Below are 144,179 nucleotides of genomic sequence, written 5' to 3'. Positions count from 1 at the left end.
CAGAGATCCTTTTAGAGTCCCTCAGAACTCTACTCCTTTCAGAGAACATTTGTCCATGAAATACAGCAGTTGGCATGTTTGATGTGGACAACATTTTTTACATAGCTGGAATTAAAAAGGAAGCTATAACACTGAAGTGACTGCCCACAAGAAGTGGGTAACATCTCTACAAGGAATTGAAATAGAACATTTTCTTCCCCTGCAAACGAGGTGTGGATTCCTCAGCACAGCATAATAGTTGAACAAAGTTTTTCCTTATAATAAACCATTCATTTGGATTTCACAATATATCATCACTCCAGCCACAGCTGGTGACCACGCCAGGAACACTTCTCACGTATCATTTGCAATGTTTTCTTCTCAATTACTCCAGGGGAATTAGGGCAGAGAAGTGCATGGGATGGAGCTGTAGTTCCTAGTGAAGATTTTACAGGGAATCTGTTTTTTCACAATAATGCTACTCAGAACTGCACTGTTGGAGTGCTAGTGAGAATTACTCACTGAACAACAAATTTGCCTTGTTTTTAGTGGTCCTGACAGTGTTTAGGGGGCATGATGGTGTGTTATAACAGTGCTCCTTGCAACACCAAACTAGCACTTTGTGTATGTGTAAGAATAATCCAACTGTACCATACCAAAGGTCCTCCTAGATTGCTATCTTGTCCCCTACAGTGTTCAAAACAAAAGGGACATGACAAGTTTAAAATGATAATTCTTTTGGAAGACTTTTAGCTCCCAGGAAGTAGGGGCTTTTTGACAACCTCGGCCAATCATTTCAGCCAGACTATTCATGTTAACAACTTCAAGGACTGCTTTAAAACTAATTTCTCCTTTTGGCTCCAACAATGTCCCACCCACACTTCCAGATTTTATTTATACACTGAGTAGAAAACAAATGATGGCCTTGCACATTTTTTTAAGTATCAGATGTAATTTTACTCCTTGATGAAAAAATTTACTGATCAGGCTGTTTAAATTTTTATTCTGGTTCAGTGGCTGCTGCATGACTCCTAAGAGCCTTTGGAGCTTAACACTTTCTGGGATGAAATACTCAGCAGGAGCTGAGTAGTTGGTCAATGTCTTTTCAGGGCCACTCTCAATTATCTTTGAAAGGTCATGGCGACCAGGGATGTTCCTGAGGACTGGAAGAAAGTAACTGTCACTCCTACCTTCAGGAACTCCAGGGAACTACAAGCTGATCAGCTTCACCTTGATCCCTGGGAAAGTGATGAAGCAATTCATCCTAGAAACCATTTCTAAACATATGAAAGACAAGAAAGTGATTTGAAGTAGTCAGAATGGATTCAGAAAAATGAAATCATATTTGACCAAACTGAAAGTCTTCTACAAGGAGATGACTGTCTCAGTGGATGATGTTTGTCTTGGGTTTATTAAGAGTTTCAACACCATCTCCCATAATTCTTCATAGATAAATAAAAGTTCAGGTTACAAAAGTAGACAATGAAGTGGATTGAAGACTGGATGAATTTCCAGGCTGAGAGGATTGTGATGAGTTGCACAAAGTCCAGATGGAGGTTATCTACTAGTAGAGTATCCCCTGGGTGGATACTGGGACCAATATTCTTTAACATCTTCATTAATGACCTCAGTGATGGGGGAAATCTCTGAAGGTCTCTTCCAACTCCAATCATTGTGTGATTCTCAAATGGCTTCACTGGAACTCATTGTTTCAACAAATGAGTCTACCTTTGGTGACTAATTTTAGGATCTTGAATATAAAGACTGGTCTCAGGGCACAGGTTCCTTTATATTTTTATCTGTGATATTTTACTGCTGTGCTACTTTACAGCTGTTATTACATGTTAACAAAACCATGATAGATTTTACCTGATTTCTGAACATTCATCAGTGAGGTCTCAGGTCCAAGAATGATCAATGAACTTCTATAGAATTACATAAAGCCAGGATCTTTCTTTCAATGTACAGGATGTATCTTTGTATCTTCTATAAAGACATTTTACAAAACCAATAGAAATAAAACAGAACGTGTAGACAAACCATGTAAAGTAAGATCAGAATACAGTCATATAGTACTAAAGGTACAAAAATCACGTCTTCACTGGAAGGAGGAATTTCTAAACATCTCTAACAACAGCAATTTTATTTGTGGCATGAAACATGTAATAAAATTTAAACTCACAATGAACAGCTCCTTGTCACTTTTGCTCTCCCTCTCTTTTCTTTGTGTCCTCTATTATTTCTGCTACCTAAGGATGACAATGTAAAAAACAAACAAGCAAACAAACAAACAAGCCCACAAAAAACCTTGATGATCTAATGTCACAGTCTGACAGTGCCACCCATTTAGAGGCCAAGTTTTGTGTCCATCTCTAGTGCTGAGATAAAATGAGTTAAGTCATCTTCATATGAAGGCTATTCTCCTTAGCTATCTTGGTGAGAAACCATTTCACAATTTATTGGTGATCTCAAGAAATCTGAGCTTGGTTCTGTAATTTAAACATGAGAACCAGGCAGCCTGCTTGACTTTCAGCTGTCAGTGCAGAAGTCCATGGTCCTGTGTCATACTTAGCATCCCTTCTGCATATCTCAGATACAATAGAAAGTCTCAAATGGCACTTTGACACCATGTTCAAACAAGTCAGCTATTCTTAGCCTTCACTGATCATATCAAATAGGCATTGATTGCTTGGAACACCTTGTCCACACAGACACCCACATGTAGTCCTCTAAATTTAGATGACTTTGTTTGGAGCTGAATCCTACCTATATGGTTTCTACATAGAGGAACAAGTTTCCACCATGCCTAACATGACACTACAAGATATCTCATTTGGCCTTTAGCTGCTGTCTAGATCTCCTCTAAATTGTGCATTATATCAACAGCCTCGGGTCAAGACCCTGGATAATCTAAAAGCCTTAAATGGCAACTGATGACAATATTTAGCCAACTCAATGTTTTCATCCTTTTGATACACCTAAATTTAGATGGACTTCTTGAACTGGAAAAAAAAAGAAAATACATCTTGGAATAATCTTGAGAAACTTCAGACATTGGATTATTATTATTCAGTATTAGCCACAGTACAGAAATCATTCACTTATGCTGAAGGGGTTGGACAGTAAATTTGTAGATAACTGTACAAAGTCATTCTGAGAGAAGAAAGTAGCTATAGTGTCTCACTTTTCAATTTTCAGGAAATAATGTCTGTAGAGTTGAGGCCAGAGTGCAGGTAGAATTATTGCTTCATAGCATCTGGGCTTCTAGAAGTCATCATGAATAAGGATGACTGGCAGATGCTGTACTTGTCCTGCAGATCTCCTTTGTTGACTGTATGACTGTCACTTGCTAGAGACAGTCTCTTTGGACTTTAACAGTCAAGGAAAGGTTGAGTTGAGACTCAGAAAAAGCCTTCAAAATTATAACAGATGGTCTGTAGAAAGGGAAAAGTGACTGTGTTCAAACTGCAAATACATTTATATTTATTGCATACATTTATTCTGGTTACTACTGGCTCAGCAGAGAAATAAAATTCCATATATGAAAGAAAAAGTATATGCTTTCAGCTACAATGGGACAACGGTATCTAAAAAGGTGGAGATTTTTTGTGTAAATAAATTTTAAGAACATCAGTGTATAACCAGAAATCTCTAAAACAATATACTTACTACATCATCATGCATTGCAACATGAAAAATAACTCGGCTTTTGAAGTCTCATACATAGTAAGAAAGTAGACTGGTCTTTTGTTGTCTTTTATTCACCTACTACTTTAAAACCAAAGATATGGATGTATTTTTCTTCATATACACCATGCATAAATCTGTCATTAACATTCAGTTGTCACCATAGTCACTATGCAGAATTCAATAAGAGTCTTTGGTTTTAAGTATCAGCAACAAGTCTGTTTAATGTGTAATATAGCAGCCTTCATTATTGATAATAATAAGCAATATGTTTCCCTAAGATTTGTTATCTTTCCTTCACACAATCAAAGCCAACATGTCTGATGGTTGTTTGTTTGGCTTTCCTTTCATGTCATCACAGGAGATCAAGATAGCCACACAGCAGTTACTATGTGATGTTAGCACAAGCAACCTCTCTGTTCAGGTTTCTGTGACTTACTTTGAACATAACTGCATATACAAAAATAAAGTTCAGCCCTAAATAAACACAGAGAATCTGATGTTAACTAATTAGAGCACAGAGACCCAGAGCAAAGGTTCCAGTGCTCCATTCTTAGTGCCTCCATTTCTTTATAATGTAGTAACGGTCTGTACTTCACTCAGAAGGTGAAGTGTTCAAATCTTCGAATGTTAACAGTCATTCAGCTAGACAGTTACTTAAGGCAGCATATTAACTGGATACCAAACACAAACTATACATACTGTCATGGACTTATCTCAGATAAACTGTGGCTGAGGTTCCCAGCTGAAGTTGGCTCCTTGGCTTTCTCCAGGCTGCATCAAGAAATAAAAGCAGCCTCAAAGGACTGTTTAACTCTCCTCTCCTATACACTGTGTTTGTCAGCATGGGAAGGGTAAACCCCCTCCTCTCCAGTTAAGGAAGGACTCCATATTACCAGCTCAGCATAGATACCATTATAGAGACCTACCTTACAGAGAGCAGAGATTTATATGAGATGATGCCTGTTCTTGGAGGCCAAAACCAACTGTGAGTGGGATTTCACTCTAAACCAGATTCTGCTCTTCTTAAACATGCTAAATTGTTCTGCTTTCTATTCTCTGCTGGACTACCTATTGTCCTTCTCCAATAAATGGCATTAAAGACATACTCAGAAGAAAAAAAAAAATACAAAAAATTACAGTTATTTGTATCTATTGTACCCAACTTCCTCTCCCAGAACAGCTCTGTGATATACAAAATCAATTTACCCATCAGGAACATTTGATCTGCAGCTCTGCCAGTTGATACTTGCCTTTTAAAGACACCCTGCCGTTATTTCAGTTGTGTTGGGATGATAATTAATTGTCCATCTCCAGTCATAATTCATCTCTCTTGGAAGAAGTCTGTGTAATGTGTAACACTTCCTACTCTAGTGCTTGGACCATGAAGAGTGCTCCACCCATGAAGAGGTCTGAGCATTGCATACCATGACACCAACACGCTGTAGCCCTCCTCTCTGTGCCTGAGTGTCTCAGACACACCACCTACACTCTTGATCATGTGAGGTAGATTTGGCTGTGTGCCTCCTGTTACATTCAAAATTTTGTTTAATGCTGAAGAGGAAGCACACCTTTTTTATTTATGTATACATATATATAAATAACAGTAATAATGTAATTAAAATCATAATGTACAAGCTTCTTAGTTTCTACCCCTTCTCCTGGTGCTATGCTCACCCTTCTCCTGCTCCTCTGTGTGTTAAGTTCAGTGGTTTCATGCTGATGCTGGCAGTAGTGGGATGTTGCAGGGAGTAGTCAACATCCGGAGTCCTTCACTAGGAGGAATAAAATGTTCATGTAGAGGGTTTTCTCTTCCCTTTCTGTTTCTTACTTCCTTTTCGACTTTTTTTACTTTTTCCTTCAATTTAGTGTTATTTATATATGTTCTCTAACACACATTTCTAGCTTTCTCTTTTTTCATTACTCTGCTGCTCCAGGTTACATCCACATGTACTACGTATAGTGCCATTTACATACATTAGATACTATTTGCTGTCTCTGTGGACACTGTAATGAATTTTGTCAAGTTCTATGTCTGCAGAGTCTCCACTTCTCAAGGTCTCTCCTGCTGTACAAGGCCTGTATTTCTTTATGCTGTGTCATTGTGTTAGAGTCATAAATATCTCATTCTACCTAGAAAAACTTCTTGTTACTGCTACCTATATAAAATTATAGTTGTACCACACAAAGATAAAACAGTCATTTAAAAAATTTAGGTATAGACACCTGGCCAATTAGACAAATTGCTGTCACAGCTGAACCAAGTCAAACAAAGCTATAGGGAGGTCAAGAAAAGTTTGGCCAGAGAAGACCTGACAAGCCTCTGTCCTTAGGCCTCACAAAACTCAGTACAAAGCTTATGGCTTGTTACTAGCACTAGCAATACCATTTTACAGGACTATACAGTTATGCACCTTCTGGCTCTTTAACTCCTTTTCCTCAATATTCATACTCCGAATCCATTTCATAGATGGCTCAAGCGTGAGAGAGAGAGGACACAGGGGAATGCTCAAGTATTCTCAGAGACAGGTCTTCCAAATGACAGTCAAAGGGAGGAGCTGTTTTCCTAGAAACATAATTTGTGTTCTTTAAGAAAATTTAATTTTCATTATCTGTTTTAACTTTGTAAAATAAAGTTAACAATGAACTGACTTTTAATTTATTAACTGAAAAATCTTCCTTGCTGAGAACTCCAAAGCTGGTTATTTATTGTGAAAACCAGAGTCATGTCAACAAAAATTAGAAATGGGTTTTGGGTTTTGGTCAATTTATTTCAGGAAAAAAAACAATTCTCCCAGATAGCACTCAGGATGAGCTCAAGTCAATCCACAGTACTAAGCACAACCTGCCACTTGATCTGCTGATAACAAAGGATTCAGCATGGTCATGTGCAATGAAGAACTGGATGAAGCTGCAGGGCTCCTCAGGAAAGTGGCAGAGATGACACCCTACACATGAAATCCGTAAGCAAATTAAAGCTGTTCCATCAGGGACAAGCCCCTCTTTGGAATTAGGACTCCTCTGACACCCAGAATCAAAATCTCTTGAAAGTGAAAACAAAGATGAAAACTGATAATACAAAAACATGCTGGAAAACCAAGCAATAACTAAAAAATAAACTGGTAGCTGGCACAGAATATTACATTGCAAACCCAGCTGTTTACTGGCAGCTGTTACAAACTATATTCTTCTTTTCTTTCTCCTTCCCCCTTTATTTTATTTTTTTTTTGTAGAGACTCAGAGAAGCGAAGAGTTTTCATACTTAGCTATCTTTGTTTATTTATTGCCCTGGGGGCATCTTAAGTTGCTCACATCCAGTTGGTGGGAAGTGAAAAGCAATATTAGAGTAAATAATGAGGTTGACAGGACAACCATGCACTTTAGGGAACAGTTATGTTCATGGGTAAGTCTATTTCAGTCTCTAGGGAGGGTCAAATGCATGACAGCAACAGAAAGAAAATAAGAGTGCTAAAAAATGGCAGGCAGTTTAAGTCCATTCTGATATGGAGGGTAAGAGCATTACAAGCAAATGTTTTCCCTCCTGTACCACCTAACTTGTTTGGCCCTGTCAACCATCTTTATGTTCAACCTGGAACTTCTTGCCACAAGACTTCCTCAAGGAAAAAAGTTTGGCAAGGCCAAAGCAGAAGTGGAGATTTATGTGGATTATGAGGTTAACCAGAATTACAGTATTAAAGACTTTATTAACATATTTAAAAATGAGGGGTTTTGGAAAAGCTATCCGTATTGCTTCAGTGCAGAAGATAATCTCCCTGAGGGACTATCTGGGATAACTTTATCCAAGTAATAATGATCTATGATCCACTGTAGATATTTTTCTTATAACACTTCAAATTTTCTGTGTAACTTATTACTGATGAAAAGGACCTCTTCAGTCTGGCTACATCCATGCAGTTAAAGCAAATGTTTTCAAAACAGTTCTGTAAATTTGAGGCCACCTTACACATAAACCATTCTTTATATTATTAAAGTGTTATCCTTCAAAATAGGCTGATTGCATCCAGAATATACAATGGGAGTGGTCCCTGATTCTTACTAATTCCTGACCAGAAGAACTAGGTAAATGTTAACTGGTGCAGGCCAAATCTGCCCTAGTGCCAGGGATCCTTCTAACAGTTAAACGGCCTTGACTGGTCCTGGTGCTAAGTGCTCACTCTTTGACACTGTTTAGTTTATTACTAGAAGAGATTAGTATAACTACTATAATAGTAGTCTCTAGTAGATGAGACCCAACATACCAGTCAGACAGCAGCCTCATGCAAGCACTGCAGCCACCCCGAAGCCTTTTCCTTTAAGACCTCTTTGAACAGCTCGGCTACAGTTCGCCCCTTTGTGTGTAAGCTCAAAGGAAGCATGGCCCTCATGACAACCCCCAGCGGATGACAACTTCGATTAACACTTCACAGCTTAGACCTAATTCCAATGAGAGCTTTTAAAATGACAAATACAGTCATTAATTGGTAGAATCTCTCATGGCCAAATGCATTAATTCAGAGCTAGAAGATGGATTTAATGTATCAGTATGCAACTTGACATGATTAATATGCACCCTCAGTTCAAGAAAAGTTTTTTTCTTCTCTTCATATATGTTCAATATGCTGCTTGCAGCAGTTTTAAGTTCACCTTCAATAATTCAGTGACAACAGCCCGTACCCAGTTCATATTTTTTCCTTCAAAAGCAATGTTTTCATCTCAGTTGCATATACCTCAGGCAGTAAAATACAAATTCAACTTCAGATTGTTAAATGCATAATTAAGTTATTTACCTTGTAACGGATTAATTAAAATACTTCACATTTGTAGTCATCCATGAAATGTGACCACTGGCACTAACCTGCTGCTGACCACTACATTCTGAGGGGCACAAGGGATTTAAAAATATGTACATGAACACTTCATCCTTTCCATTTACTGTAGCAAGTTTTTCCCTGAAGAGAGCAATTTGCTAGAACATGTAACAATTTCATCATGACCTCTCTTGTTTGTACATGTTGTCCTTTATTCCTTAAAAAATGTCCATATAGATTTTCTAAGTTGGCTTCTACCTTGAATAAATATCTGTCATCAGAATAGTAGACCTGTGGGCATAGTGAAATTTTTAATTTGGTTTCTGTGGAAAAATACAGATATATAAGGATCTAAAAATTATTCTAAACCAAAATATTTAGTTGAAAACTAAATGTTCTGATTTGCTTTCTGGATATTTAAAAATACCACTTTTCTTAACTGAGGTAATTTCATAAAAGAACATATCTTTTCGTCATGAGAAGTTAAAAATTCCATTTTGAAAAATACAAAATATATCTTGAAATTTTCTCTCCTTTACCTTTTATTTCTTCCTAAAGCTATTTACAATTGCCTCTGCATTTATGAATTTTTTAATCTCAAAATGGCAATTTCTGATAAATATCCTATTAACCAAAACTTGCTCAGGAAAAAGGGGCAGATATTCAAAGAAGTCTCTATTTCTTATACTGTGGGCAGCCTACCAAAATAACATGTCGTCTTTTGAGTCAAATGCAAAAGCACAAAATTAAGATCTGGGTCAAAGTGAGAAAAAATTGACTCCAAATTTGATATTAGAATTGACTTTTGTCTACATTGCCTCAAAAGTTCAGCTCTGATGCTTCCAAGAACATTGCAAAGTTCATGTAATGTGATGCTATGTTGGTCTAAGTTTATGCTCAGACAATTGATTAGTAGTCGAGCATTGTAGGTTAAAAGGCAGCTTTTAGTATATATCAGCCAGTCAGTGAGGGATCACAGCCAACAATAATAGGCAATATGACTTATGCTAAAGGAAAACAGGAAACTATCAACTGCAAGGATGTAAGAAAGAAAACTCTGTGACCTTTCCTACTGCTTCAATGAGATGGCCTATAACTATGCTACTAAAAGGCATCTCTGAATTTGCTCTTTGGCACCTTAAACTTGTTTTTCCTAGAACCAAATTAAGCTCTTATTTGGGTGTTTTTCTCCTCTAGCCAGATATCTCACAAAATACAGGTGAACAGGATCTTTGAGACTTTTTCCCACCTTTACATCTGGGTTGAATATGCCCAACAGGTCCAAGTATTCTTTGGGGCGAGAAATGACTAACAGGCACACATAGATCTCATGAAAGCATTAACCTCCTTTCCTCAGACAACCAGTCTCAAAAAGCACTAGATTAAAATCCTGTAATATGATGACAGAGAAGGAAGAAGAATAATAATGTCATTCTATAGAAAGGGATTTCATGATGGTGAGAGCTGTCTAGACATCCAGATAGAAAGACATTTTCAGATGTGCTTTTCACTCATGAGTAAGACCTCAGACACTCATCTAGCAGGCAGGATGATCTCAAGGCATGAGACATCTTGGAACAGTCAGAAAGTATTTTGATCACTAATAAGAAAAATTTAAAGTCCTGTCAGCCACCATCATTAATAGACAAGAAGACTTGGTGTGAAACAGAAATCACCATATGTTATGCACTATATATGCAAAAGGCTAGCTGTATGTACCAAAGCACTACACATTCAATGAACAAGGAATCTCTTGCCTAGGACTGTTACTGTCTATAACATCCCAATGTAGCTTTAATGGATGAAGAACATGTTAGCACATTAATAACATCATTAGACTGTGTGTAAATTAATTTCAGGCATACCTTCTTTACAGAAAAATATTACCAATCAATGTTCTTTAGGTATATTTGGCACACTTTTGCTCCTGCTCTGAGACAATGTCTCTCTCAAAGAAACAGAGACATTTTCTGATATTCTGTGAAGGGATAGAGTTGGCATCTCTTGTAAAAGTATTTGTGGATTATACATTTTGTCTACCTACCTTAAACACCTGCCTTGGGGTAAAATGCTTCACTTCCTGGAAAGCATTCCTTCCCACCTCCTCCAGAGAGTACGGTGAGATTCTGAATGTTGGACTGAATGTGTAACTTAAACACCTACATATAGATGAGCAGACCATCTGTTCCACTGTACAACAAATGCTATATGCTTTTAGCATTTGTGTCTTTGTTTCCTCCTACATAGTATAAATGCTAATAAATATTTCCTTAATTTTCTTGAGCGTTTATATACAATTATAAATAGATGTAGAAGATATTTCAAGCAAGGAGTAAGAGCTCATGAAAATAATTGTCACAGTTCTTACTTGCCAGTGTTGTGCCCACTGTGAAAAAAAAAAAGTTGCCCTGGCAAATCTTGTTCATCATTCAAAGAAAAAGAGAATGTACGGTTATATGTAGGGTCCTCTTTTAGCAGATGTGTGACCTCTAAGTTTGCAGCCACAGTAATAATGGATGGTGAATAATGATCTCTTTGGGGGGGCAGAGTTAGTCTATATCCCAGATCCAGGAGAGCATAAAGCATTAAGCAGTGCCTTTTGTGAGGAGACCAGCACATGGTTAGTTATCCCATCCATGCAGGACATATTTGGACACCAGTACTAGATAGAGGGCCATATGAGTGAGGAAGAAGAAAGCCACATGACATGAGCTGGCATCCAGAACAGGTTATGTAAATAAAGATGGCTCAGTGAGTAAACAGTGGCCCTTTCATATTCTGTAGTGAAGACAGTACTCACACATACCATCAGCAAAACTAAGAAAAATTAAAATCAGCTTGGCTTCACTTCAAGTGCTCAGACTACTGATGAAAATGGAGGATCCTCATGGAATTGCTAAAACAACTGTTGACTGTGAGGTTGCTTTAATAAACACAATTCCTTGTACAGTTTACAATAAGCTAACTGCAGAGGCCACATGGGTCTCAGTTCCTAAAGAAATAACAGAGAGGCCTTTGTAAATAGACATGCAATGCAATCTCAATAAAATCACACCCATTGTGCTGCATTATTTTGTTGCCCTGGATCTAGGCAACTCTGTGGTTCATAACACAATGGAAAAGCCCCTTTTAACTGTGTTTCTTAACGGCCTGAACATGTCGCCTTTTCTAGGAATATGCTGGCAGTTACTACATTTCCTTCTCTCTATTCAGTTCCTGTGCTTCTCCTAAACTCTGTTTACTTTGGATATATAAGGGCTGTTTAGTAGTAATTCAAGGTCACTGCCAAATCCCTGAGGACTATTGACTGGATAGAGACAGTAAAATGCTCTGGCTACCTGCTAGACTTTTCTCATTCTCTCTCACTTTTGTCAAATCTGTAAAATACTTACACTTCTTTAAAGCCCTCTTATTTCCAATAAAACACCCAGAAACTTTTATTGATATTCTAGAAATGTATGCTTCAAGATTGGACATTCCTTGTGGTATTTTAAGGCCAATCCTATCAAGGTCTGAAAGCATCTACTTCATATTACATTTCTGGCTTGATGAGCACAGAAATTACACATATGACCACAGTGTCCACAAAGCTGGTGTAAGAGCAATGCACATGGAGCCCACCTTCTGCCCACACACCCACTCATGTCTGTGATAATACTGCAGCTCCAGAGCTGCTGGTTAGATCCGTAGATGGTGGCAGATGTCTCTGGCTGGTTGGTCTTTGTCCTTATTTTGAAGATTTTTACTTCCAAACAGAAAAGCTAGATACTTTCAGAAAAAGAAATAACCAATAAAAATAAGAAGCTGAGAGCAAAGTGCCAAACTGCTGAAGTTACATCAGCTTTCTTGCAGGAACACAGACATTACCTAATGGTAAAGAGGAGAACATATATCTAACCACAACCATGTCTAAAATCCTTGAATTCTAGACATAAAAGTCATTGACTGGCATCAAAAGGGAAATATACAGTATCCTCTCATATATAGTATGGGAGAATTTTTCCACATCACTAACAGGAAAACCTTCATTAACTTCTGTCAAGTTTATATCAATGCCACAGTATTGAAATCTGAACATTTTCTGGAGTGTGAATGGTAATTCCATATTAAGGATCAATGTAACCTAGGAAATTTCATAGATTTCTTCCTCAAATGAATTGTGTTTCTTCATTACTTATGAGAATGCAATTGGGGTATCTTGTTCCTTTACAATATTATGTATTTTCTGCTTGTTTTTACAGTGTTCTTCCTATTTCATTGGTCTTTATATACTTTCTAATGGGATGTTTAAATTATGGCTGGAGAAGATATTATGAAATGAGTAGGAGAAAACTGCAAATCCATCTAGCATTACAACGAGGATTTGTGTTGTTTCTTCTACCTAAAGTATGAAATTATAAAAAAATATACACCTAACTCTGCCATACTCTATTGATGAAAATACTGTGGGACTTTGCACTCCTGAATGCTACTCTAAAATGGAGGATAATCATGCATCTCTTCTCCAAGCCACCACACTCTTTCACAACAATAGCAGATGCTTTCCTCAGGGCTAGGAAAAAAAATATAAGGGCTGGAGTTTTTTGATAAAGTAGAAGCACATGTATACCCTAGGATATATTTCATAGCATATTTTCATAATTTGCTATCAGGAAAAAGAAATAAACTCTACGTTTCTATTATGTGATACATACACTCTTTCAGTGAATCATTGAAAGGTAAAACCAGCATGGATCTGAAAGTCCATGTATGATCTCTGAAGCACCACAGAGCAGCAGTACTCTAGACTGTTCTTAAATATCTCCAGGAAAGAAAAATCTACAGATTTCATGATAAAATATTCCCATGTGTTACTGTCTTTATGGTTACCTATTTTCAGTATCGTGTTTCCAGAAATATTCTGTGCTGCAAATCATAGCCACTGACTTCTTGTTCTTCCTCTTAGAGACATGGAAACCAATGAATCACAGGCTATTTTGCTGAAGTCTTATGCATATTGCAAAACTGTTAAACGTCCTTCTTCACTTCCCCCTATTCCAAACCAAACTATCTAAAATCTGTCAATTTTTCTTTTCTTAAGTTTTATTTCTTAAAGCTCTGCTTTATTCTTGCTTTTTCCTGCTTCACTCACACCTTTCATGCCCAATATTGGAAAAGTTCTCCAGCCCAGGCTCACTGTCACCAAGCAGAGCAGAATCATCACTTTTTGTGTTTTGGTAAAAAAACAACACTGTGCAGAAACATAATAAGGGTTGACCCATCTGCAGCCATGCAGAGGAGGAAGAAGGAAACCCCTTAGGAGCATTCTGAAGAGAACAAGGTAGATTTGGGCAGGCATGGGTTCGTTCTGCCTGTACTTCAAGCTGGCTAGGTGGGAGTCATGGCCAGCTGAGAGCCATTCTCCTCCATGGAAAACTTACAAGATCAAATCTGGAGTACTGTGTCCAGTCTTAAGGTTCTCTGCATAAGTCAGATATTGACATACTAGAGCAAGGCCATTGCAGGGCCACCACTGGAGCACAGGATGTATAAGGAGAGGCTCAGAGAACTGGATTTATTCAGTCTTAAGAAGATAAGCCTATGTAAACATGCCTTCACTCAGGAGCTATTGTCCCTAGCCATTTTTGTTATTACCCAGCCTAACCCATAAACTGTCTTTCAGAAGGTAACTGAGAGATCAGCAGCCTACATCTGCTGGCTTAATGTAATGTCTTGGAACCATCATCATGGTGAATGCAGGACTCAGAGCACTGAAAGGTAGTCACGGAGTACTTGTGAATGAAGCAAAGAAAGCCAGACTTTATTTTGAAAATATTAAAACTAAATGGTTTGGTATTTTTTGGATTATTTTTTATGTCAGAGGAAATCATAGTAAACCAGACTTTTTCATGGAAAAAATTACTCTGTCATAAAACATTAAAAAGCTTGTCTGAAGAGGATGAAAGGACCATTTCTACCCCCCACCTTCACAGTAGTCTCTGGGCACAAAAGAAGAGAGCAAGCTGAGACATAACACATATGAGATGGTTTGGTTCATTTGCTGTTCCTTACACCATAATCACCTGTAATTATTTCAAAAGGGTAATTCAAGTTAGAGTAACAGCTGCTGTACCTCCCTAAAAACTACTGTAGTGGTAAACTCAGGTTCTTTTTATTAAGTGCATTGAGCACAAGCAGATTGCTCAAGTCATTAGTCTGGTTACTCTGAAGATCCTTGATATATTAGAATGTAATAGTTCTTTTGTTTAAATATAACAGTATGCACATCCACCAGATCTCACCGATAAATGTTGTAAGATCATACACTAGAGATGAGAAGGCCCAGTTTCTGTAATAACTATCCAGAATTAGCCCTGTGCTAGCAAACTATTTTCTGCTCATCAATTAAAATAATGTATATCCATAATATATTGTTTTACTGATCCACATTCCAGACAGAATGGGAAAATGTCATCAACATGTCTAAAGTAGAGTATTCATTAAGTAGAAAACCATCAAACATTATAGAAGATGACATTCATCTTTGTCAACAGCAGACACAAAGCTTTCTTCAACAGTCCCTTATTTTTCAGAGAAGAGTTAATTCCAGGTGTTTTAATCCTGATTTAGAATATGCACTTTCAACACTGCCATAAACACCTAGACAAGTGCTCACAAATCAATCAAGTCATATAAACCAAAATGTAAATAACAAGTGCTTGAATGCAAGGTTAGACAGAGAATTTGCATTTTATATATGTACAGTTATGTGCAACTTGTTTGAAATGGATAGAAGAAACACCTCTGAGTACTATTACAGGCAAATATAATCTCTCTTCTAAAAACAAATTCATCACTATACAGAAGTACACACTGCTGACGGAATCCTTCCTTCTGCAGTCTTCTTTAGGTGTCTTCTTTTGTGCTACTTTTCTGCCTCCTCTCTTCCACAAAAATATCAGCAAAGAAATCATGGGAGGCAAAAAAGGTCGATGTCTTGAGATGAGTAACAATCCATCCTTCTCCTCTTCTGTCTTCATCCTGTCTAGGCAGGCATGTTGTTCAGCTTCTTTATTAGGGTGATTTTTTGTGTCCATGATTCCACAAAATCCCAAAATGCTGACTCTGGTCTCTTAGGAGCCCTCTGAGGGAGGCTTTCTAAAGACAGATATGTAAAAAGGTCCTTTTTTCCTGCTGTTTCACTGATATGACAGACAGCAAACATGAGGATATTGACTAAAAAATAAAGCTCGTGCTTCAATGTCCCTGGCAGATTTATTTTCTCTCCGGGAGATGAAAGAACTAAGTATCTTTCCAAATCCTTGTCAAGGCCTTTATAGCCATGGCTATGACTTCCAAATTGGTTTGGGTTCCTTACAAATTACTAAGGAACAATTAAAGAGATAAGGTTAATAATTTAGCTTTCTATTGCTTATTCTTAGGGAAGGCTACATGATCTGTGTCCTCCAGCACTTCCTCCCATCCCAGCTTTAGCAGGCAAGGACTTCCTACTCAGTACAGAAATGCCTCAGTTTTAGAAAAATAAGCAGTATTAATATCCACCAGTAACGTGGTCTCTCTGAGTCACATTTGGATGTTATGCTCATCAGAGTTGATGTCTGAGTCTAGGTTGGGACTTGTGAAAGTTGGCCAGTAATTGCCATCTTTGCAGTATGACATCTGACTACTGAAAAGCATAAATCTTGCATAAATCCATGTGTAAGGTAGAGTGGAATCCGCAGGTCTTGATCTCCTCCTTTGTATCTCCTCTCAAAGCCATGTTGACCCCTGCCTTACCTTTCTACCAGTTTAATGACAATACTACGTCATCAAGGTCTTCAACTAATTTAGATTGCATTTACTGCTACCCTCCTATATCACTGCTCCTTCAGCACAGAAAGGAGCTCTCAATGTGAAAAAGTGGAAAGAGAAACATACTCTTATGAAAGTGATTGTTATTGTGACTAAAACTAGGCAAAATATTAAACAAAGACTCCAAGTGAATGACATTTAGTGACGGGCATGTTTCTGTTCTTCTCAGGGGGAAAATATTGTTCTCATGACAGATGATTAGAAGTAAAGTTCTTTATAGATGCTCTGGGAGGGACAACGTCTTTTCACACATGCTTTTCTACTTTGCACCCAGGACTTACTAAGTAGTTTTTATATTATTTACAGACTTACAGGCTCTGTTTCTCTTTAGAAGAATGATTTAATTAACTCAGTTTGCAAGAACTAGAACAGTGACTTTGGGCAAAGTAGGAGAAAAAATTAACCTGTGCATTCCTGAAGAACAAAGGCCATTGCTCTGAACAAAGGAACAAAGGGATGACTTATATTAGGTGTTTTGATTTACAGAAATACTACAGCTTGTGTCAGGGTTCACCCATTATTAGGTGATTTCAGATGAATCAGTTATTAAATTGGAAAAACTTCATCATTAATTCAACATTCATTTGGCTGCAAGTGGAACTGCTTGAAGACTGCACTGTCATTTCCAGGAAGGAAACTTGAACTCTGTTTTAACGTAACACTGCCAGCAGCTTCCACCCCAGTGACTAAAACAAGTAGTGAGAGTTACTGAAATGGTTCTGAAGAAATCAAAAAAGCTGCAACAATTTATCAGCACAATCTTCCTCTATTTAACATAAATCTTCTGTGGAGGGTTTACTTGTGACATGCTCCAGAGGGTGCATGAGTCATAAAGAAAATGCATTGGGTTGACATTTTCATTCTGCTGGCAGTGGGTTGCAGCCCCCAAAATGCCAAAACTGAAGCACAAATTAAAGATATAGACATGGGGATTCCTACTCCTAGGATAAAATTGGACTCAGAGCATAATTCCTCATGTGCTGAATTAAACAATTGTTTGTTATGATCTTTGAAGGGGTAGGGGCATAATATTTGATTTTGAGTGGGGCCAGACATCTGCACTCCTTCCTGCCTTCAGTGGGGATGTGGACTCTCAGTACCTGCTTGGATGAGACCCTTCAGCCATTATACAAAGGGAGTCAAGAATATGAAGATGATAAACAGTGACATCTCTAATCTTTTTGGGGAAAAATAGCCTATGATCACAGCTGGTTAAGATACTGAATGACCGAATGATTAATCAGCAGAAATGTGGGCTGTGTTGTTACTGCATCAAAGCGTGCAAGGCCTAACAAGCTCTCAGCTGGAGTACAGATGCCAAAGCAAGCTGACAGCCAAAAGCCATCTGGTTTTGGAACCTGTCCCTGGAGAATGGGAAGGAGGAGAGATTTTCCCATGCTGATTTGACTCTTCTACTACTCTCATTCCCTCTCTGGAGTTGATCCACTACTGATGAAGTCCAAATTTGTAATTGAGACCTAGTGTAGAAATGTATGATTCTTCTGGCTTGCAAAGGACAACACAAGGAAAAAATAAGGGGGAAAATAAAAGAAGAAAAAAAACCCTCTCCACCTTTTCTATTATGCAGAAGAAGCCAAGAGGAGATTACAGAAGAATTTTTCGAAGAGGCAAATGATTTTTTGGAAGGTTTGGGATTTCAGGGAGCCCAGCTTTTAACATCTAAAAGAATTCAAATTCTTCAATAGGCTGAAAATCAGGGCTGATCATTATTTTTCCATAAAAGTAGCCTGAAATTACTCATCACTTGGAAATCTCAGTCACATTAACTACCCCAGCATCACACAAGCAGTCTGAATTAGAAGGAAGAGATTCTTGTGCCCCAGGATCATGAAGATCTCCTCTCTATCTTTTGCCCATGGGGGTAGATTTTCAAAGAAAGACTGACTAGAAAAATAAGCCAAACCAAAATAAAAGTGTTTCTTTTGAACAGAACACAATGACACTGATTGATTGATGTGTGGCTAGGTGAAAGTAGGACAACAACCCAGGGAAGTCTTCAAAGACTCCATCTCCAACACACAGTTTGCAACCATAGGTGATACAGTAGAATGCCCTTGCTACAAGAGAGGCCAGCACAGCTGTTCTGAGAAACATAAAATCACAGAATGGATTAAGTTCAAAGGAAACTGGAGGTCATATGGTACCATCCTCTGCTCAAATCAGGGCTTGTTTTTGAGCACATTGTTCAGAGCCATGTCTAGTTCAGTCTGAGTACCTTCTGGGATGGGGATCCCATAGCATCTGTGGACCTGTTCCAGTGTTTGATTGCTCTTGTTCTGAATAACGAAGAATGTTTTCTTTATATGCAGTCAGAGCATCTTCCATTGCAACTTGTGTCCATTGCTTCACATCCTTTCACTGTCTGCCTCTGAGAAGAGACTAACTTAATCTTCTCTATACCCTCCCATTAGGTAGTTGCAGACACTAGTAACATCCCCCAGAGCTGTGTCTTCTCCAGGCTAAGCTAGCCCAGCTCCCTCAGCCGCCTCCACATACATCATGTGCTCTGGCTCCCTGACCTTCTTGGTGGCCCTCCATGGGACCCAATCCAGTCTGTCCATGTCATTCTTGTAATGGAGAACCCAAAACTGGATGCAGTACTACGGATGTGGTCTCACAAGTGCCAAACAAGGGAACATTATCCTGAGCTGCTGACTGCATCCTTTCTTGTACAGCCCATTATCTGGTTGTTCTTTGCAGCAGGGGCACAGTGTTGCCTCAAGTTCAAGGTGTGGACCACCAGAACCCCCAGGTGGTTTCCTGCAAAGCTCCTCTCCCAGACTGCATTATTGCATGGTCTTATTCTGTACCATGTGCAGGACTTCACTCATGTCTTTGATAAACTTCATGAGGTTTCCATCAGCCCATTTCTCCAGCCTCTCTAGATCTGTCTGAAGAGTAGCTATGTCCTCCAGCATGTCAGCTGCCTCAACCAGCTTGGTGTTACCTGAAACTTACTGAGGGTTATTGAGAGGATCCAGTGTCTAAGATACTAGGATTTGCAATTTCTTAAGATTTCAATCACATCATCCTATTGAGTGTATTGCAATTTGCTTTATTTGTTATTTGAATTAATGGATATTGTGAAGCTTACATTGCACAGTCTAGGCATTTATTTCAATGCTTTGAAGAGATTCTAGCATTTCTAAGGTAGTCTGTGCTTTGAATCTTTATAAGGTTATCCTACTGAGTTATACACAAGGCCAGACTGAATTAACAGAAGAGTATCATACTTGGATTGATAGTTTCAGCAATGTTTTGGTTATAGAACATGAGACATAAATTTGTAGATTACAAATTATCCACACACTCTGATATCTCAGATGCTCAAGGAGATTCCATTTAAACCACACTACTCTTATGCCAGTATACCACTTCTGCAAGTTATTTCTTCTGTGCAGTTCAGTGCAGTTTCTCTTGGAGAATGAATGAAACACACTGATATGCCAGTATTTCCTGATAACCTTTAGGGCATAACACATTGTCCATAAAGGCAAAAAATCTCCTTACTGAAGAGGAACAAGTCTTTGCTTCCATATGGAGCTAACTTCAGGCATGGAAAAGCCATATTGATAAGTATCAATCAAACTGTACTTCATTACCTTCCTTAGCTTTCTTCATTTGACACAGCAGTTACTGAGATGAATATATGTTTTGAATATGTGAAATCTTATATGTCTTTCAGAAAAATAGAAAGATGAGACCGAAAAAATCCTCTTGGGAATGTGCAGCTGATCTGCTGACTTCAGAGTTCATCTGGTGTGATAACTGATTACAGCTCTAACTGAATGACTAAGAAACACATTTACAGATTTATAGACACTGTAATAGGCCTTCAAAGAATAGCTCCTTGATAATTGGCTGAAAGACCTTTCCTTGATCTACTGAAATGCCTTAAAAGTTGATCTAACGAAGAACAATAAATGATTATGATTCTTTTCAGAGCAGACACTGCCAGTACGGGTTTTCATATGCTCAAAGCAGTTTTTATTTTGTAGTAACTCCTGTTTGAAACCAAATAGCCTGTTGATGGTCAAAAATTGTTGGGATTTTTTTGGTAAATGTATCTTTGGGTGACTCTAAAGGCAACAACCAGCATAAAATTTCTAATTCACGTCTGTATTATAGATATACATTTCTATATATTGCATAAACGTATCCATATTCCTACACAGAGAAAAGTTAACTGCTTTTGCCACAACAGTATTTGGTCCCAGTGATGAACCCTGAAGTTGCACTCAGATTTACACACCGGTGAATTCCTAAAATGTTCTCTAAAGCTAACAAGGCTCTGAAGATGCCTTGTTTTAATTCCTATTTTACTGTCTGTGGACTAGGGTGTCTAGGAGCGTATCTTAAATGAGGTGAGACCTAACTGGTTCATGTGGCAGTGGTGGGGTTAGCATTTTGTTATTTAACTCCCCTATACCCTATGTGTGTGCAACACACACTTTGGCCCTGTTGTGCACACTATAAAGTATCTGTCTGTTTGGGCAAAACAAAAAAGGAACTATGGGTGTAAATATTTCATCTCTGCAATGGGAACACCCATCTTCACTGCTGTTTCAAGAACTGATGACTCACACACATACAACCCTACCAGCATATACCCTGATTAAATCTACTCTGTTTCCTCAAAGCTCTGTGGTTCCAGACACCATTCAGCTTGTCAGTATTTGTCAACCATTTAATACTGCTGTTTTACTGCCTTAGGGGTCTCAATTATATTTAAGCTCCACAGGAGGAAAGTGCTAACACACTCAATTTACTCAAAAGGAAATGGTCATATAGGGAAAGATGATCATCAGATCAAAGACAGGTCTTCAACCTGAATACCTATGATCTAGATATCTTTTTCATCTAAGCACCTGTAACAGAGTTAAGACATGGTAGCATGCATTTATGAAAAAATATGAGTTCTTCTGAAATCATACACAGTTTTTCCACTCTAGCAATGGGGAAAATTTTCACCTTTATTTTAAATTGGTGTAAAGCCATTTCTTATTATTGAATTGCTGATGGAGGAGGGAGTAGTTCCTGTGATAGTGAGAATACTTGGACTAATAATTCCCCTGATCTTTCAAATTAAATTTTATATAATATTTAACAGAAAATGGCAGGGCAGATACCTGAAACATAAAGGCTAGGCAAATATGTCAAAATGTAGCCCATAACCTCTGACACCAAGAACTCAAAGAAATGACACTGAAAGATAAAGCATATTCACAGGTTTAATGCAATTGTTACTGAAATAAACAGAATCAAAAAGGTACAAGACTTTCAAAGAGGTAAAGTGTTTATAGTGTAGAGATTTTAACAGTCATATTCAATATCTCCAAACAGTATAACATCAAAATAAATTTAAAGACCTGTGTAGGCATGTTTTAAGAATGCATTGAGATTAATTTATTATAATCCCATAAGAGTATTTCTAGTCAACAAAAGAACTAAGGACGATAATTTTTAATGAAACACAAATTACTGAATTTTAGAAGAGAATAAGCAAACACTGTCTGGTGTTACAGATGAGGAGGTGGGGAAGTTGGAAGGGAATCTTCTCCAAATCTATTAACATGCAAGTGATGAATGCACAGACTAGAGAAAGCAAACAAACAAAGTTAAATCTGAGGATTTGTAAAGCAAGCCACCCCACTGTGGAGAATCCTCCCCACAAGGCCGTTACTTGGACCTCTGCTGGTTTTAATCTATACAAATGACTGAGACAGATGGAAAACAGTATTCAAGCTGCATTCACTGATTACATCAAGTGAGTGAGCAAAAAAAAGGAACTGGGTTTCCTCTGAAATCAGGCTGCTATACAGTAAATAAAACTCAGCATTGACAAACATAAATGAGCACGTGTCATATGCAGCAGTAGACAGCTCAGAATATGAAATGAACCAAATCAAGAAAAATCCAAAGAACCTGGAGAGGACCTCAGGGAGACAAAGGATTTGTCTCAGAAACACCTTTTGTGATGGATGCAGAGAACTTTTTATTTTCTTTTGAAACTTTGTGTATCCTGCCAGTAAGGAACCTGTCTGGAAAGATGGAGTGCTATATTTCTTTCTGTGTCCCCCCAAGTATTTATCATCAGTGCACCATTAAAAACATAAAATCAGTCAGGTGCTGTCTTGAATCATTGAAGATATTCAGGATATCAATTGCCTCTGTATTTCCAAGTCCCATAGCTGTTTCACAGAAACTAACAATAGATCTCAGCCAAAATAAACAAGAATAGAAAAAAGATTGTCATTTTATATGGCTTACTCAAGATACCGGCCTAAATAATGACAAAATTGAAGCAGCATTTTTACAGATCTCTCAATGAAACGTTAAATGTATAGCACCTTCCTAATTAAGAGAACATGAAGCAATTCTGGAATTATTTTGAAGATTCTGTGTTATTTTCTAAGGGTGTCCAGATTATGAATTCACATGCTCTGAAGTAAAACTACCTGACTACTATTATAGCCTGTCTCGTTGACCATGGAAAAGAAGAAAGGCTACTCACTTCTTGAGAACATGGTCTTTGTTTCTGAAGCCTGCCTGTGAGGATTCATAAAAACTGAAGGCAGAAACAAACTAGCTCAAGAACCCATAACAGTTCTCACTGGATAAGGTGTGAGTTAGGCAGTAAAAATTGTCACCCCTTCTTTGGCTTCACAGTCATGTGCCTTGAGTGACCTTGAAGGCTGAACCCAAAAAACATGTCTGGGAGGTTAGGTAGATTTAAAGGCTAGAGTGAAGGGTCAAGATTTCTGAAGGTGTGACCATGATCTCATGCAAATAACCTGGGTTCATGAGGATGTCTCATGGAATAGAGAGACACAATATATGTAAATCATCCTGCTCTGTTTCATGCTCCATTGCTTCTCTCTTGTAGTAGGATTCAGTGATAAAGGTATCTTCTCATTTCCTCTCAAATCTGTAGCTTTTCTTTTATGCCCACTGAGATAAACATGAAATTAAGCTTGTGTTTAGATGCTAGAAAGTCCTGCTCAAGCCAGAGTAAACTGTTGCCACTCTGGGCTGCATGTTCCCATTTACCCACCACCCAGTTCCTGATGCCAGCATGAGAGTTTGTGTCACCACTTGTTGACTCAGATTTTCTGTAAAACCTTCCTCCCACCCCCTCCTCCCTCTCGAAAACCACTCCCAAATCAGATTCCCTGCATGACCACTCAAACACTTATACCAACACAGGGCAGAGGATGGTCAGGGCTGGAGCACAGACTGCTGGGAGAGGACAAGCAATGGTGTCAGTCACTTAACTAGCACTGCTGAAGAAATGTAATTTAGTTAACAGATGCCCAAAGCGTCCTTGTGGAACAGACAGGCCATTCCCTTAGACTGTTTATCACAAGAAATCTGAAAGGGCTGAAAGTGATCACGGCCAACAATAGAGATTTTTTATTGAGAAGGATGTTTGGGTCACACTTACTGTAAAGCATTTTTATACTTTTAGAACCTCAGGAACTGATGCTATAGATGCTCATTATTGCTGGCTGAAAAAATGACATAGGAAGGAAACTGCTTTGCCAGTGCTTTTGCACTCTCTGGCACTAGGAGTAAGAGGAGAATGAATCCCCAGAGCAGCTTAGAAGAGAAGGAGCCTTTGTCTGCAATACACTCATTATAAACTCTTACAGTCCTAAACTGGAATACATAGTTCAGGGGATGTAAAGTCTGTCACAGGAGGGGGATAAGGGAGAAGGCAATTTCACAGTGCCTTTCTCTGTCCTTTTGTAGCAGACTACAATGCAAGGCAGAAGAACCACAGAAAAGATAAAGTTGAGGACAGTCAGGGTTGTAGGACTAGCATAGCCCATGTCATCCTGTGCAGAGCAGCACAGATGAGCAATCTGGGGAGGGGGTGATGGAAGTTAAAGGAAATTAAAGGAAAACAAATGCAGAACAGATGTCAGAAAGCACATTTCCCTTCAGAGAATAATAAATGCATGTGGTGGCCTTCCAGACAAGGTTACTAGGGCAGGAATAACAAGGTCATTTCATAAACAATTAGCTGCTCTTCAGGGTGAAAGTGAAATGCTAGCAGTGACCAGCTTGGACAGCTGACACAGGAACAAAGAATATATTCTTTCCTTTCCTTTGCACTAGAGACATTCCTCTTTTAACACTCTTGTTTTCACAGTTACTGTTCCCTTGCAAGAATTCCCTGATAAACCTGAAGCCCTCTTTCCACTAAGGCCATCAGGAAGAAGCTGGTTAGTGTCTGCTCTGATAGAGGTAGAGGGGTGTGTGTGTGCCTGCATGCATGACCTGGAATATGTGTGTGTGATGTGAACTCTTCTCTGTTATGAACAGAAGAGCACAAACATATTTGACCCACAAAAGACCACCAACATATTTAACCCATGGGCAGTTGTTAACCAGTCTCCAGTTGGTAATAACTTAAAGTTGCTTTTGATCCTGGAGTATGATTGCAAAGTCATTAAATAGTTACTTAACCAAGACAACATCTCAGACTGTAATAAGGACTTATGTACATTACTGACAAACTTCTGTATTATTAAAATTTCTTCAGGAAAACACCTGGGTTTGGGTACCTAGAAATCTGTCCAGCTCCAAGTTGTGTCATTCACCAGCTGATTTACAACTGTGCTGTTGTTTATTTCGGTAATTTATTTATATTACTAGCTAAACAACACTTTCACTAATGATGTGAGAGTAGATCAGACAGGGAGGAGGAACATCAAATACAGAGGATACAGAAAGAAGAGAGTGAAGTGCTTCATTTTTTTTTAACCTCATGATGTCACCTGTATATTCTTAAAAGTTCATTATTATGATTGCAACTAAGAATGGTTGGGAGAACTAGTCTCTTCTGCAAGAATAACGGCTAAAATATAAGTTTTCATTGTGTTAAGCTTAGAAGTATCTAACAAGCTTCAACAAAATCTAAATATCTTTATTTCCACTGTGAAATATCTAATATGCCCTACATCAACCTCTGTTGGTTACCAATTACAGCACTTTTTATTCTCCAGAGGCAGGTAGAAAAACTCTTGTCTAGAAGTTCATGTATGTATACGTATCCAGCAGGTATGAATAGATGAAGAGATTTATTTTCCTCCTAAAACACTTGTCCAGCCCACTGAAGGAAGTAGTCTGCACTTTGTACTGAAATTAAATGGATTGATCTTCATATCAGATCTTATTATCCAAAAAGGATTTGATCTGAATGAGAATCAGTTGCCAAATAGAAGAATGAAAGTAAGCTACCAAACCTGAGATTCATCAGCTCTCGGACTCAGATCAAATACAGAAGTAAAAAATATAGCAGCACTATGACTCATTGAGAGAGGGAAACAGAATTAATTTGAATTATATCAGCTCGGTTGGCTTGGCTTGGCTATTTTACTCCATTTTTAAAAGGTACCTCCATGAATACCCCACTCCCATTTTGGTTCAAGCCAATAAGGGGTGTAAGGACAAAGGGGAAAAAGGTCAACAAAGAAAGAGAGAAGGCAAAATCCATTCCTCTTACTTTGTGCATTTATTTTCTTTGTTTGTTTGTTTTTGTTTTGTTTTGTTTTGTCTTGTTTTCCCCAAGTCAGGTTTGAAAAAAAACAGAAATTCAGCAAAATTATGAAAAACACAAACACCATTTTTTTCTTTTTTCATTCAAAAAAGAATACACTGAATTAAAATAAAGTCTGTCTCAGAGCCTATAAATATTTTGATCAAATCTAGACAGTAGAACTAATTTCTTTTATCTGCAAAAAGGAAGAGAACACAGAGCTCGGATACCCCTCAGAGCCTGCAGGCTACAGAAAACTAGGAGATGGGTTGGGTTGGAAGTTTTCAGGTTGGCTAATAATTTTCCTTAGGATTTACTCATATGCCAGTGCCAGATGCTTAGACAGGTGTTTGATCCTTGATAAATGGAAAATTATGTGGCAGAACTCAACTACACCTTAGAAATGAGATGGTAGGTTTGAGATGGCCTAATGTGATGGTCTGATGAAATCACAGTTAGTGTGTCAAACATCCAATAGAGAACTTTAGTAAAGGAAATAGTTTCTATGGAAAAGCTAGGGATGTGTTGTGTAATGATGGAAAGGTATGGTAAGAAGAGAGGGTCCCACAGAGGTGGGGAAAACTTTTGTCCCACAGAGGTGGTGACAAAAGTGGAAAAACAGCCTAATGCATTCAGGGTTATGAAACAACTGCAAAACACATCAGCTACAGGAAAGATTAATGGATTTACAACCATTGGTTGGACAAGTCCAGTTTAGATTTAAGGCAATAAACCGAGTTCAGACATAAAATGCAATGAAACCCACACAAATGAATCTGCGAGTGCTGATATCAGCAACACATTTTATCCAGAATGACATGAATTTTTTTAAAGTGAAGGGGATTTACAAGGAAACAAAGGAACAAGACTAAGTTAAGGAAGGGTCCATAATTATCATACTCTTACTGTGGATGCTCATCCTTCTAAAACCACCTTCAGACCTTTTGGGACACCTCCACTGAAAATCAGCATGGTTTTTGCCTCATCCATCTGACAGACAACAAGGATTACTGGTGTGAACATCAAGAAATTGAATCTTAAACTTTTACACAATTGTAACCTGAGCTTTTTAGAAGCTTGTCCATTTCAAAAGTTGTCTTCCTTACAAATTGTTTCAACAGTGAATTCTCACAATCCCTCAAAAATTCTCAATCTCCAAGGCCCCCTTCAAGTGCTGCATTTGGTGCAGAACTTACTACAGGAGACTTCATCAGTTAGTTAAAAGGCTTTCTGAACTCAGATATTGGATCACACAACATAAATTCACTTATAAACTGTGTTCCTGTAAAGTTTTTTTCTGGTAGGAATCAAAATGTTGGTAGCTGCACAACAACACATGTGCTTTCATGCATCTTTTGAATTTTTTACAATTGCACTCCTTTTGTAAGGACCTTCTATTATAATTGATATAAATATACTATGACTGTAATTTGGGGAAGTCAAGTCAACTAATGTGTCTTGGTAATTATAACAAATGATAGCTACAGAGAAACAACATGGACACACAACTAAAATCTCTCTCACTCTAAGGACATCCCAGTATAGTTCAAATTTCAGACTATAAACTTTGTTATGTGAAATGAAATGCAATTATAAATTATCGTGGCAGCAATATGGGGAATAATATGTATGTTAAAAACATAAATCCTTTTCTTATATATATAGGTGGTTGCAATTTCAAGCTCTTGGAAGGTTTTTATTCTTTCTTTTCATTCCAGAACTTGTTACCCTACCAAGTTTCTTGAACACTGAATTTTGATGACTCCTTGCCAGTGTCTTATCTGCCAGGCCTGTGTACAACAAAGATATTCTTCATAATGATAGGCTTTTATTTTTCAGATCTCTGTGCCACTTTCTACCAATAACTCTTTTCTTCTAATAGGACATAAAAAACTGATGGGATAGATGTATGTAAGATAGGACATGTTATAAGAAGTTCATAGTAACAAGTAATATTACATGAAAAAAATCATATTATTCTTTCCAAGTAAAGCTGGTTTATGTGTGGTCATTGGATTTGGGAATTTTACCTGAACAGTATCATCAAGTTAGAAACTTTAATTGTATTTAGAAATGCAATTTGAGTCTGACTAGTTAAGCCTGTTCCTTTGTTACAAAACCTTTATCTAGAATGACAGAGGGTTAGATTATTGTTACTTTCCAAGTCAATAAAAATAACGAGTTGGAATGGATCTGATATCTTCAGCATGTCTTAGTGCACTTGAAAGAGCTCTGAAAATGGCTTACTTTCTAGCTTTGTTTCTAAAGACTTCAATAAACCTGCACACATAAAAAAAATTCTGACCTTCTTCCTTCCTAGTGCAGAAAAACATTAAATCACAAAACCATATAACTCACTTTTGAGGTAAGAAAGCCAAGAGCTTGCTATTATCTTGTCATTAAGACAATGAGACACAGAAAAGAAAGAAAGGAAAAAAAAAAAAAGCAGAGAAAATACAACAGAATCCTGACAATTACATTCTGATATATTAATCATCAATCTCTATCAAATATCAAAAGAATTAAAGCAAAAAAGCCTATTACTTGAGGAGCTAAAAAAGTGAGAATATTTCTAATTCAGAGGAAGTATAACTTCCTTAATTGCTTCAGACAGTCAAAAATTTTTTCTGAAAATTAGAAATTCTGATAAAGTGGCTTTCTGAAATAAAACCATTCCCTGGTATCTTTAACTAATCAGTGAAGTCAACTGTATTGAAAGTCTTGAGACTGCAGGCAGCATCACACCTCTGACCAGCATGTTGCTTTCAAAGTGCAGCTACTGGCACCCCAAGATTAGCTGCTACAGGCCATAGATTCACAGTTCACCCAGACCTGCCAATAAGAATCTAAAAAACATTCTAAATGCACTGTCCTGAGAAATTTGTTTCAAAAAGATTCACTGAAAATGTCTAATTCCATGGGAGATCAATGAGTAGATCTTTTTTGTGCTGGCTACATGGACAGGCTTTTCAAGAAACCATTTAGGAATCCAGATTACTATGCATGACAAAATTAGGAATTTAAAATCTAGGAAAGTATGGGTTTATATGCCTGAAATGATATGTATAACATTTCAGGCAGAAACTTCCACAGGTAGCTAAAGGTGTAATAGAGATATATTTATAACCCATAGAGATATACTGGTCTTTTCTGAACTGACTACCCCAGTACCAGTCTCCTGACAAAATCTATTTAGGATTGGATATTTTTGTACTCATGTTTCTGTAAGAACATGATTTACTGAGTGTATTCAGATCAGATTTAACTCTTCTAGCTTCTACTGAGTTAAAATAATATTAGTAGTGTGAGTTTTGCATAATGGATGTTGGATGAATCCCAGAGTCAAGAGCTTAGAAGGTAGAATAGAATGCATTTGAATACACATACTAATGTTAATAAAGACAAAATCAGCATCTCCTGAAAGAGTATTTTTTTCTTTGCATAATTTCATTATAGATCATCACTTTCTGCTTACTCTACTTGAACCCAGTAAGCTATGCTTTTGCAAGCATAAATCATTTAAAATTTTTGTACGTTGAGTAATGCTAGCAGTGATTCAGAACAAAAAGGTCTTAATTTGTGTAGTATCAGGTCTAAACTAAGGTTACCTTTCATACAGAACTTCAGAACAGTTACAAATCATTGATCTGAGGAAAACTGCTGGATAACATTTGAAATTGGAATATTTTTCCATGTTTCTAAGTAACATGAAGTGCATGGTGTTATTTACCAAGTTATTTCCCCATTTTTCTTTCTCTCCATGAGGGATTGAGATAAAAAAATTGAAATTAAAAATGTCTGCTACTTTTCAGGAAAATCTCATTGTAATTCCACATATGATTTCCATACAATCTCATTCATCTCCAAGGACATTTTTAACTCTGTGAAATATCTGTCCTGGCCACATCAATACTTGTGTTGTATTCTCTATAATGCCTCTTTTACATTCTCATTGTATAGACAAATACTCCACAAACTTTTAGACCACAGAAATCTGCAAATTTAAAGGTCTCACTGAAACATTGTTTCTGAGATGAAAATAACCCTCAACCACAGCTGTAGACAGAGATCCTGGACACTATACACTTTAGCTCTCTGATTTGAACATATAGTCAAACACCTACTCTTTAGTGCAACATGAAATTGTTATCACATGAGCAAAATCAATAATAAGCAAATCTATGTTTTAGTAAAAGTCTGCTGAGTGAAATTAGAATTATTTAGGGTTAAAACTCAATAAAATATTGAAATATATTTAATGCTGATATAAGCTATTTTACTTGTTTTGAGGCTATACATTTATAATAACTGATTTCTGACATACATGCAGAAATGCTATTGAAATTAGCTTTCTTGAAATATTTTAGCAGTTATGCTTCTGGTATCTGAAAAAAAAAGTTCAAGCATTTGCAAAAAACCTTGGCTTCAAATAAGAGTTAAAGTTTATAGGGCTAAGAGAGAAACCTCTTTTTCTTATCTTGTTCATTCACTTCTGCTGTAACCCTAACTGGGTTTTTATTTAACTGAAGACAGACAAGAAATTAAGATTTGCATGCACTTCTGTAGTCATGCAACTCCAATAAATCTCTGTGTCTATTTGCCTATCAGCTTTTCACAGTATCCTGTAAAGTGAGAGAAGTTAAGTCTTTATCTTTCTTATTTTACTGCTTCAGCATAACCTGAAAAAAGTGCCTTTCATCCAATAATATCATCCAAGTCTTTCTCATCCTCTTCTCATCCTAAGCCAACTGCCATCAAAGGACAGTTATTCACTATTTTAATTTCTCTCCCATACATGATGGGTACCTGACCTGACCACAAGCTGCACAATGAGAGCACCCGGTCCTGCATGGTGGATGGGAGTAGGTGGGGATGTGCAGGGATCCTGCCATCCATTACAAGGCCCAGAACCCAGCTTAACCAGCTGGCATCTCTGTAAAAGAATCCAGTCAAGTGGACATACAGTATTTATCTCCTTTCATTGGCAAAGTTTACAAACACAGATTCACTACATAAAAATAGTTTCATAATAGACCTCTAAACACAAAGGAGCATCTTTGATCAAAGTAAAATCTCTTAGCATTGACAGATTACCACTCAGGCTGAGCAATTATAGCTTGCGGTTGCATTGGGTAGGAATTTGGAACTTTACGCTGCTATTAACAGTCTAAAGTGTTAAGGAAAGGGACAAAAGCAGACAATGCACAGCAATCACAAAAAATGTAATCATTTTCAATCATTAAAAGTTACGATAATTTTTACTCTGTATTACACAAAATATTCACTATGGAGAGTAGTGGCTTTTATTCAAAGCCCAAATACAGGCCTTTGGAAAAATAATCTCTTTTTCATGAATCCAGGGACAAGTATAGATTTTTTCATGAGCATGAAAGTGTCCCAAATTAAGTTGTGCTTTCAATAATTTAAATCTGAAGTGCTTTCCATGATCATGGTTTACAACAGTGCATTCTGCTTGTCAATAAGATGAAAGATAAAGTTTAGAAACCAAGACCACAAAGCTGCATTAAAACTTAGTTTAGTGTCTCTGTTTGACATTATTTTTTTAGGAACCTACCATCGTAAATTTGTTTGCATATACCATTTCTGTGACTTAGCATCCATACATTTTACCTCAGAGGAGTTTTCTTCTCTTTCTCCACTGTGTCTACTTTCTAAACTAAATAGAATAAAGCTAGGCCCTCCAAGTGCCTGATCCCAGGCAATGTCATCCTGGTTTAGGATCTGGTCCAGAATCAGTGAAGTGTAATAAATCTGATCATGATGCTAAGCTATTTCATTTCAGAAAGATCTTTGTGTATGGAAGTGATTTAGGGGAATATGTCAGTAAAAATATGATCGGAGTTGCAGCCACTTTCATATATGAACTGGCTTCATTATCACTGAAATGGAACCACTCTTTCATAAACTCATACAGTATGACAATAAGACCCCAAATACATCAAAGATTTCTATGACTTACACACAAAGCCCACAACTTTACAGAAAAATGACATTGGTCATAATAAAAAGAGTAATAAAATATTTTTCATATTAACAGCTGTAGCAAATTTTACTACATATCTTCCTACTCATTGATCATATAAAATGTATAGTTTTATATCTGATGTATGGAGTTTAACTGTTTTCACGTCCTCTGTGTAACCTGGATAGAAAAGGTGAGCAGGAATGTTTTTAGAAACACAATGTATAAAACTAAATTGAAGTTGTCTCTTAAATCCTTGAGAAATATAATTTTTTTTTTTCATAATATACTGAAGGCACACTAGGTACCGTATCCACTCAACTCTAACTTCTCTGGTTTGAGGATACACTGGATCAAAGATCAAAAATCTAATAAGACTCTCATGCCAATATTATATTTTCCCGAATGGAAATCCTTAAAATATATCCATGGCTTTTATCTTTTGAGGAATGAATCAATAGGGAACAGGCATTTGCCTTTCATTCTAACACATTTGCAGATATGAAACAGGAAGCTGTGGGTGCTAAAAGTTTGTATGGATCCAAAAAGTAATGACACTGATTCATAGGACAAAGATCGATTGAACAATATTAAATATGTCAGACTCAGAAAGTCCCTGAGACTCAAATTGTCAGAGGCTGGGAAAGTACCATGGGAAAATAGCAGTATATGTAGCCCCAGTTCTTATATTGTTCCTTAAGTATATGTTTTTGGCACAGTCAGAGACAAGTTACTTGGGCATATTAAATTATATAAGTAAAGTACTTCCCCCCCACAAATAACTACTTTTAAACTCTATCTGTCCTGGCACTACAGCTACCCCAGCAATACCTTTCATTCATAGCCTAGACCTGTGAGAACACTGTGGCCTCCAACAGACCTTGCACCATGCAGACTTGGATTTGTGAGTCAGAAAGTTTTTATCTATCCCTCTACCTTAAGGCAGGATAAGTGATATATCAATACATCTTGATAAGGTAAGTGCAAAACTCTTGTATTACACTGTGCTGATTCTGTTTGTCACCTGTTTCATTGCCTGGAAGTAAATGGATGCCTGAAACAGCTTTTTCTGAATGTTACTTACCAAACTGAGATGTAACAGACAGGAACAGTTCCCTCCACAGTCAAGAGAGAGGGAGCCTGACCTTCCAACTTTTCAATAGGGACTTATCACTTACTATATGTATTAAGTGCTTGAATATCTCTGTCCTTCTCTCATAGATCCTAATACTAACTCAATAGATCTGAGTGGATTGAAATATCCTTGTAGTATGATTCCCAGCCCTCTCTGTAAATACTATTTTTTTTCCCCTTTCTTCTTGTGGATAATAGGGCCCTGTGTGAAAAGCCTAAATGGCTCCTGACCATTTGTCTTTGACCTGCAGTTTTGATGGCTTTTTCAAATCTCTCACATGGTATTACTTCTGTCCTACCGACCAATTGGTCCAAGATGCTGTTTTGGCCTCTGATGGTTGTTAGCCTGATAGCAGAATCAAAGCTCTTACAGAAAGCAATAATAATTTTCCACCACTATTACTCTCAATAACCGGCAATAAAACTGTCAGTATTGAAATGCTTCTACCATCAGCCCCCCTGAACTATGAAAGTATCTCACATCCTTATTGATCTAAACCTGCTAAGTGCCAGGGCCTGGCCCATGGTCTCAGAGGTACATCAATTCAGAGAAAGAAAAAGGATCTTCTCTTTCAACCGTGGTCATGTAGATAAGCCTAATTTATAATTGCTTTACTACATACTTTATGGTACACACAAATAAAAATATAAAATGGGGGTGATTTCAACTAATGTGGAACATCACATTCTGAGCAGTAAGGTTTCCCTCAGAGAATGATTTCTCTACTGCTAGGGGAAGGTTCACTAAGAAAAGAGAAAAAACTTCAAAGGAGGAGTGTATATACCACATGTCTATCAGCCATTGAGCAACCTCATTGATAATTGTCCTTGGTTTTGAAGTGACCCTAAACTCTGGGGCAGTTCAATGAGCAGAGCTCATTGTTTAGTATTTTCTTCCCAGAAGGACAAGGAGAATTATTTCTGAAGGAAGAATTCATATACAAATTATAGCCAACTTTGAGGGAAGGGCAGCAGGTCATTATCCTGTGCTGGGAGCAACTTAGATTTGTACTATTCCTCCTGGATTTTCCATAGGTTTCTTTTATCAGGGGAAGGGAAAGCAGTAGGAAGGGAAAGACTCTTTCTGCTTCATTTGCTGTCACAAGAGAAGGTCACCATTGCTTTGTTGAATCACTTTCTCTGTCTGAGAGAGCCTAGAGATCATGGAAAGCTGCTAGCTGTCTTCTGCAGCTCTGCATGTCAGACCATAATCTTAGAGTAAAAGACAGTTGGGTGTTCTGTCATTTTACTCATTCTGAACTGTCTCCTCTGGTTTTTTTTTTTTTTTTTCTGCTCATTTCTCTATCCTGCTCAGGATCTTCTGAATGGCAGCACAACCATCTGGTATATCAGCCACCAGCTTTGTATGATCAACAAACTTCCTGAGGGTGATTCTACCATATCATCCAATATTTTAAAGAATACACATCCCAGTATCAACCCCTAGAATACACCAGTAGTGATTGGCCTCCAACTGGACTTTGCATTATTGATCATAACCTTCTGTGTCTGGGCATTTGGCCAGTTTTCCATCTGCCTAACTGTCTACTTATCTAACCTGCACTTTTTCACTTTATCTATGAGGATCTTGCGGACTACAGTGTCAAAAACCGTGATAAAACCAAGATAAAAAACATCCACTGCTCTGTTCATGTTCACTAAGCTCGTCATTTCATTATAGAAGGTTATCAGCCTGATAAAGCATGATTTCCCCTTCATAAAGCCATGCTGACTGCTCCAAATCACCTTCTTGTCCTTCATATGTTTGGAAATGGTTTCTAGGATTAATCACTCCATCACCTTCCCAGGAATCAAGGTGAGGCTGACCAGCCTGTTATTCCCTGGATCCTCCTTCTTGACCTTCTTGAAGGTAGGAGTGATGTTTTTGCCTTTGCAATTACACTGACACCCTCAGCACTCTTGGGTGCATCCCACCGGGTCGCGTAGGCTGATGTATGTCCAATTTCTATAAATGTTCCTTAAGCTGATTCTCCTCCACTGAGGATGTCTTTCTTGCTGGAGAATTTCTCACTCATGTCAGGGGCCTAGGATGGAAGGAGCATCTTACCAGTAAAGACCAAGGCACAGGTGACACTGAGCAACTCGACCTTTTCTATATTCTTTGTCACTGGGTCCTCTGTCTTGTTCAGCAGCATGCCCACATTTCTTCCCTAGTCTTCCTTTTGATGTTCATGTAATTGCCTTTCTTATTGTCCTTCACGTCCCTCACCAGACTGAACTCCAGGTGGGCTTTGGCTTTTCTGATCACATCCCTGCATGCTCAGACAGTGTCTTTGTATTTTTCCCAGGTCTTGTGTCTCTTCTTCTATCTCCTGTATCCTTTTTTATGTCTGAGTTTTGCCATGAGACCCTCGTTCATCTATACTGGCCTCTTGATCTCTGTCCTTGACTTCCTGCACAGCCTTTTCTTGAGCTTGGAGGAGGTGATCCTTGAAAATCAAAGAGTTCTCCCAGACACCTGCTTTCTCCAGGGCTGTTTCCCATGAGATTCTTCTAAGCAGGTGCCCTGAACACGCCAAAATCTGTTCTGAAGTGCAGGGTTTTGCTATGCTGTGCTCCTAAAGAGCATCTGACATGCTCTTAAAGAGCTACCTTCTAATTTGTTGCAGCTAAAAGAGATCCAGTCTATGGTCTCCAAGACTGCTCGGCACTGTGAACCAAAGTGTTCAGAAGCATGATTCCAATCTAGTCTAAAACAAAGACATAAGACGCATCTTAGAGGCAGGGATGGATCTGATTTTTTATCATTCTGGTCAGAGAGGTCAGTGAGTCATATGAGTTTTTTCCTTAAAGTGCTTCTATATCTATTTTCTATGGCTTTTTAATGTAAAAAATAAAATAAAAAGGACAAAACCCCCACCAAAACATAAACAACTCCAGAAGAAAGCTCAAAATTCAATTTTATCTTTTCCTGTGCCCACTAAGCTGCAGCATTATACTCCTTCTAAATAACACAAATTATACATTAAGGCCAGAAAGGAATTTCTGACTCCTTCATCCCTGCTTCAGGCAGACAGGCCAGATTTAAGATGGAGGCATTTCCACATCTTTTCCTACCAGCTGACAAAGATATACACCTTTACCCCCTTGATTCTTGTAAATCCTGTTCCTGGGAGCCTATACTTCTTCATTCACTGCACATGACACAAGGATATGAGTTCCACTTGTGTCATCAGATCCCAACATTTAAGCACTGAAGTCCCGAGACTTGCAGTGTCTAAGGCATCTTCTGAATCTATACTACATCACCTTAATAGATTTGATGATTTGGGCCAAAGTAATATGAACATCCCCAGTGAACATATCCAAGAGATAGAATAAAGTGAAAAAAAGCTGCGTGCTTTTGGTACATTTTGATGGTAAAGTCTTTGGTCACTTTATTGCAGCTTATTTACACAGGTCTGACTAGGCCCCAGTAGTTTGTAAAATTTTCTCATCTGTTCATATGATACTTGGCAAATTTTCAAGCTCTTTTGGGTCAAGAGTGTTCACACTGTCTTGCAGTGAGGATGAATACAAAAATATTTTGTTTTCTTGAGAGTTTTCATGAGAAACTTTGAATCTTTTATGGTCATCTCTCCAAAACATTTATAGATTTGTTAAGCCTCATATTTATACTACAGCAAAAACCTATATATGATGTTTAGTGCAACACTGTTTTCTTTTATCATTAGTCCCATCTGAATGATAAAGATAATCTGTTCTTATCTAAAGACATATTAACATGTGATAAAGGTTGAGTTCTAGGAGAGCTGTCTAGTAGAGTTAGTAGAGGTAAAACCAGTTCCTTGCAGAAATATACCATTTGGGAGTCTATTTGGGTCTTCATGAATTGTCATTTAACACCCTCTCTCCCAAGAAAATCAAAGATAAAGAAAGGAAGCTAGTAATCATATAGTCATCAGGAATGCAAAACAGTGCTATTTTAAAAATAAGAATCAGTGATCTTTCATCTGAAGAGATTATATTCATTTTGAAGATTGATAACTTCCAGTAAGGAACATTCCTTGAAACTTTTACTAGAGGAAAGTTAACATTTCTGGAAGTCTGACTTCTTGAATCTGTTTTGGGTTTGTGTGTGGCGGGGGTTTTTGGTAGCAGGGGAGGGGGCCACAGTGGTGGCCCCTATGAGAAGATTCTCGCATCTCCCCTGTCTCCAAGTCGGATCCACATCTGGCCAAAGCTGACCCAATTAGACATGGTGGCTGCAGCTCTGTGATAATGTATTTAAGAAGGGGAACCTGGGAGGAGGAAGAGGTGTGATGGAAATACCTATGCAGACACTTATGTCGGTGGAAGAAAGGTGGGTAGAAGGCGGGGGGATGTGTGTGTGTGTGGTGTGTGTGCACCGGAACAACACGGGGTGAGAGGACAGGCTGTCCTCCTGCAGCCCATGGAGGTCCACAGTGGAGTAGACACCCATCTGTATCCTGTGGAAAACCCCATGGCAGAGCAGGTGGCTGCGCCCAAAGAAGGCTGGGACTCTAAGGGAAGCCCACACTGGAGTAATCTGTTGCTGGGAAGACTGCAGCCCTCTCAGGAGGGATCCACCCTGGAGCAATTTCGGAAGAGCTGCAGCCTGTGGGAAAGACTCATGTTAGAGAAAGTTCATGGAGGACTGTCTCCCATGAAAGAGACCCCATGCTTGAGCAGGGCAAGAGTGTGAGGAACCCTTCTCTGAGGAGGAAGGAGCAGTGGAAACGACATGTCATGAACAGACCTCAGACCCCATTCCCTGCCCCACTGTGCCACTGTGGGGGAGGAGATAGAGAAATCAGGAGTGAAGTTGAGCCTGGGAATAAGGGAGGGGTAGGGGGAAGGTGTTTTTAAGATGTGGTTGTATTTCTCACTGTCCTACTCTCATTGGAAAATTAAGTGGTTGTTGTGTTTAAATTAAATTGATATTAATTTTCTTCCCCAATCAAGTCTGTCTTTAGCCTGTGATGATAATGGGTGAGTCAACTTTCCCTGTCCTTGCTCTATTCCCGAGCCTTTTTTTTTTATTTTATTTTCTCTTCTCCATCCCTGAGGTGGAAGGAGTGAGTGACTTCATGGTGCTCAGTTGCCCTCTAGGCTTAAACTGGGACAGTATCTCTGAAATAAAGGGTCCAGGTAAAATATGGACTAATAGTCTAAAACCTTCTCCTGTAATTAGTTGCCTAAATCTTTCATGTTGCTCTAAATGTCCTGTATGTACTGAATAGCGCATTCACCTGATGGAGAGATCCAGGTTCCTGTTGTCATTGATCTGATTGCTCCAAATTACTATATGAAAGATAGTACCACCATCAGCCATATTTTGAGATAAAAGTAGCCATGGCTGTTGTTTCTGTTCTGAATTCAATAACATTAGTATAAGCAAGTAAGAGTTGTTCAAGATTTAATCATCACCTAAAGTATTAGAGCATGGACAGTCTGGCCATTTATTTCCACTTCCCCAAGCTGTCTTGCTACTGTATTACACAGTTGAACCAAGAGAAAGATACGATACAGTGGTCAGTTGCCACTTTGAGTTTCATTCGGTCTTCAGTTTCTTTGAGAACCAACAGTCCACACAGGCCAAGCAAGAGCCCATTGTTTTGTCTCCTTATTGCTGGATGGAGATCATCTGCCCATCTCCAACAGAACTTCAGTCCCCAAAGGCCTTGCTAGATCAGGGCTGTCTTTCCAACAGGACCAACCTAGATGAGAACCAGATTAGTGAGGTAACATCCACATCAGCATCAGCATCAGCAAGTGTCCTGAGATGAAACAGGGCTCCAGCACTCTGATTTAAATGTTTTACATGAAAACAGAAATTAACAGCTTACTTTTAGCCTGGTCCTTATACAGCCATGAAATAGTAGCAGGCTGGACTAGGACTAAAGTGCCTTCTACTTCTTCAAGCCAAACCAAAAATCTATGTGCTTGGATACATTGTCTTGACTGTTAGTGAATAGCACTGAACTCAGCCAAAACTTATTTAGAGGTGAAAACTGTCAGCAGTTGGCCAAATGATGATGATTCTGGTTGCCTATAAAGATAATTACTGTAGTTTTATCTCAAAGTAAATTACATCCCATTGTGTGTGCTTCACAGGATGGCATGAACTGTGAACACTTGTAGTATTTATTGATACCATATGTTAATGCATAAGTGGATGGCCAAACAAAAACTAATGAGCCTCATAAAATAGTGTTGGTCAGAGAGGATTTTTGGCATCTTTCACAAAGAGTTTCTCATGCTTGAAGGCTGAGATTGTCCTCTGGAAAAAAAATCTACCATATGCAGAGGCACCAGGCATGTTGCATCACATAGTTTCCCCATAAAACAGCCCTTGTGTTACAGGAACTGCAATAATACATAGAAGATGAACCAGAAGATGCTAAAAATGAAACTAGATGTTAGACAAGCTCCATCACAGGGATTTCTCCCAAAAAATTTCTGTGTGGTCAGAATAAATTTCACACGTTTGTTTAGATTAAAGAATAAGTGTACCCATTTTCCTCTAAGAACTCTCAAGGCAGTAAGGTATATTTATCTTCTATAAAACATGCAGTGGAATTTCTAAGCTTCTTGATGACAGTCATAATTAGAATAAAAACAAGGAGTTTTTGGAATCAGTGATCAATTCAAAATGCAAGTGCTGCAAAATGTCAGTCAGCAACCATTTCCATTCAGCATCAAATTTCACCCACTTCAGACAGTTCAGCACTTGGAATTTAAAAGATGAACGTTTCACTATGTATAAGCCATTTAATAGAAATGCATTACACATGCACTTCATGCATCCACTGTCTTATCTTCCCATCCAAACTGAACTCAGTGGTGATATCTGCATCCCATTCAAAGAGGTGCTCAGAAGAATAGTGTACCTTGATTTGGACTTTGAGGATTACCCTGCCCAAGCCAGGCAAGGTGTTTATGTTCAACCATGGACTCTAACTCCAGCTCAGTTACGCTCGTGTCCTTGTTCTTCATATAGGACCTTCTAAGTAATCAGTGCTGTCTCTCCTCCCAGGCTGGTACATAACTATGAGAAAGAGAACCAGAAAATGAGGTGCAAAAAACCACAATATTGGAAGATGTATTTGCATACTCGAGCTCCTGTACAACTTCTGAACACTTGTTGCAGAAAATGTTGGAAAGGCTCAGGAGATGGCAAGCCATGAAAATTAAAGCCATATAAGGATAAAATATTTTGTTCATTTCATCATTAAGTTTTTCCGTGACATAAAATCCCTTTAGCTGAGAGTATAAAATTTTAAAAAGGCAAGACTCCTGCTGGATCAGATGGAAAACTTAACACACCCACCATATAATGTCGGAGCATGTAATAATTTCCATGAGAACTGCACATTTTGCTACCAAGCCAAAATACCTTAACTATTTGTTCCAAAGTTTCGAAAGTGACTAGTGATATGACAGAGATAATTTTTCAGAAAATCAGGTCATTCTAAGGGCATATCAGGTTGGACACCCAGAAACCAATGTATTTTGACACCTTAGGAACATTTCAAAATCTATAGTGTTGGTTTTATTCTGGTATATTTTGAGAGTGGGGCCCTTTGCCTCTATATATAATAAAAATTCTGCTTACAGTTACTATGCAGTCAACTGCTCACAGTCAACACTATATTTTCCATATTCTATCTAGAATAAAGACAAGTAAATTGGGGGGGAAAAAAAAAAAACACGGAATTGATTTCATCTGTGCTGTACCCCTTAAAATCCATCCTTTTTTTATCTGAAAAAAAGATTAGGTTTTATCTGAGACAGGGTAGTGAGACAAAAATATTTCCATTCAATCCACCCCTCTAAGAAAAGTGTGACAACTTTAATTTCAAGATTTCAGTGGCGGGATTTGTTTGCTGTGAATAGGCTGACAGAAGTTATGATAACATATCCAAAGCAAGAGGTAGAGGAAAAAATATTATACATTTTGTAATTACACACGCAGGCTTTATTATGCTCATCACAGATACAGACATTAGTTTTGGAAAAATCATTTGATGAGCTGTCCAGCATTTTATCCCTGACTCCAGTCTAAAATGATGATAATGGCAAGGAGTCCAAACTCTAGAAAAAATAAACTTAGAGATAGAGCTTTGGAAAGCTCCTACAGTAAATTAAAGATTAAGCAAGAATGTTGTAATTGCTTTAGCCTCTGTTGGATGAAAACTATTTTAATTTCATGTAATAAACTTAAAATACTAGAAGACATTGCTGTGAGCTGGAGAGTTAGTGCTACTAAGTTCACTGTAAACAGGATTTGTTTTTAACTTAGCCATTCTAGTGCCAAGTGTTGGGGAAGCCAGATATCAACCAGGCATTACAATTTGATGCTCAGTTTCTCTATTCCCAGAACTTTTAAACCTTATATATCAAAATATGAAAGAGGCTGCCTTTGCATCAGGATGAATGTGGAATCAGTATCAAGTGGTCAGGCACCATATCCATATCCAATAGACTGTTTGTCTTTTATACGTAGTTCTGGTGTAAGGAAGAAGGATGCTCCAGTGGCTACAATGGCAGTTTGTAATGCTGTGGAGTGGAACCTGGTTCTTCTTCTGCTGCACATTTCCTTGGTTGCATCACATAACACTCAGGACCAGACTGAAAGGACACTTGGGTGTAGTGACTCTTAACACTGCTATGCCTGACTTTCAAGTACCCAACTGCAAGAATTCAATAATGCTGAGTTATCCATCAGGGGCTACAGGTATCCTTTGTGAAAGGCTGCTTCACACCCAAAGTAGACCAGTGCTCAAACTGGTTGGATGCAGTCCCACAGAAAGACAGCAGCTTTAGATAAGATCTTTCAAAAACACGACAGAGGAGAAAGCTTAATAGTATAGCCTGAGTTAAGAACACCCCCACCTATAATGTAGATGGGGCAGATACATGTATGACTGTGACCACTATGCCAGCCATGTATCTTCTTATGCTTCTATAAGGCCAGCTCTTCTCCTACATAAAAGATCTTGTCATCATATATGAGATCTTATACAACATGGGCAAGGACCTGTGTAGCTGATGATTGACTTTTGGTTACAATATGAACACCATTGGCACAGTACTTCTGTAAGAAATCCTTACAGAACCAGTAGGTAAAGGCATGGCATGTCGTTGTTGGTGCACACATAGTTCTAGCTTGTGCCCCCTTAACTGTAGAGTAACAGTCTTTCTACAAAGCATGCTGGGAGAAGTAAGCATATAAGACTGGGACTCACCAGAGCTGGCATTTTAACAGAGCTTACATCAGTGGGATAAAGAGGAGAGCCTCTGAAATTCATTTTCTGTCCCAGATTGATCACTATTTAGTCTGTTTGATGCCTACATAAAATTGGATTTGAAGTCATAAATCTCTATAGATGTGTGTAAATATACATATACATGTAGCTCGTGTTCAGCTAGTGGAGCCAGACTGTCCTCAGGGTATTCAGATTCATGTCACTCACGTTTATAGAGGTAATGTTCACCTCTCCCACCAAAGTAGTATCACTTTTGAGACAAATGAGTCATTCAGAAGATCTAGGGAAACCAAATGGGAGGTTTTACACCATGCAGACCTGTGATGAGAACATTCATCCGAGAGAGGGAGAACCATGGTTCTCACCGGTATGACGCTGCTGTCAAAACTGCTAACATATTTGACAGTGAACAGTCATAGGACAAAATATAAAATTAACTTGGGTAGCTGGGACCAGAGTCCTATGTCCCAGATGAGAAATTCTTGATGTGTCTGCCTGCAGGTTCACTACAAGTTTGTATGGCTGAAGGGAGGAATGATATTTAAGTAAACCGCTTACATGCCCTGGGTGAGCCTAGAGGGTATAGGGGGTGCTGTTAACTTGAGATAGTCATAGCAGGAGAATGGTGAAATCTGCCTTTTGGGAGAAGTCTGAGTCCATGGACAAGTTCATCCACAGCAGGGGAAGGCTGCAGCAACCCTACAGACCTGATGAGTCACTAAATGGAAAATGCCTGCAGCTCTTTGCTAGGGTTGAAAAAGAAAAAAATCAAACCCACAAAATGGGGCCATTTTTAACTCCTCCCTCTAAAAGATACTATTTCACTTTAAAAGTAATCTAAGGCTTTGACCCATTCTGTTTTAAAGAGAAAAGTAACAGAATAATTCTTAAGAGTCCATGAGTATAAGTAGGGGTAATCTCTGTGAGCTAGCAATGAGGAGCATCCTCCCAGATAAACTGGTGAAAGGTTTACTACAAGTCATTTACAGCAAGAGTGAACAACATGGTAGGGAATAAGTGACCTGGCATTAAATGAGAGTGGGATTTGGACAAAAAACCTAAGAGGATATTTTCATCTCTGATTTCTTTGTTTCTACAGAGATTATGAAGAAAGAGAAAATTAAATCTCTGCCACAATAGTTTATATACCAGTGTAAATTTTGTTTCTGTTATAAAATAAAATACAGATCTAACACACCTTATTCTCTAGTGGTTCAGTACCACTAGAGTCACTTCCTTATACATTCCAATATGAATTAACAAAATTCAGTTCAAAATTCAAAAACTCTGAGTTAATCAGGGTTTCTCTTGGTCCAAAGACATATAGAGTTTTGACTCCCAAACCACAGGATAAAGGATAACTAGAGGGAGGAACATCATCTTAGAGACATGTTGGAGCCATTCTAAGGAGTAAATCATCTAATCAGCTTCTAGACCTATGTCTCTGTGAACCATCAGTAGAGGAAGATTTCTGACATGAACACTCCTCTAAATGCATACAACTAGGTGAAATGAATCTGCAACCAAACATTAACTTGTTTTGTATTATCAACATGAAGTTGGTACTCCAGACTTCATGGGGTTCACTTCCTCTAAGCTGAATGAGTAGTCTTCCAGAAAATCACAATGAGGGAAACAGTAGGTTAGAAGGAGAAAAAATGCTTTACAGTAGAGTTTTGCAAGACTTTCACTGTCTTGCCTTTTAACAGTCCCTTTTAGCATATACTTTTATATATTCTTCTAGGGTCTTGAAAAGCTGTGCTACACCACTGGTTTTAGAAAACAGCACGACACATTTGCTGACTTCTCCCCTTCTAAGTTAACAGACACAGAGTGAAAACACTAATGCAGATGTCTAGACAGGAATATGTTTTGTCAGTACATCAATCAATACTTCTGGGATACATTCACATCCTCTGAAAAGCTGCTTCCATCAGGAATAATTAAGACTGCAGAACTGTGAATTCTGCTCCTCCTGATGAGATATTCCTTGTGGATAACACCTAAAGCACTATAAATTGATGAGATGCCTCAGTCCAAGGTGAGAAAATAGAAACCACTGTTTTTTAATGAACTACTAAGAAAATTCTATAAAGTAAAAGCACTGATTACACAGTAGCTGATTTATTTCTAATAACACAGCTGTAAAATAATAGGCCCATACATATGAGCTGAACACCTTGGGTATGCTTGCTTTCAGAAGTGAAAGACGTTGGGCTCAATGTCTTGTGATATCCTTGAAATTTGATGTGCAACCAAGCTGACACTAGCTGAGCATCATATTCAGTGTTCTCAGACCTCTGCAGAAAAGAACAGTCACATCAGCTGTTTGGGGAGCCACGTCAGCAGTTTGTTCATTTCCCCATCACAATCTGCAACTTTACACAGTCTCTCTTGGGACATGAAAGAACTTGGGAGTGAGAAGAAAGCACAGCCTCCAGCTGAGGTTATTACGTGCAGTGTCATGATTCTCTCTGCTTTTTTACTCATATCTCTGTTCCTTCAGTGTGGGTACACTAATAAATACAAGTGTATTTCATTTAGTGTTTGGCAGCATTGATGTATTTGTGTGTTATCTTAACTGTCATGGTGAGAACATAATTACTGTCCCCAACAAAATATGTGGAAGCTTTGAAAAAAGATCCTATAACTCTTTGATTTCTCCATATAAAACACGACCAAATCCAAGTAAAACTAATGTAAGAGTACTTATTGGCTTCTTGGGCTTTTGATTAGATTTCTATTAAAACATAAACATATAATTTTAGGATCCTCTGAGAACCTACAACTGAATTAGTTACTCTTTCCCTGCAGAAGCCCTGAGCCTATCTTTTCAGGGAAATCATTAAAGTTTAAACACACTTCATGTTAGTTAACCCACTCCACACTAAAAAAAAAAAAAAAAAAAAAAAAGAAAATATTTTAAAGGAATAAATTCAGTATCAACTCCTACTAGCTTGACTACTGTTGTGGTTTAAACCCAGACATCAGCTAAGCTCCGCACAAACACTTGCTCATTCCTTACCCCAGTGGGATGGGGGATAGAATTGGAAGGGTAAAAGTGAGAAAACTCATGCGTTGAGATAAAGACAGTTTAATAGTTAAAGCAAAAGTTGTACATGCAAGGAAAGCCGAATAAGAAATTCATTCACTACTTCCCATCAGTAAGCAAATATTTAGTAATTTCCAGGAAAGCAGGGTTTCATCACTCATAACAGTAACTAGGGAACACAAATGCCATAACTCTGATCACCCCTCCTTCCTCCTTCTCTTCTGTAGCTTTTATTGCTGAGCATGCCATCATATGGCATGGAATATCCCTTTGGTCATCTGGGGCCAGCCGTCCCATTTGTGTCCCCTCCCAGATTCTTGCGCATCCCCAGCCTACTCACTGGTAGGGCAGTGTGTGAGACAGAAAAGGCCTTGATGATGTGTAAGCACTGCTCAGCAATAACTAAAACATCCCTGCGTCATCAACATTGTTTTGGTCACAAATCCAAAACATAGCACCATATGAGCTACTATAAAGAAAATTAACTCTATCCCAGCACAGATCAATATAATACACAAGCTATGGACAGAGCAGAAAGTAAAATTGTTGTATTTCCCAGAATATCAGAGCTGATGAGACTGGAAGTAGCTCTGGAGATTGTCCAGTCCAAGTTTCTGCTCAAAGCAGGGTTAGTTACAGCAGCGTACTCAAGGCTATGTCCCAGTGGGTTTTGAGTATCTCCCAGGTCAGAGTCTCCACAGCCTCTCTGTCTCAGTGTTGAACCATGCTCACAGTAGAAAGTATTTCCTTAAATTTAACAGAATCTCCTGTAATTCAACCTGTGACTATTGCCATTGGATAGATACATTCATCTGGGCTGTGGTCTAGGTACAGCTGTGATTCCTCTGACCACTTGTAGATTAACTGAACTGCTATAAGTCCTTTAACTGTATCCAGTAGTGTTCAAGAAACATTAAAGGATGCTTTGATAATTGCTTAAATATAACTCTTTACATTTTATGCAGAAGGAAACCTGCTTTTCTAACATGGCACTCACTCCAGAAGGAATTCAGCACAACCTCAGCTGTTATTTTGTGCCAAGTGGTTTATTTTGATTGAATGGAGGGAGTTTTCCCATTTCTAAAACCTATGGCCTCCTTTCACTCTAGCCATCATTTCTGAAATACAGCTGGTTACAAAGTGTATGTGCTTTCTTTATCCATAGAAAATTATGAAAAAAGATCAAAGCAATTATGTCAGGAAATTCTATTGTAAGCCAAGAAAAGGAAAACAATAGCTTTTAGTCAGAATCTTTTTTTCCCCATGTATCATATTTCTGTGGCTGGAAAAACACAAAGCTGAAGCTAAATTTTCTTAGAAAAAGCAACTTTAGTTGGTAATTGTCAATCATTATTAGCTGAAACTCTTTACTTCAATTATACATGTGTTTCCCAATTTTTTCTTTCATGTGAAATAAGTGACAAATTCTTTGACTGAACAGCAATACAAGAAACAACAGCCACTTTATATGTTTACGTATTTTCTGTGCATTCTGAAAAAACATACACAGTACCATGTATGTGAGTATGGGTGTAATTCTATGTTCTCAGTACTAGAGTTAGTTTCAGTCCATCTGCTTTTAGAAGGACTGTAGGATCAAACTAAACATGTATGTACCTGGAAAAGCAAACCATTTTCTAACAGTGTCTCAAGAATCAAAGAAATATAACCTTAGTCACCTCCCACTAAAAAAAAATATGATTCTTTGCAGAAAATTCCTAGTTTCTTTCTTTGCTGTAGCTGTAAAAGACTGAACCAATACAGTTTCCATCACTTCCTTCTGATGACTACACAGTGCACTTTCTTCCAATGATTTCCTGATGGAAGTAGTGTTCTCTTTCATGCAGTTTCCATTTTCCTTTTGTTTATTTAATCTCTTTTATTCCTACTTGTACCACTATGAAGCTTTTTTTTTTTTTTGGTCTTTGAGGATATGTCCTTGCCAACATATAATCAATTATCAAAACTCCTTTGGTAGACATTTGTTCAAGCAATATGTGCTAAATTTGAATAATCTTAGCTCATAAATCTGTCCCTTAAAAGGAAAAACACAGATGTAGTATGTTGTAAAAGCCATGTAGGCAATGACTGTGGAAAACTGAAGACTGGGAAGTTTGTATAGGCAACAGTTGTTATTCTTATTAATACCATCTAAGGTAAGAAACATTTTAATAATTTCCTACTTGGAAGACTTCATAGGTATTTAGCCAATAAGATTAAAAAAAAAATACAGATTATGAAAAAAATGGCAAAAAAAATCGTGTTAAATTAAGCTACTTGTTCATTATCCCATTCCCATTGTTCCTAATGGCTGATATTTCACTTTGCTTCAGTGCCCAAATGGCATCATGGCAGTGTTACAAAAAGCAAGAAGTGGAAAATATTTTCAAACAAGATCCCGACACCCTGAAGTTGGTCCTTTCTGCATATCTACCAGATATGACCTTCCTAATTAGCCCTAACTAGACCATTTTCAGATTCCTTCGATTACTCTCCACAAATACTTTAACACATTAACCTCTGTAGCAAATTGTAGTAATGTGAACAGAGAGAAGTACAATCCTGAGACAGAGGACACGAATGGAAATCAGAAAATTTTTGTATTAATTTCTCTACTGAGAGAGAAGGGATAGGGCAGTAACTTACTATGTTAGACGGACACGTGTGTACAGTGGATGATGAGGATATTTTGATAATGCACTTTGTGAGACAGGATCCTTCTCATCCTAAGGATTGTGGCAAGACATTCAAGGTGATGGTGTTGGAAAATTAACTGAGATTTTGCCAATGAAATAAGATGTTTCCAAATTTCTGTGGATGATAATGATCCTATCCATCTTAGTTCTACACAAATTTATAAGTGAAAACCTGTGTTATCTATGGGTATGTTCAAGGAAAGATTCTCTGTGCTGGTTTCAGAATGGTATCTTTAACATCTATTAATCATCTTACTTTGTAAATCAGGGTTGCTGTGACTAGGAAAATAAAAAATTGCTGACAAAGTCGAGCTTTGTAATAGTATTTATTTGATTATAGAATTAACAACATTAATTTTGTGTGTTGATTTCTAGATACATAAGCCTGGTTTGTAATTATTTTAGTTTTCTAATCTGTTATATAAGACACTCTGAACCACCAATTCCAGAACTACAGAAATTACATCAATTTATTCTGATTTGGCATGAACAGAAATCAATTCTCTCCTTCAAGACAGTACAGAGAGTGCCTTCTATTATATAAATTGCTCAAATAGTTACTCCAAGAACAGCTGTACTAGTTATACATATGCACATTTTCATATGTGTATATTTGTATGTATATACACATAAAGTATGTGTAGCAAGTGTATATGTTCAGGGACCTGGAAAATAATCTTTTGAGTTTGAGTGAATTTTGAATAGATCAATGTGCATGTCTTAATGTCATATTTCAAATGTCAACATGCTGACTTCAGATATGGATTTGCAGCCTTGGTGTTTCTGAAAACACAAGTAAAAGTCAAGTCCTGGCATGTGTAATTATGGTACACACTAGATGAGATGAATTACCTACCAGCTGCAAAGATTAAGGTGCAGCTTTGATATGTGCTCAGATGTCAGCAGCAGGATATGGTTGGAAGGTGTACACTTCAAGGTCATGGCTTACATTGGGGTAATAGACTCTACAACAAAGAATGATCTCCTTCCTACTTCTGTTCCAGTTTGGAGGTGATGGAAATAGAAGATTATTAGCATACAAAAGAGTCTTCAGATGAAATGCTGCCATTTTCACCTCTGGAGTGCAAGAGTTCCTGTACAGGGAACTGCTCGATGGATACAGTTGCTGAATTGTGAGTGTTAGTCAGCCTTACAATATGAAATATTTCACAAAACCATGACACTGATCCATTTTGTTGTAGATGGTGCATATTTGGCCATGTCCCCTACCTAATTCTAGCAGAATTTATAATAAGTTAACGTGCCAAATAATTACAATTCAAAAAGAAAAGAAATAGAAAATGTTGATTTATTAACTGCTTCAATCAAATTGAATTGCAACCACAGTGAAAGACACCATGAATTAATTAAAAAACAGCTGTACTTCTAGTTAGTCCACTTTAAAATACTGCAAAACCTAATAATACCTGTCCCACACTTTTATATAGCCTATACGTACATGTACATAGGTGGGACAGCAAGAATGGGTTTTCCTAATAAGTGAAAGAAGGGCATTTCTTCGCATAACTCTTCCCCAATCATGGTCAGTGAACATGAGGGAGGGAGGATATATGGGGTGAACAATACAGTGAAAAGTTAGCAAAGAAAATAAACAGTACTAAGAAGTTCATTTTTATACCATTCCTCTTTCTGGTGCATGGATCTGAGTGTCCATTTGGGATGCATGTACTGGGATGTCCTTGTAGGGGAGAAAAAGGCATGTTTAGAAGCTGATCAAACAGGTCCCTTTTGGAGAACAGATTTTCAGGGAGAAAAAGACTAAAAAACTGTCAAGGCACCACAAATTCTAGCCAACACTATTGACCAGGCTTATTTATACTACACATTAAAATCTACCCCCCAGGATGTGCAGATTCATGGTAATGGACATCTGCAAGATTTTCAGCCAGAAGTATTTTCAAGGGACTAGAAAAATGTATTCCTGACAACAGAGGCTTTCAGGTTACATCTGTACTTGTACAGTGAGAAGGAACCTCTCTCTGATGCTGAGGTCAGCCAGTCAGACTCCATCCTACCCACCAAACCCTCTTACCCTGCAAAACTGAGTTGTCACACCCAGAATAGGGATGAGAATGTTTCCCTGATTGTTCTAACTCTAAGACACATCTGGGAACTGTCTGAAAGTATGAATTTTCTTTGTGTGACAACAGTCAGGCTAAAGAGTTACCGATATACAAATGTGTCCCAGCAGCCAGGGACATGTCCTGGTATTTCAAGCATTTTTTAAAAAGCATCCCAGGAAATACCCCAGCAGATATACCCAAGCTTGACTGGCTTGACAAGCTAGTTCCTTTTTACTTAGCTGCAGTGTGATTTTCTGAAATACTAAAGTGTACTAAATACTATTAATGTTGCTTTTCTACAAAATTTGGTGTTAAAATCCCTATCAGAGCTGCTCATGCTCACTCGTAGGCAAGCCTCCCTTACAGATAAACACTTTATCCCTTCACCTCCTTCCCCTGCGTCAAGTCATTCCTGTGAAGAGACATGTCCAGCTCCATGTCCTGTCTCCCACTATCTGCAGAGGAACTTGTTTCCCCTCTGCTGCTTGGCAGGAGGTTTTTCACCAGGTTGTTAACATCTGTGTGGGCCTTGAGCTGGGAATTATCCGGATGACTTCACATCTGCAGCTCAGGGCTTTGGTCCCCAGGCTCCCACGGCTGAGCACTGCCTACTGTGAAAGCAATCCCTTGCCCCATGTGGGCTCTCTGAGGGGGTTGCTCACCCTGACAAAGGAAAGAGAGGGTCAAACCTTTTGAAATGTGGTAAGAGAAGACTAGTGAGAGCTTTGCCCTTCCAGAACATCTACACAACCATGTCCCCTCAGCTTCACTTGTTCTCAGCTCACTGCACTCCTGAAAAGTCACGGGTGGGATGAGGTGCTCATCTGAACCTTGTCATAGCAATGACAAGCTGTCGACAAGGGACCCCAGAGCATCAGCTGGACTGTTTTCAATAGCTACTTAGGAAAAAAATTGGGTTTGCCCTAAAAATTCTGTTTTCCTCAACTGACTATAGGCACACCCCAGAGGAGTATTAAAAGTGCCATGCAGAAAGTTCACATTTTCTACTTGGAAGTTTGCTTACTTTGTAAGTGTAAGTGTAGATTATAGGGACCACTGTGACCACTGGATCCAACCTGTTCTTTCATCATCTGTTAACCTGAGAAATTCTTTTAGAAAAACAGCTTATCTGATCTTAAAAAATCCCCAATTTCACCAACTCCACTGACTAAACACCCACACTGTTAAACGTGTCTAGAGCAGTTTTGAACTTTCTAGCCCCAACTTCCTATGTCATTATAGTTTTATCTAACAGACCCAGCAACACATAATCAATATGTTTATTTTCCCCTACTGCCAGCACTTATAAATTGTGGTGAGGTCACTCCTGTCCCTCTCCCTTGAGGCCCTGGGCATTTCCATCTATAGGGCATGTTTGTCAAGGTTCATTAAAAACCTAGTTTGAGTCAAATTTCAGTAAATAAATAACATATTTATGTTGCTGAAGAACAGATGAGTGAAATGTTGAAAAAGTTAGAGACTATTTATTATTTTTGTTACACATCCACCATTACAGGACACTGGCTTTTTTAATAGTCTTAATTTATTTAGGCAAGGGACAAGCAGAGTTTATTGAACTGAGATCCTCAGTTTGTCCCTACCATGTCTCCCCTAAAAACAACTTACTGAATGTTAATTCCAAGTGACCTACAAGAGAGCGGTAAATTAAATACCAGTTTAATGACATGAAAATTTGCAGATGGCCACTGTGTACCTTAGCAAAGAAAGGGCACTTTCATGAGTAGAAAGGCTGCCACTTTTGAATCTAAATTTAGAGAGGTGGTGTATTTCTCTTACAAAGTATGATTTGATTTCTGCTCTGGAAACAGACAGTTGGTTCTCAGAAATAAACATCTATCGCTTTCCACCATTACTAATTTTCAAGGGAATTGATGCTGTTTTCATGGAGTTAAAGAGGATCTGACTTCTGTTGATCTCTGTGGTCCACTTTGAAGTGCATTGGTGGCCAGTTATTACTGTTTACATGTATTTATATGGTTTGAGGGCTAAAGGGAAAGTAAGCTCTTTTCATGCTAGGTGCTGTACAAATAAAAATGAAGGGTGGTTCACAGGATAAGCCTGTGGTCCAGGAATGGCATCAAAATCTGATGCTCTGCAAGGTTCCTAAAAAGAGAAAACAAACTATTAATTTTAACACTACATTCATGCATATTTATTTTAGTTAATTACAGACTAATTTTAGCAACAGTAAAGGAAAAGTTTCAAAGACAAAAAGGTCAGGTAGATACCCTGCCATGGAGGAAAGACTGTGTAAGTCTTGTGCCAAATTTATTTCTTGTCTTCAGAACTTTTTCCCCACAGCTCTACGGGAGTCACATTTCTTCCCCAGGAGAACAGCCATATCTGAAGTGAAATGTTGATGCAGTTTAGCACTTGAGCCATCATACACATTATGCATGAACAAGAAGTCAGTAATAGAAGGCAATTAAAACTACAAAAAGATTTGAATTGGCAGAAAAGAATTAATCCGAGAGTCATATGAGTTGGAAACAGGACTTATTTTCTCTGCCAATGCTGGCTCATTTCCCAAATTATATTTTTACAGCAATTTGTCCGGGCTACTTTCAAAAGCCCGAAGTTATCAGAACTTTTGGCTCTTTTCAGAAACCCTAAAATCATCTCAGGATTACCACAAATTTCAGAATTGCATTCTATATCATTCATCAATGTCTACCTAACTCCCAAGAACTTTTCTCTGTTCAGAGGAAAATCTTGTGGACCTGGCTCCTCCTGTCCAAGAGAGATCCCTCATCCCTTTTCCTCAGAGACCACTTGATGAAGTTAGGACAAGCTGGCACCGAGTCAGGCAGAGCAGTGCTACCTCCAGGCCATTCCATGGGCAAGGGGGGATGGGCCTCCTGAACTTGTCCAAGAGTAAGACAGTTCACAGTTCATCAAGGTCTTGCTGGAGCACTCATTTTCCTAGGAGCTGGGCTTGCAGAAGACACTTTTTAAAACTTTCTAAGTACTCGGTCTACATCTTTGGATGGCTAAATTCCTTCAGAAAGTGCTTAGATCTGTTAGTGTCCCTGTGTTCATCCTAACTGACTTCAGCTGTAATCAACAGTGACCAAAGCACAGCCAGAAGGCAATGAATCCTATCAAGAGTAGATGTCTGTATTATCATGGCATGGATCGTCCTCAAAAAAGGCTGTGACTTTCCATAGAGAAGTTGGAAAACCAGCTAAGCCTTGAAGCCTGTTTTTAAGGTGACTGGATACAGTTGAGATGCCTCCATCTCAGCTCCTCACCAGTAAAACAGAGACAACCTTCCTCATTCCAACCTGGGAGCTGTGAAGAAAACAGTACATATAATATGATACTTCAAGATATAAAGAAAAGATAGTTGCCTCTATGCAACTATGATCATGCAGGGTAAGACATGCAGATAATGGTCCAAACATCAGATCATCAGTCTCTGCAGCTACCTCAGAAGCACTTCCTGTAACACTGCTGCTCACCACACAGTCCACATGTTGAGATTTGAACCTGGTCAGCAGCGAAACACTACACAGTCACTTGCCCACCCTCGCCCACCTGAGAATGGGGGAGGGAATCAGAAGGGTAAAGGGAGACATGCAGGCTGAGATAAAAACAGTTTAATAATGGTAATAAAACAGTGACAATAATAGAAAGTATCAACGGTCAATGCACAATGCAATTGCTCACCACCCGTTGACCAATATGCAGCCTGTTCCCAGCTAATGGTCCCAAAATACCAATATCCTGCAATCACAATCCCAGAAGCAAGAAAGCCCTTTCCCAGCCACCCCTCCTCTATATACTGAGCATGATGTTACATGATATGGGATATTTTATTGGCCAGCTGGGGTCCGGTGCTCTGGCCGTGCTCTCTCCCTGTTTCTTATGAACCTGCTCACAGGCAGGATATGGGGAGTTGGACAGTCCTTGAAATCTCAGCAACAATTGAAAATATTAGTGTGCTCTCAGCCTCTTGTACAAAACCCTGTACTGAATCCAAAACAACACTATTCTAGCTACTAAGAAGAAACATTAACTCTATTCCAGCACAAACCAGGACAGCACAGGAGCCTGACAAAACATCGGACTCTTAAACACCTTGTCCCTGTCATAACCATCGTCCCCTCAGTGTCACTAATATTTTCACTTCATTATAAGACAGTCAGTATAACCCTGTCAGCTGTCAAAGGATCTCACCTGGGTCATCAATATGCGGGCACCAGCATCTCAGACTGGCAGCCTCTCAAATGTGGCTGTCCTCTGCAAAATGGAATTCATTAAGTGAGCTGTCCAAGTGGTCTGGAACACATTAGAGTAAAATGAAACAATGCTGTACAATGAATTTTCATCCACTGAAATGTGTTACAGTGCTTATCAGGTATTTGTGTAAGTCAGCTCTACAGTAATATCAAGCTGATAACAATTTGCAGCTCCATTAACTGCTGTTAGACAGCAGAAAAAACAGACTTGATGAAAAAAGGCAGCCACACGGGAACAAGGAATTCCTGGTTTTAAAAATCCATTTACATTTTAAGTGAATTGCTTCTGTTGATCAGACATGTGTAATAAAGGTAGTTCTTTCTTGTGCTGCTAAAAAAACTGCTCTAGGTATTGGAGTCTTGTATTTACTCATCCGATGAATGTGATCTGTGGGAGTGTTGTCAATGAACGGGAACATTCCACTCCCATTTTAAGGGAGCAACTTACTGCCACGTACACTTATTTATTGGTTCCCAGGACTGTTCCTTGTGTCTGAAAAGAGGGAAATATTGTAAGCAGTCCCTACTTCAAAGAGTTTAAAATTTACACTCATATATAATACAATGAAGGATCACATATAACAATGAGGTGAAAGTGGAAAAGGAAAGAATAAAGTAATATATCTACTACAGGATAAATGTCTTCACAGAGTAACTCAACCACGGTTTTGGCTGGTTACTGCAGACAACAAACATTGGAACTAAGTGCCCTATGACAAAGCCTTGTCAAAATCACTTCTTGAAGACCTGGTGGCAAAATGTAGGCCTAAAGGAGCAAGATGAATGAGGGGAAGAACTGAAGAAGCACAGATGTCTGTCTTTTGCATGAATAGAATCATAGAGTCATAGAATGGTTTGAGTTAGAAGGGACCTTAAAGATGTTTAGTTTCATCCACCCTGCCATGGGCAGGGACACCTTCCACTAGACCAGGTTGCTCAAAACCCCATCCAACTTGTTCTTGAACACTTCGAGGGAAGGGACATCCACAAATTCTCTGGGAAACTTATTCCTGTGCCTCACTACCCTCATAGTAAAGAATTTCTTCCTAATATCTAATCTAAATCTACTGTATTTCAGTTTAATGCCATTAACCCTCATCCTATCACTATATGTCCTTGTAAAAAGACCCTCTCCAGCTTTCTCGTAGGTCCCCTTTAGGTACTGGAAAGCCACTATAAGGTGTTCCCAGAGCCTTTTCTTCTCCAGGCTGAATAATCCCAACTCTCTCAACCTTTCATCATAGGGAAGGTGCTCCAGTCCTCTGATCATCTTTGTGGCCTCCTCTGGACTCACTCCAACAGGTCCATGTCCTTCTTATGTTGGAGGCCTCAGAGTTGAACACAGTACTCCAGGTGGAGTCTCAGGAGAGCAGAGTAGAGGGGGAGAATCACCTCCCTTGATCTGCTGGCCACAATTCTCTTGATGCAGCCCAGAAGACAGTTGGCTTTCTGGCCTGCAAGCTCACAATGCTGGCTCACAGTCAATTTTCATCTTCCAGTACTCCCAAGTCCTTCTCCTCAGGGCTGATCTCAATTCACTCATGGATCAGTTTGCATTTGTACTCGGGATTGCCCTGACCCGTGTGCAAGACTTTGCACTTGGCCCTGTTGGATTTCATGAGATTTGCACATGTCCACCTCTCAAGCCTGTCAAGGTCCCTCTAGATGGCATCCCTTCCGTCCAATGTGTCAACTGCTCCAAAAAGCTTGGTGTCATTGGTGAATTTGCTGAGGGTGCACTAAATCCCACTGTCCATGTTTCTGACAAAGACACTAAACAAACATCACTGGTACCAACAGCAATCCCCTAGTAACACCACTCATCACTGCTCTCCTCTTGGACATCGAGCCATTGACCACAACACTTTGAATGTGACCACCCAGCCAATTCCTTATTCACCAAGTGGTTCATGTGTCAAATCCATGCCTCTCCAAATTAGCGACAAGGATGTTGTGTGGGACAATGTCAAAGCTTTGCACAAGTCCAGGTAGATTACATCAGTTGCTGTTCCCTTATCTATCAGTGCTGTAATCCTGTCATAGAAGGCCACCAAATTTGTCGGGTGCAATTTTCCCTTAGTGAATTTATTTTGGCTGTCACCAGTCACCTCCTTATTTTCCATGTGCCCTAGCATAGTTTCCAGGAGGACCAGATGTGAGACTGGCTGGCCAACAGTTCCTTAGGTCTTCTTTTTTTCCTTTTTTAAAAATCTGGGTTGTTTCCTTTTTCCCAGTCACTGGAAATGTCACTGGACTGCCACAGCTTCTCAACTATGATGGATAATGCCTTTATCCACTTCATCAACCAGTTCCCTCATGACCTGTGGATGCCTCTCATCAGGTCCCAGGGACATGTGCACCTTCAGGTTCTTTACATAGTCTGAAATTTGATCTTCTCCTACAGTTGACATAGAGGGTGGCACTCCCACGTCGTCTCCCCTGTCTGTTTTTCCTAAAGAGCCTGTATCCTTCCATGCCAAGACTCCAGTCATAGGAGCCATCCCACCACATCTCTGTGATGCCAATAAGCTCAGAGCCATTCAGGCATGCACATATCTCTAACTTGTTTTGTTTATTCCCCATGATACATGTGTTTGCATAGAAGCATTTAAGTTGTGCCTCTATGAAGGTTACTTTCTGGCTCAAATTCCTTTGTGTTATTCTGTGCTCTCCTGCTTGTGCTCTCTGCTCTCTGCTGCTCTCTCCTGCTCTCTCCTTGTGCTCTCCTGCTGACTTGTGATCCCTTTCCAGGCTCTGGGCATCTATTGCTGGAATAGGCATCAAATTTGTAGGAGTGGGATAGATTGAGGTTCCCCTTCCCCAGCAACTTTAGTTTAAAGCCCTGTTCACCAGCTTGGCAAGTTTATGACTGAAGAGGCTCTTCCCCTTTTTTGACGGATGGATCCCATCAGTGCCCAGTAGGCCAAGCTTCTCCAAGTGAGTCCCATGGTCTAAGTAGATGAACCCCTGGCTGTGGCTGTAACCATTTGTTGATTCACCAGATTCGACTGGCCCTTTCAAACCTCTTCCCTTTGACTAGGATTGATGAAATAACTACCTGTGCTCCAGAGAACCTTACCACTTCTCCCACAGATCTGTAATCATTCTTGATACTCCTCAGACTGCTGCTGACTGAACCACTGCTGCACACCAGAAAAAACAGCAGCCGATAATAGTCAGTGGACTGTATGAGGCTTGGTAACATCTCAGTGAAACCCCTGATAGGAGCCCCTGGTAAGCAGCACACCTCTCAAGAGAGTGCGTCAGGTCGGCAGATGGTGTCTCCATGTCTTGGAAGAGTCACCTATTACTATCACACATCACTTTTTCTTAGTTGCACTGGTTGTTATACGGGGAGCGGATTGGGCTGCCTTACTCAGCTCCAGTCTCTCTTCTGATGTGACAGGTCTTTTCTCTTCAGTCTGCAGAGTGGTGAAGTGGTTCTGCAAGGGTACCTCAGGTTTTGGGGGAAGTCTCTTCCTCCTTCAGGTCCTGCATGTTTCAAATCCTAGACTGGGGCCAATCTGGTCTCAAGAGGTAGATGATATGGTCTTCACTTAGACATGAAGGTCCTGAGGGACCTTTTTCAATGGGAATGGGAACTCATAAGAGAGTTTCTTGGGGCAGGAAAAATGTTTCTCCTATAGGACTATGTAGAGGTTGGCTGTCACTATTAGCACTGCAGAAAGAACAGGAGGTGACAAAATATGCTAAGTGGAGTAAACAGATGGGCGAAGAGTTCAGGAAGCCTGAAACAAGATGACTACAAGGAAAGCTGTACAGGGGTCAAGGATTATGCTGTGAACAGACTGTTGTCTAAGGAGATTCATACAAGTTTGTCTACAAAAATTGGAAAGGAGAAATGCTGGAGACCTGATGCTGATGCTCTTCACCTGAATCACACAGCTATTGACACTTCAGTATTACTATCCCTAAATTAATTTTGCTAGAACCTCTGACACAACAGCACAAAGTTGCAATCCAACACTGCTTAATACAGATCTCAGATTCTGAAGACTTCAACTCCTTCTTATGAGGCCTGGGATTTTTTCCTATTAACTGCAGACACCGGGTCTAAGATAATTATGAAGGTTGCTTCAAAATCAGTGAAGAGATAGGCACTTCCAGGAAGTGACTTACCCTGTTGTAAGAGAGGTACTTAATGACACATGGATGAAGACCAGCTGCTAGCATAGCTGTTAACAGGTACTCCTGGCTTCTTCTCATCCTTACTGTCACCTTGCAGGTCTTGATAAATCATAAAGACATTTGAGCAGCAAAGCTTTGTTAAGCCATGAAGCCCCAGTATGTGTTTCTATCAGCTGCCACTAATGGATCCTAGCACAGACTGTAAGGAAGGTGCAAGGGTATAATTATATTTCCCCAGAATATTCACCAGACTTCAATGATTTATGATTTATGAACTTTCTGAGCCAAAGATGGCATCTCTGCATTGAATAGATTGCTATGAATTTTTCTGCCATAGGTTTATTCAGTCACCTTTTGAACCTGTATCATCTTTTTCTAATTACAGTGTCCTGTAGCAAAGACTAGGCACCACATTATTTGGGGAAATACCCACCTCTTTTTTTTATTTTGAACCAGATTTCTACAAGTATTGTTCGATACCCTGTACTGATCGTGTTATGAGAGATCATTTCATATTGTCATTTTTCACATTTCATGATCTTATAGACTCCTCTGAGGAGTTTCCAGGCTGATGAATCTTAGTCTGTTTATTTGTTTCTCTTAGAGCAAAATATCCTTATCTTTGACCATTTCTGATGCTCTTTTTGTACCTTTTTTTCAGTTCTGTTACTATCCCTTTTATCTGGTGAAATAAGAGAGGGCGAGGGAATGAGAATACAGTGTATTCAAGGTGAGACCACACCATGGATTTTTACAGAAGCATAATGATGCCCGTTTTGTTCCTTAATCTGTGCTAAAAAAATCCTAGATTTGTTTTTGTGGTTTGGCTACTACTCTGAGTATGTAAAATTGGCTGTAATAACTCCAGTATCTCATTTTTGCATGGCAATAGAAGCTCAAAGTTCATCACTGATATATAAATACAATATTCTTTTTCCCTCATGCGTCACTTTATTTCATGGAATTTCATCTGTCATTTCATTATCCAGTATTTAGTACCTTGAGATCCTTCTCTAAATCTTTGTAGCTGTCCTCATCAGCAAATTGTCACATCATCTCCTTTCCAGAACTTTATTGAACATATTGGACAGGATCAACCCTAACATAAGTCCTACCCAGAGCAAATAATATAAGGCCTTTGATTAAGTGTAAGTGATGACCATAAATGTAGACTTACATTTGCAGAAATATATCACCAAATTTCCACATCACGGAAAGACCTTGAAGTAAGAACATTTCCATTCTCACAGTGCTAGTCCTGCCTTGGAAATCCCCTGGATATCCCTTAAAATAACAGGTTTAATTCTAGACACAAATATAACTCTGTCAAATAGGTAAAAAATTGTTCATGCTGACCCAAGACAGAAATTTCTTTAGCTGTGAGAGTTAGAATGCTGTATGGATGTGTTCTGAGAAGATTCAAACTTCTTATTTCTAGTGTTCACCTATAGTAGATGTATATTCTCCATAGTTGGTATTATGGTGATTCCATGTACCCTGTTCAGAGTCACACTTTTTCCTGTTTAAATATTTATGATTTAATGATGTTTAGTCAGCTTTAACTAGATCCCCATCCAGTTTTACAATACTGCACCCTTCACAGTCAAATTGGATTTGAAAATGATCCTTTCTATGAGGGGTAAAACCTGCATTAAACATTATTAGCTCTAATACTCCTAATAAAATTTAATTTGGAAAGAGGAAAGATTTCCAATGTGACTGTTAAATTCAAGTGAGCAAGAGTTGTTACGGCACATGGCCCTTGCCTTTTAACAAGTCACAGTTTTCAATGATTTCTGAAGTCATTCAAGCATGAAAAGCAGATGAAGTTGAATTCCTGCTGCATTTGATGCTACATGATGTTATTTTTCACTGTACTTCAGCTAGTATTCTTCTAACTTCAGTCAAAACATATTTGCTTTACATTTCTCTTACAGAACTGACTCACTATACAGTAAGTATGAAACATGTTGGATGGTTGTTAAAAGGGGAGAAGCCACAAAGTATTGCAGTCTTCAGATATCTGGGGAATTCTGAAAAACTTTCAATATTTAAGAGAGTCCTATTTCAGGAACAGTTGTCACAAAGTTAGTTAATGGATGAATAAATGAATGAGTAAATGAATGAGGAATGCAAGGTCCCCTGTAGATCTAGTGGCTGAACAAAGATTGGTGGCCAGAACCAAAGAAAAGAGGGTTCAACATCTGTCCTGTCACAATCTGATAAAGAAGACAGGGAGACAGAGTTCAGACCAGTCAGCTAGTTTTTATCCATCTGATAACCCCAAACATGCTGGCATTTGGAATACAAAGAAAGAGCACAACATAATTTAACCTAACAACTCAGTGATTGAAAATAAAACATCCAAATGAATCTCTGAGGATAGTACAATGGTAACAGAGATACTCTTCCGCAACTGATTGAGACCACTCAAACAGAACATCCATGTTTAGAGCAAGGCAAAACTGTACACTCAAACTCATTTAAATACCTTCTCAATTGTACTATCAAATGTAAATGATTTCTCATTTCAGATCTGTGATACACCATTCACCAAATGTAAGGCTTCAAGATGATTTCTTGATACAAGCAAGGTTTCCAAATGTTTAGCTTCTGCTATCAATTTAAATACAAGATTAAAATGCTTTCTATTGTAAAGCTTAATCTAAACTAATTCCATAGACAGTCTTTTAACTGAAAAATCTTTTTTTGAAGATTAGCCATCTACCTAAATCTCAAAGTGCTTAATTATTTCACTGTCCTATAGTGGTTAGCTTCCTGTGTAAGTGCAGTGAAAGAAAACAATAATCATTGCAAACTACAGAGAAAAGTAACTCTCTCCACTAAATGGTACATGGCAGGAAGTACTATATACCTCAAATAATAATAGTAACACACTACTGGAATAAGCTGTCCCACATAGGAGTTCTCACAGAAAAAGTAATTTGTATCAATGGTTTCCAAATTGTGGTCAATGGACAATGAGTAGTTCATAGGTATTAAATGACCCACACCTGGATTACAAAACCATGCTGAGTAGCAAACCAGTTCATGACAGTCTGCAGAGTTTCTTGAAGATGCACAGGAAGTTATAACTCCTGTTCTGCACCATTGTGTCTTCATGTTTTGAAAGACTTTTTCTCTAGGCAACGGAAGACTTGATGATATTAATAAATAGAAGGTTATTGAAAATGAGCAGGGAACCAACCATTCTCTGTATCTGGTGTGATCAGAAAAAAAAAATAAAAGGCTAAATATTAAAAAAAAAATTCTCTTTGTAAGGTTAATACCGGAACAAGCTGCCTGAGGAGAATGTAGACACTCCACAACTGAAGTCTGTCATCACAGGACTGGACAACATCTCTCAGGAGTGATACAGGCTCAGCTGATCCTGACACTAGGGAAAATAAGGAGATCAAGAAAACTCTTATGACACCTTACAGCTCTGTCCATTTCTTCAGACAGTTATTTAAAATAAATAAATAAATTACTAACCAACTGCTAAGTCTTTCTTTCAAATAGTCTTTCCTTTTCTGTTTATGAGGAACTTCACCTGGGTCAGAGAAATCACAAACATGGATACAGCTGAGTGGATTGAGAGCAGCCCTTCAAAGAAGGACTTAGGGGTACAGGCTGAGAGAGTTGGGGTTGTTCAGCCTGGAGAAGAGAAGGCTCCAGGGACACCTTATAGCGGCCTTACAGAACTTAAAGGGGGCCTCCAGGAAAGATGGAGAGGGACTCTTTATCAGGGAGTGTAGTGACAGGATGAAGAGTAAAGCTTTTAAATTGAAAGACGATAGATTTAGATAAGATATTAGGAAAAAATTCTTTACTCTGATGGTGATGAGACAATGGAAGAGGTCACCCAGAAAAGTTGTGGATGCCCCCCACCCTGGAAGTGTTCAAGGCCAGGTTGGATGAGGCTTTGAGCAACTGGTCTAGTGGAAGGTGTTTCTGCCTCTGGCAGGGCAGTTGGAACCTGTTGTGGTTTAGGCCTGGTTGGCAGCCAACCACAATGCAGAACCTCTCTCTCCCTTCCCCTCCGGCAATGAGAAGGGACAGAGAGCCAGGCTTGGGGTTCAAGATAGGACTGGGATGGGGGAAAATCCCCCTTTTATGATCACGAGCAAAAGGCAGACTCATTAGGGGAAGAAAAAAAAGAACATACATTTATTACAGACACTAACAACACATAACAGAGTAAGACAGTGAGAAGCATTGCCACATCTTGAGAACACCTTCCCCCCACCCCTCCCTTCTTCCCGGGCTCAGTTCTGCTCCCAATATCTATACCTCCTCCCCCAGTGGCGCAGGGGCAGGGAATGGGGGTGCAGTCAGTGCTGCCGCTTCCTTCATGTTCGGTGAGGGGAGTGTCCAAAACTTGTTACCCCCTGATCCATCGTGATCCCCCTCTCACAGGAGACAGTCCTCCACAAACTTTCTCTGACTTGAATTCCTCCCATGGGCCGCAGCGTTCCCCACACTGCTCCGTCATGGGTCATGGTAACTTCCTCCGACTGGATTCCCTCCCACGGCTGCAGCCCTTCCCGAGCTCTCCGGCGTGGGACTCCCCCGCGTGCTGCAATCCTCCCAGCACTGAATTACAGCAGTGGGGCTACCTTTTCCCATGAGACCCCGGCCTTCTTCGGGCACAGAACCTTGATCAGCCGAGCAGGAACAGCAGGCTGTAAATCAATGTCTGCTCCACCGTAGATCTTCATGGGTGGCAGGGGGTGGCCGCCCTGCCGTCTCACCACAGGATACAGGGGGGTCTCTGCTCCGGCACACCTCCCCCCTCCTTTCTTCCTCCGTTCCTCCACTGACCTTGGTGTTCATGCAGCTGCAGCAACTCCTCCTCACAAGTCCGACTGCCCATCACCACGTCCCTTCTTAAATACGTTATCGCAGAGGCGCAGCTGATTGGCTCAATTTCCCAAACAGAAGTGGAGCTGACGTGGAGCTGGGGGAGCTTCGAGAAGCTTCTCACAGGGGGCTGCCCCGATAGCCCCCTCCCCTGGCACCAAAAAACTCCACCACTCACTCAACCCAGGACAGAACCACATGATCTTTAATGTCCCTTCCAAACCAAATCATTCTATGATTCTACAATTCTGATTCTCTGTTTATTTTAATTTTTATGATGCTGAGAATAGATAGAATTCAACAAAATAAAGAAATCTGTTGCATTTCAGAAGGATCTGGTATTTATTTGCTCCTGATATTTGCCTAGACTCGAAAACCCATTAGTGCTAAATCAACCACACTCATTTAATAACTAAAAGAAGTACTTCTTGCCAAATAGTGTTCTCTGAGGTTTTTTTTTTCCCCTTTTGTTGGAAGCAAGGCACCCAAAATAAGCAGTAGAAATAAGAAGCACTCACTACCCCTTTCAAAGGGAGAGAGATTATTTGAAAGAATAAATATGACTATCTGCAGAGGAAAGATAACCTTCCACGGATATCCTGAGCATTTGCCTACCCCAGAAGAGAGCTTTCCCAAGCACTGCAGTTGTGCTAATACCATGCATGTCTTCCATCCTTAGCCCCCATCTCCAGCAGCAGAACTGCAGGCAAAGCAGCCAGCACCGAGCTTCTTTCCATGGTGAGTTAATTGGGGAGGAAAGGGCTCATTAGAGTTCACTTTCTGAACTCATATTCACAAAGAGAGAGGTTCCAAGTGACTCCTTGCTAGAAGCCAGGCTCTGACAGCAATTACATTATAAGTTTTGACTGAGTAAACAGTAAGGAAGATTTCTGATGTGCCACGAATTTGGAACACCGCACCAAGATAAAAAGCACTCGTTGAGAGGATTGAAGGGGAAACAGACGTAACTGAGAAGCAGTTTGCAGTAGTTTCCCTGATATGTGGAAAATATATACATACAGACAAATACACACACATACTTATACACACACATAATATATAAATGTATTTATGCATATATACATATACACACATATGCACATATTTATATAAACTCATATTTATACATACACATATCTATTATCTACTATGTGTGCGTGTGTAAAAATATATATATACATATGGCTCATGATTTTTCCAGAGATATTTTCCATTAATGTTTCTTCCAGAAAATAATTACTTTGCCTTACATGATACTGATGGGTTTTGATGGGTATAGGCAGACTGATAAAACAGGGTATGCTGTTCTTCACCTTGGGCATTTGCATAAGTGTAGACATAGTTCTAGACCTTATTCATCATAGTCATGAGTTGCAGAGCCAACAATGATTGATGATGGCACCAGCACAGAAGCTTACATACACAGTTTCACTCTATCTTTTCCACACATTATCAAAGTGGAGAAGATAAAGCTGGAAATTGTGTAGGAACCTATCAGGGCAGGCGGGATGTAGCTACAGACTGCAGCCCTCTGAAGATTCTTGGCCAAGGTGGAGCCCATAGGAAGCCCTGGGCCTATTTCCATGAATCACAGCAACTGAAGTTTGCTTCAGTTTGACCATGATACAGCCGAGTCTCAGCTGCAGCTCTGAAACTGTTGAGGGAAAAAAGTTAATTTCCTTGAATCTTGTGTCTGATTGGGCACATTATCCAGATAGCGGTTTTCAGAGTGATTTTATGGAATTTGCAACCTTTAACAATAGACCACAACCCTGATGTGATGGATACTGATTTCTCTGTATGTTTTCATGTAGCATAATCCCAAGATGAGAACTCCAAAACAGAGTTGTACATACATCATAAAGCATATTTTGTTGTCTGAATGTAAGTTTTCAGTTGTTAGAACTTATGCTATCAGCTTTAATGTACAGTCTGATTTGTGCTCTGAACACTTAAAAGGGAATACACTTACAAGTGAATACATTTAGGAGGCACTAGCACAATTTGCACAAAGTTTATAACTTATATCACATGCTGATTATTTACAATAATGTAAAATTAGTATATAGCACAAAAATTACAAAGTAAGTCCTATATATTGCACTCTAGATTTCCTGAAGTGCAATACGGCTCCTGGAGTTTATAACACTCTATCCATATGTATGCTACAATAATGTCAGACAGGTTGTGTTTTTAATAAGGTAGCTACATTATCAAGGAGGGCTAAATAAGGGAGGTTGTAACAAATAAATAAAAGGAAATTCAAAAGTCAGGAGCGGCAAACTTTCCTGAAGATAGGTACACTTTAGGACCTAGTATCACAGTAAAAATATTCCATCCAGTAAACACAATTTTAACCCATGCCAGTTGCAGGACTGTCAATTCCAGACCGAGGATGAAAGGGAGCCCTTTACCTTTCCAGAAACTGAAAACAGTCTGGTTGTATCTGACTGACTTTTTGTCTGTTTCTGTGGTTACAAGATAACATACATGCACTTTATCAGATCATTTTCTGACAGAAGGGATTACCTCCATAGCAGTCTATCTCCCTTCCCCTCCACAGACCGGATGAATTAGAAAGGAAAATTTAGTCTCTACAAGGGGCCCATCTCCCCTCACACAGCAGTGCACTGAGAGGAGGGAACGTGCTTTCAGAACACGCTCATCACAAACATGGTTGTGTTTCATGAAGAGAGTGTATGTACAGGAGCTTGTAACTGAGGATGAGGAAATAGCAGCCTGACGTACCAGCCAAAGCACTTGAAGACATAAAAGCACCAAGGGTTGTACATAGGAGGGGAAGATTTGTCCAAACTGGGACACATTCATTCATATGGGAAGGGGAAGGGTAACGAGGCTAATGCTCAAATAAACAAGAGAGTTGCTTTTGTTCATTGTTTGCATGGGAACCCTGATGAGGTCGCTATGCAACTATACCTACTGTCAAAAGGGCAGCACTTGACATCCTTACCTCACAAAGATGAGGTTGAGGATTTAGCCCACACCCTTATCTCCCCACTTTCCCATATTTATTATTATTGACATTCTCTCTGTGTGTTTCCAATGAGCTTGTTTGTATTCAAAAGAGACATACAAGAAGATCCCCTTCCAAATCTCTTCAGATCCTGTCTTCTTTTTGCCTAAACTGAAGAGCTCCTCATTCTTCACCCCATGAGCATTCCCATCCTCTTCCTTGACCATCCATCACATTTTCTTAGCAGCGAGGGAAAGAATTTACTAAAAAAAGAAAGCACCTTAAAGCCTTTGTGTTGTAAAAAACACCTAGATATAAATATATAATATTTCAATTCACTACTCAGTTTAAATATGTTCTGGAATAATCCAAAATTAACTTGGAGAGAATAGGGTGTTTAGTGAGAAAAGAAAAAATAAAAAGAAGTCTAGGTTATTTGAAATATTTTGCTAAATCAGATCATTTGTTTCCAGGCATTTTCCTTGATGAGAGGAAAATTGCAAAACTCAGGTCTGTCTTCACAAGGAGGCTCACACATCATTCTCCAGCTGAGAGAGGAGCTTCTCTCTTGCTGCTTGGAACTAACAGACCACCAGGTAGGGCAGTTGCCCAGAAAGTCACCTCACTCTTTGGCTTCCTCAGGCTAAAGGAGTGGCCAGTTCCTCATCCCTGGGACATAATAGCCTTTTGGGCTATGGCTTTCCTGTGCATTAGAAAGAAGAAAGAGAAGACAGAGAGAACTATTTTTCCTGCACCCAATTTAGGAAATTGTGCCTACTTTGAACTCCAACTGACACAACAAAACTATCCAAATGCTTTAATGAACTGTGTTGATTTTTTTTCTCTAGATGGTGCTTCAAATATAATATTAATCCAATAGGGTGAATTCTCAAGGCATTTGGCTACCCCGGAGCTATGTGTCTTCGAAACATAAAAGGCTTGCCAAAAATAAATAAAAAAAAAAAAAAAAAAAAAAAAGAATTGCCCATTTCAACCCAACAGAACTTAATTCACATACAGCAACCTAAATTCTGTCCTTATTAGTTTTTGATTTCGCAGTCTTAATAATACAGGTTTCTTCTTGTTCTTAATATGTTGAGGAGAATTTTCATGTGATTTCCTATAGAAAAAGACTAAGGAAATCCTCTGAAAAATCATTGCATAGAAGCATACCAACACTTCCATGAAATACCAACTGTGTTGGCACAACTGAACCTATGGGACAGCTCTTCATTCCTCTTTTTACCTACAGGACACTTGCATGAAGGTCATGCCTCCATTATTGCTTTCAGAAGTGCAGAACTAAACATTTTACAAGACTCTGTGGCTTGCTAGCCAAATCTATCTAATTGTCTGGGAAGAAGAAAAAAAGAGTAAAATTTTGTAGAAACAAGTCTGGCTGAAGTTTCTTTAACTTCACATTGGTGTGAATTATTGCTTCCTGTTACCCAGAATAATATTTTACTGTATTTCTTCAGCCTGGCTTTTGTTAGGAATAATGCTGCCAAAAGATACAACCTAAGTTCTATCACAGTCTCAAATCATGAAACAAGAAGGGAAAATGATAGAAGTGCAGAATCAAACCAAGAAATATTTATGGTGGTTTTATTTATTTTTCTTTCTCATTCCATCTCTGTCTCCTTTTATGTGTTTATGTATACATGTAAATATATGTAAATATAAATATAAATACATATATAGCTGCATCTAGCTACACATTTACATGCATATGCACATATAAATCACTTGCTCTCTGTATGCGTCTGTGCTTTGTGTTGTGTTCATGATAAGGCAACCAATGGAGAAATGAATGGCAGCAATACCTGATTGCTTATTCTATGCTCTGGATAGTTAAATCACAAACGTTGTATTTTTGAACAAACTAAAATAGGAACAGCAGAAATCTGGCAGCCGAACAATTAAGAAAGTTCTGACCCTCAATAGTTCACAACCTCTTTCTTAACTGAGTGGTGGGTGGTCTGCTATCAGTGACGATGTGCTGCTCCCTCACCCCTACACCCTATCACATAGTGGACAGGAGTGCGCTTCCCAAAAAAAACAAACAGGACTAGAAGGCTGTGCCTGACTGCTGCTCATCTGGGCAGCGCCAAGACTGTAATTCCAGCAAGAATGTCCATTTGATTTTACTTAAGACATATTTTCTTTCTTCCCCAGTTCTTCCTAAGTTCTTCTTTTCTGCCTAAGTAATCATCAGTGCATATGATGACATTAGAGCTATGGCATTAAGTTCTAAATTGGAGCTACACTGCAAAGTTAAATTACATCCTTCAAATCTTACAAAGAATTATGCAATTTCTTTGTCAAACCATGGCCCATTTGTATTTTCTATGCCAGCCCTCACACATTAATTTCAAGGCCTAATAAGAAGGGAGCAGATATAAACACAGTAAGACTGATTTCTCAAATTATTTCCCAAGTCAGCACAGTTTTCAGCTGCATTCTTCCAGAACTGGCATTTTATTCGAGTCATCTCTAGAGAGGTATCTGACTACACTCTCAGTTATTACAAGGAGTTGAGGTACTGCTGGAGGAAGGAGGCTTCCTCTTCTAGCTCCCAAAGATGGGAATAATAAATTCACCCTTTTAGAATCAGAGCATTCACTGTAACAGGCCCTGATTTAAAAAAAGTATGTTCACTGATGAACACAAAGTAGGTTTTAATTGCAATTTACAGATTTCTTTTTCCTTTTTTTTTTTTTTTTTTTCCGACAACATTTTTCTAATCAAGACTTACAGCAAATATTATAGTTTTTCTAAAAGAGCACTCTTAAAACAGAGAGTTTGTCTGGAAAGGGATGCTGTGGTTTGGAGCCACTGGCTGCCCCTTGTACAACTCAATGGGGCCTTGAGTTTATGTGAGGCATCTGGTCACTGATGCAGTGCAAACAGAAGGCATTTATGAGTGAAAGTGGGGCACCTGTCTGAAGTAGTGTCCACACCCCTGCTTGAAGTAATAGCATCCTCTAAGATCACATATGTAGAACATCTGCACATTGTGAGTAAATAAAAGTGGTTCAATGTCATGTTTATGAACCCAGCAACTCATAAAACCCACACCAAATTTACCTAGAGGCACTCCAGTACTATGAAATTCACTGCCAGTACTCAGTCCAGTTGATCTACATTGTTTACCCTTCAAGAGGTGTGGTGGATTTTTTCTGATATATTTTCCAAGACAGGTGATGTTTAGGACAGCACTGTTGTTATGTGAGTCTGAATAAGACTGAAACAACACCTGGTAACACTCGTGGAGGCAGGTAGCAGTGGCTGCATCTACGTTTCTATATACATCCCATCCCTGAGGGTGATCTCTGCATATCAAGCCAATACTATGTCCACATTGCATAGCAGCTGACCGCGCATCTGCATTGGACATAAGTGACAATGGACTGGGAGAAGAAGAAATAATCTCAAAGTGTCTAAAATATTGTGAGACAATAAGGTGAGGGTACCCTCATGGACGCTCAGAATAAATGAGGGTACATAACCTGTGGGGAGTGATGGAGGTTTGTATAGTGCAAAGGGAGCCCAGGTGTGACCTCCAGAGTCTACTGAAAATGGGGACTGGGAGAAACTCTCCCTGGAAACAAATCTATGTTTTGTTTTGCAGAAGACTGGTTGACTGGAAGAGGAAGCTTGGGAATGAACTAACAGTTAGGTAGGGGATTAGGTACAAACTGGGCAGAGAAGTTATCTGTTAGTGGAAACACACCCTCTACATCTGCTTCCCAGCAACAATGAAGCAAAACAGATTCAAAGGCTGTATCAACAGACTGGAAGTTCTTAGATCTGAGTCCAGTCAGATATCTGAACTCACAGTTTTCAAGCAGTTTATGTATATCATTGTCCCCATACCCCACAACCAACCTCCAAACTCTGGTACTTTTAGCAGATGGATTTCACTAACTTACCACTCCTCTGGGTGTGTGGGGTCATTCCTCAGGTGTCTGCTTACAGAAATATTTTGCTGGTATTACTTTACACAGACTGTATGCTCAAAACCAGGTAAACCAATGCAAACACACATTAGGCAACCGTGGAAGGAAAAACAAACATGTTTTAAAATTCTGTTTATTCATGCCTTTAAAATGCTGTCATTAAACAACTGTTCAACATGGCAGGTATTTACTGATATATACAGATTTACACATTTATGAATAAAAAGGTATCTCAGTTATGCTTCATGAAATCAAAACACATCACAGCTAACTAATGAAATTCAGATAAACACTCCACAAAATCTTCATTTGCCAGATTTGCTGTATCTGAAATATTCAATTATCCATGCTTCAAGTAAGAAACATGCCAGTCACATGAGAAAAATTTGAACAGGACTGAATAATTAATGCATGATCTCCCTAATCTTACAAAATCTAATATTTTGTGAGAACAGTAATGTTGACAGAAAGTAGATGAGATTTAAAGTTTCCAGATCACATGATCCTTCGGAGATCTCCATTCAGCAATTCTCATCGGGGGGAAACTCCTGTCCATCCTGACTAGATCTTGGGGTTGAACTACAAGTGTGGCATAGCACAAATATTTTCAACAAAAGATGGCTGCTCCTGTGGCTGGTGAGATACCCTTCACACACATACCAAGCAGAAATAAACTAGCTGTTGGATCACTGAGGGTTGTCTCAGTTTGAAGATCTCTAGAAAGGCTACAGATGCTCTACCATCCCTGACAGTACCTTTATTAAAATCCCAAAATGAGGGCCAAGGGATGACCAGAGGTATATATACCTAGAATATTCAGTTATAAGAGTCCCTTTGGCAAAGGACTTCTGGCAACTCACACAGACCCATTGCTATAAAACTGCTGAGTACTTCATCAGCATTGCAGCAGCTCAGGCTGGTAAGGGTTGCAGCTGACTTCCCCATACTTCCAGTCCTCATGCAGATCCCCAAGATCACCAGAAAACAGCAGAAACACCAATTTCCTAATTTCAACATAACAGTCCTGGATTTTGGCACATAAAAAACGCTTTGGCAATATGGTGTCTGACACCTCTCGAGGACTTAACAGAAATTTTTAAGCCCTTTATAATCAGTTGATTCCCACTACAGTTTTAACATCATGGCAAACAAATGATGTCTCTTAATGATGGGGAATGTGATGAGTAGTCAAAGCAAGTTCCATATTAAACAGTCCTCAGCTTAGGAACCTTTAGGTTCTCCAGCCCAAAAGGAAACCTAATTCTAGCCCTGAACACAGCTGAGTACTCATTTGACCAAAGGGGTCTAAAAAGCCATGACAACAAACTGAGTGTGCTAGTCACATAAGTGTGTTAGGCATCATCTGTGTTAACCTGCTAGGTTAACCTGCAGCAAAGTCAGGGCAGAACTGGTAATGGGAACCAAGGAGTTTCAGCCTCTGCCCCTGAAACATTGCATTACAAAAGATCCCAATGTGCAAAGAAAACCTGGGTCAGGGTGAAATAAGCAATAACTAAGCAACAGAACTGACATTTACAGTGAAAACCTTTCTCCCTATTAACACTTCTAACTTTCTTAGCTATACACAAAGACATGTGGGTATTGCCAAGACATGCTATTTTTACATGTCCAGTATTTCCTGTATGGGATATTACATTTTGTAAGTTTTTTGTCAAAATGCAGTGAAAAACATCCAGGGAAAAAACACTTCTGTCCTCCCAAGAGGATGCGCAATAGAAACTGAAGTACTCAGCAATGTTACCAAAGTGTGCGGGGGTAGTAATGAATGGAAACATATAGCTGGTATCTCTAAGCTGGTATAAACAAAGAGACAGAGTGCTAGATGATATGGAGTCGAGGGATCACTGGCGATCTGTCAGGCTGCCTCCTCCACTGTGTCACCAGGGGCCAGCTCAGGCTGGAACCGAGTGGTGACATGAGATAACAGTATCTCATAAAGGCAAAACCTGCACCAAGGCTGAGAGCACGTAACAAAGATCATGGAAACTCTTAACTCATTTGTGCAAGATTTTTTGCCTACCATTAAATACATTAAATACTTTCCCAAAGCAGAGGGAACTGTACTTTTTTTCATACAGTCAGATCTCTACCCATATATAAATTACCTAAAATCCTGCTGATCTCAGAAGTTATAAAGGATTGTTCTTACTCAGGTAGCAATAACCCATTTCACAGACCATCTGAACACAACAAAACAAGTAAATTTTGACTACAGCTATGCTGTGTTTGATCCTCTGTGAATGCAAAATACAAGCACAATCACATAAAGAAAGCCAGGTCTATGTAGACACAACTGTTATTTGTGGGCTGGGTGTGGGCTGGGTATGGGCTGGGCACAGAGGCAAAACTAAGCAAAAGCACATCAAAAAAGACATACTGACAGATTAGTACTGTTAGCAGTACAGAATAAATTTGCCAAGTGGAATTCTGTTGAGAACAAGCCCATGGACTACTTAGAGCCCAAGAAGACATACTTTGAAACATTAATAATTTATTGGTATGGCATTAATATCTAGGGGTCAAGGACATAAGGTGCTAAGTGCAGCTCACACGGACCAAGATGGGCCCTGACCAGAAGGCTATAGACTCTAATCCCCTTGCAGACAGGAAAATTCCATCCTCAGTCAGCATTTTGTAATATATTTACTCTCACTCTCTGTGATGTACGGTGAGGATTATGAAGGATGCCATGGAATCATGGACAGCTTGGGAACTCTGTCCTTTATACTGCAAACTTGCTGTGAGTCTTTATGAATTGGCTCATGATTGTATGCTTGGCCCAGTGGGCAGTGTAAGTGACACCTTCCTCACTTGTCAGCACACCACACTATTGTAAATGCCCAAAGCAAAGGAAAATCAAGTAACAAATCTCTCAAAGCTTAGCTGCTCAGCAGCGGGAACTCAGATTCATTCAGTACAGCTCAGTAAGACAGAATGACAAAAGACTCTGAGGACAGAGAGAAATAAGAAATGAGAAATGGAATGGATCCAAGACCTTTTTGGAAAGACCTGGGTGACTACCTGGGGAGCCAACTGTGCCTGTCATTTGTTCTTTTGCTCCACGTTTTCTCTCAAATGCTTTTGTTCTGAGTTAATGGTTCTCAGTCTTAAAATGAATTGGTTAGCCCCCATTTCATCCTGAAGAAGAGAACTGCAGCTGTTAAGATGAATGTAAACCTTCTGCAGCAATTGCAATTGGTCAAAGGACATAGCCTAAGAAACAGGTCTGGAGGAAGAAAATTGTAGGAACCTGCAGGGAAGAGCTGGCAGCCAAAAACCAAAGACTTCTCTGAGGCCCTTGAGGACTCTACAAAGCAGCTAGAGAGGCAGCTAAACTGGGAACTGTGGCAAAGACCAAAGACCCAATGTAAAAGAGATAAGCATCAAGTGTTTCACTTCTGCAGAAATCTATTCACAGGAAAGCTCAAAAGGAAGAAAAAAAATCTATGGACATAGCATAGCCCTCCCAAATTCAATTGCAATCTTTTAAATCCTGTTTTGCCTAAAGCTATACAATACCATATAATCAACTAAATCATTCTTTTTTCCATAATTCTTGATCCTGACAGATTATAAATAAACTGAATAAATTCACTTTGGTTTAAAATTAATGGGTGTATTCTCGGCATACAGCCAAATTTATGTCACAGAATGGATACCAAAAAAAACACCAGAGAAAAAGAGACTGATGTAGCCACACTTTACCCAGGAAATAAATAAATGTGACACTACAGTGCCCTTTTCAGAAGTGTAAATTTTTGCTGTTTCACTAACTGAAAACTCCTTTGTTATAGTCCAAAAATATATTTTTATGTAACTGCCCACATCTATAAACATTCACAAAATAAGCAAAGGGGGAAAAAAGAGATGACCAAGTAATTGTGGTTATGAAAGAGCTCTGACGCATTATAGAAACTAAAATACTGTTCGTATATAATTGGACTCTGTATCTGCCCTAATCCTCAGAGACCTGTTGATATCGCTGCTGTGTTAGAGAACAGTCTCTTATAGGTCCTGCAGACTGTTAAACCATGTACAGAATAAAATCTTGGCTCTATTGAAATTAATATGAAAGGTCTCATTACTTTCATCAGAAAAGAGATTTTAACCTATTACCTCTTAGGTTTATACGTGACCTTCTGCATTAGGCAAGTAATGAAGTAAACAGTAAACTTTACCCTGGTATGACAAGTCAGTTGAACAGAGCAGGTCCTTATAGGGAAGGTTGACTGTGGTTTGAATATTACAACACCAGTTTCTGTGTATAGACTGTACACTCAGGGGAGTGTATTTATACTTCATTATGATAAATCCTTCTTTCTTAAAGACCAGACTGGAAAATGAGGGATCATATATTCTTTTTATAAAGCTCATGCAAGAAAAAGAAGTAGGATTCAGCACAAATACAGAAGCTGTACATGAATCTCTGTCCTGCACATGTCCAGGTTCAGATGGTTTAGACTGCAACAAATATTGTAACGCCCATGCTTTAAGAGAGATGAGGATCTCTGCTGTATAGTACTGTGATAACAGCTGAAGGAAACCTGTTCAATACACACCTTGAAGGGGAATTTTCTCAGTGGTCATGTGAACAGTGAGGTTTTCTGTCCTTGCTGTTCCACCACAATTACAGAGCATGTTGCATTTCATATTGTGTATTCTCAGTGTTCAGTTTCATGGCTCTGTTTCCCATACTAAATAATCACAGAAAGTTTAATGTTAAACACCTCTGGACATCACATGTCCAGCCGCCTGCTCAAAGCAGGGTCAACTAGAGCACATTACGCATGGCTGTGTCCAGTCTGGTTTTGAATATCTCCAAGGATGGAGACTCGGCAATCTCTCTGGGATATCGGTGGCTGTTAACCACCTTTGTCATAGGGACATATTTCTGATTCAACTTGCCCACCAGGATCCCCAGGACCTTTTCTACAAAGCCTGTGCTGGTACATGGGGTTGTTTCTCCTCAGGGGCAGGACTTGGATTCTTCCTTTGCTGAACTTCATGTTGTTCCTATCAGCCCATTTCTCTAGCCTGTTGAGGTCCCTCTGAATGGTAACATAACCCTCTGATGTACCAGCCTCTCCTCCTCAACTGCAAACTTGCTGAGGGTGTGCTCTGTCTTATCATCCAGGTCATTAATGAAAAACATAAAGAATATTGGCAATACCTACCTCTGAAGTACACCTCTGAAGTACAACTCTGAAGTACACTTGCTTCCAGCTGGACTTTTCACTGCTGATCACAACCCTTTGATCCTGGAAACTCAGCTAGTTTTCAGACACCTCAGTGTGCAGCTATCTAGCCTGTGCTTCATCGATTTGCCTATCAGGATGTTATGGTAGACAGTGTTAAAAGCCTGGATGAAGTAAATTTAAACAACATCTCCTGCTCTCCCCTCACCTAAGTGACTAAGACAGTCATCTCTTTGCCGAAGACTATCATACTGATCAAGCATGACTTTTCCGTTGGAAACATTTACTGATTGCTCTCAGTCATCTTGTTCTTCATATGTTTAGAAATGTTTTCCAGAATTGCTTGCTTCTTCACCTTTCAGGCTGGCTAGCCTACAGCTCTTCAGATTCTCCATTTTTATAGACTATTTCAATATGTTTGGAAGGTATCAATTTTGCAGTCACATATGCTGTGTAACTAAATAAAAAGAGATCCAGTTAACAGAACATAGGTCTAATGCTGTAGCCTGATGCTGGTCATTATTTTCTGTTTATTAGCTTCCTGTAGTTCAGAGAAAGAGGATTATTAAACAGGCTACACTTATATCATTCATAGCTTTTCCACCATAAAAGAAATGTGAACTTTCCACGTATTTATATAAATATTTTAAATATTAATATTTACTTATATGATAATATAGAGGGATCATGTCCACACTATATAATATACATAAAATTTGTAATAATTACCAGTATAAATGTGTGCATTCTATAAATTTCCTCACAATTTATGAAAAAATATTTAAGTACGCTTTGAATAATACTTATCCAGCCTGCAACAGAGCTCATGGATAGCTTTATGTTTTACACTGCAATCACTTTAAAATGATTTAAATGTGTAGCTGAAGCTACACGTTTGCTTAAATGGTCTGCTTAATAATGATGAAATACAGAATCAGGGCTTAAAGTTGCTCACGAATACCTGAATGTCATCTGGCTACCTTAATATCACCTCTCAGCCACAGCTACTTGCACAATCCTGGAACAGTTTAGATGAGAGTAACATAACTTATTCTAGCAAGGATTTCAGGATTGAGATCTTTTTTCCTTAACCAAGTTTCTCTTCCAGAGTAGAGCTTACTCACGTAAGCACACTGCAACTGTACCACCACCACACTGGTTTAACTGAAAACATCTTTTGCCAATGGGGCATGGAATTTCCTTGTTGCACCACATTAACTTAATTTCTTTGGATCAGGTAATTAAGACCAATTGTCTCTTGAAAACAGCAAATGAATTCCTGACACTGTTGCACTGTTGTACTTTCTAAGACTATCACATCCAGCTGTTGCATTTACCAAAAAAAAAAAAAAAAAAAAATACAGAAGATTCACCAAACTGTTTAAATCCTGTATGTGCTGAATTCTTTAGGCAAATGGCAGTTTGTACATAGTACTTCATACAGAAAGACACAGCTAGGAAGTACTAAAACAGTGACAGGTTGTATGGTCTCTCTGCCCAGCAAACACAACTGGCTCTTCTTCTGCAGCGAGTATCTTCAGGGCTGAGGGGACTTACCTGATGCCACCACCTTCCCCACTTTAGGACAGTGAAGGATGGGATACACCAGGGACATTTCAGCAGTGGATGTAATGTCAAATGCAGCAAGCACTTGTCATTAGAAAAGATAACCCAGAGCCCAAATACCAACTCCTTCAGGTGATAGCTTTCATTATGTAATGAAAATGATAAAGTTAGAAGTGTTCAGAAAACAAACCTGCAAACAAACTCTTCTAAGATTTGGGGGATTATCTTACGGGGCTTTTTCCTCTTCCTTCTAAAATGTATGAAGGGAGAATGTCTTGGCTGGCATGACTGTTCAGAAGAGCAGCAATTTATGTCAGTATGTACATGTCTATGCTCTTGAGCTCAGGCGAGCCAGAGCAGGGCATGAACAGGGAGCTTGTGCCACTAAAGGAATCAGCTCATGCATCATTAGGGATACTTATGACCAAACTGTAAAAAAAAAAACCACATATAGATATATATATACACACACGTATGTTCACATGCACATGTACCAGTATTCAACCACCATCGACAATAAAGATGATGGAGAAAAAAAGAGAGCAAATTTCATTGCTATTGGACAAATGAAGAAAACAAAATTTAATTAATACTTTATTGAAAGTATCTCAACATTGTCTCTTAGAAGCCAACTTGGCTTAACTGTGAAACAAAGCTAAAAAACTTTATGTAGTCTCTGACACGCTGTGTTGCACAAAATAATTTCAATTTGGGGACTGGTTTTGGAAGGAAACCCAACAAGGCTCTCCCAATTTGTTCTTTTTTCCTGACATGCCTTTGACTTTCACTTTGAAGACTGAAGATGTTTGGCTCCACTCTGAGGACAGCTAGGGTAGCTTCAGGGTGTTAGTGCAGCTACTCTGTTGGTATGAGAAAATGAGTTAAAGTAGATAACAAAGACTTGGTTTGAGGTAAATGTCAGGGCAAAGGAAAGGGAAATTAATATAGGAGCAATTACATCATTTTAATTAACTATCACAGCAGTTTAAATATCTGGTTCAGATCTCACTTTCCTTCCCTTTTCTTCTCCATGACCTCAGTCCTTATCATGTTGGCTTTATCTGCTGGTGCCCATAGTGACATGCAGACTTCCAGAAGACTTTGCAAAACACTAACCTCATTTAGCCAATGCAAATGCCCAGCATTGTTCCAGGGAGGGAACAGGCCTGCTGATGCAAAACTGCTGTTTATTTCAGGAAACTCATTGTTTCAACAAGCAACTTTCTTGTCTGGCCATTCTGCTCCTTGTTTCAGGATGTCAGTGTCAAAGAATTGACAGTGGTGGGAAGATAAAACAGCTTATAGTCTCACTAAGTTACGTTGAAGTGCCACACAGCTATTAGTGTTCCCAGCCAGGCCAAGCAACAAACAGAAACTCATTAATAGTAGCTTACCCATGCAGCAGTATTTAAAATCTTACTCAGTTGTCTCTAAGGCAAAAATCCCATTCATTCCCACGATGAATAACAAGCCACTCATATCAAAATGTAGGGTGACACGTTCTTTTGGATCATAAAGGGGTCATTGGAAAACACATATTTCTCATAGTTATTCAGAATCCCAGAAGGACACACTCTGTATATAGTCAACCTAAACAGAGGACAGAGTCCAAAAAGCTCCAAGCCAGACTCCAACTGTAGTACTCACAAATAGATTTCCCAAACAACTTTTGATTTTTTTTCCCTTTCTTTGGTGTCTAAATGTGAATCAACCTATTTGGCTAGGTCTAAGAAAAACATTAACTGTTTTAAAACATCTGTCCTTGATATATATTCTTTGTATCAAGGACAGTGACTAGACACATCATTTGCTTTTGCAAATAATAGTCTTGTGTTTCTGCATGATCTGTTAAACATAACTACAGTGCTTAACTGCACCTGCAGGATTTAGACACTACATGAAACTATACTTGCATATGTAACATCATATTGTTATATTCTATTTCTCTGTTTTCAGGACAGGTTGGTGTTTCTGGATGGTCTCAAGGAATTCACAGCAAAGATGAACTTTGATTTAGATATTATTTAGAATACATATGAATACATATTATGTAAAATGTGTATACATGTATCAATATTATAAAACATATATACATATATATAGTATGTACACATGTATGTATAATTATTTCCAGTCCTGAAACCAAAGCCGCTGTGCTACTAAGATCTTCTACTCTCTGACAGTGACACTGTGCTTTTGCCCACTTAAGTCCATCACTTAGGAGTGCAAAGACACTCACCATTTCAACCCAATACATCCATACCAGAAAACACTCACTTCTAAATACAATCTATCTCTCTCTCTTCCCCAGACTGTGCCACTTTAGCAGTATAGCAAATGTTCTTATGGAGGTGATAAAGTACACCAAAGAACAGATTTTGCTAATATAATCTGCATCTCCAGCAGGAGGCTTTGTTGGCAGAGTAAGACTTTGCAGCAGTAGCCAGCATCAGCTGCAGCCAGCTGCTGAGCGAGAGCATCTCATGCCACAGCCTCTACAACAGGACCGGCTGCTTTCTGCCCACAGATATGAAGAACTTCAAGGTTTTCTCAAACAAGGTGCTGATTTCAGCAGTGCCGAACACTAACAACCTCCCACTGTGGTTGCAATTGGAGCAATGAAACCTGTGGTTTGAAAGATGTCTTCGAAGAGCAACAGTAGCAAAAGAATGAAAAGAGAAGCTGGAACATCCTCAGGGGTTTCTGGGAGCCCCTCGGTGTGTAGGTAATGATTTTTTGGGCCATGCTGAAAGCGTGGCAAAGAACAGTGGGCATTCTATGGGTTTAAAATATATTTCTAACTCAGTGAAATAAGTAATATAAAGTACCTTTGACATTTGGTTGGTTCTCCCAAATCTTCTGGACCTCTATTTCATATCCACTGCAACCTCCATGTGGGCTCTCACTTCATGTCCCTGCACTCACAACAGACAGAATATGTTTCTCTAATGAAAGATTTTGTTAAAAGGAGGACAAGTAGGGTTTTTTTCCCTGCAGTACCATCTAGCTGTCCCAAGTACAAATCTGAAATCCTTCATGCTCTGCACCGTCCAAATATAACCATCACCAACAGAAATAGAGTCCACTCTGGGGCAATGGACAGCAACTGCACAACTCTCCACATCTTTGAGAAGAGGACAAAATGATCAGAGACAGACTCTTTTGGAAACCGTTTCATCTTCAGCCCAAATGACATAATAATTGAACATGAAAGCAATTAGTTAAGCGACAGACCAGCAGTTTGCATGTGGAATTATCCATTGTGTGCAAGTACCCTTTATTCCTCTGTGTATTCTTGATTTTTAAGATTTCATATATTAAATGGCCACATAGTCAACTGCCTTTCACACTGGTCAGTTTATTTCAATGAGATTTTGGCAGTGATTTTATGGGTGCAACAACACTCATGATGAAAAACGAGATCCTGTTTTTCGCTAGCACATGGTACACCTTTCTTACACCTCAGTTGGGAGAAAGGCTGAGTAAGGAAATGAACCTATAGTTTAGAGAAGTCTTCCCATTTCTTATCTTTCATACCACCAAGTCAGAACAGGCAGTGACTCCCACTGCAGCCTGCAGAGCAACAGAAGTACATGAAGCCCAGCCAGGAATTCATATTCCATCCAGCATCACGGCAGACTTTGTTCCACCGAAGTATGCTCTCTGCTTTAGTAGATGGTGATTCTGAGATTTTATTTAATTAGGATGAACATATAATAGGGCAATCAATTTTAGTACAAATATTTAATGGAAAGTCAGTAATTGGAACAAACAAATTAATCATGTAGTAAAACACACTGTTATAAAGTCTTTTCAGTTATTAACATTATAAAAATGGTAGGAAAATAAATTCATTTGCAAATATAGGCTTCTTATAGCCAGCCAAAAATGATTTAATGGATTGACCAAAAGCCTGAATAGGGTCTATTGTTCAGAGGTAATTTAAACCATCCTGTGCAGTTTCAGTAATTTAAATACCACTGGAGTACAAGCAGAGAAGATCTACTTACTTGTCTCTGAGTCACATGAGAATCAGGAAACAGTTTAGGTTAGGAAGCATGTTTCACAGTTTCCAAAATATCAACATCCATTCCCATGTCTCGAATCAGCAAAGCATCAAGTACATACTTTGCCTCATTCTTTGGATCTGTTCACTCTCTGAAACTATTGCTGGAGACACACTGCAATGAGACAGAAATGTAGAAAAATTTCTTCTGTTGTTTATGTAGGCCCCAATCCAGTAAGAAGTATTTTGTGGGAACCCCCCACACTTACCCAGAGTACAGAGTTCTGACTACAAGGATTCCTCACTTGGGCTCTGAGACCTGATGCATGGAAGGTCCTTCAGAGCCATGGAGACGCACCTGAATATTATTCTTAAACCTGTGGCTCTTCCACACACTCAGTAGACACACCTTCAGCATAAAACTGAAGAGATTTTCTGGGGAGGCACTAAAATTTGTGCTTATATTTAAGCATAATCTCAAGTGATGTCTGAAGTCATGGTAGTTTTCTGAGTTGCAGATGAAATGAGACAAACTCAAGCCCAAGTGATCCTCTTGAGGATTTGTTGGGTAATGTGCCTTTTTAAAAAAAGCTTTTGTTTTCATTCTCATGACTGAGATTTGAAAGGGAAATCAACAGAAATAAGAATTAAATGGCACAGGGCCATCTTCTGAGGGACAAGAGAGTGAGTGGAAGGATACACTGAATTCAGAGGGAAAGATTAACTTGCCAGAGAGAAGTTGGGCATTATTATGATCAAATGAAGTAATAATTCAGACCTCAGTGCAACTATGACTGTTCACTTCTCACAGGAAACTCCTATATTCTTGATGAAATAGGTGATTAAAGATTTTATTTTCCATTAAATATATGCACAGCCTTCCTTAGGAAACTGCTCATTAACATCCACTAGATAAGTCATTGGCAGAAAGTGAACAAGACAGGTTAGCTTCCTGCATGGAAATTGGGGAAAGGTGTAGGTGTTCGAGGATGGGGTTTGGAAAAGATATAGGAAATTTGTGTGCATATGGGAACAAAGACCGTCAAGGCTGCAGCACTTCAATAAGTAAAGTTCATTGTTGCCATTCAAGATCTGAGACAGAGCGGAATGAAATTAGAGATTAATTTGTGTTTAAAACAGGAAAAAATACTTACTATGCTCATATCTAGTAAAATATTTAAAAATTAGTTATAAACCCCTCACTTTCAGTAGACAGGACACCTAATCCATTTCACTGGAAAGACTGGGGAAGCAAGCAGTTCTAGCCCTAGGAAAAATACTTACAACCTTCAAGGGCAGGCAAACCAAAATAAACCAAGTGACATAATGTTGACAGCAACCAATAAAGAGCCATGCTCAGACTCCAGGCAAGAAATATAGACTGAAAGAGAGAGTGATGCCTACTGAGAAACTAGATATCATCAAGGTGTCTTCCAGAAGAAGAGTGAAAGAATGAGCAAACTTTACACAGACTAAGAGGATCCGCTAGACTTCGCATTTGGCCTGTTATGTATCAAGCAAGACACTAATGATGTGGCAACTGGAGATCATGGTATCCAGCTGTGACAAACCCTGACGAGGTACCAGAAAGTGAATGGCTGGTTAAAGGCTGATGAACTGTAGTCTACCAGGACTGAGGTCACCAGGACTCAACATTGAGGAAATTCTGAAAGACACAAGCAATTGGGAAATGCCTGCATGAGAAAGGGTGAAACAAATACAGCAACCAACAGGAGCAGCAAACTGTATGGACTTTGTGCACATTTATCAAAAGCATAGGCTCCTTGAGGCAGTTAAAGCAAAGTGAAGAAATATGGGGAAAGTCATAGACCAAAGAACAGACATTTGGAAGAGTGAAACTGCTCAAAAGGAAAGCATTTGTCACAAAACACTGCAGCCTTACAGAACAACTTGAGTGAACACGTGATGCCTCAGAAGGAGTGTAGGATTAGTGGCTATGTAAAGTCAGCCTACAACATCTACTAGTATAACTCCAACAAATAAAGGAAGATACTGGGACAAGGATATCAGGTATGATATTTAAAATTAAAAGATTCCCTCTGCTCACTTTTGGGGGAATAGCGCAAGTTTTATAAAGTACTGTATAAAAGTCAACCACAACCATCTGCAGGAAAATGCATTTTATGCAGACCTTCCAGCCAGGAGAGTTGGAGAAATTTCTGCCTCTCAGAGCTGCTGCTGCTAGAAACTTCAGGGCAACCAGTAAGGTTCTTTCAGAGACAAAGGGCTACAGATCATAACAATTCAAAGTCAGCCTGGACATTCTACAAGAAAGCCTACCCTGAGACATTACATTTTCCCGCACATAGATGGTGCCAGGATGTATTTGCAAGGCAGGATTTAATTTCTAGGTGGTTTAGCAGTAATCTCACCAAATTTAAGATCTGACAAAACAGAGAGATGCACCCACTCAGTAGTCCTGAATACTCAGTTTAAAGAAAAACACATACATGTCATGTGCATTAGCAAAGAGATTTTACATTAAAAACAAAGATTTTACATCCTTCTGAAATCTCAAATGGATATTGTGAAAAAAATCAGAACTGGCATATCCTCTCTGCATGTCAGGAAGCGATATTGCTACAGTGGATTATGGCTCTGGTTTGGCAAATGGTCTGCTGGCAGCACACAGGTATCAGCTGTGGCCAGGAAACTGAGAGCAAGTTTTGTAACCTTATTTTGTAACAGCAAGAGTCCACAGAACAACATAGCAAAACTAAACCAGCTAGTGCCAAATGAAAGTCTGAGCACACAACAAGAAAAACAAAAAACTGTTTGGAAAGAAGAAACCATAGTAAAAAATCTGACTGCAAAGACAAAACACGAACACACAAAAAGAATCCTCTTTTGTATTGCTAAGCACTCTCCTAAGTACCTGAGAGTGAGGTTTCAAAGAGCAATGGCCAACAGCACATAACAAAAGTTAGGATAACATAGGAGACTCAGGTCTGGGCCAACACATGGACTGTGTTTCTGAATCCAATCTCATATAGCTGCAGAGCAATGGTAAGGTGCAACTGGCACATGTCATTCAAGGTAACTACAAATTTAATGGAGGTAAACCTGAACACAACAGCTGAATTATCAGAGAAAGACAGAGCCAGGATCAGATCCAGTAGGACCGAGACAGAGATGCTGTTGTTAAAGGAAATAAAAAACAGGAGCAAGACACATTTTTGTTGGCCAGTCATCCACCAATAGAACAAAAACATAAAAAAAGATGGGATGCAGTTATATACCAGGTGTAATAATGGGAATGAGATGTAAGAGAGAATTTAAAAGGGAAGAAAACAACAAACCGAACAGTTAAAGGACCAAGTGAAGTAAGTGGCATCTTTATAAGCACCATGTGTATTCACACGTGCTCTCACACCAACAGGTCCTGGGACACTACAGGGCCTGAAAAGCCTATGACAAGGTGAGGTAAAAAGGAAGCTGGAGGAAGGAAAGATAAAGTAATACTCACAAAACAATAAAATGAAAAAACCAGAATAGATGAGGACTTATTTAAAGAAAAAAAAAAAAAACCCACACACACACAAAACAAAACAAAAAAACAACCCAAAACAAACAAACAAACTTTAAAAGTCATTAAGGTCAGAAAAGTTCCAGAATGGATCTTCTTCATTTTTTCTTCTTATAAATTAAATGTTATGAACAACAATTTTTTTCATGAAAAACTTACGTTTTTTTGATGACTTCTGTTGTTCAAATTCTGCAGAAGCTTCAAATGAAACCAAACTAGCAACATTTGTTTGTCACTGATGTTTTCAGAGATTCAGAAAATCATTTACAGTGTCAAAGCAATACAAAGTACTGGTCTTTCCACAGAATTCCCATCCCACAGCAAAATAAAAAGCAGAAAGCAACAGTTTGCAGTAGTACTTTGTTACTAGGAAGTCACAGAGCCATTAAAACCTAATGGAGGAAAAAAAAAAAAAAAAAAACCAAAACAAATTTTCAGCATTATTTATTTGAAACCCCTCCATCCCCTCCCACCTCAAATTACGCTCTCTCACAAGAAGAAAGGAAACCTTTTGACTTTCTTTCTTTCAAGACCTGAAGTAGCTTTGTCTGTTGTATGTAGGAATTGCACGCCGGGGCACTTTCATTCCGTAACACTAGGCTATAGGAAGCACAGGAGAAAGCTGAAGATTGCTTTAAAAGACTGCTTTAACCTTCTTTAAAAGACTAGTTGGCACCTAACCCCTGAGACTCTGGTGGCTCAAGGGCCTTCAAGACATGCTCTAGGGCTTGCTGGGTCACTAGGAAGCTCCTGCCAGGTCACCTTGTCCAGTGATGACTTCAATACCATATGAGGAAACACGGTAGAGTTTGAACACACCAAGACTGAAGCTATCCAAAGGCATATCTTCAAATCACCAGCTTTAAAACCATCATATTTCTTAGAGTGTGCAATCAAGAGACATGCACAAAGAAAATTTACAGGCACAGGAAAGTAAACCGGAATGGGACTTCAAAGGCTGTTTGGACAATCCCCTCATTTGGATGCCAAGTCTCTTATTTGCCAAGACCATCCCTGACAGATGTTTGTCATGAAGTCTGCATGAGAAGGAGATTTCACTGGCTCCCTCAGTAGCATGTTGCAATGCTTAACTGTGCTTATAAAAAATATTTTACTAAAATCTCACCTGAATCTTCCTTGCTGAAAGGTCAGTTGCTTCTTGCCCAGATCCCAAATGTTCACAGAACAATTTATCACTGGCCTCTTCATAATAACTTTATACATATCAGAGAGCTGTTATCATGTCAGCTGTAGTCTCTGCTCCTCTAGACTAAACAAACTTAAACCTTCCTTCAAAGTTCATGTTTTTCAAGACTGTTTTTCATACTTACTCCCCTTCTCTGTACTGCCTACAATTTGTCTATAGCTTTGTAGAAGTGTAGGCCCAGAAATTAGATGTAAACCTTCAGCTGAGAGACAACTAGTGCCAAAAAGAGTGAAAAGATTACCTCTGGTGTCTTATACACAATACTTAAACTAATACATGCTGAAATTAAATTTACTGAGAAAAGAAAATAAAAGAAAAAGAAAATAAAAGAAAATAAAGAAAAGAAAAGAAAAGAAAAGAAAAAGAAAAGAAAAGAAAAGAAAAGAAAAGAAAAGAAAAGAAAAAGAAAAGAAAAGAAAAGAAAAGAAAAGAAAAGAAAGAAAAGAAAAGAAAAGAAAAGAAAAGAAAAGAAAAGAAAAGAAAAGAAAAGAAAAGAAAAGAAAAGAAAAGAAAAGAAAAGAAAAGAAAAGAAAAGAAAAGAAAAGAAAAGAAAAGAAAAGAAAAGAAAAGAAAAGAAAAGAAAAGAAAAGAAAAGAAAAGAAAAGAAAAGAAAAGAAAAGAAAAGAAAAGAAAAGAAAAGAAAAGAAAAGAAAAGAAAAGAAAAGAAAAGAGAAAAAAGAAAAAACGCATTGATCAACTAACTATACATCTAAGCACCAGTCTGTGTACACACATTGTTTGCATCTGGAAAACAATATTCCCATGTGCAAGAACTTCTGTGTTAGAAAGCTACATTCCTTTCAGTTATACTTTACACAGGCCAAGATTTTTCAGAAGTACATGTTAAAAGCTAGACTTGTCAACCCCTGTTTGGTTGATGAAGTAATTGACTTTGATCTTTGCACTGTCAAGATGTAGTAGCACCTAGCTCTGCAATCTCATAATCTCTGCAGACCTTAAGCACAGTCTTTGAATCTTAATTTTAAGCACCTTTTTGTTACTAAGAGACGAAAGCAAAATAACTACTCTTTGACATCAAGTTTACCATAGCCTAAAGTCTACAGCTCTGGTAGACAGAGTCATTTTCTTTTCCAGTTCCCACGCAGAAAGCTGCGGAGCAGGTGGTCGGTTCTTGACATCTACCAGCACCAGGTCCTGTTACAGTTGACTTTAAAAGAGGGTCAAATTCAAAGACATCTCAATAAAGAAAAACAAATTTCCCTTAGAAGGTCATCAAAGATAATTCTTGGTAATTTTAAAAATAAATCATCCTCTTGGGTGGGATTAGAGTTAATGATCGTGGCTAATCTATTTGAGTCAAGGCACTTCCACTATTCCTTGGCCTAAACAGATGATATTCAAGTGGCTGCTGGAATCCCTTTATCTTCTGTCTGCAAAGAGATAAATCTTCTGATATACTCTTATAACACTTCAGGAAAAGAAGATCTGAGAATTAGGATTCCTTAAAATTTACATAGGGGATTTTTTCAGAGCTGAAAAATTATAGATTTTCTCCTAGGGTGATGCAACCACAGTCTGCCAGTAAATCTTGCTATTCTACATGGAAACATCCAGGTGTCTTGAACAGCTGGGGAGGAAATGTTGGATTGTCTGGCATGCAGCACTTACAGTGACTCCTGTTCTCTGCTGACATGCTGTACTTCTAGGGTTTCCCATTACAGCTGTAATTACTTTTAAAGATATGAACAGTATCAGCAGATAACACTCACTATCCCTTCCTCATCCCCCATCCATCTTTGCATCTTTGACAAGAAACCAATGGCCATTCAACTAGGGTGAATGATCAGTGCTTTCACGATGGTCCACTTCACTGGCACCACCAACAAAAGCTTATGAAATTTGTTAGTAGAAGTTTGGACTCCATGAACACTGTAAATTTGGGAGTAACAGACACTGTGGCTCCTGAAACTATTCTGAAAAAATAGAGGGTGACAAACTCTTATCAGAAAAACAGAATTATATTTCAATTCTCCTGGACAATTCTTCAGGCTTCAAAGCACCTTTAAAGCTCTATTTGCTTTTGCAACTTGTATTACATTACAACGGCAGTAGCTATGTGAATAGAAGCATCTGCACATTGACGACAGAAGAGTGAAGAACATTGTGACTTCTGTAGCTGTCACCACAGCCACAGTTCAACTCTCACCCTCACTGAGGTCTTATTTCCTTAGCTAAACACCCCTGAGAAGACTCCTTGGTTATTCTGAAATCCTAACATTAAGGTTGCTGTATTGTAAATCTTAGATGACAAAGCACTGATTAGAATTAATAAAGTAATAATTGATGAGTAGGTAAGTCACAGAGGGAGTTCCTCACCTTCACATACCTCTGTCAGGAGGAGTTCTCAATAGTCGCCTTTGCTGGAGCAAAGTTGGTGGCAGCCAGGGCTGAGATGACACATAGGCCCTTCATAGTCAGTAGCAACAAGAACACTTCCCTCAGCCCAATAGAATTCTATGGCACAATCATTCTGAAAGAAAAAATAAGTCTCCAATCCACCCCAATGTTTCAGGATATGGTTATTTACCAGTACCGTGCAGTAACTGTCTAACACTGAAATTATTTAGAAACATTCTGACCTAAAGTCTTGTCTTTCTTTACTTGACATTTTATTGTTGGCAAGTGGTTAAAAACTTGTGTCCCAAGGAAGTAGTTATTATTATTATTTATTATATATTATATAGCATTAATAATTATTATAATTAAATATTAATTAATGTAAATATTATATAATATTATGTTATCTAATATATTATAATTATTATAGTATTATTCGTTTTCCTTTTGTCTTGGTTGGAATTGGGACTGTCTTAGACAAAACAATCAGTTGCAGACAAGCTTTCTGTTCAGTCTTCCATAGGGATTTTGCCAGAAATGGTATTTACATGCAAGTTGATGTATTTGCTCTATCAATTGCAGACTGCAGTAACAGTGAATATAATGTCAAAAAATGGAAGATGGAAGACAGCAATCTGCACCTATACTTTCTAGAGAAGTATCACTGATTTTAGCAGGTTTGCCTCAGTAATGTCAAGGTTAGACCTGGATCTTTCTTACATTCACACTGTGAAGAATTCAGTGAACTAAACATGTTGTTTTATATGGCCACAGGTTTCCTATCTGACCTCTAGCTGCTGGCTCAGAAGGATGTTGAGTGTCCAGAGGCTCCTCTGTCACATCTGCCAATCACATACAGATGGCAAGACATCCCAGGGTATTTCAGATTAGACTAAATGCCTATGCTGAGGCAACCAAATCTCATTCCTGATATCTAGTAGATAGTTCCTAGTTGTAGATGGATGATTACACACACCTTTATCTGTTTGCACACACAGACACACACCCCTCCTTTACAAGATTGCACACACTCCACCGCAGCTGACACAGCTCTGAGCCATTATAGGAGCTTCCAGGCTGTTCATTCATTTGAGGCTTAGTCTCTGCATTAAGTCAGTTTTTTCCTAGTTATTCCTTTGTATTACCATGACACAAAAAGGAATCCTATCATCTTGCTTATTTTGTGTCATGCCATGCAGATAAACAGAACACTTTGTTTGTCAGTTCTGTGCATTTTCCATAACCACAAACATAGAGACAAACACCCAAAAAGACAGTATCAAAGTGGCAGATCATCATCTTCCAAACAGATGGACACTTTTGTTCTACATGTTACTCAGGAACTGTACGTTGTATGTGCACACGCATGCAATACCACGGAGGAAAGACTTGTTTATTCCTGTTTCAGGAAGTGTCTCTTCCAAGTACATGTGCAAATCTGTTTCAAAGATATGCAAGTGATCATACTGGCAGAAGAGTAAATTCAAAACTCTTTACAACACCACTCTGGAACCCTGAAAAAAGGGAAACCAATAGATGTAGTTTACCTTGAGTTTACTTTTTCCCAGTTTACCCTTCTCCCACTATCTTTCTCCTGTGCATTTTTGTTTCAATCTTTATCATATAACAAAAGAGAGTAAACGAGTTCTTTGAAATAAAAGTCTTTAGTAATTTCTAAATGAAAGAAAATTATAAGTCTCATAACTCCTCACCTTCTTCTGAACTGTATCCGCTTTCCAATTTGATGGACTCCAGCTGGGAACTTGTTTGAACTTGAATAAAAGGGAAGGATTTTACCATCTCAGTGAAATTCAGTCACAGTTCTCCACTAAAGATCAGTCTTCCCAGTCCCATCACTGAAGGGGCTTTCCATGTGATTTTTTTCCAATATGAGGAATTCCTCTGGCTCCAGCCTCAAGGGTCTCTTTCTCAAGGTTATTTATTGCACACCCTGTGGGAACTTCCAAACATTAACTGCTCAAACTTGGCAGAGGAGACTTGGTAGATTTTCCCTCTCTCTATGGAAATTCCTACTGTATGAGCCACATTGTTGCAGAAGTCCCTCTCCTGGGAATCTCTGCCTCAGAGGAAATATGGGACAGCTGTGATTTGGCATGTGGTTTCCTTCTTTTTCTGGATTTTATTCATGGTTTATAAAACTTCCAAAGGCACAGTTGCTCTTAAACAGAACAGAAGGAGATTGAAACCTTACTCTTGTAAGTGTATCTTGCAGGATTTCATAAGGAGTGCAGACAATGGCCATTTCTTTGATGCCACTTGAATCCAGTCATCTACCATATCTTCCAGGATACTGCTGACATTTTATGACTGACTCCAAGTATCAGTGGTTATCACACAAACTCAGTGGCCCAAAGAAATTCTTCTTCAAGTGCATGGCAGATGAAACTTAGTCTAAGATCATATGCCTTGAGTATCTGGTTGCCATTTCCTTTTAATTACGTTGTCCACACTAGATGCTTTCAAAGGTTTAATGCTTCCCCTAAAAGATTATCAGACACAAAGCAGCCTACATAAGAATAACCTGCTGTTCTATTTTTCAGTGCTTCCAAATGAAACATTGGGATGCTTCTAGTCTGTCAGGAAGTCATAATTTCTAACTAGAAACTGATTACTCCACCAACTAAATGCTGAAGTTTCCAACAATTTTCTTGACAGTTCTGTTTTTGTCACCTCTGTGGATTTGACACCACACACAGCAATTAGTTGCAGTCATGCATTTTAAAAGGCACCACATGCTCTACATCTCAGTGTGTCATAAAGCTGACCTCTAGTTTATATTAACAAGTAATACCAGTTATATTACATGTTTATTATTTGGAATAGTATTTAAGTGTAATGGCTATTAACATGAATACATATATATACATTAATATCCTATACTTCCATATATATAGGGATGTATGCAACCTATTTCTCCACTTCTGTGGTGCATGACACATGAAATAAGCAATAGATAAAGTATACATGATCCAGGTTCTATAGCTCTCTGGATGAATGGCAGTAGGTGGCTCTGAGGAGTGTATAGCTCCATTATATCTAATCACCTAACAAGAAAGAGAGGGTTGAACATGAAGATAAGGCTTTTATATTACACTTATCAGTTCCCTTCAGATTTATTTCTGACATTTAAAGCAGAAAGTTCAATCAATTTGAATTCTTATAGAATTATTAAAAATTCTTATAAAATCTGAACTTGTCAATTCTCAACTACATGAGCATACACACTCCTAATGTCAAAATTAGCTGTTATGTTATGATTCATGCGTGGATTATTAGACCTTTCTGGGACTCAGAAATAACATAGTCTATGGTTATAAGGTACCATGCACCTGAAGAAAATTGAAATCGGTTATGAATTTAGGAATTAAAGTAACATTTGTACTTGTACTTCTTGGTTTAACTACTGTAGTATATTGAATAAGATACAGATTATCAGGTTACAAATAATGAGGGATGTTTTCTATTCCTATTGGACACTTATTTACACATTCAGTCAACAGATTTTAAAGAGCAATTCATGGACAGTGTGAAACTCACATTCTATCAGCAATCTACATAAAAAGTCACCGTCATGAAAAAATGCTTCAAACAGAAAAGTGTTTAATGGAAAGCATTTAAAGCAACTCCAGAGTTCTCATCTGTTAAAAGGTAAATCAGATTAGTTGCCCCATTAAATTTTGTAACTGAAAAGCAAAACTGGCAGGCAGTATTTTTGCAATTACAGATGAATAATAGCTATGCATCCAGAAGAAATGTGATCCTATATATCTTGATCATAAATATGGATGTACTTATAATGACTTATTCTCAAATGAATACTTTAACCTCTTCCATCACAGTTTGTTTAGCTACACATAAAAGACTGGTACACAGCACAAAGACATCATAACATTGTAAAATATGTAACACTGCAACCTCTAGGAAGCTGTCATCACTTCAATTGCATATTTAGGAAAGCATTTTTCAAAGTGCCACATTTTGCAACTTTTCAGTACAGCTCTGACAAATCCTAAAGCCATATAGTTCATCCTGCAAGTGTTGCCAGCAAGGCTTGCTGAGTGCTTTGTGCTTCCTGGACAAGACAATGTATAAGAAGGTCCTGCTGTGATGAAGGAGGAAGGCCCTACTGAAAAGTGCTGTATACCCTCCACTCCCTATAAATTGCCCTCCCATTACAGGTAAAAGGACCAAATCTGCTATCCCTGATGTGAATGGAAGGGGGATTAAGAAAACCACCTGCTGACAACAATTGAGAGCACAAACTGATATATACCAATGGTGATTTATCAACTGTTAACATCTGACTGTCTGTTGAGCACTGCCAGTGTGGTGTGAATTGGTTTATCTCCCTTGAATGGAGCCATGTTGGAGATGCACCAGAGAAGAATGCATTTTTCTGGGCTTTGAGAAATATTTCTCCAGCTACATCCATGTAGAATACTCTAACGGGAAGTATGAATCATTTCTCATATTAAAACTATGTCAATAATTTTAGCTTTCTCAGACATCTGCAAAATTATCTGGTTTAATCAGTTGTCACTTCTTCATATGGCATATGTTTTTCATTAGTTTTATTATTATTTTTAGTCTGTCATTGTCCTTTGCTAAATAGGTTCCACTATACTACTGAGTCAAATACATGGCTCCAGTCATCTGGGATATGACAAATACTTCATGGGATAATCTGGAAGCTTTTCTTCTAAACACAGTTTCCACTTTCTTTGCAACCTTTGGAGCTGCCTCCTGTGCAAGCCCCAATCTTCTATCACACAGCATCTCAAAGTGAGCTTCATGAGCCATTGAAATATGTGCCTGGGGTTCTGGGAAAGCCATGGATGGGTAGGAGCTTGGCCTCTGCACAGATGTGGCATTTGGCCAACTCCTGGTGTGTCTAGGGTTACTTGGGCTTCCAGATCATGTTGGTCTTACAAGGTAGTTAACATCAGCTGCCTAATTTTCGATGTCAGATGTTCAAGGTTCAGAAGCACTAAACCAAAGGCTGTTTTTTATTTACAAAGATAGCAGTGAGTTTGGAGTTCCTACAGCGAGAAGCTTCAGAAGGGCTCAGTTTATAAGGTAAGTTATGCTAGCATTTCTGGAAAATTGCCTCCCTGGACAAAAGCAGAAAGCCCAAGATAACAAAGTGCACCATCCCTTCTCAGCCAGCATTTCTAGCTCAGTGACTGTGCTTTCACACATTTAACATGGAATAAACTTTAGCTTTATCTCTATGAGAAAATATCACCCAGCCAACACAAACAGGAAAATAAAGTGCAGCAGTGCCCAGGTATTCATGAGCAGGACTCCATGTACCTGGAAAGATGTTCTGAAGCATCAAGAGCTGGTGTGGGTTGACCAAGGTTTTGTGGCTCAGAGAGCTATTTAAGGCACCATTGTTATTACAAGGCAGAGAAGCTGCTGAAGCTACCAACACAAATATATCATTGCCCACAAAATTTGTTCCACATCACTTTAATGAAGAGCAGGTTTTCCCTCTCAATTACTACATGACAATAATGACTCCCTGTGGTCCTGTCCACCAAATGACAGCAAGATAGCACTATGAATCAAAAAAAAGCAGCTGGATTCCATAATGCTTAACAGCCTGATCTGCCTTATTGTTATCAATCCAATGGTCTGGAAACACCAGGAGGATTAGATACTGTTTACACATATTTATGCACTTTAAACACCTCTAGTCTTTAGATTGTATCAGTCAGGCATGGCCTTGGCTAGCCATCTGGGCACAAACACATCCCTAAAAGTCAGCTTCACTTATTGACTTTAAAACTAGCCTTATATATTGAGAAGTACCCACTCCCCAACTCACTACTGCCTTTTTTGGTCCTGCAGGGACATGTCCCTGCACAGAACAGCTTCTCTGCTCCTTTGTTTCACATCTGAACAGAATTTACAAAAAGAAAAGATCTGTCACCACTGAGGTAAATGTTAACGTACAGAAAGTTGCAAGTACAATCGTGTACTTATTTTTTTCCTTTTCTGTCTCTTCACTGTGAAAACTAGTGCTTAATGGTCCCACAATGTTTTTTTTTTTGGCTTCTGTAAGCAAGATCTTCAAAAGATACACAAGTTCAATTCTACAGAAGGTGAAAAACACCAGCAGACCTATTAATTCTGAACTCCCTAAGGCTATCCAAAGTTTTTCAAGATTCACAAATTCAGATATTTTTTGTCATTTGTACTACATTTCAAGGTTTAAAATGTGCCTTTCTCCATTAACATTTTCTTATATATAGTTTTGAAACAATGTCTCTAGCAATTGTTTGTTTGGTTTTTTTTTTTCTCATACCTCATGAAATTATCAACTTAACTTTCATTCTTTAATTCTGCCTGGCTAAAAGAGAGTAAAAGGTTCTCTAAGAGAGTTAAAACACTAACAAACCTAAACAACTTGTGGTTTTAGAGACTTGAACTAGATACACGGGTATATTTTCTTGAACCACTACATCCAGGAGAGGATAACTGTCTTCTAAGAATGTATAACTTGTTAGCTCATGTCTGAACCTCAGAAAAATGCAAGAAATATGTATGAAGAGGACTAGAAATCATAGTTCTCTATTTTACACATTGTGATCAGGAGATCCTATGCCTTCCAAACTGAGATATGTATGTGTCAGTTAAATCTGGTGCCTTTTGAGATGCAAATAGCATTACAAGAAATCTTCACTGCCAGATTCTTACAAACTAGAGAATTCAGCTAATATCAGAACTGTTGACTTCTTTGGAGACCTACTGTCCCACTTGATGAAAGGTATCTCTATGAAAATAATGTAACTATGCCCCAGAGTGAAAAGAAATTGTTTTTACCCCTTCCAGATATCAAAGAGGGAACCAGCATGATCCTCACTACACCAACAAGCTGAATATGAAACTATGAATGTCAATTGCCTCAATGAGACACTCAATAGACAGATGTTTGCAGTCAGCCAGAGTAGTTTAATTTTTTTTTTTTTGGCAATGAATGTGAGGTAACAGAGACACCACAAAAAAGATAGCAAGATCATTCCTGAATGTGCAGTAACAGATGCAAAGAGCCCCAGGACAATCTGAGTTCACATCACCAGTACATTTTATACTGCAGAATTATCAGTCCTTTAGAAATTATGCAGATGTTAATGGCAGAGGGAGGGAGAGCAATAGTCAGAGGCAGCTTACCCACAGAGATAAGAGCAGCTGCCTTTCATCTCCTTCCCACCTAGCAGCACCTTTTTAAGGATTTAAGTCTGTCACCTCACCTTCACTCTCCACCAGTGCAACTGCAGCATCCAGCACTGATAGCCCAGCTGCTTTCAGCAACTGCTCTACGGAGACACTCAAACCTAGCCAGCATTAAAACAATCTGCCAACATGATCTTTACAAAGTTGACTCCGCCTAGGTGCCAAGAAGTGAGAAACCATACTCAGGCATTTTACCAGACGACTTTATTTTGTTCTGATAAATGATGTAAATATGGTCAAAGCAGAAATCTTTTGATGGCATATGACTACTGGAGACAGCACCAGTGTGGGCTCCCACCTTCAACCCAATCTAGGTGGTTCATATGCCTTCTTGAAGGACAGATAATATGAGGGTGATATGAATTCTCAGGCATCAGAGTGGAGTCTTACAAATATTAGGGGAATGACCTCATCTGTGAGTTTTATGTCTCCACTGAAATGAACCACATTTTTTCTGGCTTCTATTCAGCCAAAAACTTGGTTGATGCCATGGAGCCACTTTATGCCAGGAGACAAGATTTACTGCTGAAGTCCCTTGCCCTCCTTTGGAAAACTCAACTCATATTGAGTGCAATGATGTGAACTTCACCATAGGTATCACAAATGTTTTGATTCCAGACATTCAACAATCTGGTAAACTGTCATAGTTTCACTACTGTCGTGTGTAAGAGGCAATAAAAACTAGAGAAGAAAGTACAAATGAGATAGTATGAGGTATCTGAAATGTAACCAGAAGATTTACAAAGCATTTGAAAGGAAAACATTATTCACTAAAAGGTAGATCAGATCCAAAAATATTCTCAAAACATCTGACTTCAAATAACTTTTGAAGGTTGAAATTAGATGTATAAGCACCCAAGGCACTTCAAAACTGGTCTCCTAAATCGCTCTGGCATTTGAAAAACATAATTCTAAGAATATTAGCAGACCTCTTGCAAAGCTTCTTCTGTGCAACTAGAAGCTAAACCCAAGACCTCAAGAGTAACATAGAAAGAAAGAATATAAAAATACCAAATATAAAAGGAGACGATATAGTATGCAGTACCTGGACACAAAATGACTACTTCATAACTATAGTGCTTTGCATTTCATTTAAAGAGCTGACATCCTGAGAAGGCGTGTTGTGAAAAAAATCCTATGGAACTGGTTGCTGAAAGAGTCGTTCCTTTGAAGCTCCGTCTCAGAACTAACTGGGCAGTTTCTTTGGATTATAGAGAGTCTGTGGATTGTGTTGTCTTGTTTTGGGTCTACATCAGTCCCAGTAACCAGGGAACTAGGAAGCATCAAGTGTTCAACATCATAACATCAGAGCATCTAACAACACTAATAAGTGGAACCTCATCACACCCCTCTGAGCTGTCCAGTAGAGATACTTGCATGCTTAAAATTAAGCATGTGTGTAAGTGTTTGTAGGACTCAGGCCAAAGGTTGCAACAGCAGCCAAGGGAATACCTGCCTAACCTCTCCAAGGCAAGGGTATTTTGTTTGTAAAAGGATATTTTAACCTTCAGAGGCCATGGACTATGTAGTGGTAATATGACCTTTAACTTCTCCAGATCAAATGTTTATACAGGTGCTCTCATTTCCTGAAAGAGGAGCAGAGGTTTGAATATTACACAAACACTATTAATTTAAATATGTTTCCCAGTTGCTGTTTCATACCATTGAAAATAAGTATTTACCATTTTTACTCAGATCCGTGCATGTAGCTTATGATTTTGAAAATACCTATGGTCATCTGGTGGAAGTTATCAGAGTATGTGTATAGGAGGCACCTTAGTTTCTATATATAACAATATAACAATGTGAATATAGCATTATAACAATATAGCATTATAACAATGAGAAGTTTCACAGGAAAAAGCTCTTAAATTTCCCATAAATTATGAGGTAAGCCTAGCGCTGCAGTGGTTGTAGATGGAGTGAAAGAAGACCAGAGGTCCCAGGACTGGGATTCCCGTAGTTCCTAAGTTAGTTCTGAGACTGACACCAAGGGGGTTTCCTTATCCCTGTTTGGTGGCAATATTAACAGTCTGAAGCAGGAACACCAGCTTTCCATGGAAAATGTCTCAGCTACAAAAATCTCTCAATTGCTCCCTCTTTGCCCTCTTAGATTTGATAAAAGCACTGTTTTCCACATCACTTGGCAGAGATCTGCTTTTCCACTATCTCAGGACAACCCAGTGTCCCAGTTAAGATTCTCCCTTTGTATCAGTACCACCGTGGAGTGTTGTGCAGGCTTGTGCTGAGTGCTAGTTGCTGCATTTGCTTTTCCTGTAGTTCCATTTAGCACAAGTGTGGAGAGCACACAGATATAAAAGCTCTGAAAAATGCTGCACGTGAGTGATTTCATATCCACCCACATGCTCTGATCCAATTAATTAGTGATATGTGATTCTGGCTGCTACCTCACCAAATTTGGACCATGTCTCAGACTCTCAGATAGGTGATTTAAAACAGATGCTTAGAAAAGCACCATGTGAATCATATAAGCCTCCTTTGCTGTGTTTTGTTAGCCAGGTTGAAAGTTAAGGCAAGCAATCGGGTTGTGTTGAAAACGCAGACAAACCCAGTAGTGTGATTTTTTCAGGTGATAAGTGAGAAATAAGACTCCTCCAGAAACAGCGTTGTGAGAAACCTGTTCCATTTAATTTACAATCTAGGTCAGCTTCTGGAGTGTCTTCCCATATTAGCCTGGAAATATGAAATCTTTGAGTAATATTTGTAACCCACTCACGTGATGTCAAAGTGTTTGCTGACCTCCCAAAAGTACACAAATGAGAGGATGGGGCAGAGGCTGTTAAGAAATGTGGAGACTAAAAATACCACACACAAGACCAAGACATGAGTTTGTTGGGAAGAAGAGATTAGTCTTGACACAGGGTAAAGATTTCTGCTGCCACAACTGCTCACAAACTGTCCAGTTTCATGTAGGGGTTGGAAGATAACAGAACAGGGTCCTCCATATCACTTAATCTCTGATGGGTCCCTGAATATTTGAGAGAGATGTCCTTAGCTCTGTAGAGCCCAGGTAGCATGCAGAAAATATTAGGGCAATATGGATCAGTCTAAAAAATCATCCCTGAGGAAAAATCACGGAGTACTCTGGGCTAAAGCAGGGCCAAGTAGCTATTATATCAAACCTCACGAGACACCCATCTTAGGAACAGCAACTGGGTTTCTAATAAAGAGCTTTTGTCTGAAAGTTATTCAGAGTATTCCAAATGTCACATACATCAATGGTATTTGTGGCAGGTTTTGTACGCATTAAATATCTGTTTACTAAGAAATTATATGGTATTCTCTGAGGAGGTCTGAAAAATGGTAGCAGGTACTGATTAGGAATTTAGGGTTTAAACTTAGGGTTTAAATTTAGAGTCTAAAATTTAAACCTAAATTCTAAACACTTGAATGAGAGAAGCTTTATTTGATGTTACCACATAAGGGGAAGAACTTGATGGCCAAGAAGGCCAATGACATCCTGGCTTGCATCAGAAATAGTGTGGCCAGCTGGACTAGGGAAGTGATCGTCCCCCTGTACTCAGCACTGGTGAGGCCACACCTCAAATACTGTGTTCAGTTTTGGGCCCCTCACTACAAGAAAGACATTGAGGTGTAGGACGGTGTCCAAAGAAGGGCAATGAAGCTGGTGAAGGATCCGGAGAACAAGTCTTATGACGAGCATCTGAGGGAACTGGGGTTGTTTAGTCTGGAGAAAAGGAGGCTCAGGGGAGACCTTATCACTCTCTGCAACTACCTGAAAGGTGGTTGCAGTGATGTGGGTGTCAGTCTCTTTTCTCGAGTAACAAGTGATAGGATGAGAGGAAATGAACTCAAATTGTGCAAGGGGAGGTTTAGATTAGATATTAGGAAAAATCTCTTCACCAAAATTGTCAAACATTGGAACACACTGTCCGGGGAAGTGGTGACCATCCCTGAATGTGTTTAAAAGATATGTAGACATGGCACTTAGGGACATGGTTTAGTGATGGACTTGGCAATGTTAGGTTTACATTTGGACTCGACAATCTTCAGGGTCTTTTCCACCCTAAATGATTCTGTGATTCTATGATCCTATACATATGTATGAATATATGTATATCAACAAAACTTGTCAAATAAAGAGATGGTGCTGTCATATTTTTATAGATGAGCAAGGCCTGGATGGGCTGTGCAGCTGTTTTAAAAACAGCTGGGAAGTAAATAATGGAAAAGTAGAACTCCTTCTAGTTTCATGTCATTGGAACATGCTGAATTTAATGGAAGTCCAAAAGGAACATGATATTCTAGTTTCTTAATTCCAGCTCCTTATAAAATTATATGTCTGCTGAGATCTTCCCTATGATGGCAATCAGGACTATTGAAGGATGCCAGTTTGGCAGTTAATTGTTTCTAGCATTGTCCATTTGGTTAACGGAAAGCCAATGCTGAAGTTTTCTTTGGGAGACTGAAAGGACTGCAGCTTTCCCATTTCATGATCATTTTACAAACTGTGTGTCCTTTATCTCAAACCAAGAAAAGAGAAGGCACCTGAGAAATTGTTCAGACAGCTCTCCCTACACTTTTTGTTCAGGCAGAGTTAGAACTTGTTGTCAGGCTGTATGTACTGAAGGTCTTATGCTTCTCATCCCATCATGATGGACTTCTTATTTTCATGGCATTCCAAAAGTTGCAGTGTCCTAACATTATATTAATGCAGCTTTCTGGAGGCTCTTTATTACTAACAACATGAGCCAAACGCCATGAAAATCACTGATTTTCACAAAATCAGGGTGTCAGTCTGTAAGTGCATTATGATATAGAGGAGAGCATTAGAAATAGTTTGAGACAGGGCACTTTCAAATGAGAGATGTCTCTAACTCAAGACCACCTCTGTGCAGAAAAATTGACAGGCAAATTCTGCTCTCCCTTAGAAAAACAGGCAGAAAAGGGAAATGGGGATTTTGAATGAGGCATTTGAAGTTTACCTAAATATTCCCCAAGGAACAAAAAGGGTTATTTACAGATGTATTTGGGGCTGTAAAATCAGTCTTGACCAATCATATGGGGGAGCACTCTATTCACAGATATTGCAACAGTGATGCTATTTCAAAATGTGATTGCTTGTGGTGGACTTCCTCTCTTCCCAGAGCATTTTAGGTTGCTTTTTGAACTTGCTGAGTGAATTCCAGATGTATTTCATTATGCCCAGGATCCTGGAAATCTATTTATTTAATGTCTTAGTATAAGTGTGATTTTCGTGGGATGACTATAAACTCTGATTTGAGACATACATTGTTTTTCTAGCTTGTTTCTGACATCCTTAGAGCTGGATCTTTTTGTGTCATTGGTTTTTAAAAACTGTAGTTTATGATTTCAGATCTCTTCATAACCAATTCACACTTTTTTTTTTTTTGTGTGCAGAATGACAGTCAGAGCTCCATAAGCACAACACGTTTTGCCAAAACACAAGCCAAACCAGACCTTCCAGAGATATTAAAACCAATAATGAAAGCTTCATTATTCATACAAATAAAAAACAGAAATAAAAATAAGGGAAGAAAACCAAGAAACAGTGTAGTAAGATGGCTAGAGATTTAGACAGAAGATAATCTTAACAGCCATGGGAAATTAAACGAAACTTTGCCTCACTTTTCAACATGATTGATGATACAGAGTATGATGACAAAGTTAGAATGACTAATTGGAGCACATGGATGGAAAAGGAAAGCATCATATCAAGGACAGACACTAACTTCAAATGTTTTTATAAACTCCAATTGGGTGTGGAGAATTCACATAGTGTCCATGGAGAAACACAGGAAAATTATCAAAGTACAGGTCCAGCATCAAGGATATTTAACAGATTCATCAAATCAGGGACACTGAAATATGAGTGGAGAGTAGGAAATCTCTTGCCAGTGTTCAAAAAATAAAAGAAAAACAATATAAACACCTACAGGTTTATTACTCTGACTTCAACTGTATGTTATGCTTATAGGAGGAAAAACATGAAGAAAAGGTAGCTAAATGAAAGAAAGAATGATATACAACATGATGCTATGAAAGATTGAATGTAAAGAACAAATCTGATATTTTTTTCTTCAGTAAAATGGTTGATTTTCTAGGTGAAGAAAATACAGACATAGATTTCAGAAGACTAATATGTACATTGCTATGTAGAGAATTTTAATTCAAGTAAAGAGATTAATAAAAGATTTTCAAGATGGAGATGACTGATAAAACATGGGTTGTTCTGGAAAGGGATGTTGATGGTGGTATTCTTGAAGGACAGCTTTGAACACATTAGGTCAGCTCCCTAAATAAAATTATTGGGAAAATGTTAGCAAAATTTCACATAGACACAAAGTTTGGAATCCATCTTCAATACAGAGGGTGCCTAGAATATCACACTGCATACTCTTGTGTCCTAGACTCAGAGAAATTAAATAATGCATGCACAGTGTTGCAAGGTCATGTATGTAGTCCACTACCCAAAACAGATACTGTAATCTGGAGGGATTATGAGTGAAAATAGTACGAAAGAGATCCTGGAGTCCTGGTAAATCCTAAGAAAACCATGAACTATAAAAATAACATGGTCTTTATAAAATGCAGTAGTCAGATAAATAAGTAGAAGAAAAAATGCAGTAGTCTACAAGAGACAAGGCATTACCATCAGGTTCAGAGAATGATTAATAACACTGTATAAGTCATTGGTGAGACCTTAAATGGAATTGTTTGCTCAGACAAACATGTTTGTTTTTTTCAGGAAAGGTGAGTTCACATTAAGGTACTTGTCCTGGTTTGGGCTGAAATAGAGTTAATATTCCTTTTCAGGGACTAGATGAGTGCTGTGTTTTGGATTTAGCTTTGGGTTTGGTATGAGAAGAATGCTGATAGCACACTGATGTTTTCAGCTGCGACTGAGACTTCAAGGACCCTCCGACTCCTCATGTTCTGCCCGTGCGCAAGGGCACAGGGAGCAGGGAGGGAGCACGGACAGAGCACCAGACCCAAACTGGCCAATGAAATATTCCATATCATGGAACATCATGCTCGCTATATAGAGGAGGGGTGGTCAGGAAGGAGCTCTCTCGCTTTCTGGATAGCGACTGTGGGATCTTGGTATTTTGGGATCGCCAGCTGGGAACAGGCTGGGTATTGGTTAGCGGGTGGTGAGCAATTACATTGTGCACTGCCCGTATATATTTGATATTACTGTCATTGTTCTCATTTTCTACCATTATTAAACTGTTCCTATCTCAACCTGCAAGTCTCCCTTTACCCCTCCAATTCCCTCCCCCATTCCCAGTTGGAGGGAGGGGGAGGAAGGGTGGGTGATCGGCTGCAGGGTGGTTGGTTGCCGACCAGGCTCAAATTTCGACAGTACTGAAGCACGCAGAGAATCTTTCTTGCTCACCTTCATCACATGCAGGTTTAAAAATATGTGTCAGTTCCTTGTAGAAATATCACAGAGAATAAATCAAAAGAAGAAACTTGTTTAAGGTAAACATCAGTGGTGGCAGAATATCAAATGATTATGAACTGTCCATGAAGACAATAGGGAAAGCATTGGAAAAAACTTCCTATGGGAGACATAAGGATCTGAAACTGCATTCAAACAAAATAAGAACAGGAGTGATATTCTTTGATGGTCCAGGGGGTTCTTCCCAGGTCCCACATTTTCAGCCAGACTGTGCATGGAAAACACAAAATCTATTTAATCTATTTTTAAAAGAGTTTGACTGTGATCAGTCTAATACCAGTATGAACCATTCCTGAGAATGCTGTATTACACAAATCATCCAACAAAAAATGGTGAAACAAGTCACTTATTTAAAATTAGGCTTTTTCCTCCTTCTATAACTTGAATGATTCACCTTCCAGGTAGATGAAGTTTTGGGCAATGATCCCATTCTGTTCAGTCTACTTATATATAAAGTAATTCACAACTCACTGTCACTATGCTGACTCTTTGCTCCCACTGTTTTCCTCCACCAAATTCCTAAATACCAGCATTTTCCCTTACTCTAATCACATGTATAATACTCAGAGTTAATATCTCATGGCTGTAGAATGGTATCATTCTACACAAACAAGAGTTTATGGCAAGGAAAATAACTTGCCTGAAGTAGGAAAGCAAATCTATGCTGACCCTTGGATGTGCACTGAGTATAGACTGATTTCTTGTGTATTACTCCAGGCTATGAGCTGTAGGACTGAGCATGGTAAAGCAAGTTTAAGAAGAGTAAAGAGCAGCTGATAGTTGGATCTCATCCAAAAGAGGTGTGTGTTCATCGGCTTTCACTACCACAGATGGAGAATTAGCCCTGACTGGAAAAAGAAACACCAATGGGAGCCAAGGGTGTTGTGGGTCAGCCTTACTCCTTGTACACCAGGGCTGGTAGGGTTTTGACATTTCACTTCCATAGTAATGGTGGCAGAGATTGATCCTGGGCTACAGAAGGAACCAAAGAAAATAAAGATTGCTGACAGCTACTCAGACAGGGAGAAATTCAAGAGCAAATGAGCCTGGTCTGGTGACAGTCAACCTGAGGAATACCCAGCAGGGATTGTACCACTTCACCAAGACTGACTGTATCTCTCAGAAACAGGGAATAGGAAACCATCCAACCACCACTCATACACTGGTTCCTCCTGTGTTTTTGGAAATTTTACAACAATCCAGAAGCTGTTCCTGGTTCAAAGTGACGTGCTTCCTGGATACCCAAAATGTGATGCACAGATTTTCTACTCACACCTCTGGATGCAGGCAGGGATGGCAGTTTCATCTTCTTAGCCCGCACCCCCCACCCCCCCAGAAAAAAAGAGTCATCACTGATTTTACTGATTTTTACCACCTTCCTTGATGACTCTGTCCCCATCTTGGGCAGGGACACAGGGACATCACCAGACTTGTGTCAGACCTCATCTTCTTTGGGGTGACCCCAATCCCCCAGCACCTCCAGCGCTTTCTGGTAGAGTCACAACAGGAGATCTTCATGTCATAAAACTCCATTTTGGCTTGTCTTTCATGAGCTGGTCCTATCCTGTGTCCCTGGGAAAGTCCACAGGAGCCTGGTCTCTGAGTGTTCCCCAAGCCCCTTCTGAAAACTTTGGGCAAGAGGAACCGTTCCCAGGTCTCTGCCTGCCTCCTTTATCACCTCACACTCAGCAAAACACACCTTCTCCCAACCCTTTCAGAGTCACTGCCTTTTTCCCTCACAAATGGGATGCCTTGCTCTCAACTACCAACAACTCATCATTAATGTTGCCAAAAAATCATACAATTGCTTTCTATTTTTCCTTTTTTTCTTTTCCTTTCTCGTTTTAAATGAGGAGCACTTCATGCCTGCATTTGGCAGGGACAAAGGGGGAGGCAGCAGGGCGGGAAGGGGAGAGGGTTGGGGAACATCTGTTTCACATTTAACCTGGAACCAAGTTTTTCATCGTACTTCTCCAGCCTCACTTGTATATTGATTCAATTACTAGGCTCTGCTAGTGCAAGAGATTTATATTAAAGCCTCATACAAAGCTATTGTGTTTTTTCACACAACAGTACTGACTCAATTACAAACGTGCTCAACATGATCCCCCTCAGACATAAGCATTCACTCGGGGAGAAGCTGTCTGACCAAGAGACTGGCTGGGCATTATCTGATCTCCAGGAAGGTGTGACACCTAGCTAGCTGACAGTTGCTAGCAGGACAATCTGCCCTTGACACATAACCATCACTGTCCCCTGGGTGCTACCTTTCTTTGTACAGGCTGGAGAAAAAAGGCCAGACACACGCACACACAAAAGCCTGGGCTCTGGTCTCAGCAGCTGCCTGGGGGTAAACCTCCCTCGGATGTGCAAATCAAAGAAAATCCCATCGTGAAAATGGGAAAAGGCACTTGGGGGTGGGCAATATTAAGGGAGGAGGGGAGCAGAAAAAAACAAGGTCTACATCCCTCCAAGTCCCTTTTCCCCTTATAAACCAGATTCCAAGTAGGGAAGTAGAACATCAGTTGCTCTTTGCAGAATGTGTCGTGTGTAGAAAAGCAATTTGCTGCTTACACCAGAGTCCAGTTCCTGGCTTGGTCACTGATTTACCATGTAACCACAGCCAAAACTTCATAAGCCAATATTTCAAATATGGCTGATAATTTTGGATACCACCAGACTTTCTGGGCCCTCAACACAAGATTTCTGTAGAAAACCACGAGAACTGGAGATATCTTGAATTAAAGAGCTTTTTTGAAGCATTTAAATCTACCAATTCCTTTTGCAAAACACCCAGGAAGCCATACAATACCTTATAAATTGCACTAACTTATATATAAAATAGCAATTAATAAATTTAGCACCTAGAAAGATTCAAAACTGCTCAGAAAACCCTGCACAAAAAGCTCTGAGGAGCCACAGACCAGGTTGTTGTAGCTGTGCCAGATGTGCATATGCTCCTCATCTACCCCATGTTTCCTACTAATTTCTCTGCACAGACAGAATTTGCAGCTTCTTAACACATCTTTCAAAATCTTCCTAATAGGGCTGTAACCACAAACCAGTTCTCCTCTCAGAGTCCATGTGTGCCCAGTTCCCAGGTACATGAAGCTGCCTGGTCAGGAAGTGCCTCCTTCCACGCAGTCTTTAAGACAGAGCTGGGGCTAACAGGGACTGCTTTGAACTTCATGTTTCATGAGTAAGCACATTCCAAGAGGACACTTCAGTTATTAATGTACATCAGTAATAATCTTAAGGATATTATATCTGACCAAAGGAGACTTTTCAGATGAGTTCAGATTGTCCATATAACAGCCTTATTCTTTTTTATGTTCAATAGAGAGCCTGAAAGATAAAAGCAAGATCTAAAATGAGATTTAAAGATGAGATTTACCTAAGATAAATTCTCCTTTTGTCAGACTGATTCACCATGATAATTACTCCCTTCTGCCTCAGTCTACTTGTTCCTGCAGTGGAGATAGTGTCTTCCAGGGAACAGAGCAAAGCTCCTATCACACAAGCTAACGGTGTGAAGCAGATATCCGTGGACTTAACCTAGATACAGACCTGACCCATATTTCCTCAATGGAACTTTGTCCTGTGGGTAAAAGATAATAGGACCCCATACCCTTATGAGAGGTTGAAAGTATCTGGACAGATGGAGTCTTTAGTGCCTAGAGTTTCTGAGCTAAAACTAGCAGGGCTCTTTCAAAGCCAGACTGTAACTGGCTGTGATTAGAGGTCTTACAATGAGCTTTAGCTAATTTTGAGCTTTTTGGAGATCCTTTTATACAAGCAACATACAAAGAATGGCAGCAGCTGCATGCCACCCTGTGTGTGCTGCGAGCCAGCCGGATGCAAGCCAGCTGCAGCCCAGAAGCCCTATAGCTGCATTATCTTAATGCTGGCTCCGAGTTTTTATACCTTATTTCTCAGCAGGGCTTTACTGTTTCAGGTTGAGAAGCAATAGATGCAGGGAACATGGGCAAAACAGGCACTCTGCTGAGTGTGTTGCAGTGGATGTGTGTACCCTGAAGGTCCCCACCTGCGGGAGTGTCCCCATAGACCTGAGGTCCCAGGGCAGCTCACAGCCATATGCACTACCATTAAACGAGCAAGGCTGGCAAACTTCCTTCTGGCAAACACCCTGAAGTAATTTGTGCAGCTATGCATGAAGCTTGCACTATCACAGGTTTATACATCGTCTTCAGTTTGCTGGGTTAAATCGAGCTCTGGTACCTCTGTCCCTCTGAGCACAAAAAATTGCCACATGATCATGGTTACCCTCTTAAAGGACTTCTGTCTTTATCCATGACACTAATGAAGCAGCATGGCCGCCCTTGAAGATGAATTTTTTGTTATCAAATGTGCAAGGTATTCCCATCACTGAAAAATGAAAGTTTCTTCAAAATAAAGGGAAATATGGCTCAGCATAAGACATCCTCATCTGGCCTGCCATGGTAAAAGTGTGAAAGGCAGGAATAGCAGAAATGGGACTTCTGAGTTCAAGATTTCTAACAGTTCTGAGGCTACTCAAAGGAGCCATACTGGTATTTTCCCCACTTCTATAACCAGTGTCTGTGATTTTATTTTTCGCTATTTTCTTTAGATCTGTTTAAAATAAAGAGCGTTTGTTGGAAAACCATGTGTCATAAGTTTTCATCTTAACACCACAGAGATCATCCCTTTTCAAGTCAAATCATTTTAAAAGTTTATACTCCTAGAAAAGGATGAGAGAAGTATGATCAGGAAAATCCATTTTGATTAATTGCTGCTTGCTTAATCTCAGTTGCAAGGTATCTACACTCCAGCAATTTGTAGTTTTACACTGACGGCTGATTAGTGTTGGTCATTTTCTTCTCTACTTGAGTCATCTGATTCTACTGTACAAGAAATGTGAATTTACTAGTGAGTTATCTCACATTTCCTGTGTCAAAATAATATTTAGCAATGGACATTTTAAACTAATTAGAGTTGGTGGCAGAAATCTCCCAGTTCTTGGGAGCAGACAGCATCTTTCTCATAACTGAGCAGTTCCATAAAAACATGATCTCTGTGCCACAGTCTGATATAAAGAAAAACAAGTTTTAAGAATTATTAGAAAAAGGGAACGCAGAATCCATCACTCTGCCACTGTGTGTGTCCATGCATCCATGTCCTGAGAGTTGTATCATGGTCTCCTGACACCCCAGCCACAGAAAGATATAATGACTGGAAAAGGTTCAGAAAAGGATAACAAAAGATAATAAAAGGCAATCAAGCTGCATGGGACAGCTCCTGTACAAGCAGTGCCTAAGAGAGGTGACAGTCTTCATCCTGGAAAAAGACAGACAGAAGGGGATTCGATGGGACCCTACAGAAACAAGGAAAGGATGAAAGCAGATTGAAAATACACTGCCTGTTGCACAAGACATAGAGGATATAAAATAAAATTAGCTAGAAGCAGATTTAGACCAAATGAAGAACATTTTTCCTCACACCAGAAGCTGTTTAATCTGCAGAGCTCCTCACCATGGATGTCGCAGGTGCCAAAAGATAACACATTTTTACAAGGAGGCTGGAGAGATTCATAGAGAAGCAGTCTATCAAAGGCAATTAAATATACAGATGGTGCCTCTGGCTTGGCAGGAAGACGAGCAATAAATTGCTGAAGACCGGGAGGACATTTGAGAAAATATTTCTCAATTTTTACCATATTTTGTATAGTTTCCTAGCTGTATCCATTTGACACCATCCAAGACAAAATATTGGGCTAGATTGCTGTTTGTTCTGGCCCAGTATATCTGGTTTTATGTCTTTATCTTGAGCCTGAACCACTAGCCAAGCTGGGTACCATTTGCCTGAGGGAATGCCTGTGAGAATACATACCCAAAGTTACAGCTGAGCGCAGGAACCAGGCAGCCACAGCAGAGAGGCTGAGATAAGAGATCCTGCCACTCACATACCACTTTCACGGGGATGCCCAGGCACTGCTGCATGGTTAATGTGGCAGCTCAAGCCAGCTCTCGCCTGCAGGATGTCTGAAACATTGCGTGGTGCAGAGGACAGAGGTACCCATATCACCCTACATTGCTCTTCAAGTAAGGGCTCTCCAGTTCTTTTTTTGGACCCCAAATCGCCAATCATACAAATTGCCTAAAATCTGGTTTACTCCCTCGTTCTCTTTTGCAGTGAACCAGCTAGAGAAAAGCATGCAACTTGTGGATCTGGAGATAGTTGGAACAAAGCATCCCTCCAAATCAAGGTCTTATGATGGATGAAGCTGCAGCAGGTTCATTTCCCTGGGCCTTACAAAGTCCTGCAGTGCTCTTCAGCTGGCTGTGCACCTTCATGTCACATGTTGGAGCATGCAGCACAACCCCTCATTTACATCCCATATTTCTGGTAAGCTGCAGCACAGTTCTCATTGTAATGGAAACTTGGCACTGGGAGGGGAAAAGTAAAAAAGAAAGGAAAAAAGAAAATAATAATTTTGCCTTAAAGGACACCACATGGATCCCACAGGAGAACCAGAGTCAAGTGCAAAAGAGAGGGAACGGTGTCCTGGAGGAATCAAATGCCCTGAGCAATCTGAGCACAAGCAGTTGGCCTGAGGATCAGTAATGGTGTCCTGGAGGGGAATTATTTAGCAGAATTTGTATAGGTGATGTTTCCGCTGAGGACACAAATCATCCTTGAAGTAAAATCTGATTTAATTCTAAAAACTTTATACGTCAAATGAAGTCTAAGGATCGTCCAGAGGTTGTCTTCTGACCGTCACTACCTTCAGCCTCTTCTTCCTGGCCACAGTGAACTCAGTCTGTCTGTGATATACCATAAACCAGTTCCACACAGATTCTAGAGTGGTTTTGCTGGCTGTGTAACACAGAGCTATGCTTGTAGAAATTGAGAGTATATAACCCCCATAAAATCAGCCAACATTGTCCCACTATGGCATAACTCAGATGTGATCCCAACATCCAGAACTGGTACCAGCAAAGACCTTAATTATAAGTCCTTTTTCACTGGATGCTTGGAGTTTCCTGACAAAACAGCTCCCCTGATAGCTTAAAAATATCAGAGAAATTAAAGACAGTCATGACTGTAGGAGGCTGCACGGCACATCTAAAAATTGCACTGCACAACATGAGAGTCAAAAGTCTAACAGAGCCTAGACAGCCCATCAGGAAGCACAAGCCAGTTTCAGAAGCCAACACAGAAGAGGGAAAAGTCACAGGCACCACCCAGGCAGCCACCACCTTACCCCTCAGTGTCCCCATATTCTTTTACACTTGGGTCAGAAGCAGGGAAAGGGGAGAAGGAAAATGGTATCTGTGTCCAAGGCTGAACTCATGTCTTCAAGATTTGCAAGAGTGCTTTTGCCAGTAGGTCACCACACCCTCCCCACATGAAAGAACTGCACTGAAATCAGTGCCAATAACTTTTGGCCCCAGTCTGACGTAGCATTTTTCTCTTTCTCTGATGTGATGTGAATAAGCAAAGAGAGGTGTTGAACTGAAGTGTCTCGGACACTGCAGCATGAAGCATAACAATGTCTCATTTTCTGTGTGTTACAATATGCTCTGACACATGGTACTGAATGTACTTGATTATTACCTAAATTCTGTTAATTTCTGGGAACTGGCAAGGAAGCAGACTTCCAACTAAGATCCTTATATACCCCCTGGAGCCAGCCACTTCAGTAACATTTTTCAGCAATATAGCACTGAAGGAGCTCCTTATATGAGCCACTGGATTGCCCTCACTATTTTCCTGCACCTCTTACTTGCCTCTAATAAAATCCCTACCTGGAGAGAGAGAAAAGAAAGGGAAAAAAGGGAAAGCCAAAAGGTGAACAGCTTTCCCAGGGTGAATTGCACTTACACTGGCTGCACACTATGATCTGGAGCAGACAACCCCAGGCTGTATTCTGCTGGTTACTTCATAGCTGTGCAGTGGAGGCACAGAGCTGGACAGAGACCACCCTCAAGGCATGAGCGTTGCCTGGGAATACTGGTGTGGGCCACCTTAACCAGGTCTCAGAGGTCTCAGTGTAAAGCTGATGAGTTAATGCTGGGCTTGGCTGGCAGTCTGCCCTACATCCAGGTGCCTGTGTCTCTCCCTTAACCAGCTGCATAAGCCAGTGTTCAAGACAGTTCTGGAGATCATACAAGTGCATTTTCTCTTCAGCAGAAGAGTTGGGTCTGGGCAGCAGCCTGCAGGGTCAACTTGGGCACTGAGGTGTGTCACCATCTCAGCTCCCATTATCTCTTTGTATTTTATCTTGTGCTCAAACCTCTGCATGGCATTCCTCATGGAAGATATACAAGAGAGATGTCACAGTACTGGCAGAAGAAATAATTTCTGATGAGCTAATAAAGCAATGGGTCATAATGTGCTTTAATGGGTAAATAAAAAAACTGTTTGCATCTCCCAGAGACTGGAAACTTAACAATTAACCCCACTGACTCAGGGACATGAGGTCTCTGCAGATGCCCTGTTTCCTGTAGTGCTAGAGGACTATAGCCATTTTGTCCTTCTGGACTCCCTCTTAGCTCTTCACAGATTTCCCAAAAGCCCTTAGACCTCAGGCCTCCAAGAAAGAGGAAGTAGAGAAGTTATTACCCATAAGAGCTCAAAGCAAAACTGAAAAGAGACATCTGCCACCTTTGCTCTTTACTCCAGTGGATGTCACTGCCTCTGAAAACAAGTGTTAAAACTAGAAAAATAACAGGGACTTTACTCTCCTGGCAGAATGGTTTCTGCTCAAATCTCCTCTCCCACGTTAGTCCTCATTTTCTGTCTCCCACTGACTGTGCTCTCCTGTACCATGTCCTCATCCTTGGTGTTTCCAGCTTCCTGCCCTTTCCCTGGCTGGCACCGGAGACCCAAATTAAATAATTGAATTAATAAGGGAAGTGACTGAACCTAGCAGGACAGGTACTTGTCACTTCAGTGGCATCCTTCGGGTTCACTCTGCTCCAAATCAGGCACTGCTGTGTGCTCAGACCATGAGGTGTTTAAGGCAGGGATTATGTCTTCTGCAGTTTGCACAGAGGTGCTGACTGTGGCCTTTGGGCAGTGTGAACATTAAATAAGAGCCTTGTACTAGAAAACATTCCCACCTGGAAAGGTTCAAAGAAAAGCCTCCTTGTACAAGTGAAATTCCTGCTTGGTGCATAGGCTGTTTATTTAACAGAGCTTGGCAACTGAAGCAAATCGCTGTGCAAGAACAAGCAGAGACTTCCCGTTGCTCTCCACCTGCCCTCCCACAGCTGAATCCACTAACATGTGCCTGCTGTTCCACCAGCCCAGGATAGGCGATGAGATGGAGCCTTTTCTGCATGAGGAGGTGATCCTGCAACTTTCAGAAAAGTGAAGTATCAGCCCTGAGGAGAAACCTATGAAAATGTTTGTACAATGGACCAACATCTATTATTCAAACCATATGCGTGCATTACAGTTTCAAAGACTGATACAACTACATGTTGCAATAAAATTTTAGCATTAATTATTTTTGAAGATCAAGCAGAAAATAATTTGTTCTACTATCCTTTAATTTCTACAGGCTGCTGACAGCAATCCATTTGTTCTTATCAGTCTTGTGTGAGAGTCATAAAGAGGAATTGAAGGAGGAAGGAATAGATTGTTTTACTGAACTCACAGTAATCAAAACTTAAGCAAAAAACATTCACTCTTTCCTGTTTCTCTTACTCCTCCCAGTACTGCTTGTATGTATCACATATTAGAGGGACTCTATTTACATGATTACATTTGTGCACAGACATTACACCTACTACATAAAAGCAATGCTTGAAAAAAAGCAGCACTGTATTTTAAGCCTTCTGTGATTATTTTCTTCTTGAGACTCTGAACTTCTGCTTTCACCATGTGCAAAATGGGATACATGCCTTCTTACTGCAAATTGTTTTGAGATGTATGGATGAAAAGTGCTATGTATGTGCTCCTGACTATGGGCAGTTTATTTGTTCCCCTAATAACCAGTTCCCTCAATGAAGAGATTTTTATTAAGATCAACAAGAGAGCAGGGGGGGAAGAAAGGCATTTAAATTGGGGTAGAATTTTTTAAAGTGAAATTAGTCCATACCCCTGTAATATAACATCTAGGAAAAGAAACATTATTTCAACAGGTGCATTTTATATATCACATGCACGTGTACTTTCACTGCTTGAAGCCCCTCTAGTGAAATTCACCTGGGCAGCAAATGAGCCTGTAAAGTTACATTATTAATTTTCAGCCTAGCATTCCCATTTAGATAATCAGTGTCATGCCCTAGCAATTTACTCAACGAAGCCGATTCAGCAAAATTGCCCTTTTTACAGCATATGTACCCCATATGTGAAGGCTGGATCTATCCTTTCATTCCAGCATAGTAAGTAAGAACATGTTGTCAAGGTGATGTAAACGCAAGGCTTACACTAATCAGCCACGATGCACCATCTAAAGATTTGACTAGAAGCTGTGTACTCTTTTTATATTTATATGCTGTATTTCTGCACATGTTAGAGCCCATGTAATAAAGCAACATGATGCTCATGATAAGACATGGTGCAAGTCGGACATGTACCACCATCAAAGTGGAACTCATACTGTGCTTCCACTGCCTAGCCGCATCTGGGCTGATGTACAGTGGAGAAAGCATGAGGAAGATCCGGGACAGATGAAGGATTCTGTGCGACAGACACTCACAGTACTTCTAGCAGCTTGTATCCAACTCATTTAGGTGCAATCAGTCACAAACAGGACTCACAGAATGGAAGGTGGCTAAATTAGCTAGAAGTATTTAATGTGTCCTAACAAACAAATGTATAGCTGTATATGAAACATTGTTTCGTATTTAGTCAAGGACCAAGCAAGCCATGGTGGCCATGGGTTGTAAGCCTGTAGCCTGGTCTTCAGACCCTCAGACCTCCTTCTGACTTATCTTCAGTCATTTAAATGTGGACGCACAGATAAAACCAACCCTCTGGATGTCCTACATACCAAGTGCACGTAGAGAAATACAATTAGTGAGACACATCTAGCTTGTTTCGGACATTTGCCTTATGATGAGATGAATTACTCTCTAAAGGGGCCTCACAGTCTCCACTGGATGCAGCAGAAACTTAGAGTAGATAACAACATTTTAGATGGATGAAATTAGTCTGGATGGTAAAAACACTGAGTTGTATCCACTGTCAAGAGTCTTGATACCAGCATGACTTCACCTGAGTACAAATTTTCAGTCATGCAGAACCAGGAGCAGATGGGTCTGCAGTACAGACAAAACTTCAGCCATGTTTGTTCAGTGGAAAGTGAGAACCAAATTCAGCCCAGCTGAATGATGAACATCATGAAACAGAATGGTCAATTTCATCAGAAACATTATAGTGGTGAATAACCTTAATTATTAGTGACTATATTTAAGACTCGTGGAAAAATTTGAAAAAAGTTCAGTGCCTCATTTGCTAATTGTTTTTCACTGAAAAAGGTATCTCATAAGGGAAAGTACCATCTGATCCCAGAGGAAAAATAAGTGAACTTGGTATAATCTATTTTGTGCAAATTAAACAATGTGGAAAATGAAACCTCCAGGGACAGCCTGTGTGAAGAGGTTCAAATATTGCTTTGCCCAGCAGGGATGACGTCATGGTTTCTGTCAGAATTACTAAAATACAAACATGTATTTTCTGGAACATGGGCTTAGAGTTATATGGTCTTTGTACTTACAGATTTACTTTCCCACAGAACTTCATAAACTGAACAGTGAACCTTCATAAGACTGTAGCAGCCTACAGTTTTTCTTTCTTTTACATGTCTTGTAAAAATCTCTCAGTTCTTCATGATAATACCCTTTTCTATATTTTCTGACATCACATCTGAAATGCATTAAAGAATTATGCAAAATTTGGACAGACAAATGCAACAGAACAATTACATTTAAACATTTTTGATCTCAAATGTTTAACAGACCACTACAACTCCACATCTACATACCAGACAGTCCCACAAGAGAGTTTTTCTCTTAGATCTGTTTATGAACATCATCATGAAAAATGCATTATATCATTTAGATTCACACTTGACTTGCTGCACAGAAATATATGTCTATAGGCATTTTGTAGATTTAACTGATTTGAGATAAAAGTGGGTGTGCATAAATTTGATTTCTTGAGTGATGAATTAGCATCCAAGAATATGAAATAACACAACTGGAAAAAAATTAAGACTGATTTATCCATTTCAAAAACTGATCCTAAAGATCTTAACTTTAAAATTTCCTTCAAGAACTCCTGGTTTAAAATCCCTTAATAGATTTCTTTATTTTCCATCAGAGCAACACTGGAATTTGAGTCAGAGCTTTTCTGCCTAACAGATGTCCAGCAGTCCTGGGACCAGAGGCCAGAAAGCATGATCTGGGGACAGGATCTGCACAGGGAGGGATTTCCAGATCACATCCCAGACCTCTAGATATGCCACTGGGCAGATAGGGAGAGAAAAAGAGGAAACTTCTTTCAGGGTAAATGTGGTAAATGTGGTTAGGGGGCAGCACCGGTAATAGGTGAATTTGCTGGTGGCAGTTTACACCAGGTGATTTGGTAACCATCCATGATTTTATCAATGAACTCTGCTGAGCCAGGCCAAACCTCTTCCAGTCATGGTCTGTCATACTACCAGGCTTTTTTTCTGCTGATCGGTTACTATGTCACCAAGACAAGTTAATAAAATGAGAGAGAGGTTAACACACAGCAAAGCTGCAAGCTTACCATGTCCTATGCAGTACCAATTTCCACTGAGCTTATGCTTCTTGAAGACAATCTGAAGTTCAAGTGTCTTCAGCATGGTGGGTCAACAATATCCTGAGAGAAGCAATAAATGTAATCCTAATCACTCCGTCACTCCGTGTTTCAGCTTCTGCAGCCATAAGCACTTTCCCTTACCTTAGACTGGCAAATCAAAGTGAGATTGGAGGGCCATCCACATTTAAAAATCAACAGTTATTCAAAAACCAAAAGTGGCCCAACAAATAGATTGTATCCTAGTGGAAGGAGAGGACTTACAAACTCTACAACAGCTGGCTCTTGCAGGCAGAATCTGTTTTATAGCTTGCAAAGCTAGACGAGAACACAACAACTGTATAAAGTAGAAGCTTATTTTTGCTTCAGTAACCACTTTGTTATCTGCTACAATGTGTACTTGGTAAGAAATTAATCTATACTTGCCAGAAGTCCATTGCCTTGGTAGACCCATTTTTACTTCTTTGACCATTTGTGATGACCCAGCCTTGAACAGCTCAAACAATGTTGTGTAGCAAAATATGTGCCTCAAAATACATTCCATCACATGGGGAGAATACACTGGTGTCACTCAAGTCAGTGATAAAGCTCCCATTGTTTTCTCTATATCCTTAATTCTAAAGAAAGTGGAAAAGAACAAAGGCTGATACAGGAAAAATGGGTCCATCATCTTAATGATTTGGATATATATCACTCTTAATGTAATACCTGCAATACAGAACAAAAACTTTGTGGTCTTTGCTCCCAAACTCAAAGAACATATATCAAGAAGATATTAATGCTATATTCTCCCAGGAATCTAGTTGCTGGCTGATGGAATATACCTTCCTCATCAGACATAACTGTAATACCTTCAGTCTTAATTCATAACTGAATTTGAGAATAAAAGTGGTTCAGGGTAAGCAGGAGAATTTGGAATGCATTAGTGCTGCCCTCCGTGGTTTAAAAGACATGAAAAAGGAGACAGCCATGAATTACCCCTCACAGACTGTAATGAAGAAGGAGATCATAGATCAGAGTGGCATACACATCTCTAAATGTAGAAATAATTTCCAATTTGGAAACCTTTTTCACACTACACACTGCAGCAGATGTAAGTATCTTATCTCAACTATGATCTCTGGAAATCTGAAATTGCTGAATAATCATTCCTTCTTTTTGCAGTACAAGTCCAATGATGAGGATGTCAAACTGAGAATACAGAATTTGACTGGCACTATCAGGATCCTGGAAGAGTCCAAAGATCACCAGGAGAAAACTCTGAAGTCAACTCTTGGATAGTGTTGAGAAGTTGGGTACTTCAAAGCTCACACAGCTGTAGAAAGGATGTTTAAAAATTAAGGCTGACTAAGGTCAAGGACACCTGCTAGTCAAAAAAATGTGTAGTTTATGTTATTAGTCAAATATGAGGAATCTAGTAGAGCCTCCCTGCTGTGCTTATAAAGTCACACGATGTTCTTTATTCTGATCCTTCGTGCAAAATTAACTTACTTCTGTTCTGCTTCCTGCTGTCCCATGACAGATCATAAAAAATTTGCTAATAGTTACTTAAATAACATCCACTTTTTGAAGGGTGATAAATATTTTGTTTACCCTCTGCAACTGCCAAGGTGTTTTAGTTGGATTTGGATAAATGCTTGTTTGCAACATTAGCGATTCCACCAGGGGAATCCAGCCTGGAAAATTGCTAATTGCATTTTTCCCTCCAAGTCACAAACCACTCCTAGTGCTTTTATGTGGTTTTTCCACTCAGCATTGCCACTTCTGTAATGCAGCACTCAAAGACTTTTACCTATGTAAATAACAAACCATAGCCTAGATACTGGAGTACTCTTAGTTTTGCATGGACGTAATTATAACTCTATCTCAACAGGGTGTGATTATTCAGTTTCTAAACATAAAAAGACAAAAACAGATGAACTAGTTACGATGGGATAAGAAGGGTATGAACTTGCAGTGCACTCTGTGGTAATCCGCTGTGTTACTCACCTCTCCAGTAACTTTCCCAATTTATTTCTTTCAGGTCCCATAGGTATGAATGTACTACCTTATAGCCCTTAGAAAAACACATAGTTCTGGTTCTTCTTTAAAACATGAGGGAGACGTCACCTTCATAAGTTTTTCCAGTGGTTTTGATTTGATTCCCAATAGTAGAGTCCTCTTGAACTAAATTTATTTTCTCTATGTTGTCATCCAGAGGCATTCTCTTCAATCCACCACCTAGAAGGACATCCTTAAGTCTTGTTTGTAGCATGCTTCCCATTCCTTGAGTAATTCTTGAAACTCTTCACAGGAACCTTCTCCAATTTTTCAGCATCAGGACTCAAGTAGAGACTTCAGAAATGGAGACCAGCATGTACACTGCTGCCTACTGAAAGTCTGGCCACTTTTAAGTGTTATGAATTGAGTATGAAAAATGGAGACATCTAAAAGTTTGAAAACATTGGCCACAGTGACTGATTCTCTTTCAACATACACTAGTGTGTATTACTAATACCTCACCTAAAGTCATTAGTTATACAAGTTTCAGTGAAAGAAGAATCACATCTTCAAGGTCTAGCCTTAAACTCTTTGAGTCAAAAAATTGTAATGAGTTAAAAAATTTGACATATACTGGAGTTTAAAAAAAAAATGAAAAAGAAAGAGGAACTCCCTTGCCCTTCCTGTTTCAGTTTACTTTAACTAGTGACCATAGTGCAAATAAACTAAATAAGAGGCAAAAACAAATATTCTTTCCCCATCACCCAAACAACTATTGTGTTCTCAGGCTTTGCAAGGAAAAAGAACATATGCCATTAGCCCAGCTAACACAGCTGTAGAGACACAGACAGGCTTTTGGACATGTGAGCTGTTTGTTCCTAATGAAAGCTGGAAAGGCTGTATTAATTCCCTGCTGCCCTCAGCATTTGCAAGGGGATGTGAATTCCCTGTGTTAATAACTCACAACTGTTATGATCCTTTCTCTGTTTAAATGCAGAGTGATTGTCCAGCTGCCAAATATGGCATCGGAATTGGAAATTTAGGCAGGATTCTAGAGTGCAAAGATTATCTGCAGGAGAGGAAGGAGATGGGAGTCTGTACTTTAGGGCAGGGTATTTGGTTATAAATCAGTGTATGATCAAAAAAAGTGAGTGACTTGATTTGAGCCAGATGAGGAATGCAGTGACCATCCCAGGAGGGGACTGGTAACATGACAGCCAGACTAATTTTTAGTATATCCATAACATCTTCAAATTCACATTGCACAGTACTCACTGGAAGAAGCAAGGCACCAGCCATTAAGAGCCATACATACTGTCTTCATCTAACCTGGCTTTGCTTTAACCATGGCTCCTGGGAGAGCCTCACAGTCCCTGTGGCTCCAGTTGCACCCTAAGCCCCTGGGAAACCTAGGCCAAAGCAGGCACGGTTCCCTCCCCAACATCCCTGCCTAGCCATACAACACATCAAAGCACAGCCAGGACACCAGCACCCTAAGACAACAAAAAAAGTAGACATGCTGCACCACTCACACATGACTGCTCTTACTCTTCCCAGGGTCCTTCAAGCATATGACATTAAAATGTCATATTGGCCAAGCACAGAACAAAAGCAGGGTTTTTTTCAGGAGGAGTGAGATTTAAACTCTGGAGTTCAATTTGGAGATGTTGTGATTCTTTCCAGCTTTCTAAATTATAAAGGATGATGACCCTTTAGCTAGTGAACTCACCAGTGCGTGGACCAGTTGATTGTCAGGTCGTTAAATGGTATAATTTGTCACCAGTTAACAGTTGCATCACTGACCAAGATTTCTAACAGCACGCCTGTGCTCATTACATAGCTGCATGCTAGAAGATGAAAACGTGGCATTTTTTACCACATTACACATCTGGAAACTCAAAGTTAACCTGCATTTGGAGACTGAACTGAAAAATAAACAAAATCTAATCAACTGTGGGTTCATGTAGCCTTGGAAACAGCTATGGCTTGAGAGCAGCTGTGCTTTATTTTCAGTGCTTTCTGATATGCTACAGTAGGTTACGTATCAGTTACAAGGAAGTTACTCATCTGTTACATCAGTCAGGGTAATCTGCACTGTGTGTTTAATTATTTGTGGTACATCACAGAGCTGCCGAGCTGAGAAATCTCCCACTCTCAGCATCAAACTCAACTAATGGTAGTGTCCTGCAAATGCTTGCAGAGCAATTGTGGGTCACCCGCCACTCTGATCTCAACATAGTTGCAAGTTCAATTCGTGTTGCAACCCCTCTCCTACAGGCATGTCCTAGCACATCTCACCACCCCTTATCATGTCACATTGCTGTGCTAACATACATCAGGAAAAATTGTACAGGAAGGAAGGGCGGAAGGGTGGAAGGGCGGAAGGAAGGGCGGAAGGGCGGAAGGAAGGGCGGAAGGAAGGGCGGAAGGGCGGAAGGGCGGAAGGAAGGAAGGGCGGAAGGGCGGAAGGAAGGGCGGAAGGGCGGAAGGGCGGAAGGGCGGAAGGAAGGGCGGAAGGAAGGGCGGAAGGAAGGGCGGAAGGAAGGGCGGAAGGAAGGAAGGGCGGAAGGGCGGAAGGAAGGAAGGGCGGAAGGGCGGAAGGAAGGAAGGGCGGAAGGAAGGAAGGGCGGAAGGAAGGGCGGAAGGAAGGGCGGAAGGAAGGGCGGAAGGGCGGAAGGGCGGAAGGGCGGAAGGGCGGAAGGGCGGAAGGAAGGAAGGAAGGAAGGAAGGAAGGAAGGAAGGAAGGAAGGAAGGAAGGAAGGGCGGAAGGAAGGAAGGAAGGAAGGGCGGAAGGAAGGAAGGAAGGGCGGAAGGAAGGAAGGAAGGGCGGAAGGAAGGGCGGAAGGAAGGGCGGAAGGGCGGAAGGGCGGAAGGAAGGGCGGAAGGAAGGAAGGAAGGGCGGAAGGAAGGGCGGAAGGAAGGGCGGAAGGGCGGAAGGGCGGAAGGGCGGAAGGGCGGAAGGAAGGAAGGAAGGAAGGAAGGAAGGAAGGAAGGGCGGAAGGAAGGAAGGAAGGGCGGAAGGAAGGAAGGAAGGAAGGAAGGGCGGAAGGAAGGAAGGAAGGGCGGAAGGAAGGAAGGAAGGAAGGAAGGAAGGAAGGAAGGAAGGAAGGAAGGAAGGAAGGAAGGAAGGAAGGAAGGAAGGAAGGAAGGAAGGAAGGAAGGAAGGAAGGAAGGAAGGAAGGAAGGAAGGAAGGAAGGAAGGAAGGAAGGAAGGAAGGAAGGAAGGAAGGAAGGAAGGAAGGAAGGAAGGAAGGAAGGAAGGAAGGAAGGAAGGAAGGAAGGAAGGAAGGAAGGAAGGAAGGAAGGAAGGAAGGAAGGAAGGAAGGGCGGAAGGAAGGAAGGAAGGAAGGAAGGAAGGGCGGAAGGAAGGAAGGAAGGAAGGAAGGAAGGGCGGAAGGAAGGAAGGAAGGAAGGAAGGAAGGAAGGAAGGAAGGAAGGAAGGAAGGAAGGAAGGAAGGAAGGAAGGAAGGAAGGAAGGAAGGAAGGAAGGAAGGAAGGGCGGAAGGAAGGAAGGAAGGAAGGAAGGAAGGAAGGAAGGAAGGGCGGAAGGAAGGAAGGAAGGAAGGAAGGAAGGAAGGAAGGAAGGAAGGAAGGAAGGAAGGAAGGAAGGAAGGAAGGAAGGAAGGAAGGAAGGAAGGAAGGAAGGAAGGAAGGAAGGAAGGAAGGAAGGAAGGAAGGAAGGAAGGAAGGAAGGAAGGAAGGAAGGAAGGAAGGAAGGAAGGAAGGAAGGAAGGAAGGAAGGAAGGAAGGAAGGAAGGAAGGAAGGAAGGAAGGAAGGAAGGAAGGAAGGAAGGAAGGAAGGAAGGAAGGAAGGAAGGAAGGAAGGAAGGAAGGAAGGAAGGAAGGAAGGAAGGAAGGAAGGAAGGAAGGAAGGAAGGAAGGAAGGAAGGAAGGAAGGAAGGAAGGAAGGAAGGAAGGAAGGAAGGAAGGAAGGAAGGAAGGAAGGAAGGAAGGAAGGAAGGAAGGAAGGAAGGAAGGAAGGAAGGAAGGGAGGAAGGAAGGGAGGAAGGAAGGGAGGAAGGGAGGAAGGGAGGGAGGAAGGAAGGAAGGGAGGGAGGAAGGGAGGGAGGAAGGGAGGGAGGGAGGGAGGGAGGGAGGGAGGGAGGGAGGGAGGGAGGGAGGGAGGGAGGGAGGGAGGGAGGGAGGGAGGGAGGGAGGGAGGGAGGGAGGGAGGGAGGGAGGGAGGGAGGGAGGGAGGGAGGGAGGGAGGGAGGGAGGGAGGGAGGGAGGGAGGGAGGGAGGGAGGGAGGGAGGGAGGGAGGGAGGGAGGGAGGGAGGGAGGGAGGGAGGGAGGGAGGGAGGGAGGGAGGGAGGGAGGGAGGGAGGGAGGGAGGGAGGGAGGGAGGGAGGGAGGGAGGGAGGGAGGGAGGGAGGGAGGGAGGGAGGGAGGGAGGGAGGGAGGGAGGGAGGGAGGGAGGGAGGGAGGAAGGGAGGGAGGGAGGGAGGGAGGGAGGGAGGGAGGGAGGGAGGGAGGGAGGGAGGGAGGGAGGGAGGGAGGGAGGAATGGCTGGCTTCCAAACCTGCTTTTTCACTTAGTATTTTAACAGTATAAAAGCAACTAGCTCCCTTTGAAAACAGTATTTGTTCTTAGGAGCCTAACTTGTGCTTTCTAATATGCTGAGGAAACAAAGTCTGACTCAAGAAGAGAGCTGAGATCCAAAAGACGAACAGGGATTTTCTCAGGGAAATTGTAAGAACAGACTGCAGCAATAACTCCAAACTTTTTTTCCATTTTTGCCCTTTGGGATTTTGCAAGCAGTGAGTTAAACCCTCTCTTAAGGAGCCCACAATGTGTAACAGGGCCTGCAGACCTCACAGAAAGAGACACCCGTACGTTAGCACTTTACCATTTATCACTCACTGAGTAGGCTATGGAGGTTACCCGAGTTTACTGAGGCCTCGTGAAGGGGTCTCCAGCACACTTGGTCTCTACCCCAGGACTGTGTTTATGTAGTAATTATATCCATGACAGCTAATTGAGTTTTTCCAATCAATCACACTGGAAGCTTTGTTTGTTTTCCTGTGCTAGGGAACAGGAAGGTTTTACCCTTTTCTAAACAGTGAGAAAGAGAGAAAGGATATTTTTCAGGCACAAGTTGGAAATTATTATTTAAGAAGGGTTCAATTAGTGAAAATCCTACTTATTTCAAGTGAGAGTCTGTATATAATGACACCAAGTCTTATCCACACTTTGTAGTAGATAGTCAAAAGAATTTCGTAACAGAAATCAGTTCCCGTTCAGTTGATACAGAGAAATGAAATAGATGTTACAGTCACTCCACAAGCTGGAAATAATTGTCAGGTCTCTTGAGCACTGCTCTCTAATGATTATTAGACCATACAAACTCTAGCATCAGAGAAGAACCATTATTGCCACCAGGAGTATCCAGGTTTGGTTGCCACAATAGGGAAAAGAAATCTTCTTGTCCAGAGAAGTCACATCAGCAAGGACAGGAGCCCCTGAGATAAGGAGCTGTGTATTGCCCTTCTTCTGTGCCTTTGCCAAGTTAGTGACTCTGATGGCCAACTAAAGAAAAGATATCATAAGGCTGGGGCATGCTTCAAGCCTACGCATACGCAACTCAGTGGGTTAGTCACTATTCTAGGTTACTGGCCTATGGGACAAGGCAAATACTCCAGCTCATTGCTTCACTTAGTGGAGTCACATTTCTCTCTTCATGCAAATACCAGCACAGACCATGTCAAGCTTTCTGTCATTACAGTTTGCATTCATTTTTCTTATATTTATCTGTTCAATGACAATATTTCTTACTACATTAAATTAAGGTTTTGAAAAGAGTTCCTATTTACCGTTATGACTCACTAAAAAATATAAAGACATAGTACATCCCAAAATGCTGCATGTCACTGCTCTGCGCACAACAAACTTGCTCGGAGTTTGGTAAATATCTGTGAGGAACTATGCTGATACATTTCCTCCTACCTCAGGGCAGGGGATTAGACTAAATCACCTGGTTTTCACTTTTGTCTGTTAGCAAATCCCTGAACAAACAACCACAGGAGTGTACTTTCTGTAAAGCAAATTTAGTCCGAGTGACAGAAAGGTTGTCTGACCTTTCACAGGCCACATAAAAATCATTTATGCTCCCGTTTGCCAAGATATCACGAACCATAGCTGTAAATCATCTGTACAGGACACTTAGCAAAGTTTCTTCCCATCTCATTGTAGGCATTTCAAATAAAACTCTGTATATAGATGATCCAAAGGCTTATCATAAAGAAAGCTACAACCTGCATATGTCCCATTATAGGAGAAGCAAGTTTGCAGCCAGCTTGCTGACTACTACCACTTCAGTGCTCCTTGCCATTCATAACCGAAAGGAAAAAGTTCTGCATCTCATGGGAAAGCTACTTGCTCCAACACATGGTGTGAGAAGAGAAGTCCCCAGTGGTCGCTGGAGTTATGAACAGGAAGGTCTCTGACAAATAAACAACCAAACACTGTTGGCTCATGTTCCCAACCTCACACTTCTGGGGGTGAGGAATTCTTCTAACAACTCGACTTATCCCACCTCTGTACTTAAAAAGGATGAAGAAGCTGAAGGGTTGCAAAAACAGCTCTGCTTCCTACTAGCCACAGAGAACATTTTTTTTCCCTAGATGTATAAACACAAGGCAACGTCCTTCTAGTGAGTCTAACAACTGACCTGTAATCAAGTTGCAAAGTGCCACCATGGGGAAGCAGAGAAACTAGAAAATTAGATTAAAAATTATAATAATACACTGTATTGAATGGACTGATGTTTCCTAAATGATCCAACAGCAAGTAGCATCCAACACTGGGTCTATGAAGTTCTGACTGATACCAGCTTCACCTGTTATTAGTATCACTGAGCAAGGTTACTGGATATTTCCCACATAAAATCAGAGGTGAAAAGCAGGATTTGATAAACCACAAAAAAACAAACGCTACATGTGTACCTTGCTCCTGGCAGGACATGATGCTCATCCATGGCAAAGGGACAGCAGACTGACAGTTATGTCCTTAAGCCCTCTTAAACTATCAAAATAGGGATAAACTGAGATTTAAAAGATACTAAAGGCTTATGTTCCTTTTCTTTCCTGAAAACATCTTTAGCTACTGGAATTTGGGAAGGTTGGATACCAAATCCAACCCCTTCTGCCCTTGGAACTGGTCAAAGGCTTCTTTACTACAGTTTATCAGAATTATTTTAATTTAAAACTTATATAAAAAATCCGTTGCTTTCTGGTGTGTTAAATATCTGTCTTGTCTTTCAGTGTAGCAAATGTTGGCTTCCCATGACACTAAACATTTAAAAACCCAAAAATATTCTATAAGAAAGACAAATTTCTAAGGGTCTTGGATTGCTTATGGTCCAGTGATTAAAACCATAAACTCAGTACAGCACTGATCATGATTCTCTCACTCTTTTTGCCAAAATCTCTATTTAATGTGAACTTTTCTCTGCATGTGCTGTACATCTACCACTGAGATGTAAACAGAAAAACTGAAGACACAAAAGTGTCTGAAACAAAATCTAAGACCTTAACTATGCTTATTTCCAAAATCTTGCTTCAATCTCTTAATAACAGAGAAAGTACAAGTTACTTGAAATGTGCACAGAGTTTATATTTAATCCTTTTATTCCCAATCCTCACTGAGCACAATAATAAGGGTGATACCCTGTAGGCAGGCATGCAGCAGAGTCTTTGATGGCAAATGATTTATAAATCAACAGAAAGTCAGAGATGTTAAGGTTGTATCTTCCCTAGGAAAAAAAGATATATTTTTAACTCGAATTAGCTACCACAGTGCTTACCCCTAATGAAGACAAAGTAGTTGATAGCTTTCACAAAGGTTAGTGGGTCAAAGTAAACCCTGGGGCTGCCCTAGGCTTTAATCAGATCTGCCAACATCTATCAGAATTAAACTTTCTTCCCTAAGGTTATACCTCATCTTAGTATATTAAGTCCTCTGTCTTGATTTAAAAATACTCTTTTCCCCTAGTGCAAAAGAAGTCTTAGAGGTAAGAATAACAGGAGGTATGTTGACAGTTCAAGAGGAGGGTAGGAAGGATGGGGAAAAACAATGGGGATACAAGATGGGTAAAGGGGTGGTTTGTTGGCATTTGGAGATAAAAGTAAAAAAAAAAAAAAAAAAAATTAAAATATTAGATATATGCAAGGAAAACTAGGTACAGATCTAGCTGGCTGTGAAATATTTCCATATATCTATATCAAGGATCAAATAAAATTCAATTAAGTATCTACAGAAATTTTCTGAAATCTTTGATCTCTTCCTTTCCTGATCAGTAGACATAGGGACAGACAGAAAAACTGTATTTCACACAGATATTGTCTTCTAAAAGGAACAGATAAGAGAAATTATTGTGTATTTGATCACATCATACTATCCTTCCACTCCTAACTGCTCTGTTAGCACTGTTAGAAGAACCTCCACTACAGATACCCCCAGGTATGGCAGCCATCTTCAGGTTATTTGCTTATTTTTGCAGATTCTACTTTTTTCTTCCATATCCCCTTGCCACAAGCAGAAACTTTTGGAAAAACAATAAAACTTTTTACTAAAACACACTGGGGTTTTTAGTGGTTAAAATAATCCCAAGGAATAATATTTAAAGCATACATATTCACAATGACAGTTTCAGGCCTCTGGAAGTTTAACATTTGAAACGGTAAAAGAAGAGGGGCCAAATGAACTTTATTTGTGGTGGTCTTCTTCAGTACTTGCTGGACTGCCTTTGTCCGTTTCCATTCTCTTGTTTCCAGATAGATTCACTGTGATGACTGAGTCAGGAATTGGGGGAAGTAAGCTATTAAATCTGGGACCTCCGTCTGCTCCTGGCTGGTTCACTTCAGTAGTGCAAACACAAGTGTTTGATAGGAATACTTATATAAATTGCATTTCTAGACAGCGCTGAAACATAAAGTGACATGCCATGTCAGTCCTAACTTGGTATAAACAGGCTTCAGAGGCATCTAACAAATTCAGATGGGAAGGAAAGCAGGTCTTTTGAATGATTATAACCTGGTGTAAAGACCAAACAGCACCTTACCCTAGGACAATGACTAGATTTTGATTGCACTTTGAGGTGGTTTCTCATTCAGAAATAAGTCACATAGATCCACAGCTAGTTTGGAAATTAGCATCTTGCTTTCACAGCACTCTAGGGTTAGTCAGTAAAATATGATGAGTGAATAGTGGATAATTCAGTCAGTCAGAAATTGGGGGAAATACAATATTGACTCTGGAGTCTCCACAGGTTCTTGGCTGGCTGAATCTCTGAAGCTTTTCAGACCTCACATTTGATGAGGAAAAATTAATTTCTACTGATTCCCAGAACAGAAAAGTATAGACCACCTATAGAGGAGCTATTTTTATTGTAAAGAGCAGAAAAGCAAAGGACTTTACAGAAGGACCGCTATAAATTTAACATCCTCTCCACCATTATACATGCAACACATTCACTGCCTGTAAATGTCACTGTGCACCAACCTTCACTTTGCTCCATGAGTAGAATAACGTATAGCACTGCTGGACTTCTAACTTGAATGTGTTTAAGCTCTAGAGACGTATGCACTTTCTTTTTCATTTTAGGACATCTCAGGTGCAGCAATGGGTCACAAAGGAAAGAATTAATGTTGCAAACTGAAATCTGCAGAACCCAAGAACATTGCAGACTGAAAATCAAGTAAAAATTCACATGGACTTGACGAGGGATTTGGATGTGTCTTGTATCCATATTTAGACCAAAAGTCATTCCCTATCCCAGGAAGAGAAGAAAAAGTCTGCACACAGATGGAGTGCACAAGGCCAACCAGATGCCTCTAGAGCCTAGACTGAGTACATTAACAGTCATGGGGCTGTTTATCATATATTATAGACATTCCTGAAAAACAGAGCAAAAGGTGTTTCTCTGCCTAATGAGAGCACTTCCAGCTTCAGGCTGCACTCATTTGCTGTGGCAGTGGTCTATATTTCTGGCTGGATATGTGATCATCCCTCTGGCTTTGAGTAAATTCAAATTTATTCAGAACCTCATAAGCACTGGCTGTCCCTGGTCCCACTTTCAAGCAGAAGACCTTTCCCAGGTCCTCATGAATCTTGCATTCTCTTCTACCCCAAAAAACTTCCTCATGATATTTACTGCCCCTTGATGGGATGTTGTGTGGTATTAGGCAATGTGAGAAAACTTTTTCAGTGTGATCACTTCCTTGTCTTCTATCCTTCTCATCCCAAGGCATGTGTCTGCAGGCACAGACATTTCCCAGCTGCCAAAAGTCTAATCATGACAGCCTTTTTTATAAGGTTGTGGTGGTCCAAATTTAATGTTTTCAGTACACTACAAAAGGCTTCATGATATGAAGCTCAGAGCCCTTTGGAAAGCAGAGCTCTGTCTTAGTAATCTATGCCAGTGAACACAACTGGGACAGGAATACATGTGAATGGTCTTCAGAAAGGTTTCAAATTTGTCATTATCTAACCCTTTCTTAAAAGAAAACTCGTCCTTCCCTCCCTAAGGTGATGGGGAAATCACACTCTGGAAGCCTGGGCTGCCCAGACCTAGGACAGAGAATAGAAACAGCTGCTGGCTTTGCTGTTCTTCTCTCAGAACAGCTGCTCCAGCTGTAGCTGTAGTTGCTGTTCCTGCTGCTGCTTTTGTTCTTTCAGTTGATCTGTACTCTGGCAGTGCTGCCTGCCTGTATACCCCACTGTACATAAACCAGGGGGTTATAATATCATCTCAACAGACAAATGGTACTATTTGCTCAGGGGGTTGACGTTCTGGCCCCACTGGAAACACAACGAGTGGTTAAGAAAAACAAAGAGAGAAATTTTTCTGAATAAGATGTAGTTCACTGAGAACTGCACCATTTTCCCTCTCACTCCTAGGGAGATGACCTCCCTTTTTCTTCATCTTTTCTTGTATTATTTGTTTCATTTACAAACTTACTGTGACTACACAATGCTTTTCACTTCATCATTAGGTTCTCGTGGCAGTACCACAGTTCACATTGTCTCTTCCAGAAACTGTGCTTCAAAAGGAGTATTCTGGAACTTCCTGTGCTCTGATGTCACTTCAATGCCAGTCACACATGCTGACAGGTAAATGTGGTAGTACCTGAAAGAAATTTTTAATGCACTGGCACAACATAATAAGTAAGATCATCTGACATAGGAACTATGACAACTCTGCAGCAGAGTTGGTTGGATCTTACAGCATTTATGCAGCAATAAATATAAATATTCATTACCATTTGAAGGCTTCATAAGCTTCATTCATCAGTTAGCTTACTGATTATATCCCTTCAGAGCTGGGTAATACCCATTTCTTTGTCTGATCAAAATCTTTTCCTATCATATCATTGTTGACACTCTAGTGTTATATTAACTTAGACATCGTATGGAAAAAAAAAAAAAGTAATGATCCATAACTGGATGATTATGTCCAACCCATAAACACTGATGTTAATGACTACCAGGCTGCCATGTGCTTGTTTGAAGTATGATGGCTAAAACTTTGTTTTTCCCTCACAAAAACAAAAACCACTCTTAATTTCCTGGAATAACATGGAATAAATTCCTGTTCCATCCAATACAATTTGAGCATTTTAGCTTCCTCAGTTACAAGCTCTGTTTATTGGAAAATATGATGTTCATATGGCTCTGCCTAATAAGGAGGAATTAATTTTCCTCTTCATTGACTGTTTTGAATCTTTCCGATTCCAGAGAGACCATCTAAGTCCTTTATATTCTCTTACTAAAATTGTACAACATAATAATTCCTATTAAATGCTCTGAAATTCCTTAAAATGTTTGTTTCTATTTTGTCATGGATTGTATACGTAATAATTCAGAGTAATCCTCTTTTCTAGATAGATGCACAGAAAGAATGAGATCTTTATAAACTAGTAATGAATACAGAGTAGTCCAAATAACGTTATCTGAGCCCAGTATTCTAGATATTTTCAAACCAAATGTGACACAGCTAGGAAAAGTTAAAATAAGATGTTGATATAGTATTAAAAATAGAGTTGGAAATAAACTAGGCTAATCATACATAGCTAAGTGAGATCCCTCTGAAGCCTTATTTAAATAAATAGGCTACAGAGGAAACACAAATGCAACTAGCTATGTCTCCTAGATCTAGGGGTTTTGCCCACTCTTGGCTTCTCACATTTCCCTACACAAGGATCCAAAACAGGCTCTGAATGAGTGAAGGAGTCCACCATATGTAATCTATTATAGCTATGACACGATATTGTCTCCTGTTTGCAGTGCAGCAGTTCCTGCAAAGGCAATTAGGACATACCCCCAGGACTTCAACAGGGAGGGTATTGACAGGCATGAAACAATTCCTGAATGCTAGCATGAAGGACTTCTTCCTGACTTGTTCCTTACTATTTCCTTACTGGCCAAAGTAGATTGAGCGCAATTACTTTTGACTGTGATATGTATTTCACACTATAATGCTTCTGTGGTGTAGGCTTTATCTACTTTATTGGTTTAATAAACTCTTTCTTCTACAGAAAGAAGACATTAATCATTACATTTCATCCTAAAATAAGTTCCTATTTTAAGTTCTTTACCTGACAGGCAAAAGAAAGGTGTCCTAATTAAACAAGATCATTAAGAAGAATTAATGTTTTTTTTCAGAGCCATTGAAGGACCAGAAATAACTATGCACTATATTATTTTCTGCTCTGCCATGATAAGTGTTCACAGAGTATCCAATATATCTAGGTGCCATTTTAACAACCCTCTGCTAAACTGTGAATTCATGTTGCTTCTTCATTTCTCAGGAGGCAACGTATTCAAAAACATCTGGAAAGTCTCAGTGCTGTCCACCTGTGACTCCTGACTGTCCCATGCCTGCTGTGTTCAGACAACACACCAGAGAGTGAGAGTTCTGCACACCGAATCCCTACCATACGGGGTTAATTTGAAAAATGCCTCATAAGTTGATCAAAAGCTGAAAACCATTAAGAGCAATTTGTTCTTTTCAACAGAAATAAGCTTATGAGCATTTTCGCTTTGATGGTTTCCATTAGCCAGAAAATATGGTCCTGCAGCAAGTCCCTCTCCTAATGCAGTCCTTTTATCTACAGGGCCTCAGTTAGACAATAGAGCAGGATCTGGTTGGTTTCCAAGCTCTGTAACATGAACTGATGGAAAAGAGAGATTGGATCTGATGTATACCATTATTCATAAAAACAAATGCCCCATTGGCAGCACAGCAGAAAAGGGTGCTGTGTGTGTATTACCAATGTGGATGTGGGAATGGGTGAAGACAGATGTGAGCTACCCTGCCTATGATCGAAGTTGGTCAGATGTAAACCAAACCAGTCTGGAACCTTAATAGCTAACTTCATGCAGAGTCTGTGCCCTGGATAATATATCCTGCCTCTCAGCAAGGCTTTCTACCTCACACGCAGCTCCCATTACACAACTCTCACATCAGAGCCCTTAGCACCCACAGCACTAGTGCAGGAGTTCAGGTCTGCCTTTAGACATAGCTACTGTCTGCAAACAAGAAAAGGAAAATTAGGAGATGTGGTTATACCTTTTTTTAAGATCTTTAAGACATATAGAAATCAAGGAGCAGGAACATATGTCTAGTAGAGACTGCTGAGGTCAGACACCTTTATTGTAAGCATCAGAATCGCCTTTATAAAAATGCACATCTTCTTTTTTCTTCATTTCTTGGGCTGGAATCTCTTCCAGAGTCTCTCTGCTTGGACTGAAATAACTTCTTTTCATTCCCAAGCTAAATGGATGCATGGTCCATTTATATTCCATTGCTCTTACACACCATTTTAATTCTTGTGGGTTTGGATTCAGTTGATTCAGTTTGTGAATTCCTGCCAATACCTAATTCAAGGACAGGGATGCTTCCTGCCCTATTTCCAGCACAAATAAAGAACTAAAAGATAGATCCTACCCTAAACTGTTAACAGATTTATCCTAAAGGCAGACAACAGACACAGACAGTCAGGAGAGGGTAAAGAAACCATGGACAGTGTCAGGCAGCATGATAGCCACCAACAGTCTACTCGTGGCTGCATTTTTGTAATGATCAGTTCTGAGTAAGAATTTAAAACAGGGAAAAGAATCAACTCTGGGAGTATTTGGAAAAATCTCAGCCAAGGGCAAAAAAAAACATGAAACAGCAGAGCACATCTCTATTTGAAAATAAAATTATCTGGACCTACTAGCTGAGTGTGTATCCTGGCTTTGCTGGACACAAAAGCTGACTTCTCAGGAAAAGGCACTGTACACAACAAAAGGTGGCTTAGGAGCTTCGAAGTAAAAGTCTGGAGGAGAGAAGAGGGAGTCAGTGGAAGGAGATTTAAATTGCCTATGCTAATATGGGGCCAAAGATGATGGGAATGTGAGAAAGGCACTGCAGAGCTTCAAATATCCAGAAGTACTCTATGGCTTCAGCATAGAGCAGATGCCTCCCTCACAGCTTACCAGGCCTGAGCTGAGGATCAACTAGGATTCAGTGAGAAAAGCATCATTTACTAAATCAATAGCAATTCTTTTAGTTGTATATATGTTTATTGGGAAGTCTCACTGTGGAAACAACCCTTCTTAGTTTATGAAGCCTGACATGAATCAGTCCTGCCATAAAATGCCTGAAAAACATATTATTTCTTTTGTCTGGCTCCGAGTTATTTTGTCTCTCAGTTATTGGAATTTGTTTTAAAACAAAAACAATTTATCTAAATTACTGTTGTGACTATAGTCTGATCTTCCTATTATTTCTACACCCTCTAGAGCAGTTAGTGGTGAAATTTCCTCCTGCTTTATAAATCAATAAATTATTTAGACAAGATATCACTTTGAACTGCCAGCATCTGACTATCAAAAGTATTAGACAGATCACAGACAGGCAGAATACTCATTTACCTGCATGCCTTTCTAACAGGCAAGAGCAAAATCACACCATTTCTATCAAATGTATTAGTCTGAATAAAAGTCATCCTTTCTTTAACTAGCTCAAGAGGGAAAGTGTGCATTGCCCTGTAACATACTTTTGAGAACTGGCAAAGAAAATAATTCTTTCCACCAGGGATTCCAGGCCTTTGGACAGAGTAGCTTGAATATGACTAAAAAGGTTGCAAAATCTTTAAACAGTGTCCCACAAAGCATATAATGTACCCTGTCCTTGCATCCTCTATAACAATTAATGCCAATAAGTATAAACTAATTGTTAACATCTGTGTTAAGTGAGAGCAGTAAAGCTGTGTTTGTTCTCCTGTAGTTTCAGAGGATAAAGCTGTACTTCATCTTCAAACACCCTGGAAGAACAGACTAGGAGAAGAACATTGGAATCAAGAAACAAAACAAGATTTTTCACTAGTGCTTTTAATTATGACTCCATTTTAACAGAACTTCTGCAAGTATAAAAAAGGGCTTTAAATCTTCATGTCAGTTGCATAGCCCTGCCTCACTGAAACGGTAGGTCAAGGCAAAAAAAAACTAAAAAAAATTTTCTTTCTCAGTGAACAAGGGATTAGTGGTTTCAGATCACTGCCTATCAGACCATGTAGTTACTAAGACTCACTAAATTGGTCTGCAGTGATCCATTGCTCATTTTCCACAATGGCAGATTTCATAAGCAGGTTTATTGATGTAACCACCTAAGCAATGTCATCTCTCCAATCTATACTTTTCTCTAGGGGTGGTGCTGAGCACCTTCAAGCAGTACAACGGCTGCCAGCTAGAGTGCAGTGACTGCTCTCTGGTCAGAAGGGCAGAATAGTACAAGCAATCAGGCTCTGGTTTGGGAGGACTAGAGGTTTCACTTAAATTTATGTTTTGTAAGGTATGTCCCATTCTGTTTGGAAAACGTAAGCTCCAAGAGGTATTTCTGAAATCTGGAGAAGGCTGGTTTTGAGGATTGTGACTGTCATTTCCAAAATGAATCCTCACTGAGAGAGCAAAGAAACTCGTGTATTGAGGCAACAGACAATGGTGTGCTGCAGCTGCACTACAGGTTTTTCAACTTGTGTTTGCTTCACAGTATCATGTCAGCATCCAGATCTTCCAGCTGGATCCTTCTCAGTTTCTAAAGAGCAGTGTAACCACCCCTGTTAAATGAATGATGTTTTTCCTCCCCCACAGCAGGCAAAAGCCTCTCTACCAAATCTTTCTTCATGTTTGTAGAACTACATCAGGATTAATTTCTGGGCAGCATACCACATTGTCTGAGCCACAGTATTATCCCTAAACCAACTTCTAAAACACCTTTGCAGAGGAGAAATGTATGAGAAGAATCTGATTAAATTTTGAACTGTTTTGGTGTTTTAGGATAAAACAGGTGCAAGTAATAGCAAGACCTTGATTTTCCTCTGTATTAACATTTGCTTGGTTTAAACATCACAGGAATTATAATCCCTGAAATAGTTGTCTCTTTCCAGGGAGATGCTGTAATACCAGTTCAAAGATAACTACAACATCCCTACCTAATGACAGTGCAGGTTCCCAGGAGCTATGATTCCCAGCAGCAAGCAGGTCTTCACTACCAGATATGAGCTTCTGTCGTGCCCTTCCCACATCTAAACCCTGACAAATTGCCTGCTGCTATATCTTGTTTGCTTGATTATTGCAACTGTTAAAACAGATGGCAAAAATGTAGTAAGAGGCATCAAGGGATACTGTTTTAGTATGAAACTAGAAAATTATCTTTACTCTAACTTTGGCCCAAAGGTTCTAAATTCTCAGTAAAAATTTTATTTTTCTTCCCTTCATGACCTCTTCCTGGTGGTCTCTTTCAGAAGAATATATTCAGTATTTTTTTTAGATTATCTCCAAAACACTGCACTAAAAAAAATTTGGATGTAGGTTCATTCATTAGAATTGTTTACCATAGCAAACAGCAATTTTCTATAGGGCTCCATAGCCTGAGACTCATCACATTCACTGAAGTATTAGTTTCACCCTTATCTTAGTCAAAGATTATAAGCAAGATTTTTGTTTTGTACTAGTCTGAACCCAAATGTCACAAGGACGTTGTAAAGGTCCTCATTTATTAGCAGCTTTAATAAGTTTTATTTATTCAATACAAAATGAAAAAATAGCCAGGTACATTAGATTCTTGGCCCAGCTGTGATCCTAATTAGGGTCAGCCATTGGTTGAGCCAGTGCAATGCAAACTTTCTGTATTTTTGCTGCACCTCAAGTTTCATGGGATGACTCTTTCCTTTTTTCCTACAGCTCCCTGACCCACACAGCCAGCCATCCACCAAGTCTGACTGTCCCACCAGGAACTTTGAGCATCCATGAAAGTCTGCTAGGAGCTAAACTATCAAAATAATCTGGATGACACTTGTAACTGGAGCCAGATGGGACAGACAAGTCCATGGAGTGAGAATGATTCCATGAACCCCTGATGCTACATAGATCTCCTAGGGATATGTGGAAAACGTATCTCTTTGAACTACTGAAGCAGACACATAACATTACAATGCCCCATGCAGTTTTGTGTTCATGCCAGTCAGGACAAGCTTTACCGTATTGAGCAGACCAATGGGAACTGACCGTGGCAGGGTCACGTGAAGCATCAAACATCCAGAAGAATTCCAGTGATGGGCACAAAGTAAAGCCTATCCCCAGAATGCTCTTGCATCCATTGCACATGTGAAGAAGCTTTTTCAGTTGATCTCTTTTGATGGAAAGGATAAACAGAGATTATCTAGTGTGGCTTTCTCAATCTGTGTGGCTGGCCTCCCAGGGAAAAGCTCTAATCTTTTCCAAGTATGGCGTATAACCTGGGGGCAAATGAGAAATGGAATGTATGTCATTTATTTGTTTAGTGCTTTGCAAACCACCAGCACCCTGTGTTGGTTACTCAGTGCTGAATGCTCACTGTTCAAAGGACTGCTCCTCGCTAGGAATAATCCTAGCCCTGGAGAAGTCAATGGGAATCTTCCCCTTGACTTGAGGGTGCTTTGGATAGAGCCCTGATTTTCCACACTTCATGTTCTCATTGAACTCAGTGGGGTGTCTGGATGTGCAAAGAAGGAATCACTGGTCCTTCAGTTACCCATGTCAATATTAACCAGCAAAGTAAACACAAGCAATGGGCTTTCCCACACATAGTAATTAAATATGCTTCCTCTATTCTCTGTCACTTTTTACATTAAAGGATCTACATTGTTTTGTTTTAGCTTTAATGATCATAGCTGGGAAGCAGGTTTAGAAGAGGGCACCGTAATCCCATGTTACCAACAGGAAGTTAGAATGTGCTTTTTAAATATGACAATAGCAAGACAGAGTTTAGTAAGCAGTTTTTGCATTGTTTCTGGCTAGATACAATAAACAGACTTAGTTCATCCTGTTCATATGTTAAAAATCTAGTTTAATCATACAAGATAACTCATCTTTTTCTGCCATCTAGTGACAAAAACTGCAGTTTAGCAAGTTTATGGACCTTTTATCCAGGTCATTTCTTCTATTCAGTCACATACAGGAAATTATATACAGTTATTAACATGTGTTTTACTGTTCTTTCCACAGCACTTCATGTGATCTGAATATGGGAGAAGACATCAAGCTTGTGTTTTGCCCTTCTGTGTACCATCATTTTCATAATTAGTTTTAGCCTCTCATCCTGTACATAATGACCAAGTCCATCTTGCAATGGAGAAGGAACATCCCTAGGATAAAAATATACTTGCCATATGTGTCTTCAAAGAAACCCATCCAGCACATCATATGGGGAGTCTCTCTGCATAAGATGAGTAAAACCTTTCCTCCACCTTTGGCAGATTACACATGAGCACACACAATGCTATTGTCCCGTGATAGTATTAAGACAATTAATGGTCACCAGCAACAAGAAATTAAACAGTTGTTATATCTAGCCCAAAGACAGTATATTTTTCTTTCCTGCTACTGAAATTGAAGACACATTTCATGAATGTCAGTAAAACCATTAATATACTTAAAATGTAAGCATATGTTTAAAATTCTTTCATCAAGCAAGACTTTCACCTGCTATTTCATAAAAACTTTGTTGTGGGACTATGATATGAAATAAGAATTTTCGTAATCATTGCCTAGCCATTGCCTTGTCCTAATATATGAATGAATTTTCTGGCTTCTTTTATGTAGACACCAGAAACCTACTTCTGGGTTTTTAATAGTACCTGAGTTACAAAAGTAGTTCTAGAAAACTTTAATATGTTGCATTATTTTTCCCTAAACAAGAAGCCTCATTCAGGTCCCATTAAAATAATTTTTAAAAGTCAGCAAATCTCAATACACAGTGGGTCTTGCCCATGATAAGCCCATGGAGAAATGATGGTGACATTCAGTCTCTGTACTACATATACCTAATTCTTGGCAGGACTGGAAAATAAATTACCTCTGCCTGTTTTTCCAGAAAACGTTAAAATCATTAGATAAAGGGAGCAAGAATGACAACACACATTAACGTATCACTGCTAGCTTTTCATTAAACATTGCAGCCTTATTAACAACAGCTGGTCACCTTCTTGTACTCATTGCAGAAATTTACAGACAAGAAATAACAAAACAAAGCCATTATTTTTGCACTATTTCTAGTGAATTATGGTATTAATTTCTTCTCTAATAATGGGGATATGCTGCAGTATCTCATTTACATCTGTGTAAGGCATGGACATTTATGAATAAAGACCACTGTACACCTGGGGGTTTTGTCTTACAGATGTTTGATTGTTGAAAATTTATATATGTGATTTTTCTGGACTGTGACACCAATAAGGCCTATAAAAATCTTCTTTGAACAATAATGTACCCTATCACAGAAATTTTACTGTCATTTTAATTAAGTAGTTAGAAAGATTATCTATGCCAAAACACTGCACTTCTAATTTCAAATAAAAAGAAAACAGTTCATATAAAAATTACATGTTAATAAGAAGCATTTGTGTGAAATGACTATGAAAACTAACCAGCTTATTAACTGAGGTTAACAGAAAGTAAAGAGAAGACTTATAAAATACTAAGGCATTAGCTGCATTTTATAGCCATGTCATAGAAACAAAGACAATTCCATAATCATGTCTTTTCTCTTAGCAAATGAATGATACAACCTTTTTGTTTAACTTTGCATTTTCTTCATTGTCTTCAAGTCTTTTCAGTTACATCACTTTGTATTTATGTGAAGAATGAAAGATATCCCTTTCTATGAAATAATAGTTAAAAAGAAAACCCAAGGCCAGCACTGTTTTTGTAGTTTCCATCAAGACAAGGTCTTGCTGGAACAAAGCCAGATGACTGTCCTGATCCCCACATATTCCAGTGACACAAACACAGAGGGTTCTTTGAGAGTTTGGCCTCTGAGATGAACAAGAAAATACAGATCATAAGGGAAAAAGATATTTTCAGACACTATCATGCACTCTTACTTTTTTAACTATCCTTTTTCCACTTTGAGATGTTTTCCCACAACCTCCCCTTAAGTTTTATGAATAAATAGACCACACAGAGAAATCTTGGATGAAATCTCAAAAACAACTTTTGAATATAAGGAACTGTAATCCTCACTCAGTCGTGTTTCATTGGTGATTAGTGTAACGCAGCCCCAGTGCCTTTGAATGTTATGGACAAAACCCCAAAAGGACAGGACAGAATCACAGGAAAACCACCAGTTCTTTTTGGGGGGGAGTAAGTATTTGTAATAGTGAATAGTTTTTAATTTCCAGTAAACCTTAAGACTGAAAAGCCTTTATTTCAATGAGTCTAAGTAGAGTTAAGCGTGTATTTAATTCTCCAGAAACTTAGGAGCCTTATTTCTATATTTTCACAATGAATAATTTAGAGAAGTTATACTGGTGTTTGACAACAATAATTCAAGAAAGAATGACCTGAAGACCAAGACTACTATCATACTGTAGGGGTGGGATTCTTCTGACTATATCCAGGCACCTGATTATGTGCAAGCCATCCTGCCCTCCCTTTGCCATCAGTGCCGAGCTAACCAGTGAAGTCAATGGAGTTCTCAGTGCGATTCATCTTATCCTAAATTAGTTGTCAATATCTGGTGGACAAGAATCACAGTCTGAACTTTGTCAGCAAAACTGACTGGATCTGCACTGATTGCAGCCCTAGACACACAGGGTTATAATACCCATATTGGAGACACCTAAAGATATCTCTAGCTTTTTGCTGACTTGTGACGAATTCAAAAGTTTTGTGATATTCTTTTTTTTCTCAGAGGGCAAGATGATAAGCAAGATGATGTGTCAAACACATGCTAAAATGCCACTTTGCTACAGCTGTTTGTCAAGTTTACAGTGCTGGCTATCTAAGGGCCTCACATAGAAGGTGTTCTGGTTAGAGATGATGTTTTGCAGGTACAACAAAAAATAAAGGTACTTATATGAAAGGAAAGAAACATCTCCCAGTTCCTAGAACAGGTGTTTAAAATAACTATGTCTTTTTATGTTTCCATTAAAAATCATACAATTTTATTTAGACTACAGGTACATACAATATCTATCCTGAAGCCATCTTGTAGTATGAATTTCTCTAGTCTTCTTTCTAAATTATACGTTAATTAACCAGATTTGATTCCTAGAAAAATTAAGCTGTTGTCAAATCACTAGGTAAATTCAAAGGCTAAATTTAATTCCTCAACCACAACCACACACAGCCGTTCTGTGCATGTGTTGACCTATTTGCAGAGGGTGTGATCAAATGTTTGTCTGTAACTTCTGCATCAAAGCCCTAGAGAGGAAATGTTGTGACGACAGCAATGCAAAATGCATGTGTCAGTTTTAATTACATTGCTATTTATTTACTCAGTGTAGGCACTTGTACCTTTAGAAATAGACTGAGACAACTGACCGATTTTACACGAGTCATGGAGGTGCCATGTGGTTATAGCCAAGAGGCTGCACAAATTACAGACACAGATGGACTTGTAGCTTTGTCCCAGTTCTGGATAGCATCAAACCTAGGAAGAGTTTATTGCAGTGAATGGGCAGTCTGCCACACAGATAAAAGATCATTTAAACTCTATGGCATAAGTTTATTGGGTGAAAATGGACAAGCACAATTACAGTTTTCATTAAAAAGTGATCTTATAATCAAAAATCACATTACATTTAACTCAGACTACCAGCAGCAACATCAGTCATGCTCCCAGTTCAGCTCATGAAGTCACTTGCCTCAGTGACCTGGGTGCAGCTTTTGAAACCCCACAAATGCAAAGTGACCCAAGACTGCTTACTTCCAGAAGTGAGCTACAGGATCTCACAGTTCACCGTGACCAAGAGGTACGTGCACAGAGCTACTGTGGATCAGATGGCATGTGGTAACCTGTGCACGTGCCCATGTGTCCTCCTGGCCTAGTTATAAGGATTTAAGCAGTTAGTGCATGACAGAGGTATGTTCTCACAGAATTGGGAGGGCCTTTGTTTCAATGTCAGAGCACGATTTTCAAGCAAGAAAAGAGTGTCATATTCTGGTTTGCAAGGTGTTGTATCTGCTTCTCACCTCTCTCCCCCTTCTCCCTTCCTATGCCAGATGAAGGAGACTAGTTTACTAAAGACCCAAATAAGCAGTAAAATATTATCCACCACACAGTGACCACTGTGCAGACAGGGATATAAAGGGTATTCCCATTTCTTCTCTTTTGTATGAACATCTAATCCAATTTGCATTCTAGCTGTAAGTTATGGGAATCAGTGATCAGGGTTATGTTCGCAGATCCCACACAATGTCTGTACAGAGTTGAGATAATGCCTACCATTCCAGGGAAATGTTTCAGGCTTTCATTCACCAAGGGCCATGAGAGTTTGATGGAAGGAGTTATCTGCATGCCAAATATTATTAATAACATTAACATATTCAAAACCATCTACATACTGCCAAACAAAATAAAAGTAAATGATGTTAGCATAGTGGGAAATCTCACTCAATAAAAAAAAAAAAAAAAAAAAAAAAAAAAAGGAACAAAAACCATAGGATTATTTATTCTAAAGTCTTAGTTAGGGAATATAATTTCAGATCTCAGGTGACATGCAATTTTGGAGGTGTTTTCAGTCGTTGTCTTCATTTCTTTGTCACCAAGCAGCAGGCTGATCCACAATCATGTTGTCAGTTATCAGGGACTACCAGTGGGTTTTCTACCCATCTGGAACTAGGGGAACTATGAAACACTAGGTGGGTCTCCAGTTTGTTATATATGTAACTGGTCCCCCCCTTGGGAAACAGGAAAGGCTGCTGCACTGGTAGCCTAGTTCCACAGTGAAAAACCTCCCTTACAGTAAGACAGCCTCAAGGCCAAAAGTCTCAGGGAGAGACAGGGAGATGACTTGCACTGGTATCTGCACAGCCTGCCAGCTTGGCTGACTGTCAGCTTTGCTCAGGAGCCAAAAGCAACTCCATCTAGCTACCTACAGCCACAGCTCACCATTTGCCACTTTCAAGCAAATGTCATAAAAAGACTCTAGTTGAAAAAACATACAGATTTCTCTCCTTTCAGCCTTTGCATTCCTTGCTGCCCTTTCACAAATACGATGGCTGTGGTTTCTCTGGTTCAGGCAGAAAAGCTGCTGTCAACATCTCTGCTGTGCTCATAACTACTCAGGATTGTCAGTACAAATCTACTTGTTCAGGGTAATAGACCCCATTATTGGTCATAGGACTTGAGATTTCCCTTTGTCCACATCATTCACTTGAAACCACATGAATTACTACACAAATCATATAATTAGGTGATGTCTCAGGCTGAGTAGGACCTTCGAATGTGAAGAGTCAGCTCTTACTATAGCCTCAGATCAGGGGAGCAGTAAAGAGCCAGATGCCTTTAAAAATAGGCAGGCTAAAGCAATTCACATCATAAAAGATTCTGAGGAAATATACTGCATTCTGAGTGCAGACTATGCAGCAAACAGCAGACACGCAGGCAAATACGGCCTTGATTTTCACATACATATGTGATGATTTACATATTTAATACCAAAATTACAGAGAGCAAGTCTGGCTGGTAGATGGATGTAAATGCACGTACCTTCATTGCTGGAGGTGTATGTGTTCTCAGGCTTTTGAAAATGAACAGATACTCGTGACTGTGACCATAAGAAATGCATAAAAAAATATACAGCCAATTCTGTGACACCCTTAAAACTGTGTTGATTTGCACTAACATATGATGAAATTAAACTAATGTTCCTCACTGTTTCTTAATAGAGTACTGTCAAGCATTTCTTGATCCTAAGCATTGACAGCCATCTTCTAGAAGCAAGGGGAAACTATTACCATTGAGTAATCATTGCCTGGAAATTGTGATGGTGGCACAGAATGGCTCCAAAATTAACTTCCAGGATTCTGCAGTATCCTTCTATATGAAAAATACAGTTGAATTCAATAGAAAGTCAGTTTATGAAGCACATAGAAAAAAAAAATCCTGGCTCTGTTTAAAAAAAAAAAATACAAACAAACAAATAAAAAATCTTTTAAATAGCATTTTATTTTAATTTTGTGTCCTGTGGACCAAATCTGTCATTTCTTTTCCTCTAGTTGCTTACACAGGTGTTGATCTGATTCAAATCATTATTCAGAAAATGTATGTATAGATGCCACTAACTGTAGCAGTTAGTGCACTGTCCCTGAGGATTATGTTGAGAAAAACACTACAGATGAAGGAACAGATGCAGAAATACTTTGCAATGTGATGACTTTATTCAAAAAAGTTGATGATTATAAAGGAGGAAGCAAAGTGCGTTGTGCTTTCCTAAGCAGCTCCTGGCTCTTTCAGCCAGGGTCATTTAGAGCCACTGGCCTAAGATTAGCATCACTTTACTGCCAACCCCAAATTCAAACACTTCTATTAATTTTATTTTGGCAGAATCTAATGTTAGCAAGAGGTAAATGCATTCTTAATAGCTGGAAAAAGAATTTCCTGTTCACCTCTATTTACAGTTGTTTGCATTTCATTCTCCCCTATTTAGATGAAGCTTTAATAGTTGAACAGCTAATGAAAGGCTACAGACATTTCCTCAGCCAGATCTAGTCCTAATGAAAGTGTAAGGAAGGTATTTTAAAGCAGTATTGCTGACGTAATCTACTGGTGATATTACATTTGAAGATGAAAGAGTTTTCATAGAATTTAGTATGGAAAGGAAGCTGGGATGACCCGTATTTCAAATTCCAGTGGTTGTCCAGACAGATTTCTGTTTGTTAGCAATGATGACAAAATACCTGTTGCTACTTTTACATTGCAAACCATATTCCTCCTGTGATTAATTTATTCCAGGTGTAAGTTTTGGAGAAACTCTGCGTAGAATCTACAAATAGCTAGGTTCTTTAACCAGATTTTACTAAACAATATTCAATATAATATTCAACAGAAATAAAAATGGCATGTCTCAGCAATAATAAACATTGAAGGAAGGCAGAGAGAATACCACATCCTCCTGCACTGAGAGCCAAGAAGAAATCCTCCTGAGAACATGAAAACGGATTTACCATGGATGAAAGAAAAAGGATATAGTGTGAGGGGATGTCATTTTCTCAGCCTTAGGCAATACATAACACATTTTCACCAGCTGGAAAAGAGTGTTGCTGCTGGTTACAAAATAACCATGGTAGATCTGCAAGTCTGACCTTGCCAAGTTTGAAGGGCCACTCTGACCAAGGCAAGATGGTAGGGAAAAAAATTTCAGTGGGAGAAGACTTTAGTGAAGACCACTGAAAGGACCAGGAAATTAAATCATCACAAGATGCTTCTCTCTGAAATAACACATTTAGTGATACCGATCATGTACATCTCTTCCAAATTTTAATTATTTCAGGAGTAAGAGCTGCAGAAACAGCACTGGATCCTCTTTTAGATGGACTGTACTTGTAGATTTTGTGGGTGGTCTTCTATTGCGCATCTCCAACATATAAAAAATCCTACTGGCTCACTTACACTACTGTTTTTTGTGTTTATCCTGCAAACTGAACTTATGCTGTTGTCTTGGACAGACAGTGAGTGTTTACTCTTGACATTATGAGTTACACAAAGACTTCTTGATTATAAAGAAAAAGTTTTAAACATGATTCTCTTCCTATTTATTCAATTGCAGGCACTTACTCCCAGTTTCGCTGTGGTTTCCCTTTAACTATATTCAATTCTTCATGGGCTTTTCTGCAGTACTGTCTTAGTTGTTAGCTTTCTGGTCCCTTCTCTAACATTATTTTTCAGAAGTATTCAGCAAAATCTTGAGCATGCAGCTATCAGCAATACCGTGTTGCTGGTGCCTACTATGTTTATGGCAGTTTTGAAGTTGAACAAGTAAGCCACAAATTCTACTGCTTAATATGCTAAATTCTTAACCAAATTATATCAGCATAGCCTCACATGATCAGGAAAACAATACCACTTTATGTTAACTGACATTACGCCCACAGTCCTGGTGAAAAAGTTTATTTCTGGAGGCTGAATTGAAATCATGGATGTTTGAGTACATATATTTAAAACTTAGGATTCATAATATACTCACA

Source organism: Tyto alba, unplaced genomic scaffold (assembly GCF_018691265.1).
Source record: "Tyto alba isolate M040663 unplaced genomic scaffold, T.alba_DEE_v4.0 Super-Scaffold_9, whole genome shotgun sequence".
Lineage (NCBI taxonomy): Eukaryota > Metazoa > Chordata > Aves > Strigiformes > Tytonidae > Tyto > Tyto alba.
Note: the sequence above shows the minus strand (reverse complement) of the source record.